General features: G+C 45.5%; 2 protein-coding genes and 1 long non-coding RNA gene across 6 annotated transcripts; 2 read left to right on the top strand and 1 right to left on the bottom strand.

Annotated features, from left to right (window-relative positions):
- Positions 1-22,597: 22,597 nt before the first annotated feature.
- Positions 22,598-73,267, bottom strand: COTL1 (coactosin like F-actin binding protein 1). Its single transcript, XM_033940888.1, has 4 exons — positions 73,098-73,267; positions 71,868-71,950; positions 35,107-35,264; positions 22,598-23,886 (listed from the first exon to the last, which is right to left on the bottom strand). Exons 1-4 carry the CDS (start codon positions 73,172-73,174, stop codon positions 23,776-23,778), a joined length of 429 nt encoding a protein of 142 aa, XP_033796779.1. The 5' UTR covers positions 73,175-73,267; the 3' UTR covers positions 22,598-23,775.
- Positions 73,268-73,362: 95 nt separating this feature from the next.
- On the top strand, positions 73,363-118,205 carry KLHL36 (kelch like family member 36). Of its 4 annotated transcripts, none has more exons than XM_033940887.1 (6): positions 73,363-73,642; positions 91,258-91,455; positions 92,821-92,924; positions 98,804-99,877; positions 108,652-108,809; positions 116,005-118,205. In XM_033940887.1, exons 3-6 carry the CDS (start codon positions 92,919-92,921, stop codon positions 116,558-116,560), a joined length of 1,794 nt encoding a protein of 597 aa, XP_033796778.1. In that variant the 5' UTR covers positions 73,363-73,642; positions 91,258-91,455; positions 92,821-92,918; the 3' UTR covers positions 116,561-118,205. The 4 variants fall into 4 exon arrangements, with proteins under 4 accessions (XP_033796778.1, XP_033796777.1, XP_033796775.1 ...); XM_033940886.1 differs by having other exon boundaries at positions 92,811-92,899; XM_033940884.1 differs by having other exon boundaries at positions 73,364-73,642; positions 92,821-92,899.
- A 5,816-nt stretch (positions 118,206-124,021) lies between these two features.
- Positions 124,022-129,025, top strand: LOC117358834. The gene is made up of 2 exons (XR_004539102.1): positions 124,022-124,151; positions 128,442-129,025. It is a non-coding gene; the product is annotated as an uncharacterized LOC117358834 (long non-coding RNA).
- Positions 129,026-131,941: the final 2,916 nt, after the last annotated feature.

Genomic DNA, 131,941 nt, shown 5'->3' with positions numbered 1-131,941 from the left:
GGATATTAATTTATTTATTTAGATTTCTATCCCGTTATCCCGGGAGCTCAGAACGGGTTACAATTGACATTCACAGTAAAGTTACAGGACAAAAAAATTACAGGCATTCAAAGAAGAGTCAGGTGAGAAGGTGTAGAGCAGGGGTGTCAAAGTCCCTCCTCGAGGGCCGCAATCCAGTCGAGTTTTCAGGATTTCCCCAATGAATATGCATGAGATCTATTTGCATGCACTGCTTTCAATGCATATTCATTGGGGAAATCCTGAAAACCCGATTGGATTCCGGCCCTTGAGGACCGGAGTTGCCCATGTCGGCATTAGAGGAAGGGGAGCTAGGAGGAGGTAGTCCATTAGCACTGTTCAATTGAATGTTACTGGGAGAGAGATCCCTTACAGGTTGCGTGGGATCTCATAGATCAAGTCATAGATGGGCTCCAGCTCTTTGGGTGGTGTCCCAATCATCAGAATTCCAGGGCACGGGCAGTATGCCAAATCAGAGTACCCATTTCACAATGAAGAGCCCTGTGCCTGGTCAGACATTTTCCCCACATGGATAATAGAAGGCATAATCCTTCACCCAATGGCCATGGGACAGCAGAGTAAGGATTGGGGGGGGGGGGTGCAGGATACCCTTTTTGTGCTACCCCTTAAAATTAGTAAGGATATCTATTTCTCACATGGAAGAGCTGGCAGATATCCCCAAGATTAATGCCACAACGTGACACTAGGCTTTCAGGCCTGAGAATCAGGACATGTTCCACCAGCACTGGATCACCGCACGGCTGTAGTTAGAGCCTAAAGGGCAAGTGTTCAAAATGGAGAAATTCTGGCACAAGCAAGTGGGACCCAGGAAGAGGGCTGAAGACTTGCTGGACCAGGACCAATTCAGCTCAACATGGATGGCACCCCAGAGGTGTGCAGGTGTGAGCTGCGGGATGGATGAGATGTGAGAGGGTCAGCAACACATGATGCTGGATTACATACTCTTACTATTATTGATTTATTCAATTTTTCTATACTGTTCTCCCAGGGGAGCTCAGAATGGTTTACATGAGTTTATTCAGGTACTCAAGCATTTTTTTCCTGTATGTCCTGGTGGGCTCACAATCTATCTTATGTACCTGGGGCAATGGAGGAATTAAGTGATTTGCCCAGGATCACAAGTCATAGTGTGGGTTTGAACCCTCAACCTCAGGGTGCTAAGGCTGTAGCTTTAACCACTGTGCCACACACTTATTTCTATAGTGCTACTAGGTATCTGCAGAGCTGTATACATTATGGCCCTGATTCTACATAGTGCGTCCCGATTTTAGGCAGCTGTAGGCGTCCTACAGCTGTCTAATCAGCCAATCGGGATGCACGTTTTTTTAAAAAAATGCTCCCCCGGCAGGCTTTCTATATTGAAGGCGAGGCCCGCAAGACACCTAAGCTCGCCTAAGGGCCTTAGGCGAACCTAGGCGGCCCTATGCGTCTCCCTAGTAGAGGAAGAGACGCTTGCAATGTAGGCCAATGCAGCCCAGGGAAGCCAATAGGTTGAACACCCCTGCTTTAAATCATAAGTAGCAACATTCTAGAGCTCAGATTGTGATGTCATTCTCTAATTAGAACGTTCTCTATTGTTCATGCACTGAGTCAGTCGGTGCATTTGCTGGCTGGCTCTGACACTAACTTATGGTTGCAGGGCTTCTTTAATTCTAAGCCAAATGATGTTGATTAACTGCTGTAAATAAATCAGCCTTCTGAGAACTTCCAGCCGTCAGTGCACAGAAAACATGCCAGCACCTGCTTGGCTTCTTCTTGCAAGGTTCAAGTGTCAAAACTGCAGCTTGTGCCAAATCTTTGCTTCTCATTTGCTTGTAAGTGGGATGTAATTTCAATGTTCAGCCTTTTTTGCACTCTGAAAGTAAATCCTTAATGCCATAACAAGACGGCAGTGAGCGCTCAGATACCAAATAAGAACCAGCATATATGTAAACATAGAAAAATGGTAAATCATAAGAACATAAGCATCGCCTCTGCCGAGTCAGACCATAGGTTCATCGTGCTCAGCAGTCCACATTCGCGGCGGCCCCCCAGGTCCATGACCTGTAGTGTTCTTTCACTTAAGACATTTTATCCTTTATAGTACCCCTCTAGCTATACCCCTCAATCCCCTTTTCCTTTAGGAACATGTCCAACCCCTTTTTGAAACCCAAAATCGTACTCTGCTCTACCACCTCCTCCGGAAGCGCATTCCAGGTATCCAGCACCCGCTGGCTGAAGAAGAACTTCCTAGCATTTGTTCTGAATCTGTCTCCCTTCAGTTTTCTTGCGTGCCCTCTTGTTTTTGTTTCCCCCGCCAGTCTGAAGAATCTGTCCCTCTCCACCCTCTCTATACCCTTCATGATCTTGTAAGTTTCTATCATGTCCCCTCTAAGTCTCCGTTTTTCCAGAGAAAAGAGCCCCAGTTTCTCCAGCCTCTCAGCTTATGAGAGGCCTTCCATGCCCCTTATCATCTTTGTTGCTCTTCTCTGGACTCTCTCGAGTGTCGCTATATCCTTCTTAAGGTACAGCGACCAGTATTGAACGCAGTATTCCAGATGCGGGCGTACCATCGCCCGATATAGTGGCAGGATAACTTCTTTGGTTCTGGTAGTGATTCCTTTTTTCTTTCTCTGTCCACAATAATCACATTTTAATGAAGGAATCTTGAAGGGTATTTAATAAATGGCGTCAATAATTTGATGCAAAACAATTGAGCGTTAAATGCGATACAAGCAGCGTACCCGTTATAGAATAGCATTTGGCACCTAACATGAGTGCCGTACTGGTGCCTGCTAAAAGCAGGTTTAAAATTTAAATGCCGGCACCCAACTTAGGCGTGTTTTGGGTTTATTCTGTGAAGCTGTCTAGAGAATGACATGAGGACAAATTTTTCCCCCAGCCCCGCAGGAACTTAATTTCTCCATACCGAGTTTTGTCACTGTCTCTGTCCCATTCCTGTAAGCTCCGCCTTAACTGCATAAGCCTGAGACACTTATGATTTTAAAGCGTTTGAGGCTTGTGCAGATGAGGACGGAGCTTAGGCATTGGTGGAATGAGGCATTATGACATCACAATCTGAGCTCTAGAATGTTGCTACTTATGATATAAAAGTGTTTGAGGCTTGTGCAGATGAGGACCGAGCTTAGGCATTGGTGGAATGAGGCATTATGACATCACAGTCTGAGCTCTAGAATGTTGCTACTTATGATTTTAAAGTCATAATGCCGTTGTACAGATCCATGGTGAGACCTCATCTGGAGTATTGTGTACAATACTGGAGACCACATTACCAAAAAGATGTGCTGAGAGTTGAGTCGGTTCAACAAATGGCCACCAGGATGGTCTAGGGGCTCAAAGATCTCCTGTATGAGGAAAGGCTGAACAGATTGCAGCTATACTCACTTGAGGAACGTAGAGAGAGAGGAGACATGATTGAAACGCATCGAGGTGGAAGATGATATCGTCTTTCTTAAAGGTCCCTCGGCCACAAGAGAGCACCCGCTGAAAATCAGGGGTGGGAAATTTCATGGCGACACCAGGAAGTTCTTCTTCACCGATAGGGTGGTTGATCATTGGAATGAACTTCCGCTTCAGGTGATTGAGGCCAGCAGCGTGCCAGATTTTAAAAGGAAATGGGATACACATGTGGGGTCTCTAGGGGGGTAAAATCAAGGGGGGTGGGTCATTAGAGTGGGCAGACTTGATGGGCTATGGCCCTTTTCTGCTGTCATTTTCTATGTTTCTATATGTCTAGTGCTACAGAAGTGAGATGTCGTTGTACTAGTGTACACACCGAGTGCCATTTACTCAGGCAGGAGCCTCGCCTGCCCCTTTAAATGGCTTTGAATATCTAGCCTAGTCTTTATTCACATTATTTATTTTAAAAAACTTATAGTCTGCTTAAAAACTAAGCGGATTACAACCAACCATATATAAAATATTAAATAAACATAGTAACATTAAAAGCACAAACAAAATTTAAAATCATATGTTGCTGCTTGTTTCTCTTATTTCCAGCTATCAGAATGCTAGGAATGATAAAGAAGGGGGATCACGAACAGATCGGAGGTTATCATGCCGCTGTACAGGGCCATGGTGCGCCCTCACCTGGAGTACTGCGTCCAGCACTGGTCACCGTACATGAAGAAGGACATGGTATTACTCAAAAGGGTCCAGAGAAGAGCGACTAAAATGGTTAAGGGGCTGGAGGAGTTGCCGTACAGTGAGAGATTAGAGAAACTGGGCCTTTTCTCCCTTGAAAAGAGGAGACTGAGAGGGGACATGATCGAAACATTCAAGATAATGAAGGGAATAGACTTAGTAGATAAGGACAGGTTGTTCACCCTCTCCAAGGTAGGGAGAACGAGAGGGCACTCTCTAAAGTTGAAAGGGGATAGATTCCGTCCAAACGTAAGGAAGTTCTTCTTCACCCAGAGAGCGGTAGAAAACTGGAACGCTCTTCCGGAGGATGTCATAGGGGAAAACATCCTTCAGGGACTCAAGACAAAGTTAGACAAGTTCCTGCTGAACCAGAACGTACACAGGTAAGGCTAGTCTCAGTTAGGGCACTGGTCTTTGACCTAAGGGCCGCCACATGAAAGGACTGCTGGGCTCGATGGACCACGGGTCTGACCCAGCAGCGGCAATTCTTATGTTTTTAACTATCCCTCCCTTTTACAAAGCCACGGAAGCGTTTTTTAGCACAGGCTGGCATGTTGAATACTCTGCACTATTCCTATGAGCATTGGGAGCATTCTGCATACCTGCCTGCGCTAAAAAACGTTTCCGTGGCTTTGTAAAGGTTTTCAGCAGCTTTTTTTTTTTATTTTGTAGATTGTCCATCATTCTTAACTATCCAACTAAGTTGTTCCACATTTTCACCCCCGCTATCAAAATCACCTTGGTCCTAGTCTCAACATATTTCACTCACTGCATTCTCTACTCGCTGCACTTTGCTCTGATTCAGGTAAAAAAATTGATAAGGTAAAAAAAAAATTGATCATGTCGCTCCTCTATTAAAAGACGCTCATTGGCTTCCCATATTCCATCGAATAACATTTAAAATCTTATTTCTTACCTTTAAAACAAAATTAGAACATTCCCCGGCATTACTCCTGAGGCTTCAGGGCCCCCTGATGGCACAGGGGTTTTCTGCGCCCCGCCACGGTGCTTCTTGTAAAACTCAATAGTGCTGCCTGACCTATTGGATTGTGGATGAAGTGCCACCTTTGAAGCAATGGGAGCTGGCAGACTTTGAGACCCGGGTATATCGGGTATCTGTGCACCCGGACAGAAAATGTTATGTTGCTCTTTGGGCCCACTTTCTCGCTTGCCCACAGGGGGAAGATGGAAAACTCCTGCTAACCCTGAAATCTGTTACCGTGATTGCTGCTGATGGATTAGAGCCCTGGGGGGAGGGACTTGTTGCAGAAAATGGGTGGGGGGAGAGCAAATGTGTAGACTGAGTGACTGTTGGCTATGCCCTTGTCTGGGGGGATTTGGTATGTGGGGGCTAGTATGTTTCACTGTGTTTTTTCTCGTATTAACAAAAAATAAATATGGTGTGTGGAGAGTAGGGCTTTTTGTATAGTTCTGTACTGGCTCCTTGGATCCTTTCTAGCTGCCTTTGCTATGTATTGACTTGCTTGATTCATCAGGTTTTTTGGAATTTCTGTATGCGTTCTCTTGGTGACGGGACTAAATCGCACGAGACAACGGTGCACCGACAACTGAGCGCAGACAACTGAGCACAAGGTCGACGGGGCGCCAAAGAAAAGCACTATTTTAAAGGGTTCCGATGGGGGGTTGTAACCCCCCACATTATACTTAAAACTGAACTTTTTCCCTAAAAAACAGGCAAAAAGTTTGGTTTCAAGTATAATGAGGGGGGTTACAACCCCCCAAACCCCCTACAACGCCAGCACGATGTCTGTTAAGTAAAATAGGGGGGTTCTCCACCAACATCCCCCGTTGGAACCCTTTAAAATAGTGCTTTTCTTCGGCGCGCCGTCAACCTTGCACTCAATTGTCTGCGCGATGTTGTCTCGCGCAATTTTGTCTATGAACCGTTCTCTTTACCATTTTCAATAAAAACACTTTACAAAAAAAAAACAAACAACCCACATTTCCTGGCATATATTGACATAGTAATTCCAGATCACTTTGCTCCTCCCAAGAAAATCTTCTCTCCACCCCATTCAATTTGCCGCATTATTTACGATACCACGCGTAAAACGATTTTTTCAGTTGTGGCACCAACCTTATGGAATGCCTTTCCAAATCATCCGAGACAAGAAGTCTGTGTTACCAAAATTGAAATCATTTCTTAAAAACATTTCTGTTCAAAGACACATTCAATAAATAAGAGGGCCTGGTTGTTGATAGTACACTTCTGCCTCCGTATTCGCTGTGATAGGGGATTAACAGAACCGCAAATAACTTTTTCATATGTTATTTGCTGTTTTCTATTAAAAACCATTGTGAATATGGTGAAACCGGAATAACATGGTGGGAGACCTGGCCTGTTCCTGAAGGAGAGGCAAAACACGGTGAAGAAAAAGTACAGTTACTTACCGTAACAGGTGTTATCCAGGGACAGCAGGCAGATATTCTTAACACATGGGTGACGTCACCGACGGAGCCCTCGGTACGGACCTTTTAACTAGAAGTTTCTAGTTGGCCGCACCGCGCGTGCGCGAGTGCCTTCCCGCCCGACGAAGGAGTGCGTGGTCCCCAGTTAGGATAAGCCAGCTAAGAAGCCAACCCGGGGAGGTGGGTGGGACTTAAGAATATCTGCCTGCTGTCCCTGGATAACACCTGTTACGGTAAGTAACTGTGCTTTATCCCAGGACAAGCAGGCAGCATATTCTTAACACATGGGTGACCTCCAAGCTAACGAAGAGGGAGGAGGGATGGTTGGCCATTAGGAAAATAAATTTTGTAACACAGATTGGCCGAAGTGTCCATCCCGTCTGGAGAACGCATCCAGACAGTAGTGAGTAGTGAACGTGTGAACTGAGGACCAAGTGGCCGCCTTGCAGATTTCCTCGATGGGCGTGGAACGGAGGAAAGCCACAGAAGCAGCCATAGCTCGGACTCTGTGGGCCGTGACAGATCCTTCCAGTGAGAGACCGGCCCGAGCATAACAGAAGGCAATACAGGCAGCAAGCCAATTTGAAAGTGTCCGTTTGGAGACAGGACGGCCCAAACGGTTGGGATCGAAAGACAAAAAGAGCTGAGGGGATGTTCGGTGAGCTCTGGTACGATCAAGGTAGTAAGCAAGGGCACGCTTACAATCCAGCGTGTGCAACGCCTGTTCTCCAGGATGCGAGTGAGGCTTAGGGAAGAAGACGGGAAGCACAATGGACTGGTTGAGGTGAAAAGCCGAGACCACCTTGGGAAGGAATTTAGGGTGGGTACGCAGAACAACCTTGTCATGGTGAAAAACAGTGAACGGTGGGTCGGCAACCAGTGCATGCAGTTCGCTAACCCTCCTGGCAGAGGTGATGGCAATTAGGAAAAGCACCTTCCATGTAAGAAGCCTGAATGAAGCTGTGGCAAGAGGCTCAAACGGAGGTTTCATGAGAGCAGAGAGAACCACATTCAGGTCCCAGATGACGGGAGGAGGCTTGAGAGGCGGTTTGATGTTGAAGAGCCCTCTCATAAATCTTGAAACCAGAGGATGAGCCGTGAGGGGTTTTCCGAGAATAGGCTCGTGAAACGCAGTGATGGCACTGAGGTGGACTCTGATGGAGGTGGTTTTGAGGCCAGCGTTGGACAGCGAGAGCAAATATTCCAAGACAGTTTCCACCGCCAAAGAGGTGGGTTCTTGATGATGCCGGAGACACCACGAGGAGAATCTGGTCCACTTCTGATGGTAACATTGGAGAGTGGCCGGTTTCCTGGAGGCGTCCAAAATGAGGCGGACCGGTTGAGATAGATTCTCAGGAGAGGTCAGCCCGAGAGAAACCAAGCTGTCAGGTGGAGGGAAGACAGGTTGGGATGTAGTAGAGACTGATTCTGCTGTGTAAGTAGAGTAGGAAACACAGGAAGAGGAATGGGCTCCCTGGAGCTGAGTTGAAGCAGAAGGGAGAACCAGTGTTGACGAGGCCACCGAGGGGCGATGAGGATCATGGTGGCATTGTCCTTGCGGAGTTTGGACAAGGTCCGCAACATCAAAGGAAGTGGAGGGAAGGCATAGAGGAATCGATCCCTCCAGTCGAGCAGGAATGCATCCGGGGTCAGACGGTGAGGAGAGAAGAGTCTGGAACAGAATTGGGGCAGCTGATGGTTGTGAGGTGCTGCAAAGAGGTCCACCTGCGGAGTGCCCCATCGAGCAAAGATGGAGAGTAGAGTCGGAGGGTCCAACGTCCACTCGTGAGGTTGAAGGATGCGGCTGAGATTGTCGGCCAGAGAGTTCTGTTCGCCCTGGATATAGACCGCCCTGAGAAAGAGATTGCGGTCCGTGGCCCAGGTCCAGATGCGCAGAGCCTCCAGACAAAGGGGGCGAGATCCGGTGCCGCCTTGCTTGTTTATGTAGTACATGGCGACTTGATTGTCTGTGCATAGGAGGAGGACTTGAGGACAGAGAAGATGTTGGAAAGCCTTGAGGGCGTAGAACATGGCTCTGAGTTCCAGGAAATTGATGTGATGACGACGCTCCTGTGGGGTCCAAAGTCCCTGGGTGCGTAGATCTCCCAGGTGAGCTCCCCACGCGTAGGGGGACGCATCTGTGGTGATGATCATAGAGTGGGGGGGCAGATGGAAAAGTAGACCCCTGGAAAGATTTGAGGAGTTCAACCACCATTGGAGAGATTGCTGAAGAGATGATGTCACAGAGATGGGATGAGAAAGAAGATCCGTAGTCTGTGACCACTGGTTGGCGAGCGTCCACTGAGGTGTACGAAGGTGGAGACGAGCCAGAGGAAGGACATGCACTGTCGAGGCCATGTGACCCAGGAGGACCATCATCTGTCGAGCAGGAATGGAGGGATGCATGAGTACCTGACGGCAGAGATGGAGCAGGGTCTGCTTGCGATCGGAGGGGAGAAAAGCCCTCATTAGCGTGGTGTCCAGAACTGCTCCAATGAATTGAAGTCGCTGGGTGGGAAGCAGATGCGACTTGGGGTAGTTGATCTCGAACCCCAGGAGGTGGAGGAGAGAGATGGTGTGATGAGTAGCCTGTAGCACAAGTGGAGACGTAGGTGCTTTCACCAACCAATCGTCCAAATAGGGGAACACCTGGAGGTTGTGAGACCTGAGGAAGGCCGCTACCACTATAAGGCACTTGGTGAAGACCCTGGGTGAGGAGGCGAGGCCGAACGGTAGCACCTTGTACTGATAGTGGTGGTGCAGTACCTGGAACCGCAGGTAGCGGCGAGAATGTTGATTGATGGAGATGTGAGTGTAGGCCTCTTTGAGGTCCAGGGAACATAGCCAGTCGTGTTGAGAAAGAAGAGGGTAGAGCGTGGCAAGGGAGAGCATTCTGAACTTCTCCTTGACCAGACACTTGTTGAGGTCCCTGAGATCGAGAATGGGACGGAGGTCTCCCGTCTTTTTGGGTACCAGGAAGTAGCGGGAGTAGAATCCCTGCCCCCTTTGATCTGGAGGTACTTCTTCGATGGCATTGAGAAGGAGGAGGGATTGAACCTCCCTCAGGAGGAGGGGGGTTTGAGATGAGTTTGAAGCAGACTCTACGGGAAGGTTGTCCGGAGGCAGAGTCTGGAAGTTGAGAGAGTAGCCGTGGCGGATGATGTTGAGGACCCACTGGTCCGACGTGATGACTTCCCAACGGCTTGAGAAAATGGTGAGACGACCCCCGATAGGCTGTGGAAGAGGCAGCGAGGGTGGATGACTGGCTATGCCCTGGAGAGAAGAGTCAAAAGGGCTGAGATTGTTTAGCAGGCTGAGGAGGCTTGGAGGGTTGAGTGGCCTGAGACCGAGCCTGGGCATGGTGCTGCTGTTGACGGGGTCGCCGAGATTGTTGGGGAGGTGGATTGAGTGGCCTGGCTGAGAACCTCCGCTGGTAAGATGATTGAGGCCGATAGGGTCGAGCAGGCGGAGCCTTCTTTTTCGGCTTGATCAGGGTGTCCCACCTGGTCTCATGGGCGGAGAGTTTCTGGGTGGTGGAATCCAGTGACTCTCCAAAAAGCTCATCCCCGAGACAGGGGGCGTTGGCCAGGCGGTCCTGGTGGTTGATGTCCAGGTCGGAGACTCTGAGCCAGGCCAAGCGACGCATGGCTACAGCCATGGCAGAGGCCCGAGAGGTGAGCTCGAAGGAGTCGTATATCGAGCGGACCATATACTTGCGCATTTGGAGAAGGCCAGATATGTGCTGCTGGAATAGCGGGACCTTGCGCTCAGGTAGGTACTTCTGGAGGGCAGACAGCTGTTGGACCAAGTGTTTGAGATAAAAGGAAAAATGGAAGGAATAGTTGTTTGCCCTGTTGGCAAGCATGGCATTTTGGTAAAGCCTCTTGCCAAACTTGTCCATGGTCTTACCTTCTCTGCCAGGAGGGGTAGAGGCATAGACACTGGAGCCCTGAGTCTTTTTTAAGGTGGATTCCACCAGAAGGGACTCATGGGGCAATTGAGATTTGTCGAATCCTGGAATAGGGATGACACGGTAAAGGTTGTCCAGTTTACGGGGAGCTCCCGGTACCGTGAGGGGATTTTCCAAGTTTTTGTAGAATGTCTCCCGTAAGATGTCATGTACGGGAAGTTTGAGGAACTCTTTAGGAGGTTGCTCAAAGTCTAAGGCTTCTAAAAAGGCTTGGGACTTTTTGGAGTCAGATTCAAGGGGAAGTGACAGAGCAGCAGACATTTCCCTCAGAAATTTAGAAAAAGAGGACTGCTCAGGTTTAGAGGTGGCATCAGGTGCCGATGGTTCCTCATCAGATGAGGAGGGATCCTCCTCGGTACCGAGAGGAGTCTCCTCCCATAAATCAGGATCCCTGACCTCTGGTGCGTGTCGGGACACCGGGGTGGAGGGTGCGGTGTGGCGAGTCTTGGACAAAGATTTACCAGAGCGCACCGAAACGGCACCAGGGGAGGACGATCGGCGTCGTTCTCGGTCCCGAGAAGAGTGCCGTACCGCCTGGTGCCGAGCAGGATCCACTGTGGGTTGAGAATGAACCACAGGATCATCAGGAAGTTGTTGGGCCGAAAGGATCGGCATCGAGGTGTTTACCGGTACCGAAGGAGTGGACACCGGGGGCTCGGTGCGGGGCTCGGGCCGGTCTGGTACCGGAAGGAGCGGTGCCAGGATAGAGGGTAGCAGTTGTTCAAGCTGTTTCTTCAACTGCTCCTGAAGCTGAGTTTGCAGAATGGCCGAGATACGGTCATCCAGGGGTGGCATCGGAACCGCTTTCTTTTTCTTCGGTTCCTTGGATGCCGCTCCACGCCCCGGCGATGAGGAGGCCGATGACGAGGCACTCACCGTTATCGGGGCGGAGCGTTTACGGGACCGGTGCGATGCCGGTATGGACGGTGTCGTCACCGTAGCTGGAGGGCGCTCGAGGGAAGAGGAAGGCTTCTTAGCCGGCTTACCTGGCGCCAGTGGCGCCGATGCGGGATCGGTCGGTGTCGAGCTGGACGGTGCCGATTTCTGCGGTACCGCCGTTGAGGGTGATGAATCCATCGCCGACTCGGAGCCGAAGAGCAGGGTTTGCTGGATTCTTCGGTTTTTAAGTGTACGTTTTTGTAAAGTGGCACAGCGGGTGCAGGAATCTGCCCGATGCTCCGGACCCAGGCACTGCAAACACCAATTGTGTGGGTCAGAAACGGAGATCGGGCGTGCACACCGCTGGCACTTCTTAAAACCGACCTGCGGGGGCATGAAGGGGAAGATAGCCTCCGCAAAATCGAAGTCCGAGGCCTGTATAATGGCAACAGGCCCCGCCGGGGCAAAAACGAAAGAAACAATAAAAATCAAAGTTTTTTTTTTTTTTTTTTTTTTGCAATTGAAAGAAAAAGGAAACCCGAAGGTAGAGGAAGAAAAATATATAACAAAAGCGCGAGCGGGAAGGCAAAAAGTGATTTCAACGGCCGTTGAAAAAATACACGCGTCTTCTTCGCTCCGCGGAAACGAAGAAACTGGGGACCACGCACTCCTTCGTCGGGCGGGAAGGCACTCGCGCACGCGCGGTGCGGCCAACTAGAAACTTCTAGTTAAAAGGTCCGTACCGAGGGCTCCGTCGGTGACGTCACCCATGTGTTAAGAATATGCTGCCTGCTTGTCCTGGGATAATGCTGGGAATCAGCGATTTCTCTATGCAAGCAATCGTAATTTCTAATCTAATCTAATATTTGTGTGTCACGCACACCTAAACATGCTCTAGGCGACTTGAGGAAAGGGAGGGGAGAGGGATAGGGTGGGGGTAAGAAGCGGAATAGGGGACAGGAAACAGAAAAACAGGCGAATTAAGTATAGGTCAGGTGCTTATGAAGATATTGGAGGATTTGGGGGGAGGAGCCAGCAAGCTAAAAAACATGAATAATCAAAACTGCGATTGCTGAAATTGCGAATACAGAGGGAGAAGTGTAATCAGGAAAAATTTTTCTTTTCTCCTTTTTTTTTTTTAAGATAACAATGTAAATTTATTCCCACCTCCCATTTGGTATCATGGTTCTGGTTAGTGTTTGTACTTGGTTCTGTTTTTAAACCCATTTCATCATATACTTTTAGTTATATTTTGTAAATTGCTTAGATTATGATAAGCAGTATATCGAATCAATAATAAATGTGAAACTTAATTTTTCACCTTGTGCTTCATATTTCACAACATGAAGAAAGAACTGAACAGCACGCTGTAGAGGAGGGCTTCTTCATAATTTCCTACTTTATTCTCAGTGACCCATCAAATGCGCACACGACAATAGCGCCCCAACAAATGCGTACACTGAATGGGAGGTGAGCTGTCAAATGTGCCCTGACAGTGGATACTATTTTGTCTTTTTAAGGGTTACAAAGTAACCCTCTTTTTTTTAGGGGGTGGGGGGGTGAACCCCCCCCCAACTACACTTAAAAAATTTACTTCCTATCTGGTGGTAGGGTAAGGTTTAGATCCGTGGTCTCAAACTCGTGGCCCACCGGGTACTATTTTGAGGCCCTCGGTATGTTTATCATAATCACAAAAGTAAAATAAAACAGTTTCTTGATCATATGTCTCTTTAGCTATAAATTATAATATTATTATTAAGACTTAGCCAAAAGGAAAGATTTATAAACTATAAAGAGTTTTACCTCATGCAAAATTGTCATTTCTTTAATAAGACATTAACTATTTTTTCTGCGGCCCTCCAAGTACCTACAAATCCAAAATGTGGCCCTGCAAAGGGTTGGAGTTGGAGACCATTGGCTAAATTGTAACCATGACATCCTTTTTGCCTTTGGGAAACAGAGCTGAGATTGTGATGTCATAATGCCTCATTCCACCAATAAGAGCCAGCCTCATCAGTGATGTCACAATGGCCGATTGTCCTGTTCTCCCCTCTGCCCTCCAACCCAGTCAGCAGATTAACTGTTCCCCTTAACTCAGTGGTCTCAAACTCATGGCCCGCCAGGTACTATTTTGAGGCCCTGGGTATGTTTATCATAATCACAGAAGTAAAATAAAACAGTTTCTTGATCATTTGTCTCTTTAGCTATAAATTATAATATTATTATTAAGACTTAGCCAAAAGGAAAGATTTATAAACTATAAAGAGTTTGACCTCCTGCAAAATTGTCATTTCTTTAATAATACATTAACTATTTTTTCTGCAGCCCTCCAAGTACGTCCAAATCCAAAATGTGGCCCTGCAAAGGGTTTGAGTTGGAGACCACTGGTTTAGATGATGATTATGGGAACCTTTTACATAAGGGGATATCTGTAAGGCCCTGATTTGCTCAGACTCCTCAGGCCCCGGCCTTTGGGAGGGGCTTGAGGCACCTCAGGCGTAAATCAGGGTCTTCCAGATATCCACTTACGGCACATTTAGTCATGGGCTGCACTTGACGGGGTGCCATTATCGTGTGCACACTTGTCCGTGCACGCAATTCTCAGGGCACTATTGTCCTGCACAGATTTGTCGGTGTACCTTATGCTCTTGAGATGCCTTGCTAGGCAGGCCTATTGCTTTTTTTGTAGTTTGGTGCACTCTCTTACTTTATACCACAGCCTTGGATGGTGGCAGCCAGCCTTGGCAGTTGGACCCAGCCCTTTTTTTTTTTTCCAATTAGTGGTCGATTGGTGTAATCTCAGTGTTTTTTGGTGCTCGTAGTACATAGCACATTCCACTTTGATTTGGTTGGGAAAGGTGGGATAAGTTTAATTTGCAAATAGTAGAACTTTCTCTAATTACTCATGAGGTAAAATTTTTTTAAAAGTCAGCAAACAAGTACTGGACTATTATTTTTATTATTATAATTTTGAATATTTACAATATCCAATAAAACAAAGGAAAAAAAGGGATATCCGAAACAGTACAGAATCAATCATACATACATAAATCCTTTTTAAGCCCACTAGATGGGGGAGACATGATACAATTTTAAACAAAAAATTTTAGGAAAAGATAAAGAAATAATTCTCAATTCACCCTAGCGAACCTTGAATCATTCCTTACTTAATGGGGGGGGGGGGGTTTTCTAATTACTCCTCTTATTTCCTTAGAATTAAACTTAAAAGGAAATTTAAACTCTAGCAACTAAAAATTGTTGTAATTGTATAGGATCCCAAAAAACATATTCAACCTCCTGTTTCTTGACTAAACATTTACATGGAAATTTCAAATAGAAGGATGCCTCTAAGGCCAAAACTCTAACTTTTAATTTCAAAAACTCTTTCCTCCTTAATTGAGTAGCTCTAGAGACATCCGGAAAAATCCTAACCAAATCCCCACAAAATTTTATTAATCTATTTTTGAAATAAAGTTTCATTATTAACATCTTATCTATCTCACTCATGCATGTTATCACCAGGGTGGACCGACTCTGAATCACATCCTGGGAATCTTCCAAAAATTCAGTCAAATTAACTGGACTATTTTTTTTTTTTTCAAACTACTCCTTTCCTAATTGGGGAATCAATCATAATTGGAGTAGGAGGCTGGTATGAAAGAAGGGAGTCTTAAAATAACTCCTTAACTAGGCGGGGTGACAACCTCCTGTATGCAAAATGTTTTGTCTCAAGCCTTTCTCCCATTTGGAAACTACTCTTGATTGTTTATTTGAATGAGGCAGTTCATCGTCCATCTGCCAGAAAGGACACGGGAGAGGAACGGGTGCAGGCAGCCAGTACTTTTTAAGTCCGCTGCACCGTTCGTGCAGTGCTAGCATTGTTACCGATTCATTAAGACTGTTAAAAAGATACTTAACTACACCAGGGGACTGGAGGCCAAGGAAAATTCTGCTTCGATCGTCACTTTACAGAACCTGAAATAAAAAATCAACTGTAGGGAATGATAGGCAATTGCAGCTGGTAGCTGAAGGCATGTTAGTTACTCCTTGAGTATATATTTTAGGACTATTCGCCACAGCACAGCAGCTTGAACTTACCACATTCATAGCAGCTTGAATATACCCTAAAATGCATCTAGGCCAGGGACGTCAAAGTCCCTCCTGGAGGTCTGCAATCCAGTCGGGTTTTCAGGATTTCCCCAATGAATATGGACGAGATCTATTTGCATGCACTGCTTTCATTGTATGCTAATAGATCTCGTGCATATTCATTGGTGAAATCCTGAAAACCCGACAGGATTGCGGCCCTCGAGGAGGGACTTTGACACCTCTGATCTAGGTGTATTTTATCAAAACAAAGGTCTGGATCTGGCCGGCTGTGCACCCCCCCTAAGGCTGCCGTCGGAGAGGAAGTTCGGGCCAGCCAATCGCCTGGCTGGGCGGAACTTCCTCTCCAACGGCAGAATTGACATCGGGGGAATGCTGGTCGGCCCGACGGTGGGAAGCAGAGAGCTTGGGGCAGTCACGGCGGTGGCTTTGGGGCCCGTTTCCCCCAATGGTGGTAGCAGTGGCTTTGTGGAGGGTAGGAAGAAAGAAAGGGGGCAGGCAGGGAGACAGAAAGGAAACAGAAAAAATGAAATGGGGCATCAAGAGAGAAAAAAGAAAGGGCAGGGAGAGAGGAAGAAAAAGTTAGGGGAGGGAATGAGGTCTGGAGGAGAGGAAACATACAGGCTGAAAGAAGGGAAGAAAGATTGGATGCACAGTCAGAAGAAGAAAGTGCAACCAGAGACTCATGAAATCACCAGACAAGGTAGGAAAAATGATTTTATTTTCAATTTAGTGATCAAAATGTGTCTGAATTTATATCTGCTGTCTATATTTTGCACTATGGCCCCCTTTTACTAAATCGCAATAGTGTTTTTTAGCGCAGGGAGCCTATGAGTGTCGAGAGCAGCGCTGGGCATTTAGCGCAGTTCCCTGCGCTAAAAACTGCTATTGTGGTTTAATAAAAAGGATGGGGGTATATTTGTCTATTTTTGTATGGTTGTTACTGAGGTGACAATGCATAGAGTCATCTGCCTTGACCTCTTTGAAAAAACCCCAGAATAGGAATGATAATTAACATTTTCTCAGCGTTTAGTGTGCTTTGTGTTTTTTAATTTTATTTTTGGTAGATCATTTTGACTTGGTCATTTTAAAGTAGCTCGCAAGCCCCAAAAGTTTGGGCACCCCTGAGCTAGAGCATTGAAGCTGTGTATTTCTATTTTATCCCCCCTTTTACAAAACTGTGGAGCGTTTTTTAGCGCCAGCCGTGGTGGTAGCAGCGCTGATGCTCAGAATTCTATGAGCGTCAGGGCTGTTACCACCGTGGCTAAAATCCACACTACAGTTTTGCAAAAGGGGGAGGGGTTCATTTGTGATGACATATTCCATACTAGGCGAAGGTGTTTTCTGTGTTCTGTGTGTTTGAAAGACATGGTTTTCTGTTAGGATTGACGGTGTAGGATTGATCTGTCCTGGTCTGGCTTGTTTAGTTTTACAATGGGTGTATTGATGTACTGCTCACCGCAATATATAAGATGCTGCCTTTTCCTAGGTACTCATGTGTGATGTGTGGTTTGTTACTAAAAATCATGTTTTTCTTACAGATGGGGGGGGGGGGGGGGTGCCAAAAAATGATGGGCCCCGGGTGTTACATATGCTAGGTACGCCACTGTATGTAAAGATACCAGAAAGCTGGCGTAGCAAAAACTTTAAGTAAATTGTTATTCTTCTAAGTTTTGAGTATTTAACCCTCCCACAATCTCACGGGCATTCGTCCTCCGTGCCTGCTCATAAATTTGTGGAGTATGTAACTTGTCGCTCATGCATATTTTTTTTCGCACACATCTGATCAATCCTTAGAGGGAACATTGTATCTGAGTACTACTGTATTATTATTTGATGGTATTCAAAGGATCGTGCAGATTACTAATAAGCAGAGACAAGAGTAAGAACACACCACACTGGAGATGTTGGGTTTTATTATGAAAATAAACGGTTTCAACATGACCGCATTTTCACTTTAGGAGTAAAACAGAGAAATTGAGAGCAATCAGTCTCCAGCATCTCCCTTCATCTATGTGATACGGTACAAATCAAAGTTTCATGGCTTTTAGTAACTCCAAACACTTTGCAAATCAATTCCGTTCTTCCTGGTGTCATGGGAGTGCCTACACAGCCTGGCCCTCTGTTTCATTTGGCAAATTAGAGCCAGGGCTCATTTCAAAAGACCACGACATTCCCACTTACTCATCTCCTAATACAGACTGCTACAATGATGCCCAGATCAAGGCAAATTAAAATTCCAATTGGAAACTTCACCGTAAAGAACCTTGCAAAAGGATAATGGCCACATATTCAACAACTTAATTACTGGCATTTAAAGTGGATCACGTGCCCATTTTAATGAAACTAAACCTTCTTTAAAAGCGGTCAGAAATGCTACAGCCATCATTTAGGCCAGAAAAATTACTATAATTACCATGAAATGTTATGCTTTGTCGTCTTCAGTGTCTCTGTTGCTCGAGTGTCTCAAATTGCAAGAAAAACATGGACCAACCACAACCCAAAAGAAGTTTTCCTTTTCACTGTCACCGCATTGGCAGGGACGGGCCAAGCACCCTCTGTCCTTGCTCTGACCTGTGCAACTTAAAACTCCATTTTAGCTCCGAAGGAGGTAAAAAGGTTAAAAACATTAATGGATTATTTCATCCAGCGTCTGCTTTAAAATGTGTATAATTTGGGTGGGAGGGTTATTGGTCAGTAAGAATATTGTAATATTTTAAGTGATGTCTATAGTGTAAATGTTTTATTTATTGTTCTTCACTTATTGAAATTATTTTAAAATGAATTAAAGATTATTTAAAAATTTGTACTTCCATAATAAACATTCAGCCTGGGAAAATGAACAGGGCTGGCTATTGCCTCAGCCGTAGAAAAGAAGGGTGAGCTTCTACCAACTACAGTCAGCGTAAAGGGGCAATGCCTACGACTGACCTTTTAGTGCCTGGGCTCTCTTGTTGCTTAACAAAACTGAATATCATTTTCTAACTTACAGAAGTCATGTTTCCAAGCTTTCAAAAGAAGCCTCACATGTCCTATGGTTGCAATGTATTAAACGGGTCCCACTTTCAAACAGGAGCAAGATGTTCAGATGTGAAGTACTGATGAATGATTATAGAAAAACACACTTGATGCACACCCTGGCAAGGTGTCAATGTCACACAAGCAAAGCACTAGAACAGGGGTAGGCAATTCTGGTCCTCGAGAGCCAGAGCCAGGTCAGGTTTTCAGGATCTCCACCATGAATATGTATGAGGTGGATTTGCATGCACTGCCTCCTTGAGATGCAAATCTATCTCATGCATATTTATTGTGGATATCCTGAAAACCTGACCTGGCTCCGGCTCTCAAGGACCAGAATTGCCTACCCCTGCACTAGAACAAAAAACAAACAGGCAAGCAGAGATTTTAGGACAGGGGTAGGGAACTCCGCTCCTCGAGAGCTGTATTCCAGTCGGGTTTTCAGGATTTCCCCAATGAATATGTATGAGATCTATTTGCATGCACTGCTTTCAATGCATATTCATTGGGGAAATCCTGAAAACCCGACTGACATACGGCTCTCGAGTTCCCTACCCCTTTTTTAGGATAAGCAGGGCTAGTGTTAAACATGCTGGGACCTAGGGCAGAATTTAAAAGGGAGTCCTTAAGCCCATCCACAGGCTGTATCTTCCAACAGCAAAACACAACCTAATACCCCCTTCCCTAACCCACAACAGTCCAGCATCTCCTTTTATTCTTCCTATTTAGCACGTCATCACCTTCTCGCCTCTTCCTGAATCCACTTCCTTCTATCACACATTTTGCGGCAGCTGCAGCCTTTCTGGGACCAAAGAGAAAAGTTAATTTAGCGCCATGCTGAGCCTTGATGCACGGGCCTGCTGGATGTGGGACCCAACAGCACTCGAGCAAGGTCTGTGCATTAAGGCACCACAAGAGCACTAAATCAGCTTCTCTCTTGTTCTAGAACAGGGGTCTCAAAGTCCCCCCTTGAGGGCCGCAATCCAGTCGGGTTTTCAGGATTTCCCCAATGAATATGCATTGAAAGCAGTGCATGCAAATAGATCTATGTGCATGCACTGCTTTCAATGCATATTCATTGGGGAAATCCCGAAAACCCGACTGGATTGTGGCCCTCAAGGAGGGACTTTGAGATCCCTGTTCTAGAAGGTCTGTGGCAGCTGCAAGAAAAAAAAAGGAGTTCAGATCCATCATGTTGGACCCACTGATGCGCTAGGTCAGAGGTGGGCAATCTTTTTGACTTGTGGGCCATAGTAGGTTCTTAAATTTGACAGAGGGGCCGGACCAAAAGCATCTTTCTATCCCTCCATTTCCCTGTAAAGCAGAACCCTTGAGCATCCGCCCCCGCTGCACAGCTGAACCCCAGCTGACCTTCCATCCTTTCATCGTATCCGAACCCCGCCGACCGCAAGCCCTACATACCTCCCTCCAGAGCAATGTTAGGCCGGCAGCACTAACAGGCTGCTTTGCGACCTTCTCTCGCCACTGCCTTCCGTGTGCCGTGCTACTGATGACATCATCAGCCTGTTCATGCTGCCGGCCTGACGCTGCTCTGGAGGGATGTATGTAGGGCTCGTGCTTAACGGGCCAGATTATTAAAAAACTAAACAGGCCGGATATGGCCCATGCCTGAGCTAAGTGATTGCTCAGTCCGCCTAATAGTAGGGTTGGCCTTGATCTCCCTTAGATTTAGGCAAGCTTGAGGCTTCCTAGAAGATGGGGCCCAGGGCAACCACTCTGTTTCCACTCCCTAACATTAGCCCTGGGTTGAATAAAGAGTCATAATCTGAAGTTTGAGTCAATTACTGTAGGTAAAACTTTGTCGTCACCATGGCTAACTGAATTGTTAATAGGGTAGATCTTTCAGTATTTAACTGGTTCATAGACAATCTCGCGAAAGACAAAGGCGCGCACCGACAACTGAGCGCAAGACGGAGGCGTGTCCTGAAGAAAATTACAGTTTTTAGGGGCTCCGACGGGGGTTTTTGTTGGGGAGCCCCCCCAGTTTACTTAATAGAGATCGCGCCACCGTTGTGGGGGGTTGTAACCCTCCACATTTTACTGTAAACTTAACTTTTTCCATAAAAAACAGGGAAAAAGTGAAGTTTTCAGTAAAATGTGGGGGGTTACAAACCCCCCACAACGTGGCGCGATCTCTATTAAGTAAAGTGGGGGGGTTCCCCCCCCCCGTCGGAGCCCAAAAACAGTAATTTTCTGCGGCGCGCACCTCTGCGCTGCGCTCAATTATCTGCACGCACCTTTGTCCCGGCGCGCTTTTGACCTGACACCATTTAACCAGTTGAACCTATTCAATAGTGAGGTTTTAGCACAGGACTGCTAAACAATTATCATCCATGTTTAGAAAGGGCAGTGGTGTATGATTAGCCTTTGCTGAGTTTTGACGACTTCCCTGCTCAAGTCATTGCCTTTCTGAACCACTCTTCCTGTGGGAATGGTTTCCTTTCCAGAAAAGGAGAGGGAGTGCTGGGAGTTACCATAACCTACAATGGGAGTGAAGCGGCACTGCCATTCTCTGTCCTTAGTAGCAGAGCTGACAGCAAACTCAGTGTGTGCAAGACGCCTCTTTGTACTGAAAAAGTGACCTTTCGAGAGAAACACACCAAAGAGCTTTAAAGTGGGAAATGTCCCATTCACACCCTCACAAAACAGAACTACCTCGGAATCCAAACGCCCCAGAACTCGAACGCTTTGGAATCCAAGCTTTTTTTTGTAGTAAATTTTGCCCCAGAATCCAAACTCTGCTTTGGAATCCGAACACCCTGCACATTGTATGTGTGTGTTTCTGCCCCTAAAATCCAGTGTATTTACTGTTAAAATTTGAGTTTGTGGGACCCAGGAACGGATTAATCCAGTTTCTATTATTTTCAATGGGAAAAATTGTATTGGAACTTGAACGCTTTGGAACAGGGTTGTGGAACGGATTAAGTTCGGATTCCAAGGCATCACTGTAGTAGAATCTGTCTTTAAGAATGCTTTACTGTTTTCCCCATGGTTCTGTCTTCTTCAAGGCAGGTCTATCTTTAGGCATCCAGGTTCTGACACTTCAGGAGCCCCATCGTCACAAAGTTGCACAGAACCAGACAGATCTACAGCGTGGGGCAAACAGCAGGAGAAGGGATGCAAGATAGGAGCACAGACCCTCAAGTTATGCCCTACATGTGCCCTCTCAGACGTTGGAAGATGGTATGGCCATGTGAAGCACTAGCTCAGAAGTGGGCAACCACAGTCCCTGGCAAATCAAAACACAGTATATGGCGAGAGATCGCCCCAGGGTAGCTGATGTCCTAGGTCAGGGATAAGCAATTCCGGTCCTCAAGAGCCACAGGCAGGTCAGGTTTGCAAGATATCCACAATGAATGTGTATGAAATAGATTTGCATCTCAAGGAGGCAGTGCATGCAAATTCATCTCATACATATTCATTGTGGATATCCTGAAAACTTGACCTGGCTCCGGCTCTCGAGGATCAGAATTGCCTACCCCTGTCCTAGGTGAACCTTCACCTGTATACCATCCCTTAGTCCAGCATCTCCCCTTCCTTATCCCTGAACAATTATGCATCTCCCTTTTCCCTTCCTATCCCCCCCCCAAAAAAAAAACAACCCAAAAACAGTCCAATATGAGATCTATTTGTATACAATGGAGGCAGTGTATGCAAATCAATCTCATGCATATTAGTTGTGGAAATTTTTGAAAACCCAACTATGTTATGGCCCTCAAGGACTATGGTTCTTACTCATGCACGAGCGGTTTGGAAAGTGCCATAGCAGCCAGTTATCAAACAAGCTCAGCATTTAAAAATCAAACCAATCCAAACATCTTTTGTTCTTCATGACTGAACCAGGCCGAACTCGGCCTACAAAGAAACAGAAAGGGTTGCCTGCCTGGAGGTTGCTCATTCAGCTATGCCGAGTTATGTGTACAAACCAGCAGTGTCCTTTTTGGAAAACACAAAGTACTCAGGGTTTGGGTTAATAAAACAAAAATATACTTTTTTTTTTAATATAAGTGGTTTATTTGCTGCTGCAATCACAATCTGCTGTACCCTATGCTCACCCAGAGCGTGTACAAAACCAGCAAAGTCAACAGCTAGGAGAGGAGGATAAGCTACACACAAACCCACCGTCATCTTGATCTCATGGCCACAAGTGTGCATTTCTGACCTTGAAATTAAAAGGCAACTATTTTGTTCTGTGCAGATGCAACATTCTTCTAAGAAGGGAATTCCACTTCGCTGGACAAAAAGGACTCTCTCGGGCAAAAGAGTTGCCAGGGAGAACAGCGCAGAGGCCGACACAGGAAGGAGAAATGCTTCATTGGGCCTCTGCTACTGAGAGGCCTACTTAGGCCCCTATTCACAGCCCATTTTGTACTGGAAGCTCATTAAACCCTAACTAACACGCACACAACCTTCAAGAAAAAGGCACACGTTGACCTCTTCCCTGCCCCCAACAGCTTACAGTTAACCATGGCAACCTGAACATTCAACCCAAGATTTGGGTTGGGGGTTTTTTTAAGGGGGGGAGGATTAAGGGAACAAAAATAAAGCAGAGAGCAAGACAGCTAGCTAATCGAACAAAAATAAATGTAAAGTGAATTTTTCTTCCCCATTTATAAGAGTTGGTTTAAAAAAAAAAAACCCCAACAAAAAACACATTTTTGAAAGAGCAGTAACGCAGCCAAGAGCCATCTCTTAAATTGTGGTAAGAGTGCACCAGAGTTGAACTTCAGCTAAACAAAACCTAATCTCGTCCTTTGAATGGATTCTCACGCTGCCAGAAAGTGGGGATGGGATGCTCCGCTTACGTATTACTCACAGACTGGTTTCCAGTTAATAAATGGATATGGCAAGACAACAGTGGACATCAAACACATGCACATAGAGGCTGACACAAGAGGCCTACTGAAAGACAGAGAAACGTAGGCCTGACAGAGAAACATAGGCCCGACTGCAGCTACAAAAAAAAGAGGTAACTTTGCTCAACAGTTCATAACAAAAAACAGGTTTCATTAGCTGAAGTAGAAAATCAAACCCAGTCCTTTAGGTTGGGAGGGGAGGAGGAGGAGTGATTTTTCTTCTCTGCGTCTGTTTTTCTTGTGTTTGATTTTGTCTTAACCGCAGCTGTGGAGCGCTGAGGCCTAGGATTATAGAAGTGTAGGTGACATGGTTTACTCAATCTGGGCATCATAGTTGGCACCCCCTGCCTTCTTTAGCTCATTCTTGATATAATCTTCCTCCAGCTCCTTGTGGTCGGTAATCACCAGCTCTTTGGCAAAACTCTGGAGAAAGGGGTGGGGGGGAGAAGAGAGGGAAAAAAGGTCATAAGCCTCATTCATGGTACAAAACACACAGCAAGCATAGAGCAAGAATTACTGCCTGCAAATAACAACTCGCCCGTTGAATAAAACTGGATTTGTACTGGGCTCTTAACTCACAGCGACAATATCCAGCTGTCTCAATGGAAGATTCAATAAGTCTGAAAACGTGACATTTTCAGAAATGGTGTGCTACATAACCTCTACCGCAGAGAAGAGTATCAGTGGACTGAACATATAGTAACATAGTAAATGACGGCCGATAAAGACCCGAACGGTCCTTCCAGTCTGCCCATTAGTTATTATTAAAAATACATGATTAAATTAGCTTGTCTGTTCTTTGATATTTCTGGGACATAGACTAAAGTAATTTTCTAAACTATTTCCACGGGTGTACAGTCTGTACATGGGTGAGAATGAATGGAATCATTTCCAGGGGTAGGGAGAGCTCTGCATTAACAAAAAAAAAAAAAAAAAAGGGACAAGATAATAGCTTTTTATAGGACAGACAATACATTTGTCCAGACCAATAGTTCTTAACCCTGTCCTGGGGGACCCCCAGTCAGTCAGGTTTTCAAGATATCCCTAATGGAATATGCATGAGTGAGATTTGCCTATAAAGTAGGTATGCAAATTTCACTCACGGGTATTCATTAGGGATATCTTGAACACGCGACTGGCTGGGGGGGGGGTCCCCCAGGACAGGTTTAAGAACCACTGGCTAGAATAGACATGGGCAACTCCGGTCCTCGAGGGCCGCAATCCAATCGGGTTTTCAGGATTTCCCCAATGAATATGCTTTGAAAGCAGTGCATGCAAACAGATCTCATGCATATTCATTGGGGAAATCCTGAAAACCCGACTGGATTCTGGCTCTCGAGGACCGGAGTTGCCCATGACTGGGCTAGAATCTGGAGGTTAAAACCATCTTCCTAAGTCTGCACAGTATGAGCCAAGTTCTATTTCCATTGCAACAACTTGTGACCTTTGGGCAAGTCACTTAGCCCACCCTATCTATCCCAGGTACAAAAACTTAGGATTATGAGCCCCCTATGGACAGAGAAAGTACCTGTACATAATACATGAACTGCTTTGGGTGTATCACAGAAAGGCGGTATATCAAACATATTACCCTTAGCCTTATATGCACAGTTTTGAAAATGTACCTATTTGTGCATAAAATTAACCGCAATACTAAAGAGTAGATGCAAATGTTATTCCATAAATGCCCCACCAAAGCCAGCAGAGGGAAAAATAGGCACACAGGTCTCGATTGTATAAAGGGCGCCCAACTCCTAAACTGCTGTTTGACGCAGCTGTCAATCAACCGCTAGGCACAATTTATAAAATCACATCCAAAATCCAGGGTTTTCTTAGCTTACATGAATGCGCCTACGGTAGGCGCCTACCTCAATCCATGTCCAAACTCCACCCGAAGCCGCATTAACCACGCCTACTCACTGATTAGCACATCAATGTAGACGCCTACATTGAAGTGGTAGCGCCTAACGGCAAAATTAATTTTTTTTAATTGGGTTATAAAAAAAAAATAGCGCTTTCAATTATCAGAGCCAATTTAAAAAAAAAAAAAATTAGGTTAGGCACCATTTATAGAATCAGGGACACACATTTTATGGATGCAACCAATTATTAAATTACCACCTGAAAGGTAAAGTTTCAAATGATTTTATCAGGGTAACAAAAGAAGTTACCTAAGTAAAATCATCAACTGAAAGTTGTCAACCACTCTGCGGATAAGACAGCACAGACTATCTACACCAAGATGGGATGAGGCCGAGGCCTACGAGCTACACTGCAACTGCAAAATTAAGAAGAAAACCAAATTAAAAATCAGCTCACTATGTCAACAAGCCTAAAGAGCAGATCCTCTCGGCAACAGAGCTTGGAGATACCTCAGAAATCACCCAAATTCATTTTACTAGTGAACCCATGCTTTAAAATCTATTTTTATTGTGATTTTTTTTTCCAAGTACTACAAAATTGATACCGAATAAGAACATTCTTATACCTACAAACAACACAGGCTAATCAATGCCAGAGCCCCAAATATAAACCGAGCAATAACAAAAATCAAACTATACCAAGGGAGCAGAAGTTAAGTGATGGCTCAGGAGCAATCTAAGGAAATACTTTTTTCCAGAAAGGGTGGTAAATGTATAGAATAGTCTCCCAGTAGAGGTGGTGGAGGCAAAGACTGTGTCTGAATTCAAGAAAGAGCAGGGCAGGCACCTGGGACTTCTTGGGGAGAGGAGATAGTGGATGCTGCAGATGGACAGACTGGATGGGCCATTTGACCTTTACCTGCCATCATGTTTCTATAATCATAAAGCTCTATGACCTCACAATGCGGGTGTAAAGAGCCTTAGCCAATAGGGATAGGAGGAGATAGTGGATGCTTTGGATGAGCCATTTGGCCTTTATCAGCCATCATGTTTCTAGGTAAGCTTCATGAACCAGTAGCATTGCCAGACCCAGTATTTTGGATGAGCCGAGTTACTAGGAAGGGCCTTTCCATGTATCCCTCCCCAGAGAGAGAGAAAAAAAAAAAAATGATGGCAGATAAAGGTCAAATGGCCCATCCAGTCTGCCCATCCGCAGCAACCATTATCTCTTCCTCTCTCTTAGACAGGGGTGTCAAATGATGATCCTCAAGGGCCGCAATCCAGTTGGGTTTTCATGATTTCCCCAATGAATATGCATGAGATCTATTTGCATGCACTGCTTTCATTGTATGCTAATAGATGTCATGCATATTCATTGGGGAAATCCTGAAAGCCCGACTGGATTGTGGCCCTCGAGGACCGACATTTGACACCCCTGCTCTAAAAGATCACATGCCTTCTTGAAGTCAGATGGTCTCTCCCCACCACTTCTTCTGGGAGACTGCTCCATGCATCTACCACTCTTGTCTAAGTGCTTTGAAATGAGCCTCCGTAGCTCCTGCGATGGAGGAGAGCGGAACACTGCTAGCACACTACCAGGTGAAAAGCCCTGCATGATCTGTGGACAAACAAGCAGAGGAAGTAAAAAAAAAAAAAAATTTACTTACAAAGGAGTATTGCAATATGTCACTGTGTTCAGCATAATCTGTATAATACAGCTGCACACCAAGAACTGGTATAAAGGAAAAGCTGATAACTGGGCCTGGAGTCATCACGTTCCATATCACAGCTAAGTAATCCCAGTGCTCCAGAGTCAGAGCTGTGAGCTGCCGACATAATAATTATACTCCAGCACCAGCAACTGTGCTCCACGTCTCAGTAGCAGAAACACTCTTCATAGGGACCTCAAGAGCCCTAGTTCTCGACTCTAAAGCCCAGAAGGAAATTAACGACCTCTACTGCTCTTCAGAAATCTTTCAAAGACCTTCTTGGGGCAAGCAGTACCCACTCCTTGGAGTAGAGGGGAGGACTGGATTATTTTCTGAGCTGCTTCAACAGCTAAGCTAGAATGACCAGCATATATAATTGTATTAGATGCTCATCAAAAAGTCTACACCTACCAGATACATGATGAGAGCTTCCAAATAAAGCAGTTGTTTAAATACAGTAGGGTCTAGGGGCTAGGCCTACTCCTGCTATCGGAAGCTAAGCAGAGTCAGGGCTGGCTGGTATCTGGATGGGGGACCACTGGGGAATACCAGGTGCTGTAGGGCCTTATATTGGGCAGCAGCAACATAGTGGAGCCACACACTAAGCGGGAGAAACCAATGGCAAAGCACTCCTGTACTCTGCCTTGAAACATCACAGGAAGGCTTCCTCACTGTGCACGCAGCCATGGGTTGGCGGTCAACGCAAAGGCACACACAGGGGTGCCAGATGTCCTAGAGTTCTCTCTCACCCAGCTTTTTCAAAGTGGCTTCTTGTACTGCTGTGGGCCCAGGGAACTGCTCGTTCCCCCCTCTTCCAAATTCATCTACAAATAGGATGTCTTAAGAACGTTAGAATAGCCATATTGGGTGAGAACCGTGGCAGAATCCTCAATAATAGCAACATTCCATGATCTCAGGGCAAGCAGTGGCTTCCTTCATGTGTTTCAATAGCAAACTGTATGCTAACCGTTATAACCACATCCTCCAGCAATGAGTTCCAGAGCTTAGCTATTCACCGAGTGAGGAAATATTTCCTCCGATTAATTTTAAAAGTATTGCCGTGCAACTTCATTGAGTGTCCTGTAGGCTCTGCACTTTTTGAAAGAATAGGAGGGGGGAGAAAAAAAAAAAAAAAGGTCAATTCACTTTTACTCATTCTATACCACTCAGGATTTTGTAAACATCATATCCCCTCTCAGCTGTCTCTTCTCCAAGCCGACGAGCTTGTTGGGTAGACTGGATGGTCTTTATTTGCCATCCCCCACCCCTGAACCCCTGTGTGCACCGAGGTTAGGATTTTACAGCAAAATCATCAAAATCTAAATTAACATCCCCCCCCCTTTTTCACAGTTATGCTTCTTTACTGGGAATGCTTATGTTTTAAATACAGTGGTACCTTGGTTTACGAGCATAATTCGTTCCCAGAAGCATGCTCGTAATCCAAAGCACTCATATCAAAGCAACTTTCTCCATAGGAGATAATGGAAACTCAGATGATTAGTTCTACATTGTTCCTCTCTTGCTTTAATGGCTTGTTCTGGGTACGTCCAACTTCACCCCCCCAGATTAGAATTATACTCGGTTCCAGTAAAATGAAACAGGGATTTCTGAATATGATTGTTACTTTGCTGAACTAGGTCAGGACAATAAAGCGGCGTGGCAGAAGCATAGATTGCCTCATGCACTTACTTTATTAGCCATTCTCTCGTGCACTGTTTCAGGCCTGCATTCCCTCTCCTTCAGAGCAGGATCCGTCCACCACCAGCGGCTGGGGAACAAGTCGGCCCCAATCGGTCTTCTTCCCGGCTCAAAGGTACAGTAGGTCAGTCTGGCACCCCCTCCCCGGATCCCTGAGCTGATTTGAGTGCCACTTTCAACTCGTGCTGGGTGAGACGCTTAGGATTGGCTGTTGCTCGCTGCTGGCTCATCTTGGGTTGGGCACATGTGGGGCTTGGTTCAACGAGATTGGCCGTTTCTCTTGGGTTGGGCACGCACAGGGCTTGGTTCAACGTGATTGGCTGTTGCTTGCTTCTCTTGGGTTGGGCACGCACGGGGATTGGTTTAACGGTGTGGTGGAGGAGTAGAACAGGCCTTGCTTCAGCTCTGAGCACATCACTGAGATCATGAGGGCAGCAGATTTGGAAAATCACTTAAGCTGCGGGTAAATTTTGCTCGTTTTGCAAGACACTTGGTTTGCGACTTAAAAATTGCTGGTGTATTTTGCTCGTCTTGCAAAACACTCACAAACCAAGGTTTGCCTGTATCTGCAAGTTTGTTTTGTACAGCCAAACACACCATGTGGACCAGAAGGTCAGCGAGATTGCATCTCATGGAAACTCCACATTTCTATCATACTGATATGTTCAAAGGATGACAGAGCTGACAATGAAAAGCCTCAAGCACCGTCATGTTAAAAAGGCATTCACAGTTTTTGTAATTAAATACACAAGAAAAACTTAAAACGGTAAAAGAACTTATCAGTATTTTAAGTGTCTGCTAAAGCAGCATGTGTATGTGCAAAGAAGTTCCTAATAAGTTGCAATAACAGACGGACATTTTGTTTTTAATATGCAAATTTTTTCTACGTCACCCTGGAATAAGGTGGGTTATTTGTTACAATAAAAAATTAGAACTACGTTCAAAAGAAGGGCGATTCAGCAAACCAATTAGTAAGTGCTGTGCTTAAAGGCCTAGGCCTACAAAAATATGAAGCTCAACTTATGCCAACCATTGGGCAAGAACAGCCAACGCCCACAATGTTACTTGGATGCAACAAGGAAGCAAGACCATTTTTCCACTGATGAAGTGCTGGAAGGGCCCAACTTGATAATGATGTCTTCTTTTAAGTAGGGCAAGCACGTTAATCGTGATTAACGCTGCAATTAATGCATTTAATCGCATGCAGTCCTTCTGCCTGCCTTCTTCCCGCTGCATAATTCGGAATCACTCCCGCCTGCACCTGACCAAGTCAATCTTGTCCCTTTTGAAAGGTTACATGCATCTGCACTGACCCACCCCCTTCTCAAAACAGGAAGGGTCTGGGAGGGAGCAATGCCAGCCCAAGAAGAGAGGATGAAATGGACTGGGGAAGGGTGGGAAGGGGTGGAAGAAGAAAAGAGAGATAAGAAGATATTGGGGTTCCTCCTTCGGGCTCAGGCCTCCTCCAAAGTTGCAGTATGTGTTCAGTAGCTGAAGCCCCGTTAACCAAAGAAATCTGCTGCCTGAGTCACTCCCTTCTCCTTATACTGTGCTTAGGAGCAGAGAAGTCAGCGGCATGCCTCCAGCCACCAACCCTTGCACTCCCCAAGTATGCTCGGCTTGTCCATGAACTGAGCATGCCCAGGGAGTGTTGGTCATCGGCGGCCGGCGGCCTATGTTCGCTCCAAGTGGAGCATGCGAGCAATTGCTCATACATTCTAGGGGCATCACTCACAGATTTTACATGGTCGCCAACAAAAATACTTGCATATCTGGAAAATTGTTGTTTTTTTAGAACTTATTGCTCACACAGAAGAATTTTTTAGAACCTTGCGTTCACACGAAAAAAATAAATAAATTTGCAAGCCCTGATGGGGGAACCTGCCATTTGCTCAGTCTTGAGGCAGCTTTGGGAATGGATTTCCTTGGCTGGCGGGACTTTGGCATCTCCACCAGCCTAATGTGGGGAGGATGGAAATTTCTACAAGAGGTGCCCATGTGCCTATAGACTATCAGCTCCCAGATTCAGTCTTAGTGTCCACGCACACCCTCGTATGTACATCTGCTCCGAAGTGGGGTAAATGTTTGCGCACACTCTCCATATCTACTTCCACATTTTATAAGATACTAGTGTTTAAGCCCGTTAGATTAATGGGTGCTAGATGACCGCCTCTCCTGCTTTTGAACCTGGGCAGAGGCAGAGCCGGGGCGGGAGGGAGTGACGGTGGGAGAGCAATTTCAAAGCCTCGGAAGCGGCGGCTCCTTGACCAATCCGCGCTAAGGGATCCCCGCCAACATGGATTTACCAAGGGCAGGTCCTGCCAATCCAATCTAATTAGTTTCTTTGACTGGATAACAAGGAAACTGGATGTGGGTGAGTCCCTAGACGTCATTTACTTGGACTTTAGTAAAGCTTTTGATAGCGTCCCGCACCGCAGACTATTGAACAAGATGAAATCAATGGGACTGGGAGAGACATTAACTACATGGGTCAGTGATTGGCTAAACGGTAGACTTCAGAGAGTGGTGGTGAATGGTGCCACTTCCAAAATGTCAGAGGTGATCAGTGGAGTGCCGCAGGGCTCGGTCTTGGGCCCGATTCTCTTCAACATATTTGTGGGAGATCTGACTCAGGGGCTTCAGGGTAAAATCACATTATTTGCCGATGATGCCAAACTATGCAACATTGTAAGTGAGAACACTTTACCAGATAGTATGACGCAGGACCTACTTCTATTGGAACACTGGTCCTCAACTTGGCAGCTAAACTTTAACGCCAGAAAATGTAAGGTCATGCACCTCGGCAGCAGGAATCCATGCAAAACTTATACACTTAATGGTGAAACCTTAGTTAGGACCAAGGCGGAACGTGATTTGGGGGTGATCATTAGCGAAGACATGAAGACTGCCAATCAAGTGGAGAAGGCTTCTTCAAAGGCAAGACAAATGATGGGTTGTATCCGAAGAAGCTTTATCAGCCGGAAGCGCGAAGTTATTATGCCGTTGTACAGATCCATGGTGAGGCCTCATCTGGAATATTGTGTACAATTCTGGAGGCCACATTACCAAAAAGATGTACTGAGAGTTGAGTCGGTTCAGAGAATGGCCACCAGGATGGTCTCGGGACTCAAAGACCTCCCGTATGAGGGAAGGCTGAATAAATTGCAGCTATACTCACTCGAAGAACGTAGAGAGAGAGGAGACATGATAGAGACGTTTAAATATATCACCGGCCGTATTGAGGTGGAGGATGATATCTTCTTTTTTAAAGGTCCCTCGGCCACAAGAGGACATCCGCTGAAAATCAGGGGTGGGAAATTTCATGGTGACACCAGGAAGTTCTTCTTCACCGAAAGAGTGGTCGATCGTTGGAATGAACTTCCGCTTCAGGTGATTCAGGCCAGCAGCGTGCCAGATTTTAAAAGGAAATGGGATACACATGTGGGATCTCTAGGGAGGTAATAACATGTAGAGGGGATACACATGTGGTATCTCTAGGGGGGGTAAATTCAGGGGGTGGGATTGTTAAAGTGGGCAGACTAGATGGGCTATAGCCCTTTTCTGCCGTCATCTTCTATGTTTCTATGTTTCTATGTTACAACGTCCCCACACTCACGGTCTGTCTGGCTTCCCCACCAAAGCCCTTCGCAGTGGCAGCCCCTCCCGCATCCGTCCCCGCGTCCCAAGCCTCTCCGAAGGCCGGCTCCCACGAAAATGGTACCCCTCTGTCCAAAGCCGCGGCAGCAGCCTCCCTCAAAACACATTTCAAATCTGACATATTGTAATCACAAAACAGAAAATAAAATTATTTTTCTTACCTTTTGTTGTCTGGTCATTATTCATACCATGTAGGGGTCCCAGGCTATGGTTGGCTTTTGATAACTGGCTTGCCAGGGCTCCTTCTTTCTTCTTCCCTCCCTCCATCCCTGCAGCTAAAGACAGGCACTTCCCCCCAGTGGTCTGAGACAGGAGGGAGCAGTTAGGAGAGGGTCTGAGGGCAAAGAGGGGCTCAACAGCGCCCAACCACCTTTCCTTCCCTCCCTTCATCAGGTGCAGTGAATCCACCAATGTTAAAAGGAGCCGCGTCGAAATCGGAGGCCTGCCACTGCCGTAGCACATTCCCCTCTGCCTTGGTCCCGCCCCTTCTCTGACATATGGGACAGTGGCAGAGGGAACGTGTTACGGTGGCGGCAGGGCTCCAATTTCAAAGCAGCTGCTTTTAACATAGACGGAGCTGAACTGATGTGATGGAGGAAGGGAAGGAACGGTGGGGCAAATTTCGGCAACGGCAGGAATTGTTTGGCGGGCCAAGCACCGGTTTCTTTAGGCAGCCCCGGTTGTTTACTTGGATTCAATGTGAGCCGGGTGAGGAAGGCCGCCGCAGCCTCGCGGCTAGGTAGGGGGACAACAATGGCGCTTATGCTCAAGCCCCCGCCGCAGCTCCTCTCTCGATCCTGGTGCGGTTCGAGAGAGGAGTAGTGGCGGCGGCTTGAGCATAAGCGCGATTGTTGTCCCCCTACCTAGCCGCGAGGCTGCGGCGGCCTTCCTCACCCGGCTCTCACGGCTGGCGGCCGGCGAACCCTAATGCTGACATTGAATCCAATTAAACAACCGGGGCTGCCTAAAGAAAGATGGTAATCATATTCTGTTCCTAGGCGGTTGAGGGGGGAAGGTTGTGGTTGGAGTTGCTAGGCTGCAGCGGATGTGTGAGTTGCGAGTGTGGGGCCTGTAGCGGCGCGAGGTGGAAAGCAGGCTGTGGTGACGTAGTAGGCGCGCATGCGCACTCGTGTTTCCGCGACGGGACCAGGGAACACGATTTTTTTAGTGCGCATGCGCGTCCTACCATTTTATTATATTAGATAGAACGAAGCAGATAGGTAGACAAGGCAGCAAGGAAGGCGTCTTTTCAACCAAATAATCAAGCCGGTTTGCACAGCTCAGATCGTCTCCACTAGTGTCCCCTGAGGAAGGTGTACATTATACGCCGAAACTGGGATCCTCGTTGGGGCTACCAGTTTTTGAATAAAGACTTGATTATTTGGTTGAAAAGACGCCTTCCTTGCCATAAGATATAAACGACCATCACAACTCTGCTCCTGGAAAGCCTCATTTGGCAGGCATAAAAAGTACAAACTCTCCTGTCACTGCTGCATAAGTTTATTAGAAAATTTGCTAAACTGCTCTACTCAAAAAAATCAAAGCCTTTTCTACCTGTAAAGTATGCTTTGCACATGGAGGGGGGTGGGGAAATTTCATATAATGACCTTAAAATGCAAAGAAAAAAGATGAAAACTTATTTTAAAGAATTGGAAGAACTGGGATTGGTTAAATTACACTTTCTGGAGGTAATCTCTCTGTTATACTTTTAAAATGGAACGTTCGATGGCCGTACAACAGGGATGGTATAAGAAATTTATGGATGTTTGGGAACCATTGACTAAGTTCTGTAAGGAATGATAACTGATTTTATTTTATCGACCCTTAAGCATACACATCCAGGGTGGGTGGGAGGGGGGAGGGTTTTGCATTGGAATTTCATTCGGGGAATATATGGAAGGTTTCCTGTAGGTATGTACTTTTTCTGATTTTTTTTTTGGGGGGGGAAATAGTTATGCGTTAATGTCTATATGTTTAATGTGCATTTCGTGTAAACTTATGTACAGTAGTACCTTGGATTAAGAGTATAATCCGTTCCAGGAGCATGCTCGTAATCCAAAATGCTCGTTTATCATAGCGAGTTTCCCCATAGGAAATAATGGAAACTCGCTTTGATGCGTTCCCCCCCCCCCCTGAGAACCGGCATTGCTCCCCTCGTTGGCCCCCCCTGCGATCAGGCACACCCCCCCGCCACAATCCGACACCCCCCCCCGACACGATTGGGCACCCCCCCCCGACACGATCCGACATCCCCCCTGCCGCTTCTTACCCTCATCTGGGCACTCTAGAAGATCGGACTCCTCGTCTGCTGGGCCTTAAGCATCTGAGCATGCTCAAGGCCTGCGAGTTCACGTTCACGAGGGCCGATCTTCAAGAGTGCCCAGATGAGGGTAAGAAGCGGCGGGGGGGTGCCCAATTGTGTCAGGGGGGTGCACAATCGTGGCGGATCGTGGCGGGGGGTGCCCAATCGTATCGGGGGGGTCTGATCATGGCGGGGGGGTGCCGGATCGCAGGGGGGGTGCTCGTAAATCGAGCCATGCTTGGTTTCCGAGGCACCGATTTTGCAAATGTTTTGCTCGTCTTGTAAAACACTCGCAAACCGGTGCACTCGTAAACCGAGGTATCACTGTATATTGAAATTGTTTGTTTGCACTATGGTAGTTTGGATATTTAATAAATATTTCCAAAAAAAAAAAAAAAGATGAATAGTAGATTACCTGCACTACTTCTTTAACCAGGGTCTTATCTGTTCCAATTTTGGCTCTCTGCAGGCCTCCAACATCTTCCCCGATCCATGTGATGAGGACAAATTTGGCTCGTTTGCTCATGGCATCACCCGTGGTGAATCGGACATAAGCGTACAACCTAATGTCATCTGGAGACACAGAAGAGGGGAAATCATTATTAAGGTTACACTTTTAAAACAATAATGTGTAGTGATCGTAACTTAGCAGGCACAAAAGGCCAATCAGATTGGGGGGAGGGGGAGTCCCCGCCCTACACACACTCTGATAGAAGGAGATTCCTGTGCTCAGGTGGAATTGCAGTTGCTTTCACACCTAGTGATGGGAAATCAGTGTAGCATTCTGGAATAAAATTCTACCACTAGTACATGAAAATCTATTTTAAATGCGTCTGCTTGGACTTTTTAGTTTACAATTGCCTGGGGAGCGGGACAATAAATCAATACGGTCCATTTCTTAATCTTCTTCTGGTTCTTCACACCTAACAATGTTCATGAATTTTTTATTTATTTAAAAATTTATATACCGCATAATAACTATGCAGTTTACAAAATTACATGCAAACATGAAATGAATGCTAAACACGTTTCAACAGACCACAGGAAAACATTAACAAATGACATCATATTTTAAATCTTCATTAACAGGCACATGTATGCGACACATCGAACGCTAAAACTGAATAAAGCATGCCTACATAGGTCATTGTTTAGCTGTAAGTTCAGTATGACTTTGCTCGAGGCCAGCTGCGTCCCAGACTTTAAGAATAAATGGGATACCTATGTGGGATCCCTACGAGGGTCAAGTTAAGGAATTGGGTCATTAGGGCATAGACTTAAGGGGGTGGGCAGACTTGATGGGCTATAGCCCTTTTCTGCCGTCATCTTTCTATGTTTCTATCCCATATCAAAAAGCTGGATTTGACTCATCAGTCCCAGATTTTTCACTTGTCATACAACAGAACAAATATATATTAAAAACTCCAGTGCCACCTCAGAAACAGCAACAAAAACACACCCCTCCACTGCCAGATACTGTGAAGCAACACAAAAATATGCAAAAAGAACATTATTCAGAATCAATGACAGCAGACCTGCTGTTATTGAGGGTAGTGGGGAAGCAGAACGAGAGACCAGTTAAGGCAGTGGTTCTCAACCCTGTCCTGGGGACCCCCCAACCAGTCGGGTTTTCAAGATATCCCTAATGAATATGCACGAGAGATTTGCATACCTGCCACTTCCATTATATGCAAATCTCTCTCGTGCATATTCATTAGGGATATCTTGAAACCCCTGACTGGCTGGGGGGTCCCCAGGACACAGTTGAGAACCACCGAGTTAAGGGGATTTCAAGCTGGTCTTCCCAGTTTGCAGGCACTGTTGGTTGTAAAGGAAACACAGGCTTACTGTCTATATCAGTGTCTCTCAAACTTTTTAGCTCCGACACACTAAAAGGAGCAAATGTTTTTTGTTGCATATTATAATTAAAATTATAAAAATGTAAAACCAACAAAAAGATGTTAAAATTTGAGAGTTAGCGCTCTTTAAGGTATGGGTAATTATAATAAGGGTGAAACTAAAGTAGATAGATTAGAATTGCTAATCAATGCGATGGATGTGCTTGTTTGAGTGCAAATTAACTAAAAATGTGGCTCGATATTCAACAAGCAAACACAGATTTCATCATCCACCATCTGCAGTTCTCTTTTTAAAAAAATTTAATTTCTGTCAGAGCTGAAAATCCAAATGGTAACAAAGCCTTGATTGCTTTGTTGCTCATTAAGATAACTACTGCATTTAAAAAAACAAACCTAAAATTATTTGACATTAGTTTTCAAGGACCAATCACGTCAAAGAATGATGCACGTCTGGGCGGTTGTATCCTTACGCACACAGACGCTCATAACACTGACAGATTCTTGTGTACGCAATGTACATGTCAGCTGTTCTAGTGTATACTTCTGAAGGGAATTTCTAAAAATAAAGTACAATTCTGGAATCTCTTCGGGGCACACAGTTTGAGGGACACTGGTCTAGATTAAAATATTTTGGCGACACATTACTCATATCAAAACTGCATTATGAAGGCAATAGTACCTTTACTGAACAGATTATTCAGACAATCTAGAATTATCTCTGTGCTATATAAAGGACAAAAGCCTGACTGACACATGCAAAAGAGAGGAATGATCCACATAGTCCAACAGCTGAAGGTACACCATAAGAACCTAAGAATAGCCTTACTGGGTCAGAGCAATGGTCCATCAAGCCCAGTAGCCCGTTCTCCCAGCGGCCAATCCAAGTCACTAGTACTTCGTCAAAACCCAAAGAGTAGCAACATTCCGGAGTTGACAGTGTGATGTCATAATGCCTCAGAGCCAACCTCATCAGTGATGTTACAATGGCTTGATTGTCCTATACTTGGCACACATGAGAGCATAAGAACAGCCATACTGGGTCAGACCAAAGGTCCATCAAGCCCAGAAGCCCGTTGTCACGGTGGCCAATCCAGGCCCCTAGTACCTGGCCAAAACCCAAGAAGTAGCAACATTCCAGCATCTCAAAGAATAGCAAGATTCCGGAACCCCAATGAGAGCAACATTCCAGAGCTGAGATTGTGATGTCATAATGCCTCAGAGCCAGCCTCATCAGTGATGTTACAATGGCTTGATTGTCCTATACTTGGCACACATGAGAGCATAAGAACAGCCATACTGGGTCAGACCAATGATCCATCAAGCCCAGTAGCCCGTTCTCACGGTGACCAAACCAGGTTACTAGTACCTGGCCAAAACCCAAGGAGTAGCAACATTCCAGCATCTCAAAAAATAGCAACATTCCGGAACCCCAATGAGAGCAACATTCCAGAGCTGAGATTGTAATTAGAGAATGACACGGGGAAAAAATCTGTCCCCGTCACCGCCCCGTCACCGGCCCACCATCCTCTGCACCGCCCCGTCACCGCCGTTCCCTTCACCGCCCCGTCACCGCCATCCCTTTCACCGCCCCGTCACCGCCACTGCCATCCCATTCACCGCCCCGTCACCGTCCCCGCTGCATCCATATAAGCCTTAGTACTGTAATATTTAGCTTATTCCTTTCTTATAAATCAAAGTTCCTGCTGCTGAACTAGAGAAAGAGATGTTCAGCTGGCAGGGCTTTGTTTATAAATTTTTATCAACACAACTAATATACTATTTTATCCTAAAGCAAAAAAACAAATAAATAAATATAATTTTTTTTTCTACCTTTGTTGTCTGGTTTCTGCTTTCCACATCTTCTCATTGAATTCCTTCCATCCACTGTGTGTCTTCTCTCTGCGTCTTTCATTTGCTGTTACTGTGCCTCTCCCTTAACCCCCCCCTCAATTGGTCTAGCACCCATCTTCTTCCCTCCGCTCCCCCATAGTCTGGCATCTGTCTTCTTCCCACTCTGTCTTCCACATTTCCCTTCGGGGTCTGTTCCTCTCCACCCTCCTTCAATGTCTGTTCTATTCCTTTCCACCACCACCCTTCCCTCCCTCCTTTACCATCTGTTCCTTTCTACTACCCTTCAGCTCCTCTCGCGTGGCCTATCTACCTTCCTTCCTCTTATTTTCATGGCACGTTACAATGTAATTTGTGCAAGCCACTGGAGCCTGCAAGCTCGGTCCCTGTCCCATCCCCACAAACCATCTCACTTCTGTGCTCCTATTTTCTCCATTTCTAATATCTCCCCTATGTATCTGTCATTGCCCCCCCTGTGTCCATATACCATCCCCATGGCATGTCCCCTTTATGTCTCTGTCCCTATGCCCCATGCACATAATTTCCCCTCTTTCTGTTACCTTCCTGTGTCCAGATTTCCCCTATCTTCCTCTTCCATACCAGTGTGTCTCTTCTTTTCAACCCCATCTAGCTTTTTTCCCTCTTTCTTCCCCCCCCCCCCTGCTTCTAGCATCTGGCTCACCTGCCTGTCCTTCCCTTTCTTTCCTGCTGTGGGTTTTTCTTTCTGACTTCATCCCCTTGGCCCAGAATCCTTTTCCCTTTCACTCCCTCCTTCCAATTTGAGCCGGGAACACTAGCGATCGCACGGTCCCCGCAGCCACTACCTGCCTGCCCAATCGATCCTAGTGTTTAGCCAGCTCTCTCCCTTCTCCTCACCTTAGTTTATAGGTTTTCTTTTTCGGCGACCTGCACGCTTTCCCAAAGAGCCGCGCACGCGCGGCTGCTCAGTGTTCAATCTTCTGCTCTGCTGCAACTTCCTGTTTCCGGTTGCGTCAGAGCAGAAGATCGAAACTGAGCAGCAGCAGCGGGTGCGCGGCTCTCTGATAGCGTGCGGATCGCCGAAAAAGAAAATCTACAAACTAAGGTGAGGAGAAGGGAGAGAGCTGGCTAAACACTAGAATCGATTGGGCAGGCGGGTGTGAGCTGCGGGGACCGCGCGATCCTTCATGCCTCACTGCGGGGACAAGACCCATTCACCGCCCCGCGGGCGGTGAATGGCCTTGTCCCCGTCGCCGCAGCGACTGCTAGTTTTCTTCCCCGTTTTCAGCGGGTGACCCGCGGCTAAAATGCGGTGGCCGCGGGTAAACCGCCACCGTGTCATTCTCTAATTGTAATGTCATAATGCCTCATTCTATAGAGCCAACCTCATCAGTGATGTTACAATGCCTTGATTGTCCTATACTTGGCACACATGAGAGCATAAGAATAGCCTTACTGGGTCAGACCAATGGTCCATCAAGCCCAGTAGCCTGTTCTCATGGTGGCCAATCCAGGTCCCTAGTAACTGGCCAAAACCCAAGGAGTAGCAATATTCCATGCTACCGATCCAGGGCAAACAGTGGCTTTCCCCATGTCTCTCTCAATAACAGACTATGGACTTTTTTCCCCAGGAACTTGTCCAAACCTTTCTTAAAACCAGCTATGCTATCCTTCCATCAGTTTTACAAAGAAAGGAATGGATGCTATTGGTCGGTAGTTGGTGACTAATTAAGCAGGCTCTTTAGAATTTTTTGGCATAGGAGCAATTATATGTCCTCTGCTTAATGGAAATTTACTCATCGGCAGCAAAGAGAGACAGCTAATCAAATAATTCTAACTGGAATTTCAATGGAGCAGCTTTCGTAACTGCTGGAGGACAGAGATCTAAAGAACAAAATAAACTCATGTACTTATTGCGTAATTTTAAAAAAATGATCTCAGATAGGCTTGCTGAAGGAACTCCAGCATAAAACCGCATAACTTGCATCTGTTAGAACTGGCAAAACTTAAATTTGAAAGTCTGAATCCAAATATAGTTGCAACATTAATACCACACCAAAGAGAAGATGCCCGCAAATTACAAGGCCATTAGAATTTTACCATCTAATTACACTGTGCAACAGAGGTTGGGGGGGCATGAATTGTAGTGGGTGTTCTATAGTGATTTGGGGGGGGGTCGCTGAATTTTTTGGTATAATCTCTGATTTTTGTCAAGAGCATAATACAAAAATTAACATTTTTGCTATATTTTCTAACGCTTGGAGTAAACGGTACAACAATCTGTGAAATATTAAAACAGTTTGCCTCAAAATTAGATTTTCTTTTTCCCCCGATAATCTTGGTAGTGTTAGTGATGAGCACGGGGAAAGGTTTCACCAGGACGTTGCTACGATGGAGAAACGATATCAGGGCAGATGGAATTCACCCAATGCTGGCTGACTATCGTTGGACATTAGAGATGCTCCTAATCTGGTTTATAAAAACGCACTTCAATGGCAAAACGATTCTAGAAAATAATATTTATAGGAACTGTTAAAATTGGCGCAATGCATTACATGATGATTTCTCAGGCTATAAATATTTGCGATGTGCTCAAAAAACTGTACGTGATAGGAGAAAACTAGGCTATTTTCATACACAGGAAGTCAAAGTCTATAAAGTAAACCTTGTTTTCTTCTAGCCCCAGAAAAAAAAAAAAAAAAAAAAAGTTTTAACACTGTTACCTGCCTTTTCAAATCCATGCTCAAGGTGAGTTATGATCAAGCACAGAAAGTGAACCTCTTCGCTTAAGAGCTTTGTTTGCTAACCTGCATTAACGAGTTAATTTGACTTGACTGCACAGTTAGTAAATACCTTGCCAAGAATTACAGGCAATGGAGAGTAAAGCCCTACCCAAGGTCAACTAAAAATACATCCTGAACCCTGGCTTCCTTGTTCTCAGCCCACTATGCGCTAGGCTACTTCCTCTGTTTAGAAGAAAACAAAAGCCATGAAAACAGCTTTTCATTAAAAGATGAACCAGGAGCACAGAAGGAAAAGGACATATTTCGGTGTTCACATATAATTTCCCTGAATCTGTGGGCACAGAAAGTAGACCGCTATAGTTTAATCTGATGCAATGTGTAAAGAACGGCCCACGGTAGGGCTACCAGATGACTGGATTTACCCCAGACAGTCCTCTCTTTTAGAGGACTGTCCAGGTGTCCAGATGGATTTAGAAAACCCAATGCTTCATCCAGGTTTTGGACAACCCTGGCTCTGCCAGAACTCAGAGTTGCGTCTGAAGGGCTTCTGAGCAAGCACGAATACAACACAATGACATCACATGCATGTGGGCATGTGTATGACATCAAATCTCATCTGTGCATGCTCTGAGGCCTTCCAGATGCAGCCCCAAGTTCCAAAAAGGAGATAAGGTTGTGTGGGGGTGGAACAGGGGCAGGGCCATATGTCCTTGTTATTACCATAAAAAATATGGTAATCCTAACCCGAAGAGAAGCTCAGTTGGAGTCCAATACTTCCAGTTTAAAGCTATCACAAGAGTCTTGAGCGAGAACTTAAGAAAACATTTTTTTTACAACATTGATATTGGTGGTATAGCCAAACCTGCTGTTTTGGGTGGGCCCTGAGTTAATGTGGATGGGCCTTTTCAACCCCCCCCCCCAATAGAAATAAAATATTTTGTTTGTTTTTTAAACCTGGATACCAGTGGAGGGACTAGAGGGAGGGTCTGGTCTTTGACTCACACTGTTGCAGAGATCTTTGCTGCAGTTAGTGCAAAGAAAAGCCCCCCCCCCCCCCACCATGAGGTCCCAGATTTTCAAGATGAGGCATGGGATCACGCCACAATGCAGGCTCCTGGGCTGGTCTTGGTACATGGTGGAGACCTTACTGCAGGGGTGTCAAAGTCCCTCCTCGTGGGCCGCAATCCAGTCGGGTTTTCAGGATTTCCCCCATGAATATGCATGAGATCTATTTGCATGCACTGCTGTCATTGTATGCTAATAAATCTCATGCTTATTCATGGGGGAAATCCTAAAAACCCAACTGGATTGCGGCCCTCGAGGAGGGACTTTGACACCCGTGCCTTACTGAGATTATGTAGGCTATGGCAGCAGCCCTTAGAGCAGTGGTTCCCACCCCTGTCCTGGAGGACCACTAGCCAGCTGGGTTTTCAGCCCTAATGAATATGCACGGGGCAAATCTGCATGCCTTTTACCTCCATCATCTCTCTCATGCATATTCATTAGGAGACACTAACTACATGGGTTGGGGATTGGCTGAGCGGTAGACTTCAGAAGGTGGTGGTGAACGGTACCCCATCTGAAGCATCGGACGTGATCAGTGAAGTGCCGCAGGGCTCGGTCCTGGGCCCGATTCTATTTAACTTATTCATAAGAGATATGACGCAAGGACTTAGAGGAAGGGTATCACTGTTCGCCGACGCCGCCAAACTTTGCAACATAGTAGGCAGAAGCTTATTACCTGATAATATGACACACGACCTACTGCTGCTGGAACAATGGTCAACTACTTGGCAGCTAGGCTTCAATGCTAAAAAATGCAAGATAATGCACCTGGGTAAGAGAAACCCGCGTAGAACTTATGTACTAAATGGTGAGACCTTGGTTAGGACCATGGCGGAACGTGACCTAGGGGTGATCATTAGTGAGGACATGAAGGTTGCCAATCAAGTGGAGAAGGCTTCCTCCAGGGCAAGACAAATGATGGGGTGTATCCGCAGAGGTTTCATCAGCAGGAGACCTGAAGTTATGATGCCGTTGTACAGAGCCATGGTGAGGCCTCACTTGGAGTACTGTGTTCAGTTTTGGAAACCACACTACCGAAAGGACGTGCTGAGGATCGAGTCGGTTCAGCGAACGGCCACCAGGATGGTCTTGGGGCTCAAGGATCTCACGTCTGAAGAAAGATTAAAAAAATTGCGGCTGTACTCACTTGAGGAAAGAAGAGAACGGGGAGATATGATTGAAACATATAAGTACATCACGGGACGCATCGAGTCAGAAGATGATATCTTCTGGCTCATGGGACCCTCGACCACCAGAGGGCATCCGCTGAAGATCAGGGGAGGGAAGTTTCATGGCGACTCCAGGAAGTACTTCTTCACCGAAAGAGTAGTGGATCATTGGAAAAGACTCCCACTCCAGGTGATAAAGGCCAGCAGCGTGACGGATTTTAAGAGAAAATGGGATACTCACGTGGGATCTTTAAGGGAGTAAATTCAGGGGAGGGGATACTTGGAATGGGCAGACTTGGTGGGCTATAGCTCTTTTCTGCTGCTTTTTTCTATGTTTCTATGTACATACCCCAAAAGACCTAGTGCGTTTTTTGTGCCTAAAATTAATAGTCTTATTTTCACAGTAGTAACAACCTCCTACTCCCTTCTATCATCTGCTCGCCCATTACCATACTTCCATCTTCTGTCCTCACTATCTCCTTGACAACTACCCATGGCCTCTCCCACATGTTTCACCACTCCCTGTATCCTCCTTTCTCTTTCTCCCCTACCCTTACAGCCCAGCATTTTCCTGTTCCTTCCATTCTGAGCATCTCAATGTCCCTTCTCTCTTCCTCCCTCGTGGTCTAACATCTCTCTCTTGCTTCCCTGACTTTTGTTGTCCAGTATCTCTTCCTCCGTCCCCTCTACCCGAGGCCAACATCTCTCCTTTCCTCCCCCCATGTCCATCATCTCTATCTCTCTCTCTCCTCTGCCTTTGGTCCCAACATATTTAATTTAATTCTTATATACCGCTAATAACCGTGAGGTTTCTAAGCTGTTTACAAAAATGAATGCATTAAAAGATACAATAAATAAAAAAAAGAAATAAGATAGGTACTTGGAAATTCCCTAACTGTCCCAAAGGCTCACAATCTAACTAAAGTACCTGAAGAGACAATTTATGGAAAATAAAGATAAAATAAAGACAGAGATAGATATAGAGATAGAAATGAATATTTCACCAAGTAATGAATAAATAAATTAAAGATAGAATTAAAAATAAATAAGTAAAATAAATAAAAAATAGAGATAAAAAAATAAGTACCAAGAGAAATAAAAAATATATATTAAAAGTATTCTCCCCTGCTGGATTGGGGGAGGGGTGCAACTGTGATCAGGTGCCCCGCCGGAGAGGGGCCCCCGACACCGCCGCCGGTCCCGACAAGCCGCTGGCACCGCCCCCCCCGAAGTGCTCCCCCCCGCTGGACCGGGGGAGGGGTGCAACCGCGACCAGGCGCCCCCGACATATCTGCATCTCTCACCCTTTCACCTCCGCCACTGGATCTGACATTTGCCCCTTACCCTGTAACTCCTCTTTTCTCTATGAACCACTCCCTCCATCTCAGAACTGGCGAGAAAGTGAGAGAGATAATTAGTTAATTGCTGGGCTGCAGATGGGGATGGATAGTTTCCGAATCTGGGGGCAGAGGAGAGAGAAGCAATTCAGCTGCTCCTGAGGTGTTTTGGAGGCTACAGCCACTGGTTAATACCAGAAAATGAACTCTCCAGGAACACGGACATAGATAATTTGGAAAAAAATCCAGAAGTTAATTTGATTGAAAAGCTGGAGTGTTTCCCTTAAGATTATGGCAGGCACTCAGCAAAGTTAGTCCATGAAAAAACTACAGCAACATTAATAAAATAAAAAAAGGGTACTTCCCCCAGAGTCTCAGCTTTAAAAGGAAGCTGTTTTGCATTTCCATTTTCCTCCTGGCTGCTTTAGTTGATCTTGTTTCAAGAATCTCCTGAAATGCTGTTGGATCCAAGAAGGGAAACTCTCGTCACCCAGAGAACTAAAGAGAATGGGCCTAAACGAAAGAGTTCAGTGCTTGAGGACTGCCCGGCAAATATTCTCGCTATATTATATTACCTCAGGCTGGCAACACCGACAAAAATCTATACCATAAACACAATCCAAAAAGAATCTGGTCCAATGACCGGCTTCTTAAAAAGCTCAGGGCACATGTTAATAAACCCTACTAAGTGACTGTACTGCTCACACAGAGACCGAGATCCCCTGTAGCAATGCACACAAAAGCAGGTATGCTGCAGGCTCGGCTTGTCTGCCGCTTCACGACTAGCGCCGGCAATCCCAGGCAAGGGAGAAGGCCTGAACCTCTTCTGTTTAGACAATTTTGTGTCATAAATCTCATCCCTTTCAATAACCCAGTCACTGCACAAAAACAATTAGCAACTCCCCCGCTCTCACCTTCTCCCGGAGCCCGACATTCACGCCTGCCTCAGCCACAACTAAGAATGACATCATTTGCAAGACACCGTCAGGGCTCTGGGAAGTCAACATGCTCTAATCTAGTCTTTGATTTTTTTATACCGATTCATCCCAACAGAAGGGCTCGACTCGGTTAACAAAATATTAATAAAATTATACAGGAGATTAGAACAGAAACTATGGTCTCCTTTTATCAAGGTGCGCTACGGGGCTTAGCGCGTTGGACATTTCATCATGCGCTAAGCCCCACAGCACACCAAAAAACTAACGCCTCGTCAATGGAGGCGTTAGCAACTAATGCGGCAGGCGGTTGAACGCGCAGTATTCCGCACATTAACCACCTACCGCAGCTTGATAAAAAAGGAGCCCTATATCTTTTAGGCCACAATTTTATGATTGACTAGTCTTTAAACCGGTGCTAGAATAGATGTGTCTGTCTGTCTGTGTTTTTTTATCTCTCTCTCCTTGGCCGCTGTCTGTGTCCTCCTGTCTTCCCCCCCCCCCCCGCCCCCCCGAGCAAAGCTGTCTGCCCCCAGCACACACCTCCCCCCCAAAGCAGCCCCCATTCCCTCTCCCTAACTGTCTCTCCATGGCCCTCTTCTGTCTTCCCCCTCAAAGCTAAGCTGTCTGTCCCAGCACACCTCTCCCCCAAAGCAGCCCCCTTTCCCTCTCTCTATCTCTCCATGGCCCCTTCAATCTCCCCCCAGCACACCCCTCCCCCCAAGGCAGCCCCCCCTTTCCCTCTCCCTGTCTCTCCAAGGCCCCTTCTGTCTTCCCCCCAGAGCAAAGCTGTTTGCCCCAAGCACACCCCTCCCCCCAAAGCAGCCCCCTTTCCTTCTCCCTGTCTCTCCATGGCCCCTTCTGTCTTCTCCACAGAGCAAAGCTGTCTGTCCCCAGCACACCTTACCCCCAAAACAGCCCCCTTTCCCTCTCCCTATCTCTCCATGGCCCCTTTTGTCTCCCCCAGCACACCCCTCCCCCCCAAAGCAGCCCCTTTTCCCTTTGGCCCCCGGTATTGATCCGCTTCTTACCTTCCCTCCATCCCGGCGTCTTCTGGCTTGCTCCTCTTCAAAGCAGCCTGCGATCATGGTGGCCGGCTTTAGCGAACTTCGCAGGCCGCTCTCCAACTCGGTAGCACGTTCCCTCTGACGCGATCCCATGCATCAGAGGGAACATGCTACCGAGGTTGGAGAGTGGCCTGCAAGGTTCGCTAAAGCCGGCCACCATCGCAGGCTGCTCTTTAGAGGAGGATCAGCATCAGTGGCGAGTGAGGGCGGGACAGGCTGCTCTGAAAAGGTTCTGCGGCAGCGGCGAGTGAGGGCGGGAGGTGTGTTCCCTGCTGAGGATGCGGGCAGGGAGAGAGCTTGCCTGGCTTCCAAATGGTGAGTGAGGGCGGGAGGAGGGGAGTGGCCAGAATGTTCCATGCCGCCGGGTTCTAAAATGGAACATGGCCACGGATCACACACCACGGCGGCAGGGAACACGAAACCCTAAGTGCGCATGCGCGCTTAGGGTTTTATTATATAGGATTATTTGAAAAAGAAGGATCATTAGTAATTTTCTGAAATAAATAGGTCTTCAGTACTTCAGTGTGTAGATGAGAGAGAGCTCTAATTATAGAAGGAAGGTCATTCCAAACATTTACGAATAAAAAAGAAAAATGATCGACAAACATTGGCCATAGTTTTTATTCCTTTAACAGTGGGAAAGCCAAGTTTATATTTCCGAGAGCTCCTAGAATTAGAGATTTCTTGTGAATTAAACGAGACAGGACCCAAAGGAGAAAAAATACCCTCCCGATCCAATTTGTCAGTCGTCCTTACTGAGAGAGCGCCTCAATGCGAGGAACATCTATGTGTTGGCGATGCCCAGAAGTGGCACAATTACACCCCCTGAAAAGGTCTCTGAAAATTTTTGTTTTGGGCTGAGGAAGGAAGACGGGCACATCTCCAAGATTAGGCTATTTAGGATTCAACAATTTTTACTGAAAACTGCACCTTGAAAACAAGAAAGGGATCGATGCAGTAAACAGGATCAGTAAAAGTCTGTGTGGGTCTGCTCCAATCCGAGTTTTGGCCAATTCTAAAAGAGCTATTCATGCATTAAAAATTTTGCATGCAAATGATTTGCACGGAGGTTCGTCGTAATCCTCATCTGTCCCGTCCGACTAATCTCTGCGAGAGCGACTTCCACATGCGCAGAGCCGGCAGGAAAAGCCTCAGCAGCTACCACTCAACTGTTCGGAGCAGGAAACCTTTTTTTTTCTCTTATTTTTAATGGACACAGATGGTGTGGGTGTGTTACTCGTGCATAATATCTGTCTCATAAAAAAAAAGCCCCTCTTACGAACCAGCACCAGAGACTAAGGCCCCCCCCCCCCCGGAGGAAGTGAAAACAGGAGGGATGCTCACTCCCTCCTACCATGTGACCCCGTCTCCCCACATGAGAAAAAATTGACAGGAAGGATGCCCACTCTTTCCTGCCAATGGAGGTCCCCTACGTCAGGCATTCCTCCCCAAACCATCCCCTCTCCCAAAAAATGGCAGGTTAGCGCATATCATCCCGGTGCCTGGGAAAGCTTTTGAAAATTACCCCCTATGTGCATAGTAAGTTGTGACCCAGCCCAGGCTCTGCTCAAGCTCCTCCCTTAAACACGCCTACTCTAAATTAGCATACACCTAATTGTGCATCGTATACTTTTACACACGAGGTAACTTAAGAGGCTTTTTATATGCATGTAGTAGGCAAAAAAAAAAAAAGCAAAAACCCCCTTTATAAAATGACCTCCATAACAATAGGCAAAAATGCTCTCCGTTTGCTGCATTATTTAAAAAATTACTGTCTAGTAACACTGCAGAAGAGTAGAGTTTCATATAGTTTACTAAAATTTGAACAAATAAATTATGTTCCCAACTCTTGCAGTCACACACAAGCCAGAGACAGATCCCTCACCGATTTCAAGGCTGCTTCACCTGCTCTGATGGAAAACACTTTGCCAAACATGGCTCTGGTGAAGACTGATCATCCCTCCCCCCTCCCTATTCCACCTGAACATACAGCACTGTTATAAATACAATCTGTTATCTTCATCTTATCGTAACTTTACGTTGCTATTTATCCCCAACAGGTCCTGTCGGACATTACCTACTAAAATGTACATATTACATTTTCGCTCAGCAAATTGTATTTCTATACAGTGGAGGAGTGTGTGGCGCAGTGGTTGGATCTACAGCCTCAGCACCCTGGGGTTGTGGGTTCAAACCCCGCGCTGCTCCCTGTGACCCTGGGCAAGTCACTTAATCCTCCATAGCCCCAGGTACGTTAGCTAGATTGTGAGCCCACCGGGACAGAGAGGGAAAATGCTTGAGTACCTGATTGTAAAACCGCTTAGATAACCTTGATAGGCGGTATATAAAATCCTAATAAACTTGAAACTATTGCCTCCTGAGGTCTCTGATCTCTGTATTTCCTCTGAATATCTACTTATTGTATTTCGCTGAATGTCCAGCACTCTTGATTGTAAACCGCCTAGAAGTCGCAAGATTGTGGCGGAATAGAAGAATAAAGTTATTATTATTATTATTATACCGGGGGCCAGTTGTACCTAACTTCCCCCCAGCTCCCAAAGTTGTCCTTGAATAATGCTTCCACTAACAAAACATTTTATAATTGGAGTCTACAGAGACAATTTCCCTCCCCTAATCCTTCCCCTGCCCTATAATTGCCCAGCCTAAAATAAAAAAATAATTGCATTGTGTGTTTTTGAGCAAAATGTTTCCGGCTGCTCATAGGACATCCCTAGAACATGGTAGCATGGAATCTTGCTACTCTCTGGGGTCCACCAGGTACTTTTGACTTGGGGTGCTCACTGTTGAAAGCAGGATATTGGGCTAGATCAGGGGTCTCAAAGTCCCTCCTTGTGGGCCACAATCCAGTCGGGTTTTCAGGATTTCCCCAATGAATATGCATTGAAAGCAGTGCGTGCACATAGATCTCATGAATATTCATTAGGGAAATCCTGAAAACCCGACTGGATTGCAGCCCACAAGGAGGGACTTTGAGACCCCCAGGGCTAGATGGACCAGTGGTCTGGTGCAGTATGCCTATGTTTATTTATTTAAAAATTCTCTTACTCGCCTATTCCTAGGCGGTTTACAAAATACAATCATAAAATAATTACAGACAAACAGGCACATACAATAGTGTCATACAAACAAGCAACACACACTAGTTTCTTCAAAAGAGGCAAATACCTAACATCGCCATCTATACAGTATACCACCTGTGAATTTGCAGTTCGCGAATCGCAGACTAAGTCTTTCACAGTATTTTCTGACCTCCTCTTCCGGGAACTGAAGTCAGGCTGCATCAACGCACCAGATAGCGTGTCAAAGCAGCTCCTGATCGGTGTAGCCTGACTTTAGTTTCCTGATGAAGCGGTCAGAAAATACTAAGAACGATCCTGTACCCCTCTCCTGCCTCCGATCCACTCCTAAACCGCATTTGCGGTTTTTCAAAATTCTCGTGTGCTCCTGGAACGAAACCCCTGTGAATTTCGGGGGGAGTACTGTATACATCACTGGCAGTATCCTCGTGAATCTTGAACAATCATTTAAATGCCTCCACAAATAAAGTAGCTTTTAATACTTTCTTAAATTTTTGAAGCTCCAAAAGTACTCTCAATGGTCCTGTTAAATTGTTCCATAGTCACTCCAGCTACAGAAATTGCAGATGTTCTTATACTTTCATAATGTGCTTTTGAAAAATCTGTCAATGATAGTCACATCGCCTCCCTCAGGCCTTAAGGTTCTGAACGGCCAATAGAGCGTCATTACCTGTTAGATACCAAGGAATGCCTTGATGAATAACCTTGAACACCAACACTAGTGCTTTAAAGACGATTCGAAACTTTACAGGCAGCCATTTAACCATAGTGTTATATGATCAAATTCTCTCGAACCACAGATTAAACGTGCCGCAGCATTTTGGATCATCTGTAAGGCCTTCTTACATTTTGTTGACGCGAACCCTGAGTAAAGGGCATTAAAATAATCTTATTTCACAATGATTATTGTCTGCACCACCATTCGACATATAGAAGATTAAAAAAGTTAATAGCAGTGTCCGAATGCACTCTTTTGTACTTCTCATTCTGACTTTGTTCACAGATTAGTAAACTTAATTATTTCTGTTCCCGTGGTGCCTTCTGTGTGGTCACCACAGAATAACTATTAAAAAGCAATTGGCAGAAAGCTGAACACAATGATTAGACAACAGTGACACACATCCTAGTGGTGTATTTATAGTGACCAGGGAACGCAACTGAAAAAAAAAAAAAAAGATAGGCCGATTAAAAACTCGTTCTACATAGTCTGCAACAGCTTTCAAATGTAAATGGTTTCCAGAAGGTCCCTAGATCAGGGGCACATAGGAGAAAGGGCTGGTATTGCATACTAAAATTTAGTACCAATTACCATAAATTCCAGTCTCCAAAGCATCCCGTAAGTGATAAATTCCACCCAGCGCTTGCAAATCTTGCAGACTGTTTTGACTGCAGCATGCTTTCACATGTCCGATAACTGGGACACTTGGACGAGTTGAAAAAGATATCACGCTGATAATGATAGAATTAAAAGCATTTTTGGGCTCCTACTAAAAAAACAAGAACACTGCAACAGCTGGAAACAAGTCCCATGTTGTCCAAGACAACTATTTGGGTGTTTCTCATTCAGCATCCTACTCTCACTGACCCCATCTTTACTTCTGCCAAAAAAGCAAAAATGCAATACGATCTCAGCAAACCTTACAGATTAGGCAGGACTCCACACTGGTGCTTCCCTTGTCCAGCTTGTCGCTGCGATGCCAGCTGTGTGGTCATAAGATGCATAGAATTTGACAGGATCTTGGTTTTGATGTTAAGTTCTCTAAGAAATAGCAGAAACATGTAGAGCCTGAAATTTTTAAGAGCTCAGCTTTGCTTTTTTAGATTATGCCTGGAATGCGCTCCCGAGAGAGGTGGTGGAGAGTAAAACTGTGACTGAGTTCAAAGAAGCATGGGATGAACACAAAGGATCTAGAATCAGAAAATAATCTAATATAATAAAACGCTAGGCCGCGCATGCGCACTTCCTATGTGTGTGCCGGCTTTCCGTGAGCTGTAGTGACACATAGGAAGTGCGCATGCGCGGCTTACGCTCTGTCCTGCTCCCTGTTGAAAGACATGCGCACTCGTGCCGTGTGTTCGCGCATCACAAAAGCTTCCCTGCTCTCCACCTCACAATACGGCCCTACTGGCCGAAGCGCGAGCGAGCTGCGGAAGTGGTGGTGGTGGTGGGCGGCCTCAAGGTATCAGTTTGACGTTAGGATGGTGGGGAGGCCTGCGGAGCCCAGCAACTTTCCGCTGCCCGGGACCCGAGTCATTTGCCGCCACCCCTTCCCTTCCCGCGGGCCCGACTGGCGATTTAAGCAGCGTGTGCAACAGTCTTCACACGCTGCTTCGGGCCCTTCTACTGCCCTGATTTGCTCTGGACGTGCCAGAGTAAATCAGGGCAGTAGAAGGACCCGAAGCAGCGTGTGAAGACTGCGGCACACGCTGCTTGAATCGCCATGTGTAGTCGGGCCCAAGGGAAGGGAAGGGGGGGCGGCAAAGGACTTGAACCCGCGTTTGTAGTCACCACTGTGGGAAGGGAAAGGGGTAGAGGAAACGCTAATGCTACTGCACAGGGAACTGGTGTGGGGGGAGGGAAATGGAGGGGGAGGGAATGCTGCTTCGGACAGACAGACAGAGGGAGGAAGGGAGACAGAAAGAAAAGAAGAAAGACACAGGGGCAGGGAGATATACAGAAAGACTAACAAAGGGGGCCAGGGACAGAGACAGACAGAAAGAAAGACAGCGGGAGTCGTGTCAGGAGGGGTGCGGGATGGTAGTGGAAAAAGAAAGACAGAAATACAGAAAGTGGCTAAGGAGAGAGAGAGAGAGAGAGAGAGAAAGAAATAAAGACAAGACACACACACACATATATTCTAGCACCCGTTAATGTAACGGGCTATAAGACTAGTAGCAAATATTGAACTAAGGCCAGTACTAGGCAGACTTGCACGGTCTGTGTATGGCCGTTTGGTGGAAGATTGGCTGGGGAGGGCTTCAATGGCTGGGAGGGTGTAGATGGGTTGGAGTAAGTCTTAACAGAGATTTCGGCAGTTGGAACCCAAGCACAGTACAGGGTAAAGCTTTGGATTCTTGCCCAGAAATAGCTAAGAAGAAAAAATTAAAAAATTTAAATTGAATCAGGTTAGGCAGACTGGATGGACCATTCGGGTCTTTATCTGCCGTCATCTACTATGTTACTATGTAAATGAGTGGAGGCATGGTTTAGTGGTTCGAGCCGCTGCCTCAGCACCCTGAAATTATGGGTTTCAATCCCAGCACCGCTCCTTGTGACCCTACGCAAGTCACTTAATCTTTCACTGTCCCAGGTGCCATAGTTAAGACTGTGAGCCCACCAGGTCAGATAACATATGAGTAATCTAAGTATTTTCCCTATTACTATACAATGTAACCTGCATAGCATATAAGTGATATACACTTCCCCCTCCCCATTCGCGGTTTCAGCAATCGCGATTTCACATATTCGCAATATTTTGGAGAGGGGAAAAAAAGAAAAACACCCCACAGTTTAGCCTTCCCCCCGGCGTCCCAGCCTTGCCTGGTGGTCTAGCGGGCTTTCGGGACAGGAGCGATCTTCCTACACTCCTGCCCCGTGTAGATCGCCAATAGGAAATGGCTGTGGGGAGTTCCCGTTGTAGTCTTGAGAGACTACGGGAACTCACGGCAGCTATTTCCTACTGGCGAACTGCACGGGGCAGGAGCGTAGGAAGATCGCTCCTGCCCCGAAAGCCCGCTAGACCACCATGTAGGGCCGGGATGCCGGGGGGAAGGGAGGAGAGAGGTGGAGGTGGGTCAGAGCTAGACCAGAAGATATTTGCGGTATTTCATCATTCGTGGTCCGGCTCTGCCCCTATCCCCCCACAAATCCGGAGGGAGAAGTGTATAAATAAATTTGTAACTTATTTTCAGTTGAAAAGCCATCTTAATTTAGAAACTTTAAATTTATGCTTATGAAATACACTTCTCCCTCCATATCCACGGGGGTTAGGGGCAGAGACAGCCTGCGAATATTAAAAAACTACAAATAATATTTGGGCTGGTTCTGCCCCTAACCCCCGCTTCCCCCGGCTATTTTAAGCCCTGTAAGTCCCCCCCCCCTTAAGCCTTACATGGTGGTCTAGTGGGTTTTCGGGGCAGGAGCAATCTTCCCACGCTCCTGCCCCGTGCAGGTCGCTGATAGGAAATGGCTGCCTTGAGCTCCCGTAGTCTCTCGACGGACGGGGAAATGAATTCCTGCGGGGACGGAGACAAATTTGTCCCCGTGTCATTCTCTAGAATGAAGATCCCTCCCCAGTCACTATAAATTCGGTTCAGTCAGTCACGCGCGAGACACCAGCGCGCCGACAATCGAGCGCTGACAAATCGGCGCAAGAAAGAAGCGCGCTGCGGAAAAACTTAGTTTTAAAGAGCTCCGAAGCGGGGTGCGAGTGGGGAAACCCCCCCCCCCCACTTTACTGTATAGTGTCCGCGCTGCTGTTGGGGGGGGGTTTGGAACCCTCCATTATAGAGATAATGGAACTTGTTCCGATTTTTTTTGGGAAAAGTTCCGTTTTCCCTATAATGTGGGGGTTGCACCCCTCACCACCCCCAACAGCAGTGTGAACACTATGCAGTAAAGTGGGGGGGGGTTTTCCCCTTACACCCCCCATCAGAAGCTTTCCCGCGGTGCGCTTCTTTCTTGCGCCGAACTGTCAGCGCTCGATTGTTGGCATGCTGGGAAAGCTTAGTTGTAGAGAGCTCTGACGGGGGGTGGGTTCCTAGTCTAAAGCGCGCAAGGACAAAGGTGCGCCGACAACCGAGCGCGGACAACTGAGCGCAGGATTTCATCGCACCGATGAAAAACTGAATTTTAAAGGGCTCCGACGGGGGGTGTTGGTGGGGAACCCTCCCACTTTACTTAATAGAGATCGTGCTGGTGTTGTGGGGAGTTTGGAGGATTGTAACCCCCCTCATTATACTGGAAACTTAATTTTCCCTGTTTTTTAAGGAAAAAGTTAAGTTTTCAGTATAATGTGGGGGGTTACACCCCCCACACCCCCCAACATGGCAGCGCAATCCCTATTAAGTAGAGTGTGTGGGGGGTTACCCCCCACACACTCCGTCAGAGCCCTTTAAAATACGGTTTTTCTTCGGCGCGATTAAGCCCTGCGCTCAGTTGTCGGCTCGCTTTTGACCCGTCACCCTTTTGAGCAATACCCAAACCATATCACATCACTACTGTAGTATTAGGGCTTCCACTTTCATAATGAGTACCCCATTGGCTAAAGATCTCTCCTGCCCTGTCCTGCCTTAGGAACATAACACAGAACCAGAACAAGTTGAGCACTCCTCATTCCTAGATGGAACAAGAAGATTAAGTACTGAACCATGCCAAGATTTTTTTTTTTTTTCTTCTATTTAAGTGAGCATTCATTTGAGAAGCGTTAGCTTGCACACGTATGAGCAAAAAATTTGTCAAGGGACTGCAGAGCGTTTCTTCATGGCTGTAATGGTTTATAAATTTTTATATTTATTATAGGTCTGGGAGCATTTCAAAAGCGCCACCCAGTAGTGGCTAAACCAGTGGTCTTCATTAAATTTTAAGCTGGGGCTATTTTGGATTCTAATGGTATGAAGAGAAATGGTGCGGCAGTCGTGTTAGATAATAAAAAGAAAATAAAAACAAGAATCCAAGTGACACCTCTTTTACTGGACCAACTTCTTAATAATATGAAGGAGCGTCTCTAAATATCTTCCCATGCTGGGCCACGACACTGCTGCCCAATGTGTTATCAGCGACTTCCATCCCCACCAGTCCATATTCAAGCTTCATTTTGGCAGAAGGGGATATCTCACGGTTGTGAGCATTTCCAAATGCATTCTCTTTTGCCTAGTGACAAATGCCTTGTTTTTCAAGCATGAACATAAGAATAGCCTTACTGGGCGAGACCAATGGTCCATCAAGCCCAGTAGCCCGTTCTCACAGTGGCCAATCCAAGTCACTAGTACCTGGCCAAAACCCAAAGAGTAGCAACATTCCAGTATCTCAAAGAATAGCAAGATTCCGGAACCCCAATGAGAGCAACATTCCAGAGCTGAGATTGTGATGTCATAATGCCTCAGAGCCAACCTCATCAGTGATGTTACAATGGCTTGATTATCCTATACTTGGCACCTATAACGGCATAAGAACAACCATACTGGGTCAGACCAATGGCCCATCAAGGCCAGTAGTCCATTCTCACAGTGGCCAATCCAGGTCACTAGTACCTGGCCAAAACCCAAAGAGTAGCAACATTCCAGTATCTCAAAGAATAGCCAGATTCCGGAACCCCAATGAGAGCAACATTCCAGAGCTGAGATTGTGATGTCATAATGCCTCAGAGCCAACCTCATCAGTGATGTTACAATGGCTTGATTATCCTATACTTGGCACCTCTAAGGGCATAAGAACAGCCATACTGGGTCAGACCAATGGCCCATCAAGGCCAGTAGTCCATTCTCACAGTGGTCACTAGTACCTGGCAAAAACCAAAAGAGTAGCACTATTCCATGCTACTGATCCAGGGCAAGCATGTGGCTCCAGTGGTGCAGTAAGGGGAGGGGGAAAACCATCCTGGGTGCTGTCTTCATGAGGCCACAAGTGCCTCTCCTCCTCTCCACTCCCCCATGTACCTCTCAAAATGTTCGCTGGCGCAAGCAGCATCTTCCACCTGCTGCTGGTGATGTCATAATGCCTCAGAGCCAACCTCATCAGTGATGTTACAATGGCTTGATTATCCTATACTTGGCACCTATAAGGGCATAAGAACAACCATACTGGGTCAGACCAATGGCCCATCAAGGCCAGTAGTCCATTCTCACAATGGCCAATCCAGGTCACTAGTACCTGGCCAAAACCCAAAGAGTAGCAACATTCCAGTATCTCAAAGAATAGCAAGATTCCGGAACCCCAATGAGAGCAACATTCCAGAGCTGAGATTGTGATGTCATAATGCCTCAGAGCCAACCTCATCAGTGATGTTACAATGGCTTGATTGTCCTTTACTTGGCACATGGTGAGACCAATGGTCCATTAAGCCCAGTAGCCCATTTTCACGGTGGCCAATCCAGGTCACTAGTACCTGGCCAAAAACCAAAGAGGAGCAACATTCAATCATCTCAAAGAATAGCAAGATTCTGGAATCCCAATGAGAGCAACATTCCAGAGCTGAGATTGTGATGTCATAATGCCTCAGAGCCAACCTCATCAGTGATGTTACAATGGCTTGATTATCCTATACTTGGCACCTATAAGGGCATAAGAACAACCATACTGGGTCAGACCAATGGCCCATCAAGGCCAGTAGTCCATTCTCACAGTGGCCAATCCAGGTCACTAGTACCTGGCCAAAACCCAAAGAGTAGCAACATTCCAGTATCTCAAAGAATAGCCAGATTCTGGAACCCCAATGAGAGCAACATTCCAGAGCTGAGATTGTGATGTCATAATGCCTCAGAGCCAACCTCATCAGTGATGTTACAATGACTTGATTATCCTATACTTGGCACCTCTAAGGGCATAAGAACAGCCATACTGGGTCAGACCAATGGCCCATCAAAGCCAGTAGTCCATTCTCACAGTGGTCACTAGTACCTGGCAAAAACCAAAAGAGTAGCACTATTCCATGCTACTGATCCAGGGCAAGCATGTGGCTCCAGTGGTGCAGTAAGGGGAGGGGGAAGACCATCCTGGGTGCTGTCTTCATGAGGCCACAAGTGCCTCTCCTCCTCTCCACTCCCCCATGTACCTCTCAAAATGTTCGCCGGCGCAAGCAGCATCTTCCACCTGCTGCTGGTGATGTCATAATGCCTCAGAGCCAACCTCATCAGTGATGTTACAATGGCTTGATTATCCTATACTTGGCACCTATAAGGGCATAAGAACAACCATACTGGGTCAGACCAATGGCCCATCAAGGCCAGTAGTCCATTCTCACAGTGGCCAATCCAGGTCACTAGTACCTGGCCAAAACCCAAAGAGTAGCAACATTCCAGTATCTCAAAGAATAGCAAGATTCCGGAACCCCAATGAGAGCAACATTCCAGAGCTGAGATTGTGATGTCATAATGCCTCAGAGCCAACCTCATCAGTGATGTTACAATGGCTTGATTGTCCTTTACTTGGCACATGGTGAGACCAATGGTCCATTAAGCCCAGTAGCCCATTTTCACGGTGGCCAATCCAGGTCACTAGTACCTGGCCAAAAACCAAAGAGGAGCAACATTCAATCATCTCAAAGAATAGCAAGATTCCGGAACCCCAATGAGAGCAACATTCCAGAGCTGAGATTGTGATGTCATAATGCCTCAGAGTCAACCTCATCAGTGATGTTACAATGGCTTGATTGTCCTATACTTGGCACACATAAGAGCATAAGAACAGCCATACTGGGTCAGATCAGAGGTCCATCAAGCCCAGTAGCCTGTTCTCACAGTGGCCAATCCAGGTCACTAGTACCTGGCAAAAACCGAAAGAGTAGCAATATTCCATGCTACTGATCCAGGGCAAGCAGTGGCTCTAGTGGTGTAGTAAGGGGAGGGGGAAGACCTTCCTGGGCGCTGTCTTCATGAGGCCACAAGTGCCTCTCCTCCTCTCCGCTCCCCCGTGTACCTCTCAAAATGTTCGCTGGCGCAAGCAGCATCTTCCACCTGCTGCTGGTGCTGGCGTCTGCTACCTTCTGATGTCACTTCCTGGTCATGGGACCATTTGCAACATCAGAAGGGAGCCAATGCCAGGACGAGCAGCCGGTGGAAGATGCTGCTTGTACCGGCAAACGTTTCAAGAGGTAAGCAGGGGCCGGCACTCAAGAGGTGGGAAGAGCAGGGGGATGGGGGGGGGAGTGCACGACGTGGTGATGCTGGGCTCTACCACCCCAGGTGCCAACCTCCCTAGCTATGCCACTGCGTGGTTCTTTTCCCCCCATCCACTTTCATCTTTCTGTGCAAAGCCTAGGTACAGAGGCAGAGCAGCAAGAAACACCCTCCCCCCACCCCCGAAAGACAATGGGGGCTGCCGCAGAGGTCTCTGGGGACTGCCACTGGCCCCCAGGCCTCACAATGAAGAACACTGATCTAGATCAGTAGAAGCCCAAGCCAGTTGGGTTTTCAGGAGATCCTTAATATTCATTTTTTATTACCACATAAGAAATATATTTATGTCACCGATTTAAATAATATACACTGCATTACTTCCACACATCACAAATACAAAAAGAAAAGTTCAGGAGGCCCCCAGCTCCTGAGCTGGGGCAGGAGAACTGCCAAGTCTGTCTTCATGCAAATATTCAGAGAAAACCAAAAAAACTCTGTGGCTAAAAACCTGGCTCTTCTCTAACATGTAATTTCTTTTCCCTTACTTTTCCACTCGATTTATAAACTTATGTAAACTTTTTCCTACCCTTTCTCATTTTTAAGTTCTTGTAAACCGTGCCGAGCTCTACTTCCGTGGAGATGATGCGGTATATAAACTTAAGGTTTAGTTTAGTTTAATTACCAAACTACACACTCTGAACAAATCACACTACACAACTTTTTTCTTTATACAACAACTCAATGGGAATACCACATTGGGCCAGAAAACCTGGACTGGAACAAAGCTTTTTCTTTTTCAGTTCCTTTCAAAACAACATTGTCCCGTTTTTAAAATTATCACACGCTCTCTTGCTGTATTGAAGCTAGTAGGTATTTATTGAGTTAGCTGAAGCCATTTTAAGTTATTTAAAACCCTGTTTGTCCTAATTAATAAATATTCATGAGAGAGATTTGCATACACTGGAGGCAGTACATGCAAATCTCTGTTATGAATATTCATTGTGCATATCCTGAAAACCTGACTGGCTGGATGATTCCCATGACGGGTTTGAGAACCACCGGTCCAGACAAAAATATCTGAGGTGTCAAACAAGAGCAAGCTAGGCATGGGAAGGGGCCAGCCAAAACGCTAAATTTAACAGTCTTCTGCACATAAAGAAACCCTGCATTCTCCTAGGACAAGCAGGATTGTCAGCCACATATGGGTGTTGTCCCAACAGCTCCCAATTTGCGGATAAGCTCTCCAATAGCTCAGAGATTTTTTTTTTTTTCTCTGAGCACGTGCAGTGCCCGGGCCCCACTGGGCATGCCCAAACCCTACATTTCCAGTCAGTTTCAACTACCCACCCAATAACACTGCTATTCTAATCAATGCCATCATTCAACAAATTCTGTGGGGGAATGGAGTCTTGTTTCTCTACCAAACTGATCAGAACCCCAATATAAACCCCGATTCGCCAGTCCTGTAACACCAACTCCGCATTCCCCAAGAAGGGAGCTCGCCACTTTCCTTCTCACTATAGAAAAAATATTCAGGAAGGAGTTGCACATGTTCCTGCCATTGGCAGACAGTTTGCTGTTGATATACAACTCTACAGGATGTGGAGACCACTAGCGCCGAGCATTTGTATTTTGGGTGGCAAAGGCCTCCAACCTAATGCCAGAGCCCGCTTTCAAATAGGGCCAGATACTTTGCAAAATTAACAAAATCCTGCAAAAAAACACTCGGAAGATATACAAAAAACTTCCCACACTATAACAGCCCTAACTCAGCTAGAGAAGGACAGTGCTATACCAAGAGTATTACCTGGGCCCTAGTACATCAGTATAGCTGTTATTGAGAAACTGGTTTGTTACAGATTCCTACACAGATGCTACATGCTAGCAAATCTTATACCTCAGCTGCATATTGTATATGCACAATACAAACGTGCAAACCAAACCTGAAATGGAGACCTTCCCTCATTCTGTCCAAGAAAGCCACCACACGTGATAAGCAGTGAAAATACAAGAGAGAAAACAGAAATGCATTTCTCTTGCACTCTGCTAAATACAAAACTAGAAAAGATGTGTCCATTTTGGAACATGATAATCCCAATCCTTAAAAAGTATTTATTTTTCTACCTTTGTAGTCTGGGCATTTTATTTTCCTAACTGGATTGGGCCCCAGTCTGTACCTTGTGTTGATCTTCTAAATTATTTTCCAGGTTTGCCTTCCATTTTATTCTAGGCCCTCTTCCCTACCTTCTCTCTCTCTTCCACTGATCTTTTTTGTTTCTTTTTTCAATTCCGTCTTCTGCTTCTATATCCACTTCTATGTGATTTTACCCCTTTCTCCCTCTCTTATGTTTAAATGTTTTTTATTAAGAAAGAACCACAAATAAAGGCAAAATGACAGTCAATAAAATTGTTCTGTTACAAGAAAGGTGACCCACCCAAGAGGACTGTACTTTGATGTCCTTCAGGGCCACAAAAAAATTCTCCCCCCGCACCCATTCCCCAAATCCACTAGCTTAAGGATTAATCAAGGTCAGACAGGTGGGTTAGGAAACAACTACAGTCTGTCCAAGATGTGACGACGACTCCCTGGAGGTAAAATGTCCAAATATGGAGACCGAGTGTTGACAAAGTCTCTACTTTTGCAGCGAGAGGAGAAAGCCATTCGGGCCTCCCATCCCATCAGTTTGTGTAGTTTATTTCTCCAATACCAGAAGAAGGGAGGAACATCAGTCAACCAATAATTCAAAATACATTTTTTCCCCCAAAATATAACATTTACTCAAAAACAGTTTTTCAGCGGAGGTATATACAGAAAACATGGAGAAATGAGTAAACACCAGATGAAGCACAGAGAGAGGAACAGGAACATGCAACAGTCCCCCCCAAAAAACCCCAAACAAACCCTGTATCCCCTCACAAAGCCCAAAGCCATGAAAATAAGAATTCACCTCAGTAATACAGGTAGTACAAAGTTGAGTTTCTACACAGCCCATATGGTAGGCCTGACTCTGGGACATATACACTCTCAATAGGGTTCTATAGTGGCATTCTCGGAGCTCAGCATTATGTACAAGAACTGGGATATGTTTAAGAGCACAGAGCAAAAGATCCTCCCCAAGCTCCCTCCCTAAATCCCACTGCCAAGCCTCCAATATAGAAGAAAAATTTCTAGAAGGACCAAGGGCACTAACTGTCCGTGAAAAAAAGAGACCGAGACCTTGGACTTGGGATCCGACCAACCCCTCCAAGAAGGTGCAAAACCAAAATCCAAAGATAGGGAACTCCCAGGTAAAGACCCCACGTAATGCAACAATTGATAATGTGCATATACAAGCCCAGGAGGCAACTCATTACAGAACAGGAGCCTGTCTCCCTCTCTTTTTTTCACCCCTCAGTCTCTCTTCCCCTCATCTTCTGTACTCACCCCATCTACTGTCTGTCATTTCTTCTCCAACCCCAGCTCCATCCATTTCCCCTATTGTCTCGCCTTCACCAACTTTTTAACCCCATTTTCACCTTAGCCCCTTCCCCTTCCTCTCTCATATCCCTTCAAAACATCCCAATCATTTTTCAACGCATCTCATCCTCTCTGAAGTCCTTCAGGCCATTCAACATCTCCCCACACCTTATTCCCTTTCTTTTACCCCCACTTCACACTCTTACTTACTCCCAAACTATGAACCCCCAGACTTACAGTGATGCACGTATCTAATAATGGTATAGAAATAAATATGACGTGGTAGTCTTAGTCTCAACTGCCAGGTCCTCACTATCCCTTCCAATCGTATATTCCTGCCCACCACACTTCTCCACTCAATCATCACACCCCTGTGAGTAGAGAATGACACTGTAATAAAATTCATCACCGTTCCCGTCCCTACGGATAACCGCAGGAAACCATTTTCATGTCATTCTTTAAGGAGAGAGGGAAGAATCAGAGGTCAAAAGGGCACAACCACTGACCCTCAAGTCTTGCATTGAAGAATGCTGGTGTAGAAGGTCTGAGGTTGAGATAGACACTAGAGAATAACACAAGACCATACTGGGACAGATTGAATATCCATGAAGCCAAGTTTCCAACAGTGGCCAATTCAGGTCCCAAGTACCTGGCAGAAACCCAAAGAGTAGCAACATTCCAGAGCAGAGACTGATGTCATAAAGCCTCATTACACCAATGCCTAAGAGCCAACCTCAGTGATGTCACAATGGTTTTATTGTCATATACTTGGCTCACATAAGAACGTAAGAGCTGCCATACTGGGACAGACCGAAGGTCCATCAAGCCCAGTATCCTGTTTCCAACAGTGGCCAACCCAGGTCACAAGTACCTGGCAGAAATCCAAAGTAGCAACATTCCAGAGCTGAGACTGTGATGTCATAATGCCTCATTCCACCAATGCCTAAGAGACAACCTCATCAGTGATGTCACAATGGTTTCATTATTCTATGCTTGGCTCACATAAGAATCGGAGTATAAATGGGCCCAGCCACTGACTCTGCAAGCGTTGCATTGAAGAATGCTGGTGTAGAAGGACTGAGGTTGAGATAGACACTAAAGAATGACATGGTTTTTCTATTTCTTTCTTTCTTTCTTTTGTGTTATTTTTCCTTTGCTGTCTGTCTGCGTACCTTGATTTGCGTCTCTATTGGTTCTTTTTGGTTTGGGGGGAGGGGGAGGAGATCATATGCATTGTATTTTGGGGCTCATCAGAGTCCAGGGCCCTGAATGTCATGATTTTGCTTTGATCCTCAGTTCAGGGGGTTGGGATACTTGCTCTCTCTTAGCTATTCTGCTGGCTGGTTCCCTTTATTGCGTCTGTAACAGGCTTCTTACGCCCTCTTTTTTGCTGGCTTCTTCTTGAAGCTACTTCTGTATTTGTCTATTTCGGTTTACTGTTGTGAAGGGCAAGGGATAGGGGGAGGGGAGTTGGGTGGGATCTTGGGACCAGGGGAATCTTCTTCTATAGTTTCTTGAACTACAGTTGTATTCATTGTTCTTTTTTCTGGCTTGTTCAATAAAAAATTGTTTCAATTAAAGAATGAAATGGGATGGTTTCCTACGGTGATCCATGGGGACGGGAACGATGATGAACTTTGTCACGTCATTTTCTACCTTTGAGTCCTAACCATCTGCTAACTCTTGTTTGTTTATTTATTTTAGGTATTTATATACCGCCTATCAAAGTTATCTCAGCGGGTTTACAATCAGGTACTCAAGCATTTTCCCTATCTGGCCCGGTGGGCTCACAATTTTACGTACCTGGGGCAATAGAGGATTGAGTGACTTGCCCAGGGTCACAAGGAGCAGCATGGGATTTGAACCCACCACCTCAGCGTGCTCACCTCGAGCCGTGGGGCTCCACGGCCTCAGAACTCTGTTGAAAGATGATGTTTGAACTGTGCAGGGCACTGTAGGCGCAAATCTTCAGTTAAAGGAATATCAAGAATTGTGCGCACTAAATTGCATCATCGGATGGATTGTGCAGGGCTTTTTCTGCAGTCATCTACTATCAACTAGCATAGCCACAGTACCTTGTTCAGTGGACTAGGAAACTCACTAGCGATGACTGGACCTGCTGCTTAACCACCGCCCCCCACCCACCCACCCCCAGTTACCAAAGCAAAAACGTCAAAACAATAGCTATGTGAATGTTGCATGCCTCCTTGCAGTCCACCCTTATTAAAATGAGAACGACAGACAGGTCTCTTATGCAGAGGACCCTCGGGGCTGGATTTTGAATAGGACACCTACATTAAGCGCCGCTAAGTACCCTATATAGGCCTTTTTTTTTTGTCTCGCACGCAGTCTTTGTAACGGCCCCCTAAAAACATTAGATGAATACCAAGGCCTTTAAAACAGTTCTCAAAACACATTTCTTCCAGCAAGCGTTCGGGGCAGATTCTCTAGTAATAGATCACATCTATTGATGATTTCAGAGGATCATCCTTGGAAAAAAAAACCAAACAAACACCCCACAATGTATTTTAAATTTGTTGCATTATTTTTTGTTTTCTGTATGCTTTCCTATTTTATATGGCGTTCCTTTGTTACTTTATCTCATATATTGAGGGTTTATGTGAAACGCTGAAAACTCTTGAGTAAGATTCAGCGGTATATCAAATTTGAATAAAACAAACAATCAAGGACATCTAGCAATGCCTAACTTTAGAATCTGCATGTAACTTTTTTTTATTGGTTTAACTGGCATGGTAATCGACACAATGATTGGAGTACACTTCCCCCTCCGCATTTGCGGTGGTTAGGGGCAGAGCCGGCCCGCGAATATTAAAAAACCGCAAATAATATTCGGGCCGGTTTTGCCCCTAACCCCCGCCTATTTTAAGCCCTGAAAGCCCCTTAAGCCTTACCTGGTGGTCTAGCGCAGTGGTTCTCAACCCTGTCCTGGGGACCCCCCCAGCCAGTCGGGTTTTCAAGATATCCCTAATGAATATGCATGAGAGAGATTTGCATACCTGTCACTTCCATTATATGCAAATATTCCGCAAGCAATTAAAAATTTGGCTTTTCACTAAAATGTAATTCTATCCCCCTTACTCTTCTCTTCTATATATAAGTTCATGTAAACTTTCTTTTTTTTTTTTTCCTTCTCTTTAAGTTCTTGTAAACCGTGCCGAGCTCCACATCCGTGGAGATGATGCGGTATATAAACTTAAGGTTTAGTTTAGTTTAGGACCATTATGTTTTCCTGTATAGGCCCCCCGAGAATGGAATGAGATTCTATTGTACATAAGACAGCAGGAAAACTTGAATAATTTCAAAGTATTAAAAAAAGGTATCTTTTTTATAAGATGAAGTATGGGAATTGAATTTTAGTTTGCATGTTTGAGCGCTGGTCGATTTCTTGCTTTTTCATTGTTTGTGATTATTCGGTGGTGTATGTATTGTTGATTTTATTATTATACTAGTATTTAAGCCCGTTACATTAATGGGTGCTAGAATATATGTCTGTCTTTCTTTATTTCTGTCTCTCTTCCTCCCGCTGTCTTTCTTTGTCTGTCTCTCTCCCTGGACCCCTTTGTCTGTCTCTCTCCCTGCCCCCTATGCAGCAGCATTTCCCTCCACCCCACTTCCCTGTGCAGCATTTCGATCCCCCCATACTTCCATGTGCAGCAGCATTCCCTCCCCCCTCCATTTTTCTGTGCAGCAGCAGCATTCCCTCCCCCTACTTCCCTGTGCAGCAGCAACAGCATTTCCTCACCTCCACTTCCCTGTACAGTGTGCAGCAGTAGCAGCATTTTCCCCCACCTCCCTTCTCTTACCGCGATCTGGCCTGCTCCGTTCGGCCCTTCCCCCTTCTTTTACCACATTCTGTCCTGCTCCGTTCGGCCCCTCCCCCTTCCCTTCCCACAGTCTGGCATTCCCCATGCCCCCCCCTTTCCCTTATTGCATTCCCCACAGGCAGGCAGGCCCAGCTTTTCCCTGCTCCCTATGTGTAATTTGGCAGGCAGGCACCCTCCCGTTACCAAGATGAGGCACGGGACGTGCAAGGTGCAATTAGTACTATTATGGGGGCGGGATCTGGGGTGGAGATTGAGTAGAGATGGGCGGGGTCTGGCCCACGACTTAGCCCCGTGTTCTTCAACCGCCGGTCCACAGAATAATTTTTTTATTTCTGTCGGTCCATAGGTGTAAAAAGGTTGAAAAACACTGCTATAAAGGACACCTAGCAGCTGATTGACAACCATGCGGAGTAGTGCTTAGGTGTCGTTTATAGAATCTGTCCCTCACCATCTTCAGAGAGATCCTCAAATTCATCAATACCTGAAAATAAAACGTTGGATGCCCCAAAGCAGAGTGATTTCCACGTTGCAATAGCAATACAGTATTTCAAAGGAAAACCCTACTGATAGAAAGCTGATAAGGACAGATGGATTTCTATCCCAGGAGTCATGCAGATGGTCTGGTGAATAGGGAGGGGGGCAAAACACCAAATCTTTGCTGCAGCAAGCCACTCTAGTTAGGTAGGGCAAGGGCGAAGTAGACCAGAATTTGCGCAGAAAGCCAGCATCAAAGAATATATATAAAATCGCCTGAATGTCTAATCTTCCAAGTGGATATTGGATACACATTTCTAAATATAAACAGGACAGACGGTAGCAGGATGAAAAACAAGTGAGATTTCCATAAAACTTGTGCTTTTCATTGACTGGTGCCTGTCAGTGTTATTTTTCCCACACGAGAAGAAAACGAGAACACGATTCCATCACGTTTTGCTCTGCCTCCAATCCAACAGAAATCATCTTTACCCTATTATACAGCTGGAGGGCCTTTGAAAGCAGGGAGCATTTTTTAAATTGTGCCACATCCTTTCTTACGCTCGGGTCTCTGGTACCGGAGACTCCACAGAGGAAGTTAAGACAGCTCATACTTGGCCAGCACACCAGTGACTAAGGTTATAACCCAACACAGAGAAAAGTGTCTCGTCAGGAAAATCAAAGCAGAAGTTCATTCCCCTGCACTGCAGCAAGCAAGTGTTAGTTACTCCCAACCAAAAATTCACTGTAGTGCTAACATCCAAACCCTACCCCTCACTCTACTCATGCCACCTGACCTCAGTACAGGAAGATGAGTAGGATGAATGAATCGGAGAATGACACAGGGACAAGTTTTTCCCTGTCCCCATGGGAACTCATTTTCCCATCCTGGCGAGTTCTTTTCCTGTCCCTATTACTGCAAACTCCATCCTCATCTACACGACCCTCAAACACTTAAAAATCCTAAGTAGCAACATTCTAGAGCTCAGTTTGTGATGTCATAATGCCTCATTGCACCAATGCCTAAGCTCCGTCCTCAGCTGCACAAGCTTCAAACGCTTTAAAATCTAAGTTGCAACATTCTAGAGCTCAGTTTGTGATGTCATAATACCTCATTGCACCAATGCCTAAGCTCCGTCCTCAGCTGCACAAGCCTCAAACGCTTTAAAATCCTAAGTAGCAACATTCTAGAGCTCAGTTTGTGATGTCATAATGCCTCATTGCACCAATGCCTAAGCTCTGTCCTCAGCTGCACAAGCCTCAAACGCTTTCAAATCATAAGTTGCAACATTCTAGAGCTCAGTTTGTGATGTCATAATGCCTCATTGCACCAATGCCTAAGCTCCGTCCTCAGCTGCACAAGCCTCAAACGCTTTCAAATCATAAGTTGCAACATTCTAGAGCTCAGTTTGTGATGTCATAATGCCTCATTGCACCAATGCCTAAGCTCCGTCCTCAGCTGCACAAGCCTCAAACGCTTTCAAATCATAAGTTGCAACATTCTAGAGCTCAGTTTGTGATGTCATAATGCCTCATTGCACCAATGCCTAAGCTCTGTCCTCAGCTGCACAAGCCTCAAACGCTTTCAAATCTAAGTTGCAACATTCTAGAGCTCAGTTTGTGATGTCATAATACCTCATTGCACCAATGCCTAAGCTCTGTCCTCAGCTGCACAAGCCTCAAACGCTTTCAAATCATAAGTTGCAACATTCTAGAGCTCAGTTTGTGATGTCATAATGCCTCATTGCACCAATGCCTAAGCTCCGTCCTCAGCTGCACAAGCTTCAAACGCTTTAAAATCTAAGTTGCAACATTCTAGAGCTCAGTTTGTGATGTCATAATACCTCATTGCACCAATGCCTAAGCTCCGTCCTCAGCTGCACAAGCCTCAAACGCTTTCAAATCATAAGTTGCAACATTCTAGAGCTCAGTTTGTGATGTCATAATGCCTCATTGCACCAATGCCTAAGCTTTGTCCTCAGCTGCACAAGCCTCAAACGCTTTCAAATCATAAGTTGCAACATTCTAGAGCTCAGTTTGTGATGTCATAATGCCTCATTGCACCAATGCCTAAGCTCCGTCCTCAGCTGCACAAGCCTCAAACGCTTTCAAATCATAAGTTGCAACATTCTAGAGCTCAGTTTGTGATGTCATAATGCCTCATTGCACCAATGCCTAAGCTCCGTCCTCAGCTGCACAAGCCTCAAACGCTTTCAAATCATAAGTTGCAACATTCTAGAGCTCAGTTTGTGATGTCATAATGCCTCATTGCACCAATGCCTAAGCTCTGTCCTCAGCTGCACAAGCCTCAAACGCTTTAAAATCTAAGTTGCAACATTCTAGAGCTCAGTTTGTGATGTCATAATGCCTCATTGCACCAATGCCTAAGCTCCGTCCTCAGCTGCACAAGCCTCAAACGCTTTCAAATCATAAGTTGCAACATTCTAGAGCTCAGTTTGTGATGTCATAATACCTCATTGCACCAATGCCTAAGCTCCGTCCTCAGCTGCACAAGCCTCAAACGCTTTCAAATCATAAGTTGCAACATTCTAGAGCTCAGTTTGTGATGTCATAATGCCTCATTGCACCAATGCCTAAGCTCTGTCCTCAGCTGCACAAGCCTCAAACGCTTTCAAATCATAAGTTGCAACATTCTAGAGCTCAGTTTGTGATGTCATAATGCCTCATTGCACCAATGCCTAAGCTCCGTCCTCAGCTGCACAAGCCTCAAACGCTTTCAAATCATAAGTTGCAACATTCTAGAGCTCAGTTTGTGATATCATAATGCCTCATTGCACCAATGCCTAAGCTCCGTCCTCAGCTGCACAAGCCTCAAACGCTTTCAAATCATAAGTTGCAACATTCTAGAGCTCAGTTTGTGATGTCATAATGCCTCATTGCACCAATGCCTAAGCTCTGTCCTCAGCTGCACAAGCCTCAAACGCTTTCAAATCTAAGTTGCAACATTCTAGAGCTCAGTTTGTGATGTCATAATACCTCATTGCACCAATGCCTAAGCTCTGTCCTCAGCTGCACAAGCCTCAAACGCTTTCAAATCATAAGTTGCAACATTCTAGAGCTCAGTTTGTGATGTCATAATGCCTCATTGCACCAATGCCTAAGCTCCGTCCTCAGCTGCACAAGCTTCAAACGCTTTAAAATCTAAGTTGCAACATTCTAGAGCTCAGTTTGTGATGTCATAATACCTCATTGCACCAATGCCTAAGCTCCGTCCTCAGCTGCACAAGCCTCAAACGCTTTCAAATCATAAGTTGCAACATTCTAGAGCTCAGTTTGTGATGTCATAATGCCTCATTGCACCAATGCCTAAGCTTTGTCCTCAGCTGCACAAGCCTCAAACGCTTTCAAATCATAAGTTGCAACATTCTAGAGCTCAGTTTGTGATGTCATAATGCCTCATTGCACCAATGCCTAAGCTCCGTCCTCAGCTGCACAAGCCTCAAACGCTTTCAAATCATAAGTTGCAACATTCTAGAGCTCAGTTTGTGATGTCATAATGCCTCATTGCACCAATGCCTAAGCTCTGTCCTCAGCTGCACAAGCCTCAAACGCTTTCAAATCATAAGTTGCAACATTCTAGAGCTCAGTTTGTGATGTCATAATGCCTCATTGCACCAATGCCTAAGCTCTGTCCTCAGCTGCACAAGCCTCAAACGCTTTAAAATCTAAGTTGCAACATTCTAGAGCTCAGTTTGTGATGTCATAATGCCTCATTGCACCAATGCCTAAGCTCCGTCCTCAGCTGCACAAGCCTCAAACGCTTTCAAATCATAAGTTGCAACATTCTAGAGCTCAGTTTGTGATGTCATAATACCTCATTGCACCAATGCCTAAGCTCCGTCCTCAGCTGCACAAGCCTCAAACGCTTTCAAATCATAAGTTGCAACATTCTAGAGCTCAGTTTGTGATGTCATAATGCCTCATTGCACCAATGCCTAAGCTCCGTCCTCAGCTGCACAAGCCTCAAACGCTTTAAAATCATAAGTTGCAACATTCTAGAGCTCAGTTTGTGATGTCATAATGCCTCATTGCACCAATGCCTAAGTTCCGTCCTCAGCTGCACAAGCCTCAAACACTTTAAAATCATGTGTTCAAGGCTTGTGCAGTTAAGGCAGAGCTTAGAGGAAAGGGCAGGGATAGTGACAAAACTTAAGGGGAAATTGAGTTCCTGCAGGGATGGGGATCAATTTGTCCCCATGTCATCCCTAGAATGAATGAGCAACCAAAGAAAAGGGGGTCCTCATCCAAACTGTATAAACCCCAAGCAAAAGCTCTAAAGCCCCAACCGTTACAACCTTACTGATCACAGGCTGTCTGAAGATATGGTTTTTTTTTTGTTTTTTTTTAAGGTAAGTTCTGTATTCTGTAAACAGAAGTATGGAGAGCAGAACCCCATAACTAAGAGTGCTGAATCACCAACAATAAGGGATGGGGTGTTTTCTGAGTTTTTAGCATGACTAATATTTGATTAAAAATCTAACAGAGAACCTTTTCATGGAATTTACACTGTAATAAGTCACAGCTGCAAGAACAGAGGTGTTCAAAATAGTGATGTTGGGGGGTCATTAATAGTGCAAAAACAGGGCAAAAGCAACCAATGATATTGCTTCAGTTAAGAAAAAAAATGGAAGAAAAACCTGAACAAAATGAAAGATCATGTAAATTGACACATGAAATTATGAAGTAAGAACTGCACCTTTCTAGTGCATTCACAAATAACTTCTCTATATACAGTATATGAATTTAAAACAACAAAAACCCTACTGGGAGTGCGTGTTCCAATTGTTTAGGAGAAAAAGCTAAGGAGATCTTTTGGCTTGTGGGCCTTTCCTTGTTCCCACACTTAAATACTTCCAGCATAATGAAACACTTCGCTTTCAAATATAAAATTGTCTGCTGTCCAGCCCATTTTTTAAGTCCTTTCGTACCATCGGTTTAAATTCAGTTCACATGATCTTTCTGAGCTATACTCTCAAAAAAACTTGATCTAAGGTGGCCGCTTACCCCTTTGAAATAATGTTTTAATAATAAATTCTAAAAGCTTGGGTTTCAAACTCCTTCAGCTGTTACACGTTAAACCAATTGCTTAACTAGAACTGAATTAATCATTTCTCCCTTGCCCGACATAAAAGTTAAATAAGTCTGTGTAAAAGTGCAGGTACTCTCACACTCGTGAACTGATGACCCTGGTGTTAGAAGATATCGATTCAAGAAAAAGGAATGCTTAGGTATTTTCAAATAATGGGGCTCATTTTCAAAGCACTTAAACACACAAACTACTATAGGTTTCTATGCGACTTTGTGCGTCTAAGCGCTTTGAAAATGAGCCCCCTTTAATAACGATCTTGTAATCAGTGAACACCATATAAGAGCTCGCTGTCCTTTTCAGAAACACAATCTTTCCTGATCACGTCACATGTGCAAAACGCAAGTTTCCTCTTACCTGTACACGTATTTACAAATTCCTGATATTCCGAGCCTTGATCCCCGGGAACTATGGTCGAACCTGCATATTTAAAAGTTACCCTGGGAGAAGGAGGGAAAAGAAGAGATCAATCGCTGTGACTAACGGGGCATCAGTTAAGTACGCCGACTCGAAGGTGCTGCAATTTGCCCGGGGGGAAGGTATCACAGCCCGATCCCACCCCCACCCCTTCGCTGTGGGTTTCAGAAGGTGGCATACCCTACAGTTTGCTCCAGGGAGGGGGAGGAGAGGTTCCAGTTCAAACGGTTGAGGGAGAGGTGTAATACATTGCACTTTAGGGCAATGTATTACACCTCTCCTTCAAGGGGGGGAGGAGAGGTTCCAGTTCAAACAACCAGTTGGGGGAGAGGAATAATATACATTGCCCTACTGTGCAATATTTTTAATTTTTTTTTTTTTTGGGGGGGGGGGGTAGGAGAGGTTTAGTTCAAACAACTGGTTGGGGAGAGGTGTAATATACTGCCCTAAAGTACAATATGCATATATATATTTTTTTTTATTTATTATTTTTTGGGGGGAGGATGTTCCAGTTCAAACAACCGGTTGGGGAGAGGTGCAATATATAGAGATTTTTTTTTTTTTTTTGGGGGGGGGTATGAGAGGTTCCAGTTCAAATGACCGGTTGGGGGAGAGGTGTAATATATTGCCCTAAAGTACAATATGTATATATATATATATATATATATTTTTTTATTATTATTTTTTGGGGGGAGGATGTTCCAGTTCAAACGACCAGTTGGGGAGAGATGTAATACATTGCTCTAAAGTGCAATACATTTTGGAGGGGGGGAGAAGGATGTTCCAGTTCAAACGACCGGTTGGGGGAGAGGAGTAACACATTGCCCTAAAGTGCAATATTTTTAATTTTTTTTTTTTTGGGGGGGTAGGAGAGGTTTAGTTCAAACAACTGGTTGGGGAGAGGTGTAATATACTGCCCTAAAGTACAATATGCATATGTATATATTTTTTTATTTATTATTTTTTTTGGGGGGGGAGGATGTTCCAGTTCAAACGACCGGTTGGGGGAGAGGAGTAACACATTGCCCTAAAGTGTAATATTTTTATTTGGGGGGGGGAGGTGGGTAGGAGAGGTTTCAGTTCAAACGACCGGTTGGGGGGAGAGATGTAATACATTTTGGAGGGGGGGGGTCGGTTGGTTCCCGCAGCCCATCTTTCCCAGCCACTCACCAGCTGATGCCATTGGCATCGTCCCGGACCAGGTTGTAGGCTTCCCTGCACGCCTCCTTGTCGATCCGCGTCGCCATCGGGTCCCGCACGCCGCACACGAGCCGAACCCCTGGCACGGACTGAGCGCGCGCTCTCCGCGCGACCTGGGCGTTAACCCTCCTCCCGCCGGCTCCGCCCCCTTCCGAGGCGGCGCGAGCCGCGCCAACCGCAAGAGGGCGGCTGCCTCCGCCCCTCCCCCTCCGCCGACCGGCCCAGTGGTTTCCCCTGCGCGGCTTCCTTCCTCCGCAGCCCCGGCCGGGCACGGCTGCCGTTCGCACGGGCTTTCGGGGGCCCTACGAAGAAGACGCTGAACCCCTCCCCCCCCTCGCCGACGCGTTTGGCCGGGCCTTGCGGCGGGTTGAAAGCGAGCGCCTTCTTCCGGGTGCATGGCGGCCGTGTAGGGGGGAGGGGAAGGGGAGATTGGGGTTTAGGTCGTGAACCCCTCCCCCCCCCTCCGAAGGACACCGAGCTTTCGCGCCTTTTTCGGGAAAAAAAGTTACGTTCAGGTACGGTAAATAGCGGCCTGGCACTTGTTGCCGCGAGACTTTTGGGCCGTTCCGTGTCAGCATTTGTAGTCCTTGAGTCTGTCCCTTGGAAACCGGGGCTGCGGCTCCCAGAATGCATCAGGATGCGGTGGGCCGAAGACCAGGACTGGCCGAAAAGTCTCCCTCCTGGAAGGGGGTCACTTGGAAGCTCGGCTCAGTTTGGGATCATGAGCAGGGTTTGAACCCTGACTTCCCACTGCTGATCCCAGGGAAGGTTAGTTAGGAAGTGGGTGTAAGACAGGGGTCTCAAAGTCCCTCCTCCAGGGCCGCAATCCAGTTGGATTTTCAGGATTTCCCCAATGAATATGCATGAGATCTATTTGCATGCACTGCTTTCACTGTATGCTAATAGATCTCATGCATATTCATTGGGGAAATCCTGAAAACCCGACTGGACTGTGGCCCTTGAGAAGGGACTTTGACACCCCTGCCCTAGAATGTGGATGAAAACTTGTATCGTAAGCTTGTACTGAAATTATGGCAAAATCCAGTGCAAATCGGAACCTGTTAACTAAATACGGCACATGTTTACCCTGTAACCCGTTCTGAGCTCTTTGGGGACAATGCAGGGGTCTCAAAGTGCCTCCTTGAGGGCCGCAATCCAATCGGGTTTTCAGGATTTCCCCAATGAATTTGCATGAGATCTATGTGCATGCACTGCTTTCAATGCATATTCATTGGGGAAATCCTGAAAACCCGACTGGATTGTAGCCCTCAAGGAGGGATTTTGAGATCCCTGGTGTAAGACAACCCCCCCCCCCCCCCCACACAGGAAGCCTTACTTGTGGAACTAAATTAAAACCTCTGTGATACACTTTAAACTAAGAGTCATCCTCTATTCCTCAGAGAATGACTGGGGGACAAATTTGTCCCTGTCCCCGCAGGAACTCAGTTTTCCCGTCCCTGCAAGTTTGGTTGCTGTCCCTGTACCTACCCCATTCCTGTAAGTCAGAGGTATCAAAGTCCCTCCTCGAGGGCTGCAATCCAGTCAATGAATATGCATGAGATTTATTAGCATACTATGGAGGCAGTGCATGCAAATAGATCTCATACATATTCATTGGGGAAATCCTGAAAACCCGACTGGATTGCGGCCCTCGAGGAGGGACTTTGACACCCCTGCTGTAAGTTCTGCCTTAACTGAACAAGCCTCAAACACTTATGATTTGAAAGAGTTTGAGGCTTGTGTACATGAGGATGGCTTTTGCAGGAATGGGGCAGAGACAGAATAAGAACTCACGGGGATGGGACCGGAAAATGAGTTCCTACGGGGAAAAATTTGTCCCCGTGTCATTCTCTATGCCTCAGATCTTATTTGCAAGCATAAATGAGACGGATACAGAGGGCAATGGTTTCAGTACTGTCGAAGCAGAACTTGCTGTACATAGGGTTACCATATGACTCCAGAAAAAGGAGGACAGAATGATATTCGGGTTTTACTTCAGTTAAAAGCAATGGAAGTAAAACTTGAATGTCTCAATCCATCTTCCTTTTTCTGGAGCCATATGGTAACCCTAATTTAGGGGTAAGGCAAGGGTGGGGGAACGAACCCCACATTTAACAATGTTACCCAGCCTTCCAACATCATCTATAGAGCTTATCAGACTTCATGTGGCAAAGAGCCTATGTAGCCTCAGTAAGTAGGAGACCCCCAGAGTCTAGGCCTGGGCTCATGGCATTTCTATGGGTAGCCTGCCCAGGCTGCAACACCAAATATGGGTTTAATGACCCCATTTGGGCTCAGGACCTACAGTTTGGGAAATCTTGCTTTAGGAGGAAAAAGAGAGTCAGTGTCAGGAGAGGGTGAGAGTGCAGGGAAGGGATGACAAGAATGCCATTGTTGCCCCCTCTCCATCATTTTCAGGTAATGAAACCTGAACTTCCCACCACTGCTTCTTGCGTATCAGTGTTTTGCATGCACAACAGATCGACTGACAAGCCCTCTCCAGGTGCTAGCTCTTGAGCAATCCACACCTAAAAACTTACTTACATTAAGGTTAGACTGTAAATAGAGTTCTGTTGAAAAGGGCCCAAGTGCTGCAGAAATCTGGGACATTGTTTTTTGCAAGGGGGATTCTCTGTTTGGTCACCTGGGTCTTAGTGTTCTATAGTCCTCTGGTCACTCAAGTTACTTATGTGTATGAATATGGCGCTTCATTGTGTTTATAATTGTGTATCAACCAAAAATTTTTGAGTGAACTGAAAACTTAGTTTTCAACTCTGAAACAGGAATTTTCATTAAGAAATCCTAATATCAGTTATCTCCTGTTTATTATGGGGGTAATTTGTAGCTGTATAACCAAAAAATCTTCTATACAGGAATGAGAAAGAAAATCAAGTCCATCTCCTATAACTTTCTCACAGGTATTCAAGAAATAATTTACTTATGCCACAATTTCATTGAAAGTTTCATGCACATCAATTCTTATAATAATGAATAAGGAGAGAGCCTCAGAACCCCGTGCGTAATGATGTCAATTACTGCACTAGAAAGGGAAAAGATCTTCACCGGCTCTTGACCTCCCTCCTACCTACAGCAGACACAGTAAATATTTCAAAATGGTGTCAGAAAAATCAAAACTACTTAGCTTGTAGGTAGAATGTTCAATGATTTTGAAAATGTATTTTTGTCTCTGCCAGTCCTAGCCAACGGAAGTTAGGCTAGCTACCGTTTCGCTAGACAAGCTGCGTCAGGGCTCCAGACAGCATCTGAAAAAAGATCAACAAATAAGTTAGCAGAGCTCCAATGTAGGTGCAAAAAGACTGAACAATAATGTTGTAGCTTACAGCAGCGTACTGATTCACACGTTTGCTCAGACAGAGACCGCCCCAGGTGAAACTGCTATTATCCCAGGACAAGCAGGCAGGTATTCTCACTAGTGGGTGATGTCATCCGACAGAGCCCCGATACGGACATCTTGCAAGCATGTCTTGCTTGAAGAAACTCAGAAGTTTCGAGATGCCCGCACCGCGCATGCGCCAGTGCCTTCCCGCCCGATGTACCGGGCGCGTCTCCTCAGTTCTTTTCTTTCCGCGGAGCTGAGAAGTTCTCTTCAATTCTGCGCTGACTGAAATTTCAGTATTTTGCCTTCTTTCCCCGCGTTTTATTGTTTTCTTACTTTCTTTGACTTTTATTTCTATTTAAAAAAAAAAAAAAAAAAAGTTACAATTATTTCGTCCGGCGGTTCGGCCGGGCCGGCCTCGTGGCTGCGACCTAGCTCCTTCGACCTAGCAACGTCACTTTTCCGGCCTATGTCCCGGCCTATCACCGGTTTTAAAAAGTGCAGCAAGTGCCAGCGTGCGATTTCGTTGACGGACCCACACCGGCGCTGTCTTCAGTGTCTTGGTCCAGAACACGTTCCGAAATCGTGCCGGCCTTGTTCCACGCTCACAGCGCGCTCTTTTAAACGGCGCTGCTTACTTTGGGAGTCCATGTTTAAGATGGAGTCTTCTAAGGAGCCATCTGCTTCGACTTCGACGGATGTTTCACCGGTCTGTTCGAAGCCTGCATCTGCGACTCATGCATCGAGCATCGTGAAGCCAGCATCGTTCACACCGGCTTCTGCATCGAGTTCAGCATCGGTTCCTGCTCCCGTCTCCTCGGTTCAGGTACCGCCTTCCACTGTTCCTCCCGTGGTCATAAAAGTGCCCAAAGCTACCAAGCAGAAGCACTCGACCACGAAGGAACGCGATGACCGTGCAGGAGGACCCCCTTTCGGTGCGGATCCCTCCATATCGGCATCGCTTAAATCCCTGCTCGAAGCTCAATTTGTTGAGCTCATGCGGACGATGGGACCAAGGCTTATCGCTAATATTCAGGGCGATACTACGGTCCCGGTCCCGGAGAGCGGTCCGCCCCCTCCCCCTCCTCCTCGTCGTTCGATTTCCCTGCTCGACGAGGGGGAGCGGCGGAGGGCGGCGGAACCCACTAGGCGGGCTTCCCTTTCTGACATGCCGCCTTTAGAGCCCATTACACCTCCACGTCACCAGGGTACTACATCGGCCCCTGATAATCGGAGTCCTGGGCATACTGCATCGCAGGAGGAGTTCTTTCGCACTCCATACCAGACTTGGGTGGCACTGCGTGAGTCGGCATCGTTGCCTCCCATGCGCTCCACTGCATCGAGTCCAATCCATTCCTTCGAGGCTTCAAGGGATCGATCGATGCATCGAAGATCACGTTCCCCATCCCGGCATCGGGAGGGGCATCGATCTCGACATTCTTCTAGACACTCCTCGCGTCATTCGGAGGTGTCTCCACAGAAGAAAATGCAGCGTATGGGATACTCATCCTCAGATTTATCCCAGCCAGAGGGACCGGAGTATGAAGAACCATCTACCTCATACTCTCCATGCCGCTCCCAGCTCTCCCTGGAACCGGAGGCTTCCACGTCTTCTAGTCCGTCTCGCCGGCCGGCCTTGGCGGACCAACTTTCCTTTTCATCCTTTCTCAGACAGATGGCGGATGACTTGGATGTGACCTTAGATACTGGGTCGAAGTACTCTAAGGAGTATCTGGACACCATGCATTTACCTCATCCTCCGGCGGAGACACTTCGGCTTCCCCTACATAAGTTACTTGACCAGACTCTCATGCGGTGTTTGGAGACACCGTATTCCATACCTGCGGTACCTAGCAAGTTGGATGCTCGATACCGCATCGTGCACCACAAGGGGTTTGAGGGAGCTCAACTCTCTCACCAGTCCCTCCTAGTCGAGTCTTCCCTTAAACGTTCGCACCCCTCCCAAGTCTACGCTTCCGTGCCTCCTGGCAGGGAAGGGAGAACGATGGATAAGTTTGGTAGACGTATCTATCAAAATTCAATGATGGCGACTCGAGTGCTCAATTACAATTTTTTCTTCTCGTCCTATTTGGATTTTTTCTTGCCGGTACTCCGCAAGTTCACACCTTTCATCGATGCTGAGGCTCGGTTTGAGTTTGAGGAGGTGGTGGCGACCCTGTCCCAGTTGCGCCTCCAATTGATGCAATCCTCCTATGATGCTTTCGAGCTCTCGGCTCGTGCTGCGGCCTGCTCGGTCGCCATGCGTCGACTGGCTTGGCTTCGCACCATTGATATGGATCCGAATCTCCAAGACAGACTTGCAAATGTGCCTTGTGCGGGAGCGGATCTGTTCGATGAGTCTGTCGAGACTGTTACTAAAAAACTGTCAGACCACGAAAAATCTTTCCAGTCTATCATGAGGCCTAAGCCTAAACCACAACAGTCTCGTCCTTCTAGACCGCCTATAATCTACCAAAGGCGTTATCAACCAAGGCAGGCCCCTCCTGCGAGACAGCCTGCAAAGCGACAGCCGCCCCAGAAGACTCAGCAAAAGCCTCAAATGCCGGCTGCTCCCAAGGCTACTCAGCCTTTTTGACTCTCCTCCAGGGAGCATAACCGATCTCGTTCTGCCTACCCCATTTTTTCCCATAGGGGGTCGTCTCCATCATTTTTGTCATCGATGGGAGGCGATCACCACGGACCTCTGGGTCCTCTCCATCGTAAGAGAGGGATACTCTCTTCATTTCCAACGGGTCCCCCCGGACCATCCTCCAAGAGAGTATCCTTCCAACTCCACACAGACCGCTCTTCTTCTCCAGGAAGCTCAGGCTTTGCTCCGGCTTCGGGCCGTCGAGCCGGTACCGGTGGATCAACAAAACCAGGGGTTTTACTCCCGGTACTTCCTGGTCCCGAAGAAGACGGGCGATCTGCGTCCCATTTTGGACCTTCGGGTCCTCAACAAGTTTTTGGTCAGGGAACGGTTCCGCATGCTGACCCTTGCCTCTCTTTATCCCCTCATCGAGCAGAACGATTGGTTATGCTCTCTGGATCTCAAGGAGGCCTACACTCACATCCCGATTCATCCGGCCTCCCGCAAGTTCCTCAGATTCCGGGTGGGACATCTGCATCTGCAGTATCGAGTGCTTCCCTTCGGCCTATCTTCGTCGCCCAGAGTCTTCACGAAGTGTCTGGTAGTGGTGGCCGCTGCACTCCGGAACATGGGTCTCCAGGTGTTCCCATACCTCGACGACTGGCTCATCAAGGCCCCGTCCGCTCCCAAGGTCATTTCGGCGACCTTGACTACCATTTGTTTTCTGCAGAGCTTGGGCTTCGAGATCAACTTTCCAAAGTCTCATCTTCAGCCCACCCAGTCTCTCCCCTTCATAGGGGCTGTCCTGGATACCATTCAACTTCGAGCATTCCTTCCTCCTCCACGCTTACATGCTCTCCTTCTACTCTACCAGTCAGTGTCTTCTCGCCAATCCATCTCAGTGAGACACATGATGGTCCTTTTAGGCCACATGGCTTCTACAGTTCATGTGACGCCTTTTGCCAGACTACATCTCAGGATCCCTCAATGGACTCTGGCATCTCAGTGGACTCAGGTGTCCGACCCGTTATCTCGTCACATTGTGGTCACTCCTGCTCTACGGCAGTCTCTTCTCTGGTGGATGACCTCTTCGAATCTATCCAGAGGTTTGCTGTTTCATTCTCCTCCCCATCAGAAAGTTCTAACGACCGATTCATCGAACTATGCATGGGGGGCCCATCTGGATGGTCTTCGCACTCAGGGGTTCTGGACCAGTGCGGAACGACTCCATCAAATCAATCTTCTGGAGCTCAGAGCCATCTTCAATGCTCTCCAAGCTTTTCAACATCTGCTTCACGACATGGTGGTCCTTATTCGCACAGACAATCAGGTCGCCATGTATTATGTCAACAAACAAGGGGGCACGGGCTCGGCCCCTCTTTGTCAGGAAGCTCTTCGAGTCTGGGATTGGGCGGTTCGCCACAACACCTTCCTCAGAGCAGTCTACATTCAGGGGAAGGACAACGTCTTGGCAGACAAATTGAGTCGTCTACTTCAGCCTCACGAATGGACGCTCCACTCCGACCCCCTTCATCAGATCTTTGCTCAGTGGGGGACACCTCAGATAGACCTCTTTGCAGCCCCCCACAACTTCAAGCTGCCTCAATTTTGCTCCAGGATCTACACTCCTCATCGCCTAGAGGCAGATGCTTTTCTGCTGGATTGGAGCAAACGTTTCCTATATGCGTTTCCTCCTTTTCCTCTCATTCAAAAGACTCTAGTCAAATTGAGATTAGACCATGCCACCATGATTCTGATTGCTCCTCGGTGGCCCAGACAACCTTGGTTCTCCCTTCTACTTCAACTCAGCAGCAGGGAGCCAGTACTTCTTCCAGTGTTTCCTTCACTACTCACTCAACATCAAGGTTCACTACTTCATCCCAATCTGCAGTCCCTCCACCTGACAGCTTGGTTCCTTTCAACATAACTCCTCACCAGTTCTCTCAAGCAGTGAGGGAGGTCTTGGAGGCTTCCAGGAAGCCTGCTACTCGACAATGCTATTCCCAAAAATGGACTAGATTCTCTTCCTGGTGTATTTCCAATGCCACGGAACCTCAGCGAGCTTCCCTATCTTCTGTATTGGATTATCTTCTACACCTGTCCCGGTCTGGCCTCAAGTCTACCTCTATACGAGTCCACCTGAGTGCTATTGCGGCTTTCCATCAGCCTCTACAAGGGAAACCTTTGTCTGCTCATCCTGTGGTTTCCAAATTTATGAAAGGGCTTTTTCATGTCAACCCTCCTCTCAAACCTCCTCCTGTGGTTTGGGATCTCAATGTTGTCCTGTCTCATCTTATGAAGCCTCCGTTTGAACCTCTCAACACGGCTCCACTCAAGTATCTCACCTGGAAGGTGGTTTTTCTAGTGGCCCTCACGTCAGCTCGTTGGGTCAGTGAGCTTCAGGCCCTAGTGGCGGATCCACCGTTCACCGTATTCCATCATGACAAGGTGGTTCTCCGTACTCATCCAAAATTCTTACCTAAAGTGGTCTCTGAATTTCACATCAACCAATCCATCGTGCTTCCGGTGTTCTTTCCAAAGCCTCATTCTCATCCTGGGGAATCTGCTTTGCACACTCTGGACTGTAAACGTGCTCTAGCTTTCTACTTGGATCGCACAAAGCCACACAGAACTGCTCCTCAACTTTTCGTCTCCTTTGATCCAAACAAGTTGGGACGACCGGTATCGAAGCGCACCATCTCCAACTGGATGGCGGCTTGTATCTCTTCCTGCTATGCCCAGGCTGGATTATCCCTTCCCTGTAAGGTCACAGCCCAAAAGGTCAGAGCAATGGCAGCCTCTGTAGCCTTCCTCAGATCGACACCGATTGAGGAGATTTGTAAGGCTGCCACTTGGTCCTCGGTTCATACATTCACCTCTCATTATTGTCTGGATACTTTCTCCAGACGGGATGGACAGTTTGGCCAAACAGTGTTACAAAATTTGTTCTCTTAAGTTGCCAACTCTCCCACCATCCCATTGGGGTTAGCTTGGAGGTCACCCACTAGTGAGAATACCTGCCTGCTTGTCCTGGGATAAAGCAATGTTACTTACCGTAACAGTTGTTATCCAGGGACAGCAGGCAGCTATTCTCACGTCCCACCCACCTCCCCTGGGTTGGCTTCTCAGGCTAGCTACCTGAACTGAGGAGACGCGCCCGGTACATCGGGCGGGAAGGCACTGGCGCATGCGCGGTGCGGGCATCTCGAAACTTCTGAGTTTCTTCAAGCAAGACATGCTTGCAAGATGTCCGTATCGGGGCTCTGTCGGATGACATCACCCACTAGTGAGAATAGCTGCCTGCTGTCCCTGGATAACAACTGTTACGGTAAGTAACATTGCTTTCTTAAATGGGTCTGACTTCACAACATCACAAACTGAAAATCAAAAACAAGCCTCGCTTTCATGGCCTGAAATGGAGAGCCTCTGTGAAACAAAACAGTCCATAAAGTTGTGTGAAACTAAAAAAATAGTTGCCACTCAATCTTTTGATACAGTCCTTCAGGATCCTCAGTGTGTAAACGGAAGATCCATTCCTGTTCTCTTTTCAATAATGCCAATCTCCTGTCTCCCCCTCTCGGTATTGGTGGCACGTGATCAAGAATAAAACATTTAAAGTCCCTGGAATCATGGCGCGCTGTGTTAAAATGTTCCACCAATGGTTCCTCTGTATTGTGACACAGTAAATTACTACGGTGTTCATTGATTCTGACCCTAAAGGGTCGCGATGTTTGTCCGATGTATAATTTCGGACAAGGACATAAGATCCCATAAACTACAAAGGAAGTGCCACAAGAAGTGTTATGACGGAGCCAATGGGATTTAGAAGTTTAAAAGATGTAAAAAGCTGCCTTGCAACTCCAAAGTTGTTTCACACGTTTTACATTTTCCACATTTCATGTGGCTACCTTTAACTCTGTAAGTTGTGTCTCTCCTGGCCATGCATTTATTTTCTTACATACCGTAGAAATACCTGCACCTGTGCAGGTATCTGTATCGTGCCTAAGTATTCTGGCTTAATTTATAGACAACTCAACGTTTTAAACACGTACACATGAAAGCAAGCCCTTCTTAACCTGCCTCTGGAAATGTCTTCAGTCAGTCTCTGTGCATGTTCATACAACCTGCTGGTTTAACCTTATTCCTGTTTTTGTCCATGAATTTTTATTGAAAATTTCAATAAGTACAAAGACAAAATACTGTGGTAGTAAATAAAATGAAACATTTCTTATTTTAATGTGTACACTATTGCTTTTGAAAATAACTGTCCCTATCGCTTCCACACCATTTTATAACCAGAAGTTAGAAGGCAAGAACCCAATTATCTGAATTTCTATAAGCTGCTGAAGACCTAGGAGCAGATATTCAGTGGCTTGCAGTTTGCATATTTTTTAGCCACCATCAGCTTTATACCTTGATTCAATGCCAAGCCACGTCCAGGCACCAGCATTGGATACCCGGTTTATGGGGTTGGCTTTTTCTTATGTTAAATGCCATATTCAGTACTGAACTGCCTAAGCGAAACCAGATAAAGAGAGGATTGTGGTTTATGTGGTTTAATTTATGCAGTTAAGTGCTGAATATTGATAGTTAGCCACATAAATGGCTACTCCATCCTTGGACCACCCTCAAAATAGCTTGTTTTCAGCTTAGCAGTTAGTAACTGAATAACCCCACATAAGCTATTTAACTGGCTTCACAAATCACTTTGAATATTGACCTGCTACGAGGGGCATTCAATAATTTATTTATCTTAGTAGGAAAGAAAAGAGTTTTCAAATAATATTTGTTTTATTTTTCAATATAGTTCCTAATAGCTCCATGTACTCCATCCATTTTTCTTGCAATGCCTTTAACCCCTTTGAAAAGAATTCTTCTGTATGACCTTCAAACCAGGACGTCACATCTTGCTTGATGTCTTCATCACTTGAAAACCACTGTCCACAGAGAGATTTCTTCAAAACTCGGAAAAGGAACTAATCCAAGGGAACCAGATCAGGACTATAGGGTGGGTGGTTCGGTTGCTAAAACCACATTCTCAGCTGGCAGCATGTGATTGTTGTGACATGTGCACTGGTGCATTGTCGTAAAGAAGCGTTTTCCTTGTCTTTTCTCCTTGATTGACTCCTGCAAAGTGATCATTGTGTTAGCGTAACTCTCCCCAGTTACGGTTGTCTTGTGAAGCATGAACTCCAGAAGCAAAAATCCTTCATCATCCCAGAAGACAGTTGCCATGACTTTGCCTGCAGATTTTTCTGTCTTGAACTTTTTGGGGGTGGGGGATGACTTGCGCTTCCACTGCATTGACTCCATTTTGGACTCAGGATCTCTGTGATAGACCCAAGTCTCATCTCCAGTCACCAAATGATGAAAAAAAATACACTTGGTCTTCATAGAACATCTCCAAGTTCTCCTGACGACACCGGAGCCTCGTGGTCTTCTGACATGACATTCTTGGAACCCATCTTGGACATTAACAGCTTTTCATGAATTGTTTTCTAAACTGTACCTGCCAAGATACTCATTTTTTCAGCTACAGTGGAACGCCGATTATCCGGACTAACCTCAGCAGATGATTGGATAATAATATTTTCTGTTGGTTTTAATAATTGTTTAAAAAAATAACCAATACCATCAGCGCAACCCCCCCTCCCCCGAGCAAGAAAAGACAGCATTCCCCCTCCCTCTCGGACAGACATCATCAACTCCCCTCCTGGACCCAGAGGAAGGTCTCCAGACCTATCTTGTTTCCTTGGTGGTCTAGCAGTGCGCCGGGGCAGGAGCAATCCTACTTGCTCCTGCCCATGCTCTTTGAGCGGCATAAATAGCTGCCGAGACTTCCAGCGGCATTCTCGCAAGGCTTGCTACTTTCTTTCATACTCGGGTAGATAAATTATTGAACACCGCTTGTAGCTTTATGGTCAGGTATCAGTCAAGGTTTGTTTTGGGGGGTTTTGTCTGTTTTTGGGAAGTGCAGTTGTCCTAAAATGTGAGTGGGTTTTTGTTAAGATTGATCATTTGGGGGAAATTTGTATTATCCCAGGACAAGCAGGCATGATATTCTCACATGTGGGTGACGTCATCTACGGAGCCCCAGCGCGGACAGCTTTTCAAGCAAACTTGATTGAAGTTTCAAGTTTGCACACTGCACCACGCATGTGCTAGCCTTCCTGCCCACTAGAGGGCGCATCCCCACCTCGTGGTCCTCAGTTCAATTTCATCCGCGGAGCCAGAAGCCCTGTGGAAAATTGTGCTCTTCAATTTGCCTTCTGTCGCCGCGGCTGTGTACTGTTTTCGACGCGGTCGCTGCGTTTTTTTGTGTTCTTTTGTTGTTTGTTTTCCATTTTCGTCAAAAAAAAAAAAAGGTTTATTTTTCTTCCGTCGCTCCGGGGGCTCCCGGTAGCCGCGGCCGTGGGACCTCGTCTGTTCCCGGCCGCTTTTTGGGCCCATGTCCCGTCCTGTGACGGGCTTTAAAAAGTGTAGTCGGTGCGACCGACTCTTGTCCATCACAGACCCTCACCGGTCTTGTTTGCGGTGCTTGGGCCCTCAGCACCCGACTGACTCTTGTTCCCGGTGTGCCACTTTTCAGAAAAGGGCTCTCAAGCGCCGCCGGGCACGCATGGTGGAACTTTTCGCCATTGATTCCCCGGCTGGGAAGGCCTCGAGTTCGGCCTCGGCTTCGGCCCCGGCCTTGACCTCGGCCTTGACCTCGGCCTCGGGCCCCTCGACTTCGCCTCGACCTTCGGTCCCATCGAAGCCTGTTGCCTCGTCTAAGCCGGCCTCGGGTAAGTCTCCGCTTCCCTCCTCAGCTCCGGGATCGACCAAGAAGCCATCCTCGGGCTCCTCGACGGCGGGAGGGTCTGCCTCCGCCCAGCCCAAGGTGTCCAAATCGAATGCCCCGAGGGAATACTCGAGACCGAGGTCGCCCTCTGAGGAGCATCGATCGGCCTCGGTGATACCGCCGGGGATGTCGATCCCTGCTTTCCAGGACCTGCTCCGGGCTTTGATCGCCTCGGAGCTGTCCGGGGCCATTGAGCACCTGCAGCAGGCTTCGGCCTCGACTGCTTCGGTCTCGGCTGCCCCGCAGTTGGCGACCTCGGCCTCGGGTACTGGGGCTTCGGCTCCCGAGGTTCGTACTGCCTCGACCTCGGCTTTGCCCTCGGACCCGGCATCGGTGGACCAACCTGAGCGTAGCGTGTGGCCCCGTGACAAGATGCGCCGGGTGCGGAGGCTCTCGTCCACTTCTTCCTTGAGGTCCTCGCGAGGCTCCTCGCCCTCGGGCAGGCCTCGGGCGAGGCGCCGTCCGAGGAAGGCCAAGCAATCTCGGGCCTCGCCTCGGAGGCGCGGTCGCTCGTCGCCGCTCGGGGGCGAGACCTTACAGGTCTCGGAGCTCCGCCTGGATAACCCCAGTCTTTTTCGCTCCCCTGTAGGAGAGAGTTCCCGTGCCTCCTCGCCGGGGCGGAAGGGACGGGCCTCGATACCTCGTACCCCGGGGGGTTCCCCCAAGAGTTCCTTCAGGCATGTTCGGTCCCTGACCCCCTCGAGGTCCCGGGAGCGTGCCTCGTGGGGATCGGGGTCGGGTAGAGAGCCGAGGTATTCCCGCGAGGCCTCCCCCTTCGGCTCGGCGGGGAAATCGCGGTCTCCTTCTCCGCCTGCCAGACCTTCGTCATTCTCCAGGTTTGTGCAGGATATGGCGGGGGCTTTGGGCGTGGACTTGTTGGCAGGTTCCCATTACACCAAGGAGTTTTTGGAGGAGCAGGATCTTCCTGCTCCCCCACGGGAATCCCCTCGCCTTCCGCTGAATAAGGTCCTTCATCAGACCTTCCTCAGAAATTTGGAAACCCCTCTTACGGTCACGGTGGTGCCGTCCAAGATGGAGTCGAAATACCGGACCCTCCCTCCTAAAGGGTTCGAGAAGGCGCAACTCTCCCACCTATCGCTCCTGGTGGAGTCGGCGCTTAAGAGGACGCAACCTTCCAGGGTGTCTGCAGCGGTCCCGCCGGGGAGGGAAGGACGGACCCTCGACAAGTTTGGTCGTCGCCTCTACGCTAACTCTCTTATGGCGACGAGGGTCTTGAATTACGCATTTTCATATTCATCCTACTTGCGTACCATGGTGAAGGACCTCCCAAGTTTTCGGGAGGTCATTCCTGATTCCCATAGGGAGCAGTTCGCCACCTTTATGTCAAATCTATCTCAACTACGCTTGTACCTATTCCATGCTGTGTTCGACACCTTTGAACTCGCCTCGAGGGTATCAGCCTGTGCGGTGGCTATGCGCCGGCTGGCATGGCTCCGTACCCTCAAGATGGACCCCAACCTATAGGAGCGTTTGGCGAACTTGCCCTGCGTGGGGTCTGAGTTGTTTGACGACTCCTTGGAGGCGGCGACCAAACGTCTGTCGGAGCAGGAGCGCTCTCTTGCCTCCCTGGTCCGCCCTATACCTAAGGCCCCGCCGCAAAAACCTTTTCGGTAGCCCCCGAGAAGATACCCGCAGAAATCTACGCCGGCCTTCTCGAGACCTCCGCCCCGACGTCCACCCCAACAGGGTAGGGGAGGTCAGTCAAAACCCCCAGCGCAGGGGGCGTCCAAGCCTGCGCCGTCTTTTTGACGGGATCTGCGGTTGGGGGCGGGCCCCCTCCGCGGTATCGCCGGACCCCCTCCCCATCGGGGATCGCCTCAGGTCCTTTTACGGGGCTTGGACCGAGATTACATCCGACGCATGGGTGCTCCGGACCGTCTCCGAGGGCTATTCGCTCAGCTTCTTAGCGCAACCTCCAGACATGCCTCCCAGCGCTTGCCCGTCCAATCGGAGCCAGTTGGCCCTTCTCCTGGTCGAGGCCAGGGCCTTGTTGAGCCTACGGGCGGTGGAGCTTGTCCCTCTCGACCAGCGGGGTCGGGGTTTTTACTCCCGTTACTTTTTGGTCCCGAAAAAGACCGGGGATTTGCGCCCCATTTTGGACCTCCGGAAGCTCAACAAGTTCCTGGTCCGGGAGAAGTTCCGTATGTTATCGCTTCCGGTTTTGTACCCCCTGTTGGAGGAAGGGGATTGGATGTGCTCCCTGGACTTGAAGGAAGCCTATACCCATGTTCCGGTGCATCCCGCTTTCCGCAAGTTCTTACGGTTCCAAGTGGGAGATTTACACCTTCAGTATCGGGTCCTTCCCTTTGGTCTGGCGTCGTCCCCTCGGGTATTCACAAAGTGTATGGTGGTGGTCGCGGCGGCCCTGCGCTCTCGGGGGCTACAGGTCTTTCCCTACCTGGACGATTGGCTGATCAAGGCCCCGACCAAGGAGGGAGTTATCTTAGCGACCCAACAGACTATCATCTTACTTCAACGTCTAGGGTTCGAAGTGAACTTTCCCAAGTCTCAGTTGTGCCCGGCTCAGTCTCTCCAGTTTATAGGAGCCGTGCTGGACACGGTTCGCCTCCGCTCTTTCCTCCCCCCTCTTCGGCGGGAGGCCTTGCTTCGGTTAGGTCGCCAAGTTTTGGAGCGATCCGTGGTGTCGGCTCAGCGTATGATGATCCTTCTGGGCCACATGGCATCGACGGTCCATGTAACTCCCTTCGCCCGCTTGCATCTGAGGCTTCCTCAGTGGACTCTAGCCTCTCAATGGCGGCAGGATCGCGACCCAGTCTCTTGTCCGATAACAGTGACTCCTTCTTTGAGACGCTCGCTCCGTTGGTGGACCAACTCTTCCAGTCTTTCAGGGGGTTTGCTGTTTCTCGTTCCTCCGTGTCGCAAGGTCCTGACCACGGACTCCTCGGAGTACGCGTGGGGGGCACATCTCGACGGTCTGCGCACGCAGGGTCTATGGTCGGCCGAGGACCGTCTTTGTCACATCAATGTGTTGGAGCTTCGTGCCATTTTTCTGGCTGCTCGAGCTTTCTGCCACCTACTGCACGATCAAGTAGTGCTCGTACGGACGGACAACCAGGTGGCAATGTATTATGTAAACAAGCAAGGGGGGACGGGCTCTTGGCCTCTGTGCCAGGAAGCCCTGCGACTTTGGGAATGGGCAGTCTCCCAGAACATATTCCTGCGTGCGGTTTACATTCAGGGAGAGCGGAACTGTCTGGCAGACAAACTCAGTCGTCTTCTCCAGCCGCACGAGTGGTCGCTGAACTCCCGGGTTCTGCGCGAGGTCTTCGACCGCTGGGGGACTCCTCAGGTGGATCTGTTTGCCTCCCCGGAGACTCACAAACTGCCCCTCTACTGTTCTCGGATGTACTCTTGGGACCGTCTCGAGGCCGATGCCTTCCTTCTCGACTGGGGGGGGAGGTTCCTTTATGCGTTCCCTCCTTTTCCTCTGATCTTGAGAACGCTGGTACATCTCAAATCGACCAGAGCCACTATGATTCTCATTGCGCCTCGTTGGCCCAGACAGCACTGGTTCTCCCTGCTTCTTCAGCTCAGTGTCAGGGAACCTCTGCTTCTGCCTGTCTTTCCCTCTCTGCTATCTCAGAGTCGGGGTTCGCTGTTACATCCCAATCTTCAGTCTTTACATCTGACCGCTTGGTTCCTTTCCCCTTGACTTCGGTTCCTGTTTCTCAGTCGGTGAGGGAGATTTTGGAAGCCTCGCGCAAGGCCTCGACTCGGCTTTGTTATTCCCAGAAGTGGACAAGATTTTCGTCCTGGTGTTCCTCGAACCATCTGGACCCGAGTTCAGTTCCCGTGTCTTCGGTGCTGGACTATTTGTTGCATCTGTCTGAGTCTGGACTGAAGACGACTTCCATTCGGGTGCATCTCAGTGCCATTGCGGCATTCCATCGGCATCTCGAGGGTCGATCTCTCTCTCTTCATCCTCTGGTTACTCGTTTCATGAGGGGTCTCGTGAATGTCCATCCTCCTCTGAAACCTCCTCCTGTAGTTTGGGATCTTAATGTGGTCTTAGCTCAACTGATGAAGCCTCCTTTTGAGCCTATCGACAAATCTCATCTTAAGTTTCTCACTTGGAAAGTGGTCTTTTTGATTGCACTCACATCCGCTCGTCGGATTAGCGAGTTGCAGGCTTTGGTTGCGGATCCTCCTTTTACTGTGTTTCATCATGACAAGGTGGTTCTTCGCACCCATCCTAAATTTTTGCCTAAAGTTGTGTCTGATTTCCACCTCAATCAGTCCATTGTTCTTCCGGTGTTCTTCCCGAAGCCCCACTCTCATCCTGGTGAGGTGGCGCTTCACACGCTTGACTGTAAGAGGGGGTTGGCCTTTTATCTCCAACGTACCAAGTCTCATCGGAAGGTTCCTCAATTATTTTTGTCCTTTGATCCTAATCGGTTGGGACATCCTGTTTCCAAGCGCACCTTGTCCAACTGGTTGGCTGCTTGTATTTCTTTTTGCTACGCTCAGGCTGGTCTCCCGCTCTCGGGTCGAGTCACGGGGCATAAGGTCCGAGCGATGGCAGCTTCGGTTGCTTTCCTCCGATCCACTCCTATGGAGGACATATGTAAAGCTGCCACTTGGTCTTCGGTTCATACGTTCACCTCCCACTACTGTCTGGACACTTTGTCCAGAAGCGACGGCCAGTTTGGCCAGTCGGTGTTACGTAACCTGTTTTCCTGAATTGCCATCCTCCCACCTGCCCTTTTTTGGTTGGCTTGGAGGTCACCCACATGTGAGAATATCATGCCTGCTTGTCCTGGGATAAAGCACAGTTACTTACCGTAACAGGTGTTATCCAGGGACAGCAGGCATATATTCTCACAACCCGCCCACCTCCCCGGGGATGGCTTCTTTGCTTGATATGGAACTGAGGACCACGAGGTGGGGATGCGCCCTCTAGTGGGCAGGAAGGCTAGCACATGCGTGGTGCAGTGTGCAAACTTGAAACTTCAATCAAGTTTGCTTGAAAAGCTGTCTGCGCTGGGGCTCCGTAGATGACGTCACCCACATGTGAGAATATATGCCTGCTGTCCCTGGATAACACCTGTTACGGTAAGTAACTGTGCTTTATTTACTAGTTTGTTAATAAACTCTGGGGTGTGCTATTTTATCAATCCTTCTCTTTTAAGTGAGACTGTTAATTTAGGTCTTATCAGTTACCATTTTTCCATAATCTATTTATTGTCACTGTTCTGAGGATCATAGGGATTTTATTCCAAGCGTTTCTGTCTGGTATGAGGCCATGTTTATTGATATCTCTAATGCCCAGTGCTGTGCTTGTTTTACATTAATTTGTGAATACCGGGTGTTTCTCGTTCAGTTCCAGGGTTCTCTCTTTTCTACAATGGTCTTTGTCGCTTCCCAAATGAGACATGGCAACAGTGAGAGAGGACAGGAGGATGTCTTTAAAGTTGCAGCTAGCTGGTGGCTGGCTGCTTTCGTCATCCATTGACTCTGTGAAAGCACCCTGCTAAAGCCCTGGATCTATTCAGGGTAGCCAAAGACCTTCTGAAGCCTAGTAAGTCTCCTTTGTGTTTACAGATGGGAGATGGAGGCCAGATCTGTTTTCATGATTGCCTTGGGACGTTGGAATTGAAGACGATAGGACTGGATGAATGGTGTGAATGGGTCGCTGTGTAAGTGGTGCTAGGCAGGGCCCCCTCCAGTCCTGTGTCATCTTAGGGCAGTGTATCGCAAACTGTGTCTTGCGGCACACCAGTGTGCCTCTTGAGATTTCAGGTGTGCTGCAATACACTGGCGAAGAGGAGAGTCGTCCACACTGGCTGACTACCTACAGGATGTGCCTCTCTCAGCAAGAGGCACAACCTGTAGGAAGTAGGCTGGCGCAGATGACTCTCCTCCTAGCCGGTAATCCTCTTCCTCTCCCTGCACCTCCCAGATCCCTCCATTGAAGCGGTTCGTGGTCAGATGGGCCTCTGCGCACTTCCGGAATAGTACTTGGGTACTTCCTGTTGAATCACTACCCTGCTGCCAAAATGCCAAAGCACCTAGAGGAAGTGAAGGGTTCCTTTAAGGCAATGGCAGGCTCTGCTTATCACTGCTTACATTTCAGAGAACAGTTTAAGCCAATGATTCCCATCCCTGTCCTTGGGAATCTCCATAATGAATATGCATGAAATAGATTTGCATACCAAGGAGGCAGATTGATCTGAAGTATATTTGCAAATTGATCTTATACATATTTATTGCAGATATCCTAAAAACCTATGTTTTCTCAGAGTTTCCGCAGCTGGCATCATGCTTGTTGCAGGTTTCCAGGTCTCTACCTGACAATACGCAGCGAGACACTCCTGAAAACCTGACCGGTTCCCCCAAGACAGCTTGAGACTCACTGGTTTAAGCAGTCTGTGGCAGTTTGCAGTTTTGTTCTGGTCCTATATATCTTACTGTTTGTCACTGGAGAACTTCCTACTAGAAAATGGCATGGGAACAAATTTTTCCTTGTCCCGGTGGGAACTCATTGTCCCGTCTCGGCAAGTTCTTTTCCTGTCCTTGCCCCGTTCCTGCTAGCTTTGTCCTCATCTGCACAAGCCTCAAACATTTTAGAATCATAAGTGTTCAAGATTTGTGCGGTTAAGGCTGAGCTTACAGGAATGGGGCAGGGACAGCGACAAAACTAGTGGGGATGGGGAAATTTAGTTCCTGTGGGGGCAGGGAAGAATTTGTCCCCATGTCATTCTCTACTTTCTACCTTTCCAGGTGTGGGCAGTGAGAGCAGAGTCCTGCAGTGGCTTTTAGTACTCTATATACAGATCTGGAATGGGTTGGTCTGAGACAACTTCTGGGACCTTATTTACTGGGGATTCATTGCACTAGGAAGATAAGATTCATTAACCTGTTTCCTGTTTTTTGGTTTTGGAAGGGGTGCTCAGCAGCCTAGCATGGAAGGAGCCAAACAGTCAAGAGTGTCCCGCCCACACAAGATCAGCGAGTCCTCAAAGGTCTGTAAATCGCCCAGCCATGAAGGCACGTGAGCAGTAATCTAATTATTAAGGGCTATATTTACTAACAGGTGTACACTCTAACCTGCATTGCTTATTACAGGTCTCTTTTGTGCCAGGAGAGCTATTCACTAATAATGCATATCAACTAACGGGCCCTTTTACTAAAGCTTAGCACACTCTAATGGGATTAGCATGCACCAAAGGGCTGATTTCTATAAACGGCACCTAAAGCAGCTGGCACTTTAAAAAAAAAAAAAAGGTGCCAACCGCATGCCAGTCACGCTTAGGTGTTGTTTTGAGAATCATGGCTACTAGCAGCACCTTAGGTGCCTGAAATGTAGGTGAGGGTTTTTTTAAAAATAATCTTTATTCATTTTTAAAAATACTTTCAATAAGTGTAAACAGCATAGATTAAACATTTAACACTTTAGACATCACTTAAATTTTTTAAAGATTCATACAGATCATTACCCTCCCCCCAACATAATTTTTATCCTTAAAGTAGCTATAAAATTTGATCATAAATTCAGAAATACATTATACACATTTTAAACATAAGTTATTCACATATGAACAATCAGACTTATTCATTAAACTTCAAAAATATCACCCTTCCCCCCCTATTACCATCTGTATATATAATCAATTAAAAAACCTTATATTCCTTCCCCCCCACCCTCCCTGGATGTGCATTTTATCTAACAACAAAATTCATAACTATAATAATTCTACAAAAGATGACAATGGGCCCCATATTATTTTAAAGTTTTTAGTATTCCCTAACAAATCATCGTTCATTTTCTCATATTTGTAAATTAGACATAAACTTGCCCACCAGAACGTAAAGTTGAGACGATCCCAGTTTTTCCAGTTTCGTGTAATCAATTGTATAGCTGTACTAGTCATAATTAAAAAGATACATAGGTGATGGTTTTAAAGGCCTACATTGCAGGTGCCTAAGTTTTTGGAGAATCACACTTAAGTGGTGCCTAACTCATGCTCCGCCATAGAAATGCCCACTTAGGCATTAGGCACTGCTAAGCACATTGCTATAGGCACCTATCTTTCAGAGCAGTGTATCACAAACTGTGTGCCGTGGCACACTAGTGTGTCTCCTGAAATTTGAAGTGTGCCATGGCATACAGGGCAGGAAGAGAGGTGCTGTCGTCAGCTAACTTGCAACTTTCTGTCTTCTGCTGCCGATATGAAAGCAGGAGTATCGGCAGCAGAAGGCAGCTCAGTGTGATTTTCACTTAGTCACACAGCTGCTGCTAGGCCGACCCACTTCGATGATGGGAGGTAGGCCAGCCTAGCAAAAGCCCCGAGGCTGCCTGATGAAACAGCGGCTAAACTAATCCTAGCAGCAGCTGTGTGACTAAGTTAAAACCACACAGTGAGCTGCCGGTAGCCTAGAGAGAGGAGAGGTATGCTTGACAGAGAAGGAGGGAAGGCTAGGTAATGCTGGACAGGGGGAGGAGGGAAGGGGTACTGCTGGACAGGGGGGATGTAAAAGGAAGGGAGAAGAGGTGCTGCTGAACCTGGCAGAAAGGGAGGGAAAAGAAAGATGCTATATACTGGAGGGGAGGATGAGATGGTGCATGGGGAGAGAGCATATTGGGTTGGGGGTGGGAAGGAGGGATGCCACTTGAGGGAAGAGACAAGGACAGAGAGATAAAGCATGCAGGAGGCAGAAAGTGTTGGACTCATGGAGAGGGCGAGATGGATGGGGAGGAGAAATGTTACACTTTGGGGAAGGAGGAGAAGGCAGAGAGTGAAAAGTTGGACTCATGGAGAGAGATGTTGGTTGGGGGAGGGAAGGAGGACTAAAGGAGAAGCATACAGGAGGAAGAGAAAAAAATGTTGGACTGATGGAAAGGAGGGAAAAATGTTGGACTGGGAGGGAGGCCAGAAAGGAGGAGGGGAAAGAGAAATGTTACACTGGGGGGGGGGGAGAGATGAGTAAAGGAAGGGAGAGATATCAGACCAGGGAATGGAAGGGAAAGAGGGGAGTCTGGTAGCGCTATAGAAATAATAATAATAGTAGTAGTAGAGAGAAATGCCAGATTGTGGGAAGGAGAGGAGAGAGATGCCAGACTGGGAAGGGAGGAAAGAAAGGAGAGAGATGTCAGACCATGGAAATAGGAGGGAAGGTGAGAGAGATAGGAAGGGAAGACATGGAAAAGTAGATTTTGAGAAGAAAGCAGAAAAATGGAATGTTAAGTTAATGCTAAAGATGGACGCAAGACAGAAAGTGAAGAAGGAGAGAAAAACAGTCAATGGATAAGAAGGCCCAGGAACCATAGTTAAAAGCACAGAAAAATAAAGTTACCAGACAACAAAGGTAGGGAAAATGATTTTATTTTCAATTGAAATGTATAAGTTTTGAGACTTTATATCTGCTGTGTTTATTATGTGTATTAGAGAATGACACGGTGGTTGTTACCTGTGGCTAGCCGCGGGTAACCTGCCAAAACGGTGACCAAAAAAAAAGGTCACCGCGAGTTCAGGGACAAGGCCATTCACCGCGCCGTGGAGCGGTGAATGGTAGCACGGGGCGGTGAACACACTGTGAACGAGCGTTCGATCCGGCAGCCCACTCTCTCCCACCGGCCGTCCATGCATTGGATTGAAGTTAATACCTCGAGATAAAATTTAAGCACGGATGTTTTAGAATAGCGACTTAAATAGAATCCAGGGGAAGTGTTTTACATAGTTTAGTGAAAGGGCCCTTAAAGGAAATATGAAGGATTAGATGTCATAACAAAATCTGTCTTTGATTAGAATTTGGCTCCTGCCTTTTTCAGTTGTAGCTCAAGGTGAATTACATTCAGGGGTGGTAATATTGTATTACTGTTTTGTACGTAGCATAACAAAATCAATTTACATAAATAAATTCAAAGTGTACCAAAATGAAAACTAATTTCCATCATATACCCCCTTTTTTTTTTTTTTACAAAACTGTAGCACGGTTTTTTTTAGCGCCAGCTGCGGTGGTAACAGCTCCAATGCTTATAGAATTCTTATGAGCATTGGAGCTGTAACTGCCACGGCTGGTGCTTAAAACCACGCTATGTTTTTGTAAAAGGGGGTATAGCATGAATAGTATTTGGAGTAATCCGTCAATGAAGTTCTTAATGTACATTTTTGAAATAAATGCATTTTTAAGAGATCACCTCAGTGAATTAAACCTATAATAAGCACAAATTAAACTTAGCTTTAGGGGGGGAGGGGTGGTGCTATAATACTTAAAAGCTAAGTTTAATTCACTCTATACATTATATTGAACAAGTTTAGAAAATTCTGTTTGAAAACTGAAATAATTTATTGAAAACTATGTGGTTTACAAAATTACATGCATACATATTAAAAATACTAAAACATGTTTCAACAGAACAAATACAATATAACATTTCATTACAAATTAATATTCTGTAATATTTTAAATATTATGTAAGAAATTGAATATATAAATTATTCTTATTGAATAGAATAACCTCCCCTCCCTACTCAATAATACATAGAAGTATCATTACTATGAAACTATTCAAATAATCATGTATTATGAAATAACAAGTAAAGCCCACCCATTTCCCATTAATCAAGTGTGTATCTTTAAGTTCATATGAGTTTAACTGCTACACTTGTTGTAACATGCAAAAATGAATAAAGAATTTAAAAAAAAGAACAAATACAATAAAACATTAACTAACAATATCATTATTAAAACATTTGTTTTCAAATTTATCCTACAAGATGGAAAGACAAAGTCCCATAAAAACATTTACAGGACGGTAAGGCTTCAGCAGCAAATAGCATTAGCACATGAAGGCATTGACAAATAATTGTGTGTTCAACATTTTCTTAAAATTCAGCCTCCCATCACAGAATCGCAGAATACCAGGCAGCGCATTTCAAAGCTTGGCACCTGCTACGGACAGCATTTTTGCTCCAATCTTAACATGAGAGACTAACATCTTCCCCTCCAAATGCAACATCATACCATTTTCAGATCTCAAACATTTTCTGGGTTGGTAGATTTCAAAAAAACTCCTTTAGTCCCGTGGGGAAACGTGACATAAGGTTTGCTATATGACTGAGAGAATCTTAAACTGGACTCTCTGCTGCAACACTGGGGTTATACGAGTCATTCTTGAAACCCCAGTAATCAATCTTGCGGCAGAGTTAATTAACATCTGCAGTGCCCTCATCTTCACTTTAGTAACTCCCAAATAAAGAGAATTGCAGTAGTTCGCTCTGCTTAGTATTACTGCTTGCACCACACTACGGAAATCATAAGCTGGTAGCATAGGTTTTAATCTATATAACAATTGCAATTGCATATATCCTATCCGAATCGTTTTCAATATTGGTTTTTCCATAGTCAAACAGCTATCCAAACATACTCCCAATACCGTCAGTTTAAACATCACGCGGATGTATGGGATCAGTGAGGAGTGCTGCCACGCCGGGTTGTACTACTTGGGTGGCGTTCTGATGAGCCATAAAAACTGAGTGTGAAGTATTAACTTATATGAAGTGTGTAACAATAGAACTTCAGCGCAAAAGTGGAATTTATTAATTGAAACTTAGGCACCTAACTCGAAAAACGTGATTCTTTTTTTTTTTTAATTTCTTTATTCATTATAAATTTTCAAACAAGTGTACAATAAATCACTTCATAATATACATTTCCACTTGAAATTATTACAAATTTCACACCACAAGAATTATCTCCCTCAACCCCATACATATATCTTTATAAATATCCAACACTTTTAAACCCCCCCCACCCCCCACCCTCCACACATACATAATAAATGGGGTTAAATACAATTTATTTATTATAATAATCTATTTACTATAATAATCTATTAATGGCCCCCAAACATCTTTAAATGAAAAACGTGATTCTTTAAAAAGTAGGTACCTAGTCCAAAGCGCCTACCTAAAAGTGGGGGTGAATCATAGGCGTGTTTTTGAGTTAGATGTCTGTTTTTGACTTGTGCCTAACTTAGCAAACACATCTAGGCCAAAAATACCCTTGGCATAAATACGGTGCACCTAAAAGTTGGGACACCGAGGAATGCCTAACACCGCTTAGGCAGCGCTAAGTGTGATTCTATACAGTGCTCCTAACTTATATAGGATCTCGCTTAATGCCGCCATAGTCATCGCTGATTTTTTAGGTGACAAATCGGGGCCTTTGCGCCTAACTTTGGGCACCTGCATCTATGCCTACTGTAAGCTGGCATAAATGCTGGTGCCCAATTTATGTAACATCATGCCTAAATTCTGGGAATGCCTTCTGATCTGCCCTTGCTCCCTCCTGTGGCCACGCCCCTTTTGGATTTGTGCACTGTGAAATTTAGGCACATTTTATGGAATAGCACATAGGGAAGATGCCCATGTAACTCCAAATTGCTGCCAAGTAACACCAGTTATTAATGTCTCATTAGCTAATTAATTTACACGCCCAACTTTGGATGATCTATATGGAATCAGGGGGATGTGTGCGCTGCTTAGGTTTAAGCAGAATGTAAATTAATAACCAGGACCATAATTGTAACCATAATGTAGAGACTCTTTCAGACTAAGGCCTTGCATGTAGGTTCAGTAGCAGCTTATTTTGGACATTGATCACGTTGCATTCCCAAGTAAAGACTATTACAGCAATCCAAGTGTGATGGAAAGTGATTAATTGAAGTTCAGGCAGCGAGGGAGTTGTTCTTGTCCCTATTTTCAGCCCTTGTAACCTATAAAATGAAAGATAGTGCTACTGAGCCCATATCGGCCTCCACAACTATGATGCACACCAAGTCTACAGCAGTTCATTCAGGGCTGAGAAGATGAGGCTATTAAGGCATCAGTTGTTTTCATCTTGGCTCTCCTGTTTATTTGTAGTTGTACAGATGGGTTGACCATACCAGCATGGTTCTTCTGGGTCTGAATGAGCAGAGGCAAAAGGGCCTCTTCTGTGACATCTTCCTGGTGGCTGATGAACAGAGAGTGCCTGCCCATCGGAATCTCCTGGCAGTCTGCAGCGACTACTTCAAGTCCATGTTCACCCTGGGCATGCGAGAGGCCTACCAGAAGGAGGTAGAACTGATTGGCACCTCCTACCTTGGCCTGAAAGCTGTAATTGACTTCCTCTACAGCGGTGAGCTGTCACTGGATGGGGGGAACATTGATTATGTGCTGGAGACTGCACATCTCCTTCAGATCTGGAAGGTGGTGGATTTCTGCTGTGAGTATCTAGAGAGTGAGGTGGACGAGGCAAATTATTTGTATCTCCAGGAACTGTCTTCCATATACAGCCTGGAGCACCTGGATGCGTACCTTGATCGCTTCATCCTGCAGAACTTTGGAACGCTTTCCTTCACGCCTGCTTTCCTGCAGACTGTTTCCGCCCAAAAACTGTGCCGCTATCTGGATAGTAATGAGGTGCAGCAGGAGTGTGAGCACGATCTTTTGCAAGCTGCCTTACAGTGGCTGACTCAGAGTCCAGAGAGAGAGAACATGGCATTTCGGGTCCTGGAAAGCATTCACTTCCCCTTGATCCCCAAGAATGATCTCCTTCACCAGGTCAGGCCTGCCATCCGCTCCCTCCTTCCCAAGGAATCCAACTACGAGGGCTTCCTGGAGGAGGCGATCGCTTACCACAACAATGTCGCAGCTCAACCGGTGATGCAGACCAAGCGGACCCTGTTGCGAGGGGACAGGGAGAGGCTCCTGTTTGTGGGCGGGGAGGTCTCGGAGCACTGCCTGGAACTTAGTGATGACATCTGCTACTTGGACAATAAAAATGAGCAGTGGGTCTCGGAGACCCATCTGCCAGCGCGGCGCAGCCATCACTGTGTGGCAGTGTTGGGGGGTTTCATCTTCATAGCCGGAGGCAGCTTTTCAAGAGATAACGGAGGGAATGCGGCTTCCAGTCTCCTCTACAGGTATGATCCCCGCTGCAACCAGTGGATTAAGGTGAGACCCCAGTTCGTGTTTTTATTCAAGGAAAGGAGGGAAGATGTCGCTGTAATGAAACCTTTCTAGTCATCTCTTGTTTTTCATAGAAAACAAAAATGTCATACCCCACTCAATCACATGTGGATTTACAAAATATATATACTGAGAAAGAGAGTAGACCTGAAGTGGGAGGGTATTGAGAAACGTTCCTCCCCAGATGTTCAGAATTAATGAATTGTTTGTTTATAAAATGTTATTTGCTTTCAGTGCAATGTAAACCACCTTCGATGATCTAACAAATTAAGAGTAATACCTTGAAAAGAAAAATAAAAGTACAAACAATGTAGTAATTTAAAAACAGAGTGATATTCATTGTGATGCAATTTCTAATAAGTTTTGCATCTGAGCAGAGAAGGGCCAGAGCAATAGAAACATAGAGCCATGATGGCAGATAAAGGCCAAATGGCCTATATGTCACTATTGTTCAAACTTAGACAGCAGGTCAAGGAATCAATCCTGGCATATGTAATATAGTACAGGACAAATATCATGTGTTTGGTCATTTGCAAGATGTAGGTTTTTCAGAATCAAGCCACCTCCCAGAGGAGAAGCAGGGGAATGGGGGAGAGAATTGCCCTAAACGATATATAGTCTTGGCAGATGATTGAGGGGTGGGGTGAGGGTTCTTCACATCTTTACCATCTATTGTAGCAGCCATTTCTGTCTAAGAGGACAGAACCTGGCCTGGTTCCCTCCAGAGTATGTCTGCTACCAGTTGCAGACCAGCAAGGGACTGACATTGTGTGCAAGGAGTATTTCGCTCTTCTTGGGACTGAAAGAACCATCTTTTCAAACTTGGAGCTTACAGCTTCAAGAAATAAAAGAAAACATACCAAAGTCTTAACATTTTATTCTATTCAAAGTTATTGGCTGGGTAACAGTATCTCCCAAATTAATTCAATCAGAAGTAGAAGAAGCATAGAGGAGAGGCCCAAATGAAGCATAATTCCTTAGAAATCAAATTTCTGAGATACTGGTGCTATAGCAGTCATGTCGTTAATGATGCATCAGAGTACTGAGTATGATCCAACTCAATTATCTTGTTTTAAATAGATGCCTACATTTTTTTTTCTGTTGATAAGCAGGATTGAGTCGGGCACAAAGGTGGGTGGCATAAGAAGAGCCATACTGGGTAAGATCTAGCCCAGTATCCTGTTTCCACAGTGGCCAATCCAGGTTACAAGTATTTGACAGAAACCGAAATAGTAGCAACATTCCATTCTACCAATCCCATGGCAAACAATGGCTTCCCCCATATCTGTCTCAATAGCAGACTTTTCCTCTATGAACTTGTCCAAACCTTTTTTAGACCCATCTACATTAACTGCTGTTATCATGTCCTCTGGCAACGTATTTCAGAGTTTAACTATTCTTTGAGTGAAAAAATATTTTCTTCTGTTGGGTTTAAAAGTATTTCTTGTAACTTTGAGTGTCCCCTTGTCTTCGTAATTTTTGATTTGTTCACTTGTGTCCATTCTACCCAATTCAGGGTTTTGTAGACTTTAATCATATCTCCCCTCAGCCTTCTCTTTTCCAAGCTGAAGAGCCCTAACCTCTTTAGTCTTTCCTCATACGAGAGGAGTTCCATCTCCTTTATCATCTCGGTTGCTCTTCTTTAAACCTTTTCTAGTTCCGCTGTATCTTTCTTGAGATAAAGTGACCAGAATTGAACGCAATACTCAAGGTGAAGTCGCACCATGGAGCAATAAAGAGGCATTATAATATTCTTGGTCTTATTTACCAGCCCTTTTCAATAATTCCTAGTATCCTGTTTGCTTTTTTGGCTGCCGTTGCCACACATTTGACAGTGCCAGGACAGAGTTGCTATTCCAGAACTCAGAACATAAAGTATTTGTGAGGGCTCTTCCTGTGCATGGTGGTCTCCTCATCTCCTTCGGCTCTGCTGAAAGGACATGTGACAGTCTCCCAACAAAATTAATTCTTTTGTTTCTTTCCCTAAGTTTATACAGTAGATCGTCAAGTTCTTTCAGCATTTATTTAATTTCTTTTTGAGAATGTTGACTTTTTTAATTGTGTCCTTTTGGTGCTGGAGAGCTCCATTCAGAGCAGTGGTCTCAAACTCAAACCCTTTGCAGGGCCGCATTTTGGATTTGTAGGTACTTGGAGGGCTTCAGAAAAAATAGTTAATATCTTATTAAAGAAATGACAATGTTGCATGAGGTAAAACTCTATAGTTTATAAATCTTTCTTTTTGGTCAAGTCTTAATAATAATGTAATTTATAACTAAAGAGACATATGATCAAGAAACGGTTTTATTTTTCTTTTGTGATTATGATAAACATACTGAAGGCCTAAAAATAGTACCTGGCGGGCAGCGAGTTTGAGACCACTGATTTAGAGGATCTACACTGCTCTGCTTCAGCTGTTGAGACCCCAGTCAAGATATTTATTTATTTATTTATTTTAAACATGTATATCCTGCATATCCTAAAATATATAAACATAAATAGAAACATAGAAGATGACGGCAGAAAAGGGCCACGGCCCAACAAGTCTGCCCACTCTAATGACCCACCCCCTAAATTCTTCCCTGAAGTGATCCTACATGCTTATCCCATTTTCTCTTGAAGTCCAGTGTGCTGCTGGCCTGAATTACCTGCAGTGGAAGACTATTCCAATGATCAACCACCCTCTTGGTGAAGAAGTACTTCCTGGTGTCACCATGAAATCTCCCACCCTTGAGTTTCAACGGATGTCCTCTTGTCGCCATAGGTCCTTTAAGAAAAAAGATATCCTCTTCTACCTCAATATGGCCCGTGAGATATTTGTACGTCTCAATCATATCTCCCCTCTCTCTACGCTCCTCGAGTGAGTATAGCTGCAACTTACCCAGCCTTTCCTCATACGAGAGATCCTTGAGTCCTGAGACCATCCTGGTGGCCATTTGCTGAACCGACTCCATTCTCTGCACATCTTTTTGATAATGTGGTCTCCAGAATTGTACACAATATTCCAGATGAGGTCTCACCAAGGATCTGTACAACGGCATTATAACTTCGGTCTTCCGGCTGACAAAACTTCTTCGGATACAACCCATTATTTGTCTAGCCTTGGATGAAGCTTTCTCCACTTGGTTGGCAGACTTCATGTCTTCGCTAATGATTACTCCCAAGTCCCGATCTGCAGTGGTTCTTGCTAAGGTCTCGCCATTTAGAGTGTAAGTTCTGCATGGATTTGCAAGGTTGCCAAGGTGCATGACCTTACACTTTTTGGCATTAAAACTTAGTTGCCAAGTTGAGGACCAATGTTCCAATAAGTGTAGGTCCTGCGTTATGCAGTCGGGCACTGAGCTGTTGCCTACTATGTTGCATAGTTTGGCGTCATTGGCGAATAATGCAATTTTCCCTCGAAGCCCTTGAGCCAGGTCCCTTACAAAGATATTAAACAGGATCGGACCCAAGACCGAAACCTGCGGCACACCACTGATCACTTCCGACGTTTCAGAGAGAGTGCCATTCACCACCACCCTCTGAAATCTACCACTGAGCCAGTCTTTTACCCATGCAGTTAACGTTTCTCCTAATCCCATCAAACTCATCTTGCTCAATAACCTGCGGTGTGGGACACTATCAAAAGCCTTACTGAAGTCCAAGTATACGACGTCCAGGGACTCCCCCATATCCAGCTTTTTCGTTATCCAGTCGAAGAAGCTGATCAGATTGGATTGGCAGGACCTTCCCTTTGTAAATCCATGTTGATGGGGGTCTCGTAGATTCTCGTCATTCATGATCATATCCAATTTGTGTTTAATTAGTGTTTCCATAATTTTACACACTATCGATGTGAGACTCACCGGTCTGTAATTTTCAGCTTCCGTCCTGCAACCCTTTTTGTGGAGTGGAATGACGTTAGCTGTTTTCTAGTCCACTGAGACTCTTCCTGTACTCAGGGAAAGATTGAAGAGCATGGATAACGGTTCTGCTAGGACATCACTCAACTCTCTAAATCAGGGGTGTCCAATGTCGGTCCTCGAGGGCCGCAATCCAGTCGGGTTTTCAGGATTTCCCCAATGAAAATGCATGAGATCTATTAGCATACAATGAAAGCAGTGCATGCAAATAGACCTCATGTATATTCATTAGGGAAATCCTGAAAATCCGACTGGACTGCGGCCCTCGAGGACCGACATTGGACACCCCTGCTCTAAATAGACAGCCAAACATATGCACTTTAACAAAAAAAATCCCAAAACATTCTCTTATAAATCTACTAAAAACAAGAAAAACTATAATATCTCTCCTATACACTACCAAAGGCTTCCTGAAAATGATCTGGAAGGTGGTGGATCTGGAAAGCCATAAGTTTTATATAGTAATGCCTATAGCTTGTCATTGGGACCATCTTGGAGACTTTCTCTTTTTTTAATTTAAAGGCGATCTTAATTGAAACTTCAAATACTAAAATATAAGTACACCCTTGGGTTTCAATAATGTTGTTGTACAACCTCTAAGAATAAGTATGTGTAACAACAATAAAGAAAAATAGATGTTTTATAGCACCCCAAAGTATCCATCCATTATAGGCATACCCTCTATAGAGTACCTTAGTGATGACAACCTCCATTTCTTAACTTTTTTAATAAACCCATTAAACTGTCCCTCTTTCCAACAGAAACCACTGAATCCCAAGATCAACCCCACCAAAGTCCTTCCTCCATATGTCATGCTGTTTATACAGAGCAAGAGAAATATGTAAATAACTGTCCTTTCAAAAGTCCCCAATTTTTTTCCCATTCCACCAAAGCATTTCTTTGTATTGTCAATTTTTCCATTTGATAAATGTAGCTCAGTTTTGAGCTGGCAGCCAATGTCAATTTCGCTGCACTTAAGGAGTGGTGCACTAATTTAACTTGTACTTGTTTCAATCCTGGTACGTCTTTATTAAAAAGAAAAATTTCTAGATTCCTGAAAACCCTGTAAGCCAGCAAATCTGGAACTGTATTATTTCCAAAAAGCTATGTCCACTGCCATCAGTAAGTCAACAGGGCTAGAGGGAACCAATGGTGGAGCCCATCAGGTATCGAATACCATTGATTATATTAGCTTTCTATTATTCTCTTGCACACTGACTGCTGTTGCTATTTTTGCCATTACTGGCTCCATAGCTTTCCATTCTGAAGGTCATAACTGACTCCCATTTTTGCCTGTCTTGCAGATCTAGGTGTGTAAGATCTTGCATATAGCTTAATAACTAGGTGTCTAATGACTCTAAAATCCTCATGTATTTCTTCTAAAATGGGACTTCCCCCTCCAGATGCTGTTTAATGGACTTACTCCAGAAGATGGACACCCTAGAAGTTTGCATATTGATGCTGTTGAGAGATCTGGTAGTCACCAAGATTTCAAAGAGCACTACTTCAAAATTATCCATAATTTACTCCCACCTTGCCAACCCTTGGGACTGTCAATGTTTAATGACACCAGACGTCATCCCTGCCCAAACATAGGATTAAACCGAATGGGTGTGATAGGTGCCATCGACTGATGTTCCAATCCTAGTGACATGATGAATATTGTGGCAGAATACCGAATGGGTATATGTTGAAATAACTGAAAATCTGTTTTAACACTCACTGTTCCAACTTTTTCTTCTTAAATTTTATTGTAACTTTGTTCCCTTCTCCCACTTGTCTCCTGTACATCTGGTCTGTCTTCTCTCTACTCAGTATTTTAAGATTCTTTATTTTGTTTTAACTTTTAGTATTTTTTATCATTGTAACCCGTTTAGATACCTGTGATGGACGGTATAACAAAAGGAAACTAGCCCAAATTTTTAATGTAGGTATAATTGTTGGGCATGCCACAACTCACACTAAATGACATCTTTTTAGAAGCCACATAAAGTAACTTAATGGAATCGGACTCGCCAACATTTTCTCCAAGTTAGTTCAAAATTTATACGGCTTACAATGAAGTCCGTATACAATTCATATGGTTCTTTGAATTGTCTTGTAGATGTGGTCATCAGAGGAGGTAAAATTACTTACCCCTTTCTCCTAGCAGTGCCTGTTTGATGCATCCAAGTACTCTACCAGCATTTCCAACTGCCTTGTCATACTGACTGGTACGTTGAGGACCTTAGACTTGGGGACCCTCCAGTCTCCTGTCTGTTTTCTGATATTTGGAGATTAATAATTGGAAGGAACCGTATATGCTTGGAGGTGAGAGGCTGATATGCAGGGATGGAGAGAGAGACCTTGGGGTGATAGTGTCCGAAGATCTAAAGGCGAAAAAAAACAGTGTGACAAGGTGGTGGCTGCTGCCAGAAGGATGCTGGGTTGTATAAAGAAAGGCGTATCCAGTAGAAGAAAGAAGGTGTTGACGTCCCTGTACAGGTTGTTGGTGAGGCCCTACTTGGAATATTGTGTTCAGTTTTGGAGACTGTATCTGGCGAAGGACATAAGAAGACTTGAACTGTCCAGAGGAAGGCGACGAAAATGATAGGAGGTTTGCACCAAAAGACATATGAGGAACGACTAGAAGCCCTGAATAAGTATACCCTAGAGCACAGGTGTCAAAGTCCCGCAATCCAGCTGGGTTTTCAGGATTTTCCCAATGAATATGGATGAGATCTATTAGTATACAATGAAAACAGTGCATGCATATTCATTGGGTAAATCCTGAAAACCCGACTGGATTGCGGCCCTCGAGGACCGACTTTGACACCCCTGCCCTAGAGGAAAAGAGGGACAGGGGAGATATGATTCAGACGTTCAAATACTTGAAAGGTATTAACGTAGAACAAAATCTTTTCCAGAGAAAGGAAAATGGTAAAACCAGAGGACATAATTTGAGGTTGAGGGGTGGTAGACTCAAGAGCAATGTAAGGAAATTCTTCTTTACGGAGAGAGTGGTGGATGCTTGGAATGCGCTCCCGAGAGAGTTGGTGGAGAGGAAAACGGTGACGGAGTTCAAAGAAGCATGGGATGAACACAGAGGATCTAGAATCGGAAAATAATAGTAAATATTGAAGAACTAAGGCCAGTAAAGGGCAGACTTGCACGGTCTGTGTCCGTATATGGCCGTTTGGTTGAGGGTGGGCTGAGGAGGGCTTCAGTGGCTGGGAGGGTGTAGATGGGCTGAAGTGAGCTTTGACAGAGACTTAGTAGCACCCAGGCACAGTACCGGGTAGAGCTTTGGATTCTTGCCCAGAAATAGCTAAGAAGGAAAAAAAAAGTTTTAAATTGAATCAGGTTGGGCAGACTGGATGGACTATTCAGGTCTTTATCTGCCGTCATCTACTATGTTACTAAGTAACTCCAAAAAGAAGTTGGGCCCTTTTGGATTTCTGCATCTCAATGTCAGATTTTGCCTTGTTTGGATTTGCAGGTTCCAAAAACATTTCCCTATACTTAGGTTAATTCGGTACACGGCAGCATGCTTGATTTATAGGTGAAGGAAATCGGACCATGTTACTCAACATCTTTGTCAACTGCATTCGCTTCCTTTAAAGGCAAGAACCTTATTTAAATTTGGTTGCTTTTGTTATAAGGTTCTTTATGGCCTAGCTCCAAGCTAACTAGTCGAACATTTTTTTTTTAGTCGACTTACTTGCTTATTGCAGACATCTGTTTTTTTTTCGTTTCCATCAGTTAGAAGCTGTTTATTTAAAAAGTATTTGGAACAAACACTCTCTTATCAGGCTGCATGTTGGCAAATGAAATTGTTGCCTCTAATCAGATAACATAAAAATGTTAAAAACCTATCCGTTTTGTAAATTTTAGGGGAAATTATTTTATGCCTCTTGTTTCTACTTTGTATCTTATAGTTTACTGATGTAGTATGGTATTGTAATTCACTGTTATTGTACGGTTCTCTTTTGCACTCGAACTGGAAGATATTGTGGGATACAAATGAAGATTTATGTTATGTTACAGCATGGTTGCCAGTCCTTCAACCATTTGTTCAAGTTCCTAAAGTCTTTCTTCATCTAGTCTAGGCCTCTGGCATGGTGCACGCTTTTTCTGACGCATTCCCAGTGTCACTTATAAAGACACTGAAGTACCCGAGACCCACCACGGACCCTTGTAGTGCTTCACAGATCACCAGTGTGGACCTCATTTACTGCTACTCTTTGACACCAGTTTATGACTTTTGTTCTAGCTCCCAGCCTATCCTCTTGGTCATGCCTTTAGGCTTTACCGAAATCTAAATAGGCCACATCTACTGCAGTACCCTCCCTCCAATCTGTCACCTTAGTCCTGTCTTGAAAGAAACTGGCCACATTTGTATCTGCTTCAGTAGTTTTCTTCCTTACAAGCAGTATGTAAGAAAACAAAGAAATAAGATCTTCTGCTTATGAAATCAGATTACCTGGGATGCAGTAATCCACAGCATTGTTCTTTCCTTCAGTAATCATTCTATTACCTTGTTTGCCACAGATGTTGAACTAGCAGGTCTGTAGCTTTCTGTTTTCACCGTCGTGTGCTCTTCTTCAGTCTTTCTGATCCTCACTTGTTTCAAGTCATAAATTGAACAGACCTGTGAAGGGTTCAGTTGGTGCCCCCTTTAGTTCTGGGATGTTTTCTCTCTGGTCCTCCTGGAGGTTTGCTGAAATCCTGCTTTTATAGGACTCCTCCCCTTACCAAAAAGAAGGAAAGGTTGGACTGGCCCCTGCCCGGGATTACTCTGAGATGTTGCACATGTGTTCTGCATGCTCATTAATTGTAGTGGTTTTGCTGTAAGTGGATAGTTTCACTCTCCTCCTGCAGATGGCTTCCATGAACCAGCGGCGAGTTGATTTCTACCTGGCAGCTGTTTCGGATTCATTGATCGCTGTGGGTGGAAGGAACGAGAATGGAGCGCTTTCCTCGGTGGAGGCTTACAGCCCTCAGAAAGACTCATGGACCTACATTGCAGGACTGCCAAGGTAATCTGACTTGGGCCCTAGGAAATGACTAAAGCCCTGGTGCTTGTGAGGTAAAGAGACCAGGGCCCAGCCCTATTTTGTTTTGTTTTTTTGTATGTGAGAAATATGGATTTCCTTCTGTTTAAGGGCATCAGCAAATTTAAAAGGTTTTTATATTTCTTTGTTCATGTAACATGCTTCAAGTTCTTCTTTTATACATTATCTCCTGGATTCTATATATGGCACCCAAAATTGGCATCCGATCTAAGATGGATGCCCAACTAAATTGGCTAACAGATCAATTAATGCTAATTGGCAACAATTTGAATTTGTGCGCATATCTGCTATGCCTGTTTCATAACAATTTGCATCCAACTCCCATAGTGTGCAACTCAAAAGGGGGCGTGGTCGGGGGCGTTCCTAAAATTTGCATGCACTGTTTTAGAATACTAGAGATATGCACCCAAATTGGGCACTGGGCATTACATCTGGTTTCAAATTTGAGCACCTAAATTGGCATTCATTGATGATCTGTGTTAAGTGGTCAATTTTTAGTGCCCATTATAGAATAGCATTGAATGCCTATTTTAATTTTTTTTGCACCATTCACTCGTTCTAGTTCTATATTGTTGAGATAGTCACAGTAGTTCCCAAACCTGTCTTCAGGATATCAACAATGAATATGCATGAGAGACGTTTGCATGCATGAAACCTCAGCTTGGCTGCATAGGGTCTCGGGACGGATTTGGGGGGGCACATGTGACATGAACACCTGGTCTGTCCTTTCAGTGTGTGAACATCTCAGATTTATAATCTTGGCTGTTGATGGACCATTTGGGAATCAAAACACTTTCTGCAAGAAAACCCCTACATGTTGGTGAGCAATGTAAAAATAAGTTCTCTTAGACTTCCAAGGTTCCTGTTGTAATTATTGTGACTGTCCAGATTGTGTCGCAATTTGGGCAAATGAAATCGACATTCCAGCCATCATGCTGTGACTTTCTTCAGGGTGGTGTAAAGTCTACAAGCTTGTCTTTATATAGAGGGTTCTCATGTCTAATTGGCTGGGGTCTTAGGTGGGTGATTTCATTGGAGCCGTTCTGATTCATTGATACATAGAAACATGATGGCAGATAAAGGCCAAATGGCCCATCTAGTCTGCCCATCTACATTAACCATTATCTCTTTTTCTCTCTGTGAGGTCCCACGTGCCTATCCCAGGCCCTTTTGAATTCAGACACAGTCTCTGTCTCCACCACCTCTACCGAGAGACTGTTCCACCCATCTACCACCCTATCTGTAAAAAAGTATTTCCTTACATTACTCCTGAGCCTATCACCTCTTAACTTCATCCTATGCCCTCTCATTCCAGAGCTTCCTTTCAAATGAAAGAGACTCGACTCATGCGCATTTACATCATGCAGATATTTAAACATCTCTATTATATCTCCACTCTCCCACCTTTCCTCCAAAGTATACAGATTGAGATTGTTAAGTCTGTCCCCATATGCCTTATGATGAAGACCACGCACCTTTTTAGTAGCCTTACTCTGGACACACTCCATCCTTTTTATATTTTTTTGAACGTGCGGCCTCCAGAATTGTACACAATATTCTAAATGAGGCCTCACCAGAGTCTTATACAGGGGCATCAATACCTCCTTTTTTCTATTGGCCTTACCTCTCCCTATACACCCTAGCATCCTTCTAGCTTTCATCATCATCTTTTCAACCTGTTTGGCCACTTTAAGATCATCACATAGAATCACACCCAAGTCCCGCTCTTCTGTCGTGCACATAAGTTCTTCACCCTCTTAAACTGTACTGTTCCCTTGAGTTTTTTTAGCCTAAACACATGACCTTGCATTTCTTAGCATTAAATTTTAGCTGCCAAATTTCAGACCATTCTTCAAGCTTCGCCAGGTCTTTCTTCATGTTATTCACACCATCCTGAGTGTCTACTCTATTGCAGATTTTGGTATCATCCGCAAAGAGGCAAATCTTACCCAACAGCCCAAGAACAGAACCTTGAGGCACATCACTGGTAACATCCCTTTCCTCAGAGCGATCTCTATGATCACTACCCTCTGTCGCCTGCCACTCAACCAGTTCTTGACTCAGCCCGTCACTTTGGGACACATCGGCTTTGCTAAAATCTAAATACACCACATCTAGCGCACATCCTCTATCCAATTCTCTGGTCACTCAGTCAAAGAAATTGATCAGATTTGTCTGACAAGACCTACCTCTAGTGTAGACATGTCAAACTCTGGCCCGCGGCAAAATCTGGCCCCCAGTGTAGTAAAATTTGGCCCGCCGAACGAATGTCAATTTACACTGAAGCTGGCCTGCCGGAAGAAATTAAAGCAGCCTGCAGAGGATCGCCGATCAGCTGTAGCGATCCTAGCAGGCTGCCATAGCCTCAGCAGCACATTCCCTCTGCCTCGGTCCCGTACGTCAGAGGAGGGGCGGGACTACGCAGAGGGAACATGTTGCTGAGGCTACAGAAGCCTGCTAGGATTACTACAGCTGACCAGTGATCCTCTGCAGGCTGCTTTAATGTCTGCTGGCGGGCCAGCTGAGTTGACGCTGGAGTGAGTACAGGCCTGGTTAAAAATATTTTTTTGGAAGTTTGGAGTTTCCATCGTATTGGAAAAATCGTACTAGTCTTGGCTGTGGCTCTCTTAGGCCCAATGATTGTGACAAACCAAGAGATATGAGGCAAGTGTGGAGGACAACCTTAGACTGACTTCTAAAATACCTGGCAGGGATTATGTTGATAGCTAAGCATTCTATTATATGATATTTCCTAGATTTTATTAAAAAGGTAATGAAAATTCTAAAAAATAATAACAATAATGATATTAAATTGGAGGACACATATGTGCATATGCGTTTTGGGGGGAAAAAGTGCTATAAGAGCAGATTCAGAAATAATATCTCTGCAGGAACCTGATTTGTTTCTCTTTTTCTTTGTTGATATCAACTGTGGGAACATTTCTTTGTGTCTGAGTATTAGTGGTGTGCAAAAGGTAGAAAAAAATCATTTTATTTTCTGTTTTGTAATTACAATATATCAGATTTGAAATGTGTATCCTGAGCTGGTGTTAGACTGCACAAGTGAGCTAAGATTTAACAGAGAGAGGAAAAGTCTTTTTTGTTTATTTTGAGCTGGCATGGGGTTGGAGAGGTTGTAACCCTATATTTCTTCTAAGACTAAATCAGCGTATCTTAATAAAAGGACCCCTAAATATCTTAATAAAAAATTTGTCCCGCAACTTAGCCTAAGTTTTAGATTTCGGCCAGGACAGGATTAATTCTTCGAGGGCCCCTAGGCACACAAGTACACTGGGCCCCCCTGGGCCTGCCCCGCCCACACCCCAATTTATCTGTTTTCTTATTTATGTCTTTATTTCCACTTATATTTCTTTTTTTAAATTCAAAACACAGCAATGGAAACGCACCACCCCCAGCAATGGCCCCCCCCCTCCCAAGGCAATGGGCCCCCACCTGGCATCGACAATGACAATAACACCACCACCCCCAACATTGATGGACGGCAACACGTCCTCCCCCCGGCATTAACGTTAACGCGGCTGGCTTATCTCCATGAAGATCCCACGATGACTATCTGCCGGAAGAAGTAAGTGACGTCGGAGGGGGATGGACCGGCAGGCGCAGTCATCGCGGGACCTTCTTGGAGCAGCGTTGGCTGCATTGCCATTGATTCCGGCGGTTGGCTGCATTGCCAGCTGTCGATGCCGGGGGGGGGGGGAGCCCATTGCTTTGGAGGGAGGAAAGAGGAGGGCCCTTTGCCATCTGAAAAAAAAAATGGCATGGTAAGTTGTCCTTCAGTGGGGCCCCCTGACTATTTCGGGCCCTAGGCACGTGCCTACTGGGCCTATTTATTAATCCGGCCCTGATTTCGGCCCCTTATGTGAGTTTGACACCTGCTGTAGTGAATCCATGTTGCCTCTGGTCCTGTAATCCACAGGATTCCAGAAACTTCGCCATTCTCTGTTTTAAAAGCGTTTCCATTAATTTGCTTGCTACAGAAGTCAGACTTAATTAAACCACCCACCTAAGACCCCAGTCAATCAGACATGAGGACCCACTACCTCTATATAAAGACAAGCTTGCAGACCACAGCCCCTGAAGAAAGTCACAGCACGATGGGTGGAATGTCTGTTTCACTTACCTGGACGTGGCACAACCTGGACAACCACAATGATCTCGACATAAAAACATTTACGAGAGGGTGCTGAAAAGTTCTAAACCCAACCAAGTAGAGAATGACATGGATATAGTTTAATCAATGATGTGAAACAATGTCAAAAACATAGAATTTTGTTTCTGCAAATTGGCACTTAATGCACACTCTTTTCAGCTGCAGTGGCAAAATAACGCTCAGTAGGAAGTTGGTTGGGCTGAGAACTTCTCAGCACCCCTCCTATGGTTAATAATGAATAGTGCAAGGCATCAGCTAAGACATTGAAACAAAAGTGCTAAGTATGAAAAACAAGATCTGCTCAAGAGAATTCCTGTAACCTTCCCAAGAAACCTGTGAAACACTAACTGGTAGTATACTATGGGCTCCTTTTACTAAAGTGCGCTAGTGTTTTTAGCCCACGCAGGAAATTACTGAGCGCTATGCTCTAGAACTAACGCCAGCTCAATGCTGGCATTAAGGTCTAGCATTTGCGGCAATCTAGCACGCGCTATTCCACGCGATAAAACCCTAGCGCACCTGGAGCCCTATGTGTGCAATTACCGGTAACCCTCTGACCCTGGTGGGGGAGGGAGATTTCCAAAGAATTCAGCTGCCTAACCTCAGCATTTGAGCATCTGCATCAGCTTCTTTGAAAAGTTTTTACTGTGCTTAATTTCTTGCCAAGGAGCCAGTTCTGTTTCTAGATCCTTCTCGGTTATGTAGAAGCCTTTCTCCTTCATAACAACTAGTGGCTCAACCCGTCTCTCAGATTTTCTCTTGTTACTAATTCTTTTTTCCATAGGTTTTGTTTTTCTTTGGTGGAGATTAAAGTTCTTGCATTTTGTCAATTCTAGTTTTGACCTGAGATACAATATCAGGTTCTCTGTGACGTGGCCTATATTGATTGATCTGTTTTCCTTGTAGTACTGTTGTACTGGACTGGGTTTTTGGTTTAACTTGTTTTTCTTTTCCTGTTCTGTGGAGAAATTTGATAGCACTTCTCGCTGCTAAAGGGCTAAATGAAACAGCTTGGTTTAACAGCTTAAATTCTGAGCAGCCATATGGGGTGAGGAGAAAACAGGAAAAGATAATTAGCTGCCTTTATGTGCAAGGGAAAACTGGTTTTAAATCTAGCTAGCAGTGTTGTACAGGCAGTCCCCGGGTTCAGATCAAGTTACATTTTTAAAGTTGTTCTTCAGTTGGATTTGTTTGTAACTCAGAACTTGTAGATTTTAAGATTTTTGGTGCTGACCTCTGCTCCCAGCTGGCAAAAGGGCCAACTGTCCCTACCAGTGTTCCCGGGGATAAGATGGAGAACATTCCAGAGCTCATGTTCTGGTCCCTCAAACCCAGTATCCTGTTTCCAACAGTGGCCAACCCAGGTCACAAGTGCCTGGCAAGATCTCAAGGGGTAGCAACATTCCAGAATTCGTATTGTGGTGTCATAATGCCTCATTCCACCAATGCCTGAGAGCCAACTTCATCAGTGATGTCACAGTGGCTTGATTATTCCTACATAGGCAGTCCCGAGGTAAAGAATGAGTTACATTTTTAAAGCTGTTTTTAAGTCACATTTATATGTATCTAAGAACTTGTAGATTTTAAGATTCTTGCTGCTAAAGGGTCAACTGTCCCTATCAGTGTTCCCTCTAAGGTACAACGTGCACAATCACACATTGTTCTTAATGCGGCCTTGCATCATTTTTAATAGTTCTGCGGAGTAGTACTTCTTTTTAGCCTCCAGATTTAGCAGTGACAAGTCCAAATGGAAGGAACTGTGTGAAAAATATGAAAAAAGCTACCCTAGAGGCTAAAAAGAAGTACCGGTACTACTCCAAAGAACTATTAAAAATAATGCATGGCCGCATTAAGAACAGTGTGTGGTTGTGCATTTTGTACCTTAGAGGGAACACTGGTACTAGGATCAGTTGCCATTTTGTCAGCTGAGAGTAGAGGTAAGCAGCAAGAATGAAGAATATAAAAACATGCTGCTGCAGGAGAAATGTAGGAGTCTATGCCACAGGAAAGACTGCTCAGTGAAATCACATGAAGCCACAACCACGTTCTTAAGTACGAGTCTTATTTAAGTCGAGTGTCTGTAACTGAACTTTCAATTGCAGGGTATCTTAACCACTCAACTGCAGAATGAGTACTGGCCCCATGAAATAAGTTTTGTTTTAAAGGGGAGGTCTTGGGCATTCGGTTGAAGGAAAACCTATCTCTGCTGGGCCTAGGGCACTCTAATCTTCCACTTGCAACTATTTAGGGGGGCTGAGTGGGGAGAAGAGAGGTGCCTCTATTTTTAACACTTCCTTTTGTAGTTCAATCATTACACTTAATCCCAAACAGGGGCTACAAATTAAGGCTTCCTCGGTGCACGTGCATCTTAAGTCTAGCCATTAGATGTCACCATTGCATGATGGCTGTGAACGCCACCTTTGCAGTAAGCCCAGAAAATAACCCTGTGTATGGTCACACCCACCTCACAGTGCTTCGCCTTTCACTATGTGTCAGAGCAGGGGCTACTATAGTGAACTATAGTGTTCTGAACTGTGTACCATGATAATTTCTGCAGGGTTAGAAAATACCAGGTGCCTAAAATGTGGTGCCTGGTCCTTGTCAAATGAGAGGCCAGTGGAGCAAGATCTAGAGGACAAAATTAAGACGGTTACCACTGGCTGGTTAAAAGACTGGAGACTGAAAGTAGGTTGGAGTAAGAGGAGGGTGAATGGCTGGGGGAGGAGGAGAACAAGAAAAAGCAATGACAAAGCTGAAGGACAAGAAGTAAATATGCAAAGAAAATGATGAACAAACTAGCCTTAAAGAATAAGCTGAAAAAAATAAATTTTTCTGACCTCTAAAAAAAATGTTGACGGTCTTCTAAGTTTTCTAAATATTTTTCCATCCCCGCTTTCTGTTTGTCATTCATATTTTGATGGCTCTCGACCCCTGACAAAGAGCAATTCAAAACCCTTTCTCTGTGTTTGTTTATCTTTCTCACCCTAGATTCACTTATGGCCATGCTGGTACAGTCTACAAAGAGTTAATTTACATTTCTGGTGGACACGATTACCAGATCGGGCCATACCGGAAGAACCTGCTCTGCTACAATCGCTGCACAGACGTCTGGGAAGAGGCCAGACCCATGATCACGGCCCGAGGCTGGCACAGTATGTGTAGCTTGGAGGACAGTATTTATTCCATTGGGGGCAGTGATGACAATATCGAGTCCATGGAACGCTTTGACATCTTGGACGTGGAGTCTTACAGCCCTCAGTGCAACCAATGGACCCGAGTTGCCCCCTTATTCCAGGCGGCCAGCGAGTCGGGGGTTGTTGTGTGGGAAGGCTGTATCTACGTTCTGGGAGGTTACAGCTGGGAGGACACTGTTTTTTCCAAAACTGTGCAGGTGTACGATAAGGAGAAGAAAAAGTGGTCAAAAGGGGTTGACCTCCCGAAAGCCATTGCTGGGGTGTCTGCGTGCGTCTGTGTGCTGAGAGCTAGACCCGATGATAAAATTAAAAAAACCAAGACAAAGAAACCCCTGGACCAGGGAAGGTGACTAACCAGGATTCCGAGGGTCATCTCTGTTCCTGCTTTCTTTTAATTCTGTACAATTTGACAGGTTCTGGAAACCCCAGTTTGTTTAAACTGGATGTTTGATAATACTTGTGTGAATTGACTGCACTGTGTGTTTGTGCTTTTCACAAGTTGTTCACAAACAAGGGGAAATAGCCTGTACATCTCCCTGAAAAGGAGGGTTAGGTGGTGGGAAGACCATGGGGTTTGCATTTGGGGTGAAATCCTGCAACTTGCCTCTCCCTTTGATCCTCCCTGTGACTTAGGGCAAGTATTTCATATGAGAGGCACTTTCCTAAACTGGACAAAGGTAGGGGGCCATTTTCTAGGCTTCATATCTTTACAGAAGCCACCTGTCTTTTTTTCATTGAATTTTTGAGGGACTTTTTTTTCCCCACCAATTTTTGCAGCCTTGGCACTGTGAAGAATGAAAATCGCTAAATGTTTCACTTTTGTTTGATGATTTTGTAGGTAATCAGCTACTTGCCCCCCAATGTTTAGTTTGGTTCTGGTTAAGAGAGGTAAAATGGTTATTTGGTTTATGATCTGGGAAACAGAAGCTCACACTTATAAAGACTCCAGCTGGAGTGCGAAGCGGTGTATTCTACCACCACTGTATCCCTCCCTCTGAGAGAGCCTCATTTTCACTAATGAAAATATTCTGCCATCTTTTATCGCCCTTTTGCTAACCAGGGGCATTGTCATCTTTTCCAGGGGTGGGATATGTACTGATTAGAACACGGCATTGCCAACCTGTGCTCTGAAAAGACCCTCGGAGTCTGACATGCAGAGTACTCAAGAGCTGCCCATGCTGGAGCCTCCAGCAAAAATGAAAAAAAAGCTTTGCAACAAAAAGTATTGAAAAGTCCTAGGCGATAATAAACATTTGGCTACCTCTTTGGAAAAGTGGGTTCTGTTCAATTACTGAATTTTGAGCTACGTTATGGGGGATGGGGATCTGACAGCTTTATCAGGGAGACCCAGTCTAAAACTATGTGAAGGTTAATTTTACACATCCCTTTACGCGAATATATGCGCCAAAGTAGAAGTTATGCGCATAAGGACCCTAAGCACCATTCTCTAAGGATGTGCAGATGTAAGGGGGATGGATGCACACCTGAGCAGGACATACATTACATGTGCCCATGCCATATTTGGAGCCACTTATTAAATTTGCCATCATATTATTTAAACAGGATTAAAAGAACCAGCCCAGATGTTTTATTAAATTTGTTATACCGCTTGTTATTTTGACAGGTCCAAGTGGTTTACAGATATACAAAATATAGAAAAGAACTCCATTTAAGACAGGAAAGAGACATACCTCTAAGACATACATACAATTACTTTCATATTAAGATACAGCATATCTCTTGCACTGTTAAATTACAGGATATCTGCTAAAAGTCCCAATCCAGACCCTAGGGTGGGAGGTGGAATAATCTGAACCAGACCTGGGATCAGCTGTGAAGCAACTTTACATCCAGGCCATCTGGATTTCATCTTTATTTGCAGCTTCCTACTTTTGTGAAATGTTTAGAAGATTTGCACTATGTGTTGATAACGCTCAACTTAAATGTGCAAATATTTGCAGAAATGTGATTAAATAACAATGTTTTAGTTTAAAAGTGAATTAGGCTCTTGATTCCAAATGGGTTGAAGCTGACTCTGGTTTCTCCAACTATATTCTAGTTGGCCTCTTTTGAACATTGAATTCTCATGGAGATGCCTGTTCTAGTAGGACCAATAACACAGTAACTTCAGCACCTGCACAGAAAACATTTAACGCACAAAAGAATCACAGGCGAGTTAAAAAAAAAAAAATCTGTGACTCCTTATTCTGTGTTATAAAATTTGGATTACAGTACTCCCCCGATATTCACGGGGGTTCCGTTCCAGGAACTCCCACGAATGTTGAAAACCGTGAATACGGTTTTTAGTGAGGGAGACAGGAGAAGGCAGCCAGAGCACCGGCGAGTGAAGGAAATCACTCGCAGTATGCTCCAACCGCCTCTTCCTGCACTAAAGTCAGGCCTCACCAATCAGGAGCTGCGTGTCAAAGCAGCTCCTGATTGGTGAAGCTCAACTTTAGTGCAGGAAGAGGCGGTCGGAGCATACCGCGAATGATTTCCTTCACTCGCTTGCGCTCCAGCTGCCCTCTCCTGCCCGGTCATTCGTGGTCAGAAAATTCTGCATATGACCAGGACCGAGAATCGCTGACCGCGAATGACCGGAGAAGCACTGTATATAGTATAGGTACAAGATCCTTTATCCAAAATTCTTGGCATATTTTGGTTTTGGAGCTTTTCGGTTTTTGGAATGGAAATGTTAAGTCAGAAAGACAGACCTTCTCCGCTTGTCACTGCCACCCTGAGTGGAATCTGCACCTCTCTTTACTATTATTCCAGCCCTCCGACCTGAATTGCGCAGAGAACAGGAGAAACAAGCACCCGCATTGGTTTCAGCGTGTGGGGAAATTGACTACTTCCGGTTTGCGCCAAATTTTGGTTTTCAGAATTTCTGATAAAGAATCGTGTACCTGCACATTATCCTCCTCAGTCTATACATTAGACTCAGAAAATAAAGTCAATTATGGGTGTATCTTATTTGAATCATTAGATGCTTATTGGCTTTAATAATAACCAATTATTTGCTATTGGGCGCATTTTCTGTAGTGCACAAGTGCAAGGCATCATGAATTGGGGAGGGGCTGGGCAGGTTGGGGGCTTGCCTGGTGGTTAACGCACACTTTTGGAATAGTAGCATTTATGCGCCTGTTAGGTGCAAGTATTTGCGCCAGCCATTTTGCTAGCATAAGTGCTTACACTTAAAGTTAAGTGCTTAACTATGAGCCTACGCTAGTATTCTGTACACACAACGGCCGATAGAATTTTTCCTGATCACACATCAGGCCGTTGCCCATCTTTAGACGAGCTATGAGGGTAATTTTCTATAAGTGCACCTATATTTAGGGGTCTGTTCTACTTTGCTTTATTGAATGCTAGCGTAACAAACAAAATGCGTGCCTGCAATTTATGGGTGAGCACTTATGCCAGCTATAGAACTGGTGTTAATACTGCACTTACATGGCAGAAATACATGCGTAAACTTAGAGTGTTCTCTAATTTAAGTGTATAACCCAGTGCCTTGCCCAGTATAACCCAGTGCCCTGCCCAGACTCTGCTTGTGTGTACACCTACCTGTAAAATTTGTGCAGAGTAAGCTACAAGCATATCTATAATAGCGCTTAGGTGGATACTGACATTTAACCATGTATGTGCTGGTATTCTAATCACCTCCAAGCATAAATGGCGCCCAATGTGGAAGAAAGATAAGGGTGTTTTATCCTTTGGTAGCTCCACTCGTAAAAAAAGTTACTAATTGCTGTGAATATTCCATGATCCAGTGCAATGCCTCGCAATGTTGGCCGATCCAAACAAAAGTAGATTGTGAAACCGTATTTGGACAAACACAAGTGTTATCCCTCCATTCTGTTGCCATTGAGCTTTGGAGATCAGCTGGGTCTCCTCCATGTACATCTTCTGAAAAAGTTTCTTCTGTGGTCCTAAAGTCTCATGTACAAGTGTGTTTCAGTATAACTTATAGATACTATGTGCAAAGACCCCTTGAGACTTGTATGTTGGAAATGGGTCTTGTAACCTGATTCCAGTATCTTGGTTGGGAGCAGTCAGAGAGTGAGTTGGGTGAGGGGTGGATGAGAAGGACAAACTTGTGCTGTCATTCTTTCTAAAGCTGTCCCAGAGAGCATCTTCAGTGTGTTTTGTGAGGTACTGTTAACGAAACAAAGACTAAACTAAAGCTTGGACTTATATACCGAGTCATCCCTGAGAAACAAGGCTCGACTCGATTAACAGTAATTGTAGTTAATAGAAAGAATTGACCTCCTGGAACTTATCTGCTAGAAAATGCTGAAACAAGTAGTTTCCAGAAATTTTTGAAAAACTTGAAGGGATAGACAGGATCTTATTTGAGAAGGTAAGTGGTTCCAAATTGCTTAGTAAATAGGGGAAGGAATGAACAATTTTACTGATAGATCTGGCCCCTTTTACAGTGGGAAAAGAAAGTTCAAATACATGGATAGTTCTGCAACTTGAGGATCTCGAAGAATTTAAAGCAAGAGGGACCAACTAATCAAAGATGCCATGTAAGATTTTAAAAACTATGCAGGCACACAAGGGTTCAAAACGGAGGTCGGTGCGGTTGTCCTTTACAGAGGAACACATTTCTTTGAATAAAAGATGAAAACTTTGGCTTGTGGCAACCTTATGATTATTGCTAGTGCGTTTGGACTTCTGCAGCATCGAAGCAATCCATTGGTCTGGTATCTCAGGACAGCCCTCACACTACTCCGTTTTTCAGCCATGGCCAACTGAGCTCCCTGTTCTAAAGCATTTTCTGCCACTCTGCTTCTGGCATAACTAACCTGCCACCTCCAGATGCCTCTGCTGAAGGAAATCAAACTGAAGAAATATGAATTTGGTCTTTGCACATTTCAGGACAGGCTGGACCTTTTAGACCTGCTTTGGCAGCACTAGGAGATGCAAATGTTTAATGCACTCTACCCTTGGATTTTCTTTAGAATGGATTTGGGTTTCCTGTTCAGATGTTTGGGGCAGAATTCAGCAAATGGCACCCAAAGTTAGGCCCTGAGAGGATCGGCGCTAAGCAGAGCACCCTTTATAGAATACCAGCTTAGGTGCATTTTGGGCCTGATTCTATAAATAGCGCCTAAGTTCTTGGCGCTGTTGAGCTCATCGGTCATCCGCTAAGTGGTGTTTATAGAATCAAATCTAACGGTGCCTAAACAATCTTTGTTAGCAGTAGGCGTTGAAACCTTAGGCTCACTCCCAGGGTTTTCGTGGCCTAAATGAGTACGCCTAAGTCAAACCATGCCCCAAATCCACCCAGAATCCTCCCCTAACCACACCTACTTGCTGGTAAGTGCCTTGGAGTAGATGCCTACCTCAAAGTGGTAGGCAGCTACCGGCTAATTAATTTTTTAAAAATTATTTTTAATGGTGCTTTCAATTAATGGTGCCTATTAAGCCAATTAAGAAAATTAACTTAGGCGCCCTAGATTGGCTAGGCGCGCCAATATAGGCGTCTAATTTCAGGCACCATTTGTAGAATCTGGGACCTTCGTGTCTAATTTCAGGCAGCATTTGTAGAAACTGGGACTGTCGTGTCTAATTTCAGGCACCATTTGTAGAATCTGGGACCTTCGTGTCTAATTTCAGGCACCATTTGTAGAATCTGGGACCTTCGTGTCTAATTTCAGGCACCTGATTTATGGCATTTTGGCATACAGTCGCATCTGCCTTCTGGGAACACCCCATGATCTGACCATGCCTGTCCCATAGCCACGCCCCCTTCGTAGTGGCATGCTGTGAAATTTAAGCGTGTATGTTATAGCATAGGGTGCAGGGCAGATCCTAATTAATGCCAATAATTGTCATTGCCCAGTTAATTACTTTAGAAGCAGACCTGGGGTTTGGTGCAGTTTGATTGCATGTGTTTGATTTTTGTGTGTATACATTTTACAATCGGAGGGATCTACAGTGTTTCCAGAGATCTCTCATTTAGCACAGTTACAGGGTCTTCTCTTTGTTCCCATTCATTCCTCCACCTATTTTCAGACTTTGACACAAGCACATGACATAGGACCTGGGAGGAACCACTTTAACCTCTTTCTGCTGCAGCGCCTAAAAGCTGACATTACAGCCAGTTCCAGCCGTCTGCTCATGATTAGTAGCAAAGTCCCTCTGCAGAAAATGGACTTGCCCTACACCACTATGCGTTAATGGCATTAGCGTGCGTTTACATTGTACTGCATGCTGTTAATTTTCGCCACAGCCCAAACCATTCCCTCACGGGGCGGAAGCTAAGTGTTAACAAAATCCATAAATTACTGCATGGTTAGAGAGTTGGAGGTGGTATTTATTTTTAAATCAAATGGCACAACAGGCCTAGACTTAACTGCCTTGACTTTGTTGCAAGTGACTGCATTTATAAGAGTTTCAATCATGTTACATATACTTGTAACAGACTGCATTTGTAACCTGCCAAATGGATGTTAAGAACCTTGACTTCCACTTGTGGTTTCATGTGTAACACCTGGCTGGGATTGCAGACCTTTACTTGTTTGGAGCTGTGCGCCACTTTCTCTGTCATCCCTGGAGTTTCTGCTGTCCAAGGTTTCTGTTTATCCTCCTCAGATATGTCAAACATTGAAAATAAAACTTATTCAAGGCTTCTTGGCATGAAACATGTTCTGCTTAGAGTGTCTTGGGTCTGCCATTTTATTTGTGTTTCTGATAATATCTACCTTGATGAAGGAAGAGAGAAAGAAATGTTGCACATGATAATGGAGGGTAGGAAGGGAGAAATGCTGCATGGAGGGGAATAGAAAAATTTGACCCAGGGCTCAAGGCAGAGAGAGAAAGAGATGGTTGGCAGTGTGAAAGAACAGTTGGATATGGCAGTGGAAGGGACAGAGATGGAAGATGGATGGTGTGCATGGAGAAAGAAGAAAACGTCAAATGGACAGGAGACCCTGGTGTTAATAGAAGACAAACAGAAACCAGAGCATGGGACCAACATGATTTGAATAATAAAATAACCAGACAAAATTTTATCTTCTATTTTTTTATTACAATATGTCAGATTTGAACTGTGTATCCTGCCAGAACTGGTGTTAGTCAGCGATTGTGAGCTTAGACCTAATAGAGAAAGGAAAAGTCTTTTTTGTTAATTTTGTTTACACCACAGTGTCAGTGTGGTGTTGGTAAGGGCAGTGGGGTGGGTGAAGAGACTAAAATAAACCAACTAGTATGTTTGGGAAAAAACGACGGATTGGGTGGGAAAAATGAATCAAATAAAAAAATTCAATAGTCCAAATCGAATTGAAAAATGTTTCCCTGAATTGGGCAGCACTACCTCCCATGGCCATGTCTCCCTTTGGGTTGGGTGCGAAACACTTTAGACTTAGCTTTATAGAATAGCATTCAGACTGATGCACACTTAAAAGTCCAGATTGGTGACGGTTAACACCAGTAATTGATAACAGCTCATTAACTAATTGTGCATGCATCTGCTCTGTACCCCCAAATTTGGACAACCTATGTAGAAACCCGGGGTTGTGTTTAACTGGTTTGCTTCTTATTTGAGAGATCAATTAGGGTAATCGCAAATTAAACGGCCTCTTTATGATACCCACATGATCAGGGCAAGCTGTAGGGGAGGTGCAAACAGGGCAACTGCCCTGGACCCCTACAGCTCTAGGGGGCCCCCTTAGGGCAGGATGTCCTTCCCTTCTACCCACTCTTTCCAAAGCCCCCCGTCACCTTTTTAAAATGCAAAGGGGTCACTGGCACAGCAGCAGTTCTTTAGTGCTGTTTGTAGATTCCTCAGCACTCTTCCCCTGCCGCAGTCCGCCCCTTCTGATGCAACTTCCTGTTTCCGCTTGGGTGGATCACAGCAGAAGAGCACTGAGGAATTCATGAGCAGTGCTAGAGAACAGCTGTCATGCTGGCAAACATTTTGCATTTGAAAAGGTGAGGGGGGCTTTGGAACAGGGTGGAGAGAAGAGGGACATCCTGGTCCATGGGGGCCCCCTGCAGCAGCTGATTTTTAATTGAAGGAAGGGATGCTGGATGAGAGAGCATTTGGTGGGTGGAGCAATCAGGGGAGGGTACAGGGAGGAGAGGAATGGGGGGGCCCCCTATTTAATTTCTGCCCTGGGCTCCCGCATGTCTAAAACTGACCATGCGCTTGATTGGGGAGTACGTCTAGGACAGGGGTAGGCAATTCCGGTCCTCGAGAGCCGGAGCCAGGTCAGGTTTTCAGGATTTCCACAATAAATATGCATGAGATAGATTTGCATCTCAAGAAGGCAGTGCATGCAAATCCATCTCATACATATTCATTGTGGATATCCTGAAAACCTGGCCTGGCTCTGGCTCTCGAGGACCGGAATTGCCTACCCCTGGTCTAGGATGATAGCAACAGCTGTTAATGCTTAATATCTTCCTTAGCTCTCTTGCTCCACTTGTATAATCGAGAGCAGTTGCTCCTGTTTTCCTTTGCACATGATGTTCAGTTATTATTTTTGGTGGATCCTTGAAGGTTGGCTTGACTTTACTCTTTCAGATGTGGTACAAAGCTGAATCCAGAAAAATCAAATGCTATGTAGATCAGTGGTTCCCAACCCTGTTCTGGAGGACCACCAGCCAGTCGGGTTTTCAGGATAGCCCTAATGAATAAGAGAGATTTGCTTATAATGGAAGTGACAGGCATGCAGATCTGCCCCATGCATATTCATTAAGGCTATCCCTGATGTAGATTACTGGTTGAGATACTGCCCCTATATCAGTGTTCTTCAGTGCACGGCCAGGAGGCCAATGGCAGCCCCTGGAGACCTCTGGGGTGGCCTTCAACGTTTTGGCTTTTGTTTTTCTTCTCTTTATCCCTCTATGCCAGGGATCTCAAAGTCCCTCCTTGAGGGCCGAATCCAGTCGGGTTTTCAGGATTTCCCCAATGAATATGCATTGAAAGCAGTGCATGCACATAGATCTCAGGCATATTCATTAGGGAAATCCTGAAAACCCAACTGGATTGCGGCCCTCAAGGAGGGACTTTGAGACCCCTGCTCTATGCAAAATCATGGCTGAAAGGGGAAAGTAGATGGGAGAAAAAGCCGTATATTTAAAGGTCAATGCATTGCTCAATAGACAAAGAGAATGTATTTGGAAATGCCCACCTCCTTGAGGATACTCTCCATAAAAAGTTTGAACATGGGCTGCTAGTGTAGCTATCACTGACAGACATTGGTCAGCAGTGTCATGGCCTTACATGGGAAGATATTTAATGGCTCTCCTTCAGCACATTAGTGAAACCACTGCCCTATATTGTCACCTGTAATAGCTGGATATTCAGTTCCCATTTATATTAGGGCTTATTTTAGATGCAAGACAGCGCTCAAGAAAGATCTGGGTGTCATCGTGGACAATACACCGAAACCTGCCCAATGTGGTGGCAGCCAAGAAAGCAAACAAAGTGCTAGGAATTATTAGAAAAAGGATGGTAAACAAGACTAAGAATGTTATAATGCCTCTGTAGTGCTCAATGGTGCGACCTCACCTTGAGTATTGCATCCAGTTCTGGTCTTATCTCAAAAAAGATATAGCGGCACTAGAAAAGGTTCAAAGAAGATCGACCAAGATGATAGAGGCGATGGAACTCCTCTCGTATGAGAAAAGATTAAAGAGGTTAGGGCTCTTCAGCTTGGAAAAGAGACGGCTGAGGGGGAGATAGGATTGAAGTCTACAAAATCCTGTGTGGAGTAGAACGGGTAGAAGTGGATCGATTTTTCACTCCATCAAAAATTACAAAGATTAGGGGACACTCGAAGTTACAGGGAAATAGTTTTAAAACCAATAAGAGGAAATATTTTTTCACTCAGACAATAGTTAAGCTCTGGAATGCATTGCCAGAGGATGTGGTAAGAGCGGATAATGTATCTGGTTTTAAAAAAGGTTTGGACAAGTTCCTGGAGGAAAAGTCCATAGTCTGCTGTTGAGACAGACATGGTGGAAGCCACTGCTTGCCTTGGATTGGTAGCATGGAATGCTGCTAATATTTGGGATTTTGCCAGGTATTTGTGACTTAGATTGGCCTCTCTGAAGACGGGATACTGAACTATATGGACCATTGGTCTGACACATATTCTTATGTTCTTATGATGGACCTTCAAAGGGGGGGGGGACCTACAGCCTCAGCACCCTGAGGTTGTGGGTTCAAATCCACACTGCTCCCTGTGACCCTGAGCAAGTCATTTAATCCCCTAATTTCCCCAGGTACATTAGATAGAAACATAGAAATAGACAGCAGATAAGGGCCACGGCCCATCTAGTCTGCCCACCCCAATGACCCTCCCCTACCTTTCTCTGTGAATAGATCCCACGTGTCTATCCCATTTGACCTTAAAATCAGGCACGCTGCTGGCCTCAATAACCTGAAGTGGAAGACTATTCCAGCGATCAACCACCCTTTCAGTGAAAAATAATTTCCTGGTGTCCCCGTGCAGTTTCCCGCCCCTGATTTTACACGGATGCCCCCTTGTTGCCGCCGGACCCTTGAAAAAGAAGATATCTTGAGATACTGGAACGTCTCGATCATATCTCCCCTCTCTCTGCGTTTCTCGAGTGAGTAGAGCTGTAACTTCTCTAGCCGTTCCTCATACGGGAGATCCTTGAGTCCCGAGACCATCCGGGATAGATTGTGAGACCACCAGAATAGACGGGGAAAAATATTTTTAATGGGTATAACTAATGGGCAGACTGGATGAACCATTCAGGTCTTCATCTGCCGTCATTTACTATGTTATGTTATGTTACCCGAATAAATTAATGTAAACTGTTCTGAGCTCCCCTGGGAGAAGAGTGTAGAAAACAGAATAAATAAATAAGACCTGTTTTTGTGCTCTGTGTCAGAACTGAGCTATTAGACTGCATTTGGTTTGAGCAGTTCTAGCTAAATTGATTCATGCAACGGTAATCAATTCAATTGATTGCTGTAATGCTTTTGTAAGAGGCTGTCTCTTTCGCCTCTGAAATGGTAGCAGTATGTGAGGGATATGGCAGTAAAATTGATTCTCTGTGCGAAACAGTTTGACCCCATCACTAGTTACCATGGCTTATGGAAGTGCATTTAATATCTCAGTCTTTGTCTAAGATTACATTTAGAACAGCCTTATTCATTATCCAGTGTGGTAACAGAGTAACATAGTAGATGACGGCAGATAAAGACCCGAATGGTCCATCCAGTCTGCCCAACCTTATTCAATTTAAAAAAAATTTTTTTTTTTTTATATGGGCACTGAGTAGTCAGAATAGCAATCTTCTTTTTTTTTTTTTTTTAAATCTTTATTAATTTTCAAATATTAACAGTGCATTGCAAAAATTTTAAACATAAATGAATCGGGAAACATAGAAACATAGAAATAGACGGCAGACAAGGGCCAAGGCCCATCTAGTCTGCCCACCCTAATGTCCCTCCCCTACCTTCGCCCTGTGAATAGATCCCTCCCCTACCTTCGCCCTGTGAATAGATCCCTCCCCTACCTTCGCCCTGTGAATAGATCCCATGTGACGATCCCATTTGGCCTTAAAATCAGGCACGCTGCTGGCCTCAATCACATGCAGTGGAAGACTATTCCAGCGATCAACCACTTTATAAATACAAACATTCTGAAAACAATCATTTTCTCCCCCCCCCCCCTTCCTCCCATTTATCCATAAAAGTCTAACCACATATAGAATTTCAATAAACTAAATACAAGAAATAATGATGCCTTCCCACCCTCTTAAAATCTTCTTAAAATTCCTTCTTTGACTCTATATTCGCTCGAGGAGCGCAGAGAAAGGGGGTACATGATCGAGACGTTCAAGTATCTTACGGGCCGCATCGAGGCGGAGGAAGATATCTTCTTTTTCAAGGGTCCCACGACAACAAGAGGGCATCCGTTGAAAATCAGGGGCGGGAAACTACGAGGTGACACCAGGAAATTCTTTTTCACTGAAAGAGTGGTTGATCGCTGGAATAGTCTTCCACTACAGGTGATTGAGGCCAGCAGCGTGCCTGATTTTAAGGCCAAATGGGATCGGCACATGGGATCTATTCACAGGGCAAAGGTAGGGGAGGGACATTAAGGTGGGCAGACTAGATGGGCCGTGGGCCCTTATCTGCCATCTATTTCTATGTTTCTATGCCATGCCACGGTATAAGCGCTGTGATCCGTCACTGATGAGGTTCAAAGCAAGTCTTAAAGCCTATTTCTTTTACAGGAGCCTTCAAGCACTGAATAGTCTGGATATTTCTATTTACACATGTACAGATCTCAAACAGCGTGGTTAACGTTGAGAAAATGCAGCTGGAGGGCTTTTACATATCTGGATGCTGAGAACATTTGGGGAAACAACACTGTCAGGACCGCCACTGGAAGAGACTTTTAAATAAAGGCCAAAGAAAAATAGAGCAAGACGAATGTCACAGGGACTGAAGCAACCGTTTTATTCCTGCGAGGTTGAAGAAGGTGCTACTGATGTGTCTAATTTGCCAGACTTTCGCTCATAGTTCACGAGTCGTTGTCCAACGAGGTACTTGTCATTTTTAATTATGTTCATAAAGGCGCTTGAACTGGCGAATCTGGAAGGTATAAGATTCCCATCAAAATCACCACCATGAGTAAAAATGGATAAATGCCATGCTGTACTAAGTTTTGCATTTCAGATGTAACACCTAGTGGCAATGATGTAGGGGACCCAAAGCGAAAACAAAAGAGAGGTGACTGGTGCTGCCAGTTTTCTAATTATGTAATATAGATCAATGTTACGGATACCATTTGCATAAATAGTGTTATTTTAGTTTATTCTTTGGGTATATTTTCATTTTTATTTTATTTCCCTTTCTCCTACAAAACCGTGGAAGCGGTTTATAGCACAGACCGGCTCGCTGAATGCTCTGCACCACTCCCGAACTCTATGAGTGTTGGGAGCAGCGCAGAGCATTTAGTGCGCCGGCCTACACTAATATCCGCTTTTGCGGGTTTGTAAAAGGGGAGGGGGATGGGTTATTTATTGCTATTTGTATTTCTTACTCAGCTGTATTTTTATTGTATTCTTTAAATAGTTTGGCTGATATGTACGTAAAGTGTAGTACAGTGTATGTAGCGTAATAAATTAAGGCCCTCCTTTACAAAGGTGCGCTAGGAATTCTATGAGCATTGGAGTTCTTACCGCCGTGGCCGATGCCAAAAACATTAGCGCGGCTTTGTAAAGGAGGCGATAAATTAATTTCTGAGCTCTGCTGGAAATGATCTGTCCTGGCAACCTCGGATGCGACGGCCCATATGTGTGCCTGATCCATCCTAAAGTGTATGGAAACACCTGTTACAGGTGAGCAACAATACTGAAAGATTGGAAACACCCCCCCCCCAAACAAAAAAGTTAGAAAATTATTTTTCATTGGGTGGGTGGTGGATGTGTAAAAGAAACTTCCAGTGGATATTATAATCTCTAAAACATTTGCAGAGTCATTGCAGGGACCTTAGTGGCAGAGTGAGGAAGATGATATTTTCTTTCTTAAAGGACCCTCGGCCACAAGGGGGCATCCGCTAAAAATCAGGGGCGGGAAATTTCATGGCGACGTCAGGAAGTATTTCTTCACCGAAAGAGTGGTTGATCATTGGAATAGACTTCCTGTGCAGGTGGTCAAGGCCAGCAGCGTGCCAGATTTTAAGAATAAATGGGATGCGCATGTGGGATCTCTAAGAGGGTAATAGTGGGGGGGAGAGTCATTGGAATAGGCAGACTCGATGACATATAGGATATCTGGGAGAATAAATTTAGGGAAGGGGATCTTTAGAGTGGGCAGACTAGATGGGCTATGGCCCTTTTCTGCCATCATCTTTCTATGTTTCTATGACATCAAAACATGAAAACAGCAAGAAGGGCATAATCAAAGAAATGTCTAAGTCCAATTTGGACGTAAGGTGCTAGTCGCCTAAAGTTGGCAGTGGAAAATGTCTATTCTCGAAAAGTACATCCCTCCATTTTTTTTTTTTTTAAATCGTCTATCTGTTCGTCCAAGCATTTGATCGTCCAGACCGCCACTAAGGGCCTCTCTCTCAAACTGCATTAGCAGTTTATAGCACAGAGAGCTGCGCTGAATGGGCCATGCTGCTCCCGATGCTCATAGGGACTCTATGAGCTTCGGGAGCAGCACGGGCCATTCAGCGCAGCTCACTGCGCTACAAACTGCTAGTGCAGTTTGATAGAAGAGGCCCTATGTCTACCTTTATACCATATTCTCGACCAACAATTTGTCCAAGTCTGAAACATCCAGAACAAGACCTTTTGGCCATGGGAGGGGCCAGCAGTGTGATGGACTGGCCATCCAGACATGGCAACAGAGCAGTGGGGCACCTTACAGGGCCGTGCTGTGAACTTCCACAAAAAAGATGCCACATAAACATCTCACCACAACTCCCTTTTAGGTCAGGGTGAGCCCCCCAAAACCCACAATACCCACTTGTCTACTTACCCAGATGTGGCGAGACCCAGACAATAATCATTATTATTATGTTTATATGGAAACTAGAGAATGATATCTTCACTTTGCATCCTTTTATCCTATTGCATATAGATGGATGAGCTTTAATATCATATTCTTGTTTTTGTAGACAGGCAAAATTGCACATCTGTTTCTGCCTGGTGTAGCTTTACCTAAGAGAGGAAGAGAGAGATAAGGGGCTGCTTTGATGATGCAGTTCCATATGGCTCTTATCTCTAAGTTGACGTGATTGCTAGGTGATGAATGCTAATTTCATTCAAGTTTTGTTACATAAATAAATGTAATTTTGCAGTGGGAAGCTACATATTACAGTATGTCCCTCTCACTGAGCAGCTCAGAAAGATGGAAAAAATGGGGAAGGTAATAAAATAGAATTTTATTTTCGCAAGTAACCTATATGATCCAGAGTGAGCTTCACACCTAGGAACACCTCTACCAGACATGCACCAATGCAAAAAAATGCCCAGGGTGAATCAATAGTTGATTTCAATAGGAAAACCACTGGAGCCAGACTGCAGAAGTTTATCCACAGTGGAAAGACCTTGATAAATCTGGTCAAGTTGACTCTGATGACTATAGTTTAAATCCACGTTTCTCAAGCTGGTGCTGGAGGAGCACTTAGCCAGCCTGGTTTTAAGGATGGCCACAAAGACTACAGGTGGAATAGATTTGCATACTGCCTCCATTGCCTGCAAATCTATGCCATGCATATTCATGGTGGACACTCTGAATGCCAGACTGGCTAGGAGTACTTCAAAACCAGTTTGGGGAACCAGTATAAATGACATAACTTATATCAGGGTATCAAGGATACTTAGTACAGCAAATATCTGCCTTCATGTTCACTGTCTGCTCCAAAAATGAATGCAGCTTCTCAGGGATGGATTTAAGATTTTGGTACATACAAGAAAGAAGAGGCAGGTGCTATAACACCAGCAGCAAAACCAAAAGAGAACAGCACCAAGAATTTGACAGCAGTTTCAACCTGTCCAAAGCAAATCTTCCTCAGGGGGTAATAACCAGCGTTGCCCCTCATCCAATTCTTATTTCAAAACATTACCATTGTGGTCTAAAGGCTAAAGAACTGCTGATGAAAGAAAATCACCTCTCATTACAGGAGTGCCCACCACATGGGTATGATTTTGCTTTTGCTTTTGCTGAGGGAGATCTGCTTTGGACAGATTGAAACGCCTGTTTCTCCTGTCAGAAGGGC

Source organism: Geotrypetes seraphini, chromosome 4, assembly GCF_902459505.1.
Source record: "Geotrypetes seraphini chromosome 4, aGeoSer1.1, whole genome shotgun sequence".
NCBI lineage: Eukaryota > Metazoa > Chordata > Amphibia > Gymnophiona > Dermophiidae > Geotrypetes > Geotrypetes seraphini.
The sequence above is the reverse complement of the archived record's forward strand: the minus strand, read 5'-3'. Positions and strand labels throughout refer to the sequence as shown.

Excerpts from the sequence above, each read along its gene's own strand:
- KLHL36 (XM_033940886.1), top strand. The coding sequence starts at position 92,840 with ATGGAAGGAGCCAAACAGTCAAGAGTGTCCCGCCCACACAAGATCAGC. Across the intron at positions 92,900-98,803 it reads AGATCAGCGAGTCCTCAAAG|TTGTACAGATGGGTTGACCA; the intron begins GTCTGTAAATCG and ends GTTTATTTGTAG. Across the intron at positions 99,878-108,651 it reads GCTGCAACCAGTGGATTAAG|ATGGCTTCCATGAACCAGCG; the intron begins GTGAGACCCCAG and ends CTCCTCCTGCAG.
- COTL1 (XM_033940888.1), bottom strand. The coding sequence starts at position 73,174 with ATGGCGACGCGGATCGACAAGGAGGCGTGCAGGGAAGCCTACAACCTG. Across the intron at positions 71,951-73,097 it reads GATGCCAATGGCATCAGCTG|GGTAACTTTTAAATATGCAG; the intron begins GTGAGTGGCTGG and ends TCCTTCTCCCAG. Across the intron at positions 23,887-35,106 it reads TGGTTAAAGAAGTAGTGCAG|AGTTTTGCCAAAGAGCTGGT; the intron begins GTAATCTACTAT and ends CCCTTTCTCCAG.